The 120866-nt window shown below is 40.6% G+C and overlaps 2 protein-coding genes across 4 annotated transcripts; both read left to right on the plus strand.

The window, feature by feature from the left end:
* The first annotated feature begins 4611 nt into the window (after positions 1 to 4611).
* Positions 4612 to 64555, plus strand: LOC149322250 (fatty acid synthase-like). Its single transcript, XM_089537917.1, has 42 exons — positions 4612 to 4752; positions 8123 to 8275; positions 10359 to 10532; positions 11002 to 11202; positions 16513 to 16635; positions 18178 to 18293; positions 18787 to 18921; positions 21590 to 22049; positions 22689 to 22876; positions 23790 to 23979; positions 27022 to 27116; positions 28606 to 28740; positions 28854 to 29057; positions 35000 to 35115; positions 35456 to 35631; positions 36235 to 36426; positions 37047 to 37127; positions 37229 to 37408; positions 38141 to 38320; positions 38565 to 38768; positions 39885 to 40195; positions 40771 to 41160; positions 42664 to 42828; positions 43030 to 43148; positions 43255 to 43409; positions 43799 to 44002; positions 45028 to 45178; positions 47546 to 47724; positions 48330 to 48449; positions 48630 to 48752; positions 49347 to 49570; positions 50558 to 50759; positions 52035 to 52186; positions 52947 to 53038; positions 53137 to 53288; positions 53503 to 53745; positions 57701 to 57889; positions 59319 to 59540; positions 60006 to 60226; positions 60768 to 60866; positions 61004 to 61255; positions 62889 to 64555. The coding sequence occupies exons 1-42, from the start codon at positions 4626 to 4628 to the stop codon at positions 63024 to 63026; spliced, it is 7533 nt and encodes a 2510-aa protein (XP_089394043.1). The 5' UTR covers positions 4612 to 4625; the 3' UTR covers positions 63027 to 64555.
* A 16719-nt stretch (positions 64556 to 81274) lies between these two features.
* On the plus strand, positions 81275 to 108937 carry LOC149322251 (tRNA-dihydrouridine(16/17) synthase [NAD(P)(+)]-like). Of its 3 annotated transcripts, none has more exons than XM_089537994.1 (14): positions 81275 to 81404; positions 90496 to 90742; positions 91979 to 92087; positions 92792 to 92842; positions 94867 to 94979; positions 95614 to 95696; positions 95900 to 96003; positions 97836 to 97980; positions 98152 to 98248; positions 99252 to 99340; positions 100247 to 100413; positions 101509 to 101546; positions 103377 to 103452; positions 108120 to 108936. In XM_089537994.1, exons 2-14 carry the CDS (start codon positions 90506 to 90508, stop codon positions 108266 to 108268), a joined length of 1458 nt encoding a protein of 485 aa, XP_089394120.1. In that variant the 5' UTR covers positions 81275 to 81404; positions 90496 to 90505; the 3' UTR covers positions 108269 to 108936. The 3 variants fall into 3 exon arrangements, with proteins under 3 accessions (XP_089394120.1, XP_089394137.1, XP_089394130.1); XM_089538011.1 differs by having other exon boundaries at positions 94927 to 94979; XM_089538004.1 differs by lacking the exon at positions 92792 to 92842 and having other exon boundaries at positions 108120 to 108937.
* Positions 108938 to 120866: the final 11929 nt, after the last annotated feature.

The following is a 120866-nucleotide window of genomic DNA, read 5'->3' on the forward strand; positions in this document are numbered from 1 at the left end:
TATCTTTTCTAACTCACTTAGCCTTGACCTGAAGGCACCAGATTTCATCAGATCTTGGAAGCAAAGCAAGGTCAGGCCTGGTTAGTACTTGGATGGAAGACTGCCAAGAAATAGCAGTTGCTGTAGGCTATATTTCAGAAGAAGGAGCTGCCAAAACCATGGAGTTTATCGCACTGGCCCTGAAACGGGCCCAGTGCATTCTAAAATGTGCACGTGTGCAGGTGCACACGGAACGAGATGAGGCCAAGATCCCCATTTTATCGCACGCTGGAACGTCGCTTTTGCCGCCAGGCATTCCAATTGTGTCCCCGTTCCGTTCCCGGGGGCGCCATTTCTGAGAACTGTTCTAAAGCGTTTCCAAAAATGGCGCCCTCTGGAACGGAATGGGGACGCAATTGGAACACCCGGCAGCAAAGGCGGCGTTCCAGCGTGCGATAAAACAGGGTTCTTGGTCCCATCCCGTTTCATGCGCACACATGCTCATGCATGTTTTAAAACACTCTGGGCCCGTTTTAGGGCCAGTGCGATAAACTTCCATCTCAGATGCCTCCATGCCCTATGAAATACATGAGTTTGCCATAAATTGACAAGTGACTTGGAGGCAAATACAGTGTTAACTCAAAGTGGTGGTCTGTGGATTGGAACTGGTCTGACAGGGACTAGCAATCTGTAGCAGGTTTCCCAAAAAGCAGGAAACCATTGTCATCAATAGGCACAAATAGGGAATTGGTCCCTGACACATTGGGAGGGAAACACCAATTCCCGTATCAGATCACGAAGAAGCATTGGCCTTGACTACTGTGTATGTGTGTTGTTTGCTTCGTTTCTGACATGGTGACCTTAATGTGAACATATCAAGAGGTTTTCTTGGCATGTTTCTTCAGAGGGGAGTTTGCCATTGCCATCCTCAGAGGCTGAGAGAGTGTGGCGTGTCCAAAGTCACCCAGTGGGTTTCCATGGCTTAGCCAGGATTCAAACCCTGATTTCCAGGGTCATAACCCAATGCACAAATCAGTATGTCAAACTGACTCTGGCGGACTTGACTACTACACCAATCTTTTTGCCTATTCATTTTAGGAGAGGGAGAGGGATGCTTAGCCCTCCATGGCAGTACTTATATGGAGGATATAGCCCATTCTGCCCCCTCTTCCCAACTCAATAAGAGGCACAAACAATATTTTTTAATTAATTCTATTTACTTAGATTAGTAGAGGAACACTCTACTAAATGTTCTGTATTTGATGGAATTAGCCCAAATTTAGCCAAGACATATTTCAGACTAATTTCTTAATCTGTGATCTGAATATTAAAATGTCTAAAAGCAATTTAAGCTATTTTGATACTATGGAGCTTATTGCTAGTGAAAGTGCCAGCCAAAACTTGCCCTAGTATACTTTCAGAAATATCATACGTGGAAAAGCAATTATGTTGTAAATTATTACAGAGATCCCTTGGATGTTTTATTATTTGTGTAATTTCAAGTCTGCACATCTATGCATTTCTATGCTTCACAGAACAAAATAGGACATATTTCTGAGCACAGGACTCAACTGCATATGAACATAACTAGCTTCTAACTCTTGCTATACTTTTTAAATCACCAGTTTTGGGGCCAAAACCTTCCTATTCAGTCCAAATTTAATTAATTTAATAAGTAATTTTTTTAATCAAGACCATCATCTTATGAACACAGTGTTGTAATTACCCAGATTCAACTAATCATTTTTTTCTTGTTCTTTTAATTGTAAACAGAGAGATGGAATTAATACTATTATCTAAATAATTCAAAATGCTGTGTTTGTGAGGACTAGGGGGTCTTTTTCAGTATCATGTTCTACTATTTTTCTGTTTTGATGTTGATAAACTGAACAATCATGTTTTCTGGAAGTATTATACCTTGAAATACATTTTTATTTAATTTTTTGAGATGTTAATATGCTTTGAATTATTATCCACTTATGCTATGACATAATTTAATTGTCAAATAACTGAGGATTATTTTGAATTTCTTGTATTTCTTGCATCATTTTATTAGTTTATTGGGTTTTTTAAAATCACAGAATATAAATACAAAATTAGAAGCAACTTCTTCTTTTACTATTGAACTACTGACTCAAACTAATGGGGAAATGGGCTGTTCCTTTTCCTTCAGCCCTCCTTTTTCGTGCACAGCAAGCCTAAAGCTGGCCAGAGCTGCAGAAGAGATGTATATAGTCCTCCCTTCCCTTACGCAGGGGATCCATTCCAGACCACTACCACCACCACCCTGTGTAAGGGGAAACCACGTATGCTCGCACCCCATTGTTTTCATGTGCCATTCATTAGATTGTATTGTGGCTTCAGTGTATGCTGTAAGCCGCAGAAGGGAAACCACATATGGTGCGGGGCTGACTGTACTGGAAGCACTACTCTGCCATCAGAATAGTGCTGCTACTATGGAGGAGTCTGGCACAATTTTTGAAAATGTTACTTGTTTGGATTGTCTGGGCCAAGATGATTAAACTGAGGCTATCATATGTTGACCATATCATGACAAGGCACGACTCATTAGAAAAGATAATTATGGGGGGATACAGACCGCCCAAACAGGGCGGTCTGCTGCCGCCTCCATTTCCGCCGGCGGGAAGCCTCAACTGCCAAACGGCGAGGCTTCCCAGTGACGGAAAAAGAACCTGCAAAAAGTGGGTTCTTTTTGCGTCATGCTTGCAATGCCTGAGTGCGCAAATGGCGCACTTGTGACATCGCCAGAGTGATGGGACATGCGGATGCTATGCGTCCGTCGCGTCAAAATGGTGGCGTCCGTGTGTACAGGGCGCGGCCATTTTGACGCCCCCGTCACGTGCTAGGGTTGAGGCCGGTATGGACGCTACGTCCTCGGCCAACCCCTAGCACGTGACGGGGGCGGCACAAAGGCCCATTTAAATCGGGCCAATGCTAGGAAAAGCAGTAGAAAGAGAGGAAGACCACACACCAGATGGTTAGAGTCTAGAGTCAGTTAGGCCTGAATCTACATCTGAGCAGAGCAGTGCAGGATAGTGGAGCTTGGAGGTGTCTCATCCACAAGGTCGCCATGAGCTGAGGTTGACTTGAATAAATTTGCTTTCCCAATATTGTGCCATTAGAATCCTTGCTATAGATGTCATATAAAACAATACTTTTTCATATTTCTTTTCCACATTGTCCCCAAACATTCCTAGTAAGAAGTATTTGGGTTTCATTTATAAGTTAATATGCAAGATTTCACCAATCATTGTTTTTATTCTACTCCAATATTTTTGATGTATCTGCAAGACCACCAGCAATGAATAAACGTACCTGGTACCTCTCCATATTTCCAACACTTATTGTTTGTAGTTTTATAAATCTTTGCTAATTTATCTGAGGTAAGGAACCACCTATAGAACATGTACCAGTTTTCTTTTATGTTTTGTGATGCTGTATATTTAATTCCTCTGTTCCAGATTTTCTCCCATTGCTCCATTTGAAGATTGTGTCCTACATAATTCGTCCATTTGACTATAGTATCTTTAACTATTTCATGAAATGAAATGAAATAGTAACACCTTTGCTTGCTGATGATTCAATATTACCCAAACTTTGTTTCGTGCACAAAATTATTAAAAATATTACATAAAATTACCTTCAGGCTATTTGTATAAGATCAAACATAACTTGGGTCCCATCCCCAAGATATCTCATTATGTAGGTATATGCAAGTAAAGGTATTCCAAAATAAAAAAAATCCAGAACATCTCCTGTCCCAAGCATTTTGGATAAGGTGGACTCAATCTGTATTGCTTATTAAGCCTTTTCAATAGTCCTGTTCAAGGAACGTGACATGTGCAGTGAAACCATGAAGGGACTGGGGTTTAGGTTTGCTCTACTGGCCCCATACTCAACCTTGATTCACTTTGGGAACAGTTCCTCTGCGTGTCTCTGAACTGTACGTGCTTATCTTCCTAAACTTGTACATGTACTTCTCACAGAATCCTAGGTGGCACATACATGCCTAATCTGTTTTCAACCCTGTTGAATGTGTACATGTAAGGGTTAGGGCTTGTAAGCATTACTGTAACACTCTTCTTTTCAGTTTGAAGAATTTAGCTCCATCCATCATGTTGTATTACCCATATTAAGTAATATTGAATCAACTATCATGAATTAATTCCTTAGGCAAAGTCCTGTTTCTTCTTCTATTTGGATAGCTTAATTCACTGTGCCGTTGCACCTCTACCTTTTCAGTGTCTTTGTTTTTTTGCTTGTTTGTGGTAGTTGTTTTTGTTTTTGTTTTGTTTTTTGTTTTTGGTTGTTTTTTTGTTTTTTGTTTTTTTTAGTTCTTTCATTTTTATGAGCCAATACACCAGTATTAGAATCTGGAATCTCTAAACATATTAGTATGTAAATGGTCAAGTCCACAAAAACAGTACAGATTTGGTTGTGTTCTATAGATGTACTGTATCTTTAAATGATTACACACAAATATATGAGAAATTAACTGTCCATCCATATCTGGTAATGCCATATTTACTTTTAATATGTGAGGCATTGTAACTGCTTGTATCATTTGTTGTTGTTGCCTGGATCTGATTTTTTAAATCACTTCCTATTCAGGGACAAGTTGAGAGATGGAGGACGTGGTGATTGCAGGCATAGCAGGGAAGCTGCCGGAATCAGAAAACTTGCAGGAGTTTTGGGAAAACTTAATAAATGGAGTGGACATGGTTACAGAGGATGACCGGAGATGGAAGCCAGGTAGGCTCAATTGCCTACAAAACCATTCTTTTCATTGACTGTGCTCTTTCACCTGTATTGATAGATAGTTTTGAACATATAGGTGGAAGTGATTCCATTAGGATCCCCAGTCAGTCCTTCTGATTTAATTTTTTTAAATTGCCTCTGAAAAGTGAAACCTTTTACAGAAATCCAACCCAATACTTGATACTTGCTCCCTTGATACTTTTAAGAAGGATCTAAAGACCTTCTTGTTCCGCCAGGCTTTTCCCCCGTGAGCCTTGTCTGTCATTCTTTCCCCTTGGCAGTGTTATGTTGTATTCCATTCTACACAACCATTTGTATGGGAAGCTGTTTGGTTGTCTATTGTTGTTATCGTTAATTGTTGTTATTTGCTGGGGGTACTGGGGTTTGTGATGTTTTTAACTGTTTTTTATCTCTTGCTGTGCACCGCTGTGATCCTTGGAATAGCGGTATATAAATAAAATTTTTATTTTTATTATTATTATTATTACTTGTCTGACCTACTTATGACTATCTCCAACAATAAAGATTCCATAACACACTTGAGATCTGTCTACCCTGGCCAGAATATTCCAGGCTGCTTCCAGAGTATTCTGGCTCTGGAGCAGCCCTTTATTCTGTTACCTCTGTATGTCATAGTGATGTTGGGCGCCTGTCTACGCATGTACCCCCCAGGTTGTCTGGTGCTGCTGCTGTTGCTAGTGAGAGTTCCTTCCTCTGAGTTCAAAAACAAGCTGTCCAGCATCAGTCACATGGCTGAGTGTTTTGTAACCTCAGAGGGAGTGATTCACACCAGCAACGGTGGCTGTGCCAGACAACACAGTGGGATTTATGGCAATATGGGAGTGTCAGAGAGCACAGTGGGATGCATGTGTAGACAGCCACTCAGCATTACTATAAAGTGATTCAGGTTTTTCTGCAATATCCAGACCAAAAGATAAGGCCCCATACAGACAGGCCAAAATAAAGCTGCTTTGGGTCACTTTGGAGGTATGCTGTTTAAATGGTGCATGCGTCCGTCCTAAGAGGCTGAAAGCCACACCAAAGCCACACTTCAGTCCTAAGGACCAGAGCACAGCTTTGGCACAGCTTCCGGACTCTTAGGACGCATGTGTCATTTAAACAGCATACCTCCAAAGTGACCCGAAGCAGCTTTATTTTGGCCTGTCTGTATGGGGCCTAAGTTTTATTTACACCCTTTTAAGTGAGGGGTATGGAAGATTTTGTGTGGAACTGGCCTTACATCATGAAAGCAGTCAGGACTCAAATCAGGGATCTGGCTCTGTGTAGTGTTGATAGGTCGCTGTGAAGACAGAGGAAAACTGTTTCATTTGGCCCATGTAGAGAAGGCCTAGGACAGCCTTTCTCAGCAGGAATACTTTTAATCAAAGTTTGAGAAGTTTTTTGTTTTATTCATGATAAATAGGAAAGTATTCATTTGTTACTGTTTTAAGGCAGATGTATCCAAACTTTTTAAGCAGTGTGTGCATTCACATTTTTAAAAATGTGCCATTGTGCTGGGACAAAATGGGGGATGACCTTTTTAAAATGGCTGTCATGATAGTCATGACCAATCAGCAAAAACAAAACAAAATACCAACCAGAAAAATGCAAAATAGAAAGCAAATTGTCAAGACTAAGGCAAGTAACTCATAAGGATTACTAGGAAAGACAGAAATGGGATCTCAGCCCAAAAGCATAAACCCGTGTCTTTGTGCATACAGTTTGCTTAATCAGCAGAACACCCCAAAATAAAACAAAAACATTTCACAGAAAGGCAATCCTTTAGACCTAAAAAAGAAGAAGAGTAATTTGCTTAAGACCCGCAAGAGTAACTTGCTCAAACAATGGTAGGGTCCAAATTCAAAAACTCAAATGCATTCCTTTGAACTCAGATCACTCTCTAAAAACTCTCTTTCTCTGTCACCTCACAGCCTCAGCACATAAGAACCACTCATATTTTCTTTCACTTTTTCAGAATTACACCTCCAAACACACACGTTTTCCCTCACACACATTCAAAACATATGCATACATCCCTTCCCTGTTTTCTCTCTCACAGTTGGGGTACTCTGCCTAACCCCTCCTACTGATCTTCCCAGCCCCAGCTTCAATCTTTCCTCTGCCGCCTTATAAACCCACACTAATGTTGTGCCATTCCAACCCTATCTGTTTTAGCCCCATCCTTATGCTTCTTTTTTCTACTCCCCTGTGTCTTGCGCAAGCTTCCACCCTTACCAGGCAGTAGCAAACTTTACTTCCTTCCTTCTTTCCAGGCAGCTGGGAATGTGTCAAAGGCCAAGTGCTAGTTTCAAGCCACCTGGCATCTTTACTACCGGACAATGTTTATGGCTCCACATAGGACCCAGAGTTTTGTCAGACAGTCAGTCAGGCAGTAGCACAGTGTTGGAATTTTGCTTCATAATACCTGTTCAGATGTGATTGGTCCATTAACAATTATTTTTCTTCTACAAGACAAAATCTTGTGTGTACTCTGTAGTAAGATATACTGGTCCATGCTCCTCCCCTGAGTTTATAAGATGTAGAAAGAACAGTGACATATGGAATAAACATAATTGCCATGTAATTACATTGGGCCCTCAGTATCCACTGAGATTTGGTGAGCACCATGGCCTGGGTTCAGTCTACTTGAAGGAACACCTCCTCCCATATCTTCTTGTACACTCTGTTCCTCTGGGAAAAATCTTTTACATCCAAAAAAGACCAGATTGGTGGTGACCTCCCGGAGGTCTTTTTCTGCTACGGCGCCTAAAGCTTGGAATGACCTGCCAGAAGAGATTTGCCAATTATCCTCATTGGAGGCTTTTTAAAAAGCGACAAAAACCTTTCTCTTCCGGCAGGCCTTCCCTGAGTGATAACCGCCCAGAACCAATTCTATCCGTCCTTCCTACTATATCTCCTCATCATTCATGAATTGTAAAATAATCTTGTGATATTGTATTGCATTGTTACATATTTTAATCATGTTTTATGTTAATTTTATAGTTTGGGAGGGAGGGTTAGGCCAGGGTTTTGTGGGTTTTATTGTTTTTATATTGTCTATCATAAACTCTGTTGTTACCCGCCTCAATCCCCAAATGGAAGAGACAGGATATAAATTATTATTATTATTATTATTATTATTATTATTATTGATGATGCTAAGGTCCCATTATAAACAATAGTGTAGTAAAATGGCTTCCCTTATATAAAGTGGCGAAATCAAGATTTGCTTTTTAGATTATATATAGCCATGGATGGTTGAATCCATGGATGCAGGATCTGTGGATATGTCCATTCTTTCAGTAATTATATGCAATGTGGACAATGTGGTGATGTTAATTTATTTATTTTTTTTAAATTTGAGGAATTTATGGACTCCCCAAGAGAAATGGAAAACTCAAGGACATCAGCAAATTTGATGCCTCCTTTTTTGGTGTACATCCCAAACAAGCCAACACAATGGATCCTCAACTTCGTCTGCTGTTGGAAGTCTCTTATGAAGCCATTTTGGATGGTGGTGAGTCTAAAATTCTCTCAGAGCTCCAGTAGTTTGTAAAATGAGTACATAAATAGTCCTATGAGTCAGGTCCAGGTCACACATTTTCTTGTATAAATGTAACTTATTATCTGCTTCTTTGAAATAAAAGGAGATCCTCAGTCGTCATCATTTTGAATAGCCAGCAGGCAGTTCCATAGATTGGTTGACAGTCTTGTGATTCCCCCCCTTTCATTCTCCATTTAACGTATTTGTTCAGTAGTTGTTCAGTAGTTGTTCAGTAATACACTGCATATCTAAGGCGCGGTACAGACCTCCCAAAAAGGGAGGCCTTCAGCCATCTGTTTTTCCTCCGCAAGGAAGCCGCAGCCGTCAAACTGCATGGCTTCCCTGCGATGGAAAAAGAACCTGTGAAAAGAGGGTTCTTTTTGCCCCGCAGGGCGGACATCGCAAGTGCACCAATGGTGCACTCATGGCATCACAGACGCGGTGTGACATGCAGATGCTATGCATCTGTCATGTCGCAATGGTGGCGCCCGTATACACGGGGCGCTGCCATTGTTATGGCACTGCACTGTACTAGAGTGAGGGACTGTCCAGTTGCCGCCTGGTCCCTTAACCCTAGTACAGTGCCAGCACGGCGCTTTAGCGCTGTGTGTACCACACCTAAGAAAGCAATGGAGAATGAAGTGCAGGCTCAGCCCCATCTCTGAAATCTTTTGTATAACTCTTAAGAGAATGTTCTAGGATTGGGTTTGCTTCATGTGCTCAGTTTATTGTGCATCCTTTCTTGGAGTTGATGACAAGAAAATTCTGTACTTAACAGGTCATGAAGGAATGTCCATATTTTAGCCACTTTTAATAAATGGACTTTAGTACTTCAGTGTAAGCCTTCCTTAGGCACAAATTCACATGTATAATAGCTAGAACTTGGGAGGGCTTTTCCATGGGGCTACAGGATTGGAAAAACGTTTTCCAATCCTGTAGCTCCATGCATAAGTCAGTGAAGTGAATCAGAATGTTCCATAATTTTTGGTCCAGGAAGAGGAAGAGATGGACAACGCATGCTTTCTTACATGAACCTCAGCTGTTTGTCATCCTAAGCCCTTTGAAACTACATAATCAAAACTCTATGATACCACTTTAACTGCCATTTTCCCATCCTGGGGGTTTCTGGGATTTGAATTTAGGATAGAGCATTTTGAATTCATATCCAGAGAGCTCCTTTAGTAACTCTGAAAAAAAACTACTAATTCAAAGATGCCATAGGATGTAGCCAGGCCAGTTAAAGGTGAAACATTCGTGTAGTTCAAAAGGCTGCCCATCTGCAATGGGTATCATGTGATATAGAGCATGTCTACACAGGTCAAATGAACCAGTTTTCCCTTGCCCTTGCATCACCTTGTCTTCATGATGCAGAGGCAAAGGCCCGAATAGACTACAGACTACCTTCACTATGGGAAGGACAGTTCCACAGTGAATCCCAGCCATCCCATCAAATAAATAAATAAATACTGTCACAATTTGCTCCAGATCTTAAAAGAAAATCTGGAGCACTCTAGAGTGAGTGGCAGTTGTTTACACAGCATTCCACTGTGCCACCTCGTGCTGCTGTCACTGCTGCAGGTCACTCATGCTGAGGTCACAAGGTGCCTAGTCATGTGATCAATGCTGGGCACCTTGTTTCTGCAACTCCTGCTGACAGCAGAGGTGGTAGACAGCACAGCGGGACACTGTGCAAATAGCCGCCCAGCATCACTCTGGAGTGTACAGGTAAAAGGGGAAATTTGGGGTAGCTTTGGGGTCAGAATATTCCAGGAGCAGCCTGGAGTATTCTGGCCAGTTAGATCCATCCTAAAATTCATGGAGTACTAAGATCTTTCATCATACACAGAGTTTCTTACAAGAAATACACTTCCAGAGCTTCCATAAATTTCTGTTCTTCTCCTGTTTGTGTCTCATCTCCTAATTCTCATTTCCTTTCATTTACTTACATGCACCAGTTCAGGGTCTAGCAACAACCACTGTGGATGCCAAATGTTCTTTCTGTTGTAATGAGTCACAGTTATAGCTTATGGCATGAAATTCACCTCCTCCTCTCTAGGTATTAATCCAACTGCAATTCGGGGCACAGAAACAGGAGTGTGGATTGGTGTGAGTGGGTCAGAAGCTGGTGAAGCACTCAGTGTGGACCCCGAACAATTGCTGGGCTACAGTATGACTGGCTGTCAGCGTGCTATGTTTGCCAACAGAATTTCCTACTTCTTTGACTTCAAAGGTGTGTATACAGAAACTCAAGTCTAGTATTTGAAAATACTTGTGTAGTACTTTCAAAGTTGTGGTTTCTGCTAGGGTAGATGGGAAGATACAGTCTTTCCACAGATGATATTTTAATGTAGGTAGGTAAGAACAATAGCCGTGTTGTGGGACAGTTGCACTATATATTCTTTATGTATCTGGAAAATTTAACTTAGGGAATTCATTCTGAGAATCATGAACAATCCTTGTCAAATAAATGGCTCACTAATTCTCACTAGTTGGCATATTTTAACTAAACGGGGGTTGGAATCAAGGGAACAGTTAGAACAATAATATTTCCTCTCCATGGGTGGGAACCTCTTGTAGCATTTTCTGCTCTTATACATTAAAGATGCCAGCTTGCTACACAAGAGAGTTTGAATGGGCAGGTTCTGATGGTGTCATCAGGAGGACTAACTCATGTTTTTTCATGGCTTTTGTTCCCAAAGGCCCAAGTATGTCTATTGACACAGCATGTTCCTCAGCCCTTGTTGCTCTGGACAGTGCTTGCAAAGCAATTCGAAGTGGGCAGTGTGAATCAGCCCTTGTAGGAGGAGTCAATCTCATATTGAAACCCACCACTTCTGTGCAGTTCATGAAGCTTGGCATGCTTAGTCCTGAAGGTGCCTGCAAGTCCTTTGACGCTTCAGGTAAAGAATTCTTTGTTATATTTAACTATTCTATAAGAATAGCTTGGTCTCCACATTAGAATGGGTTTATAAATTGGTGTTCTCATGATAAATTAAGAAGGGCAGCATTACTCTCATCAGCAGCAACTAATACCAGAACTGACAAAGGCAACTGATATGGGTTCTCTTGCAGTAACTCTTTAGTTACTGCAAAACTAAAGATGGGCAAAAATATAAGCTGTAGGCTGCATTCAGTCTCCATCACCCATTCTTGAGGCCCACAACCATTAAAAAAAGAAGAGCAGTTTTTAAAAAAAGAACCATATTCCTGGAAGCCTTCAAGAAGTGTAATTTACCTATAAAATAACCTTTGACACATGTCTGTGTGCCTTTTTTAACTGTAGAAAGGGATGTTGGAACCAGAAGTACATCTCTGGACACTTCCAGTCTTAGCAGGAGTTGTTGTTGTTGTTGTTAGTAGTAGTAGTAGTAGTAGTATCCTGCTCTTTTCCCAGAACTGGGATTCAGAAAGGCTTCACAATATTAAAAGAACAATATAATTAAAAACATAGAAAAAGGTGCATTAAAAAGGAATTAAATTATTACAATGTTAAATAGATAGCTATTAAAAGACTAAAATACATTTTAAAAAGATAAAACTGTATAAAACATTTTAAAATGAAACAACATCCCAAGCCAGTCCTTTACAAACATTCCGTTTTAAAAGCTTGTCTGAACGGAAAGATCTTAGCCTGCCAGTGGAAGGCCAACAAGGAGGGAATCATTCTGGCTTCCTTGGGAAGGGAGTTCCAGAGTCTAGGGGCAGCCACGGAAAAGGCCCTCTCTTGTGTCCCCACCAGCCGTACTTGTGATGGTGGTGGGACGGAGAGAAGGACCTGTCCAGAGGATCTCAGAGCCCAGGCCAGTTCATACAGGGAGATATGGTCTGTCAAATAGTGTGGACCTGAATCATATAGGGCTTTATAGGTCATAATGAGCACTTTGAATTGTGCCTGGAAACAAACTGACAGCCAATGGAGCTGTTTCAACAGGGGCGTTGTGTGGTCTCTGTAACCTGCCCCAGTTAACAGCTTGGCTGCAGCTCTTTGAACCAAATGAAGTTCCCAAACACTTTTCAAAAGCAGCCTCATGTAGAACCCATTACAGTAGTCCAAATGGTATGTAAACAGGGCATGTACCACCAAGGCCAGATCCAGCACCCACCTAATACAGGCAGGATCCCTCTTCCCTTATCTGCCTTCTGACTGACCAGGAGCACATCTGTCTTGCCTGGATTAAGTTTCAACTTGTTTACCCTCATCCAGTCTATTACTGATGACAGACACTGGTTTAGGACCAGGACAGCTTACTTGGATTAAGGTAGAAAGGAGTAGTAGAGTTGAATGTCATCTGCATATTGATGACACTGCACCCCAAACTCCGGACAACCTCTCCCTGCGATTTCATGTATATATTAAATAGCACAGGGAAAAACACAGAACCCTGAGGAAGCCACAGCCCAATGGCCAGAGGGTCGAACAGGAGTCCCCCAGCACCACCTCCTGGGTTCGCCCCTCCAGGAAGGGATAGAGCCACTGTAAAACAGTACCTCCAAGTCCCATCCCAGAGAGGTGGCCCAGAAGGATACTATGGTCAATAGTATCAAAAGCTGCCAAGTCCCGCAGAAACAACAGGGACACACTCCCCCTGTTCAGTTCCCTGTATAGGTCATCCACCAAGGTGACTAAGGCTGTCTCTGTTTCATAGCCAGGTCTGAAACCAGATTGAAATGGATCTAGTTCTAAATAATCTGTTTCCTCCAGAAACCTCTGGAGTTGGGAAGCCACCACATGTTCCAGTACCTTGCCCAAAAATGGTAGGTTGGACACTGGTCAATAATTATCTATTATATGGGATTCAGGGACGGCTATTTTAACAAAGGTTAACTGCCTCTTTTAGACACGTTGGGACTTTGGCTTATTGTAAGGAGGAGTTGGCTACCTCCTTCACCCACTCAACCAGTCCCTGTCTGGTCTGTTTAATCAGCCAAGAAGGACAAGGATCTAAGACACATGTGGTGGCTTTCTCTCTCCAAGTATCCTGCCCACATCATCAGCCTGCACAAGTTGAAAAGCATCCATTAATGTTGGACAGACAGGTGCAAAGGTTGCATCCACTGGCACTATATCAGCTACAGCATCCTGGTTGGAGCGGATCCGAGCAACTTTATCTGCAAAGTGCCATGCAAATTCTTCACAGCATGCTGCTGAGTGGTCTGCATTTTCTACTTGGTGTGTGTAAAATACCCCTGACCACCCCTGACCACTCAGAACAGCTCTGCTGGATGGCTCCATGCAGATGCAATGCTAGCAGCAAAAAATAATTGCTTTGCTGCTTGCATTGCCACAAAGTAGGCCTTCAAATGGGTCAGATTCACTTTGAGTCTTCCAACATCACTCAATAATAATAATAATAATAATAATAATAATAATAATAATTTATATCCCGCCTCTTCCGATTGAGGATCAAGGAGGGTAACAACGAAGTAAATACAATATACAACAATAAAAACAACAAGCCCCACAAAACCCCGACCCAACCCTCCCTCCCAACTATAAAATTAAACAGTAAAAAAAAGTTTAAAAAGTACAAACAATACATCAAAGTTAAAAACAAATCACACATAAGAAAAACAATAAAAGGGGGATTCAATTGGTTTTGGACATTATCAATCGGGGAAAGATTTTTGTTGCCTTTTTAAAAGCCTCGAGTGAGGATCATTGGTGAATCTCTTCCGGCAAGTCATTCCAAGCTTTTGGAGCGGGGATAGAGAAGGACCTCCGGGAGGTCACCGCCAGTCTGGTCTTTCTACATTGTAAGAGGTTTTTCCCGGAGGATCGGAGTGTATGGGAAGGATTGTATGGGAGGAGGCGTTCCTTCAAGTAGACTGGACCCAGGCCATGTAGGGCTTTATAGGTGATAACCAACAACTTGTACTGTGCTCGGAAGCTAATAGGCAGCCAATGTAGTAATAGAATAATAATAGAATTTATTTATATCCTGCCCAATCACTAGGAATCTGGGCGGCTTACAACATTAGGGAAATACAAAGCAATAGCAGTAAACAATAACAGTAAACATAAGATAATAAAGAAATATAACATAGCAATACATGGCTAAAACATAATAATAACAACAATAACAGTAATATCGTAGCAATTCAATAATGACAAAAGCCTAACACTGATGATTACATTCAAATCAATAATTATCAAAAAGAATTCCCCATTTCCAACCCCTCATTGCAAAAAAAAACAAGCGGATGCCAATAAACAATGAAATAATAAAGGAAATACAGCACAAGTGACAACATTACCGTTAAGGAATTACAATAAAAGATTACAATCTAACACCCTGAAAAAGGGGGAGATTAAAAATTAACAACAAGATAATGTTCTTCTTAGTATTGCCCGAGGCTTTATAGGCCGACACCCAAGCAGAGTTGGTCCAGGACTGGAGGAGGGGGCAAGATGTTAAAGAGCCCTTCCTCCCTCAGTCCTCCATTCTCCTCCTGGCAGTCCATGGCTGGGAATGGGAGCCCAAAGCTTTATGGGCTGCCGCCCAAGCTGAGTTGGTCCGGGGCTGGAGGAGGGGGCAAGATGTTAAAGAGCCCTCCCTCACTCAGTCCTCCATTCTCCTCCTGGCAGTCCATTGCTGGGAATGGGAGCCCAAGGCTTTATGGGCTGATGCCCAAGCTGAGTTGGTCCGGGGCTGGAGGAGGGGGCAAGATGTTAAAGAGCCCTCCCTCACTCAGTCCTCCATTCTCCTCCTGGCAGTAGTGATTTTAAAATAGGCGTAATATGGTCGAACTTGGATTTTCTAGCAACCAGTTTGGCTGCCATGTTTTGTCTCAGTTGGAGCTTCCGGACATGGCACAAAGGTTGCCCCATGTAGAGCCCATTGCAGAAATCAAGACGAGAGGTTACTAGATCATGTACAACTGTTTCTAGGTCCCACTGCTCCAGGTAGGGGCGCAACTGGTGTATCAGCCGAAGCTGACAGCAGGCACTCCTGGCTGTCACATCAATCTGAGAAGACAGTTGAAGCGACGAATCCAGGAGCACCCCAAAGCTGCGGACGCAGTTTTTCAGGGGAAGTGTAACCCCATCTAGAACTGGCGAACTTATCTCCATACTCTAGTCTCTGTCTCACTTGCTTCATCACCATCAACTCCCTGGAGAACCAGGGGACTGGTCTGGTTCCATTCCATAAGAAGGGACGGCATGAGCAATTGTGTCCACCGTGATTGTGTCCACCACCCTAGCCATTTCCTCATTCCAAAGGTCAGCCAGAGCTTTGACAGAATCAGCTGCTGAGGTGACAGGAAACTCTGTAAGAGCCCTCGGGAATCCATCCGGATCCATCAGCCTCCTGGGGTAGTATCATCCTAATTGGTCCCCACCCCTGCAGAGGTTCCAAGTCCCAGAGAGTCTAAACTTGACCAGGGCAATGGAACTGCAGAGAGTTCCTCCACACCAAGGTCATCATCACCCCAGCCAGCACAGAAAACAAGGTCCAGTGTGTTCCCAGCAGCATGAGTAGGGCCAGATACCACTTGGGACAAACCCATGGTTGTCATGGAGGCCATGGCGTCCTGAGCCATTCCTGAAATGGCAGTTTCAACATGGATATTGAAGTCCCCCAGACTAATAGACGAGGAGAGTCCAACACCAACCCCGAGACCACCCCAGCTAGCTAAGGAAGGGAGACTGTTGTGCAGCGGGGTGGGCAGTACACCAACAGAATTCCTATTCTGTCCTGGCTACCCACCTGTAAAGAAATACACTCAAAACCTGTAGACTGTGAGGGGGCATCTGATCAGGAGGATGGAATCATGACAGACCATTGCAACTCCAACTCCCTGCTCCCCAGGTCTCGTCTGCTGCTGCGCAGAGAAGCATAGCAGGCAAAGCTGAGAGAGATCAAACCCCACCCCCAGCATCATCTGACCAGGTCTCTGTTATACATGCCAGGTCAGCTTGTTCTTTGAGGATCAAGCCCTGAATGGCAGCTGTTTTACCATTCACTTAGCAGAATCGGCTTCAACCTGGGGGGGGGGGTGGTGTCACCAAGACTATCCATACTGTTTGGACTGGGAGACAGATTTGGGACCACAAGCACTCTCTTCCTTGGTATTTTAATTGTCTTCTCCCTCCGTGTCTCCCTCTGCCCTTAATGACTCCAATGGCTGCTCCCTGAATCAGCCGCAGTAGGTTCTTGTGTGTGGTAGAGAAAAAATGGGGTTGTTCTAATGGCTCTGGATTTTTTCAGGGAATGGATATTGCCGCTCAGAAGCTGCTGTAGTTGTATTCTTGACCAAGAAATCAATAGCCAAAAGGATATATGCTACCATTGTCAATTCTGGTTGTAACACAGATGGATATAAGGAGCAAGGTAAGGTGTTTTTCCCCCTTTCAGTCTTTGAGTTTGTAAAATTTCTAAGGTTCCTAATGGGAAAGAATAGATGCAATGTATCTAGAGCAGATAGGGGCAGGCACAAAGTGAACATCTATGCCAGGGGCAGGGGCAAGTTTTTCTCCTTGCATTTCTGATACTCGGCACATAATGGGCAATCTGTGGATTAATAGCACTAACTGTAGTAATACTACTAATAGTACATAGGTGATGTTTTTGAATGTTCATAGTGCTTCATTGTGAGTTTTATAAGAGAGGAGGATTATTTCCCTGACTGAACTGAGGGATCTATGAATTGTAGCACCCACTCTTAGCTATTACATTTTGTCACATAACTTCATACAGTATCTGCACCTGGAAGCAAAGTCTGCTGAAGGAATATTTAGTTCATAATCTTTAATGCAATTATGGGTCTGTCATTGTGGTTTTGTGTTCAAGCTGACTATGGCTTATGGTGACCCTATCATAGGTTTTTTCCTAAGATTTATTAACATTAGGTTTGCCATTGCAAACTTAGCATGAGAGAATATGAATTAGCGATGGTCACCCAGTGGGTTTCCATGGCTGAGAGGGGATTCAAACTTTGGTCTTCTGGAATCGTAGTCCAACACTCAAACTACTGCATCACACTGACTGCCCAATGATTAGTAAAATCCTGTTGGGTGGTGTCACTCAGGAGGTGCAAGGGGTGTGGACCATACTGGGTGACACATCAGAGGAGGGGTGACATTCAGTCAGGCCCTCCTCCCATTGCAGGATGTGTGTGCAGTAATGCTGCTGGCTTCTGCCCCTCATGGCTTCTCCACCGCCCCAGCTCTCTCTGCCAAGGAGGAAGCTAAGGCAATGGAGAAGGAGGGACGAGTGAGCACCTTCTTGGTTTTTCCACTATCCCAATTCTACTGAGGAGGAAACCAGGGCAATGGGGAAGGAGGGGTGAGCACATGCCCTTCATAGCTTCTTCACTGCCTTGGTGTTTTCTGTTGAGGAGTGCCAAGGCAGCAGAGAAGCACAGGTGAAGATGCCCATTCTGCCCCTTCCCACTGTGTCACTTGCCTAGCCAGATGGCACCTGCTCCCCAGAGCCCTGAGCCAGCTTCTGGGTGGCTGATGGTTGAGCAAAGGAATGAATGAGGCAGCAGGAGGGTTGGGGAGGGGAGAGAGGACAGGATAGGCAGCTGCCACTGCCACCCAACATTCTTTTCCAGTCTGGCTGGGCAGCAGGGTGGCCGGGGAGGGAGGGGCAAAGTACCCAGCAGCCACCCACCCAGTTCCTTTCTAGTCTGGCAGATGCCCAGAGAGGGGAGGCAGGTAAGCAAGGCTGTGAGGCAGCAGGAGGGAGGGATGAAGGAGCAGGTGTCCACCACCCCACACCTGCAGCAAAACTAGTGACACCAACCTTAACGACGTCACTGATCCTGTTGAGTTCAGTGGGACATATTCTCAGTTAAATCAATATAGGATTATAGCTTTGGAAAACAGGGGAAACCAGAAAAGCAGGATGTGACTTATTTTCTTGTCTCAGGTGTAACATTCCCCTCTGGCTGGATGCAACAACAGCTGGTGAGTTCTCTGTACAGAGAGTCTGGAATTGAGCCTGAAGAGGTTGAATATATAGAAGCTCATGGCACAGGCACCAAGGTTTGTTCTGCTTGTCTGTTTTCCTTTAGTCTTGGCTTATCTTTTTGTATTCCTAACATTTCCACTATCCTATCTTATCTAAATCTTCCAGCTGCATTAACAGCAATTAAACTTCCAATCTGACATCTTCACAGGAAAATATGCTGCCTCCATCCAGCTCTACCCACCCCACTATTTTATCCTGGACTTTTCCAGGAACTTTCGGGCATAGATGGAACTACAATGTCAGATTCCTCATTATGAACACTTTTATATGTAATAATGGGAGAGGGAAAGGTGAAGTGGGCTGCACACATGTGGAACTATTTCTCTGATGCTTACGTTGTTGTTGTCTCCTCACCTGTGACAACCTGTTACACACAATTCAGACCAAATTCAATTGTATACCTGCATACAAAATGATATAGAGGAGCTTGGGAGAGTGAGCCAGCCTGGGTGACTCTCAAATTTAGCCAATATCTTCTCCTGACTTCCTGTCTTTCTTGGTTGTTAGGTTGGGGATCCTCAGGAAGTGAATGGCATTGTCAGTGTCTTTTGCCAAGCAGATCGGCCTCCACTGTTGATTGGATCAACTAAGTCTAACATGGGACATCCAGAACCTGCTGCTGGCCTTGCAGCTTTAGCAAAGGTAAGAAACTGCACTCGCTCCCACTGCACATCACCTTACTTCTTTCAGTTGTGGATGTGAGTCTGGGGTGAGAAACTTCACTGCATCTGGGGGTCAGTTTTCTGCTCTGGTCCTGGGATCCACTAGGAGCTGCACAGCCGGCCCAAAACAGGATGGGGTGTCCACGACTGGTTTTGAAAACCTGGCATTGAAATGTTAAGCGGATAGTAAAGGGCTTCAACCTTTTAAAAAGGTGATTCACCCCTTCTGGAAACTTCTGTAAAAAACTATTCATCCTTTCTTTTTCTCCAGAAAAGAGGATGTCCTGAGGTAATCTCAAGTGGGGAGTAAGGCCTGCAGAAACAGCCTGCAGGACCATATGCAGGCCTACAGTTTTACTTTGCTCCTTTCCTCCCCCAGTGCAAGAGAAACTGCTAGGATAGTCAGCAGAGCATATCAGGGTTAGCAGTAAGAAACCAAGCGCAGAGGCAAGAACTGGTCCCTATATTCACTCAGGTTTCAGAGAGAGAGAGAGAGAGAGAGAGAGAGAGAGAGAGAGAGAGAGAGAGAGAGAGAGAGAGAGAGAGAGAAGGTGGTGAATGGAGTAGAGAAGAAAGAGGAGAAAACAAAGAATGGAAATATGTCTTCAAGAGCAGAAAGAACTTAATATTTCCTTGTCACATCATGTAGGGAAAAGACCAGCAGCTTCACTTGACTGGGGGCTTGTAGAATTTTTGTGGCTGTGGGGTTAAGTGGTGCTGTGAGTTAGATATAGAAGGCAGCAACCAAGAGCTCTTTGTCAGTATAAGTATGCTGAAGAAAAAAGATGGTGGCATGGCAGCTGAGGAAAATAGCAATAGCAATAGCAGCTTCATTTATATACCGCTTCATACCACCTAAGCAGTCTCAAGTGGTTTATAACTGTAAGCTAATTCCCCCATCAAACTGGGTACTCAATTTAGCAACCTTGGAAGGATTCGAGCCTGAGCCCTTGGCTAGTATTGAACTTGGAACCTTATGGTTTATGAGTGAATGGCTGCTGTACAGGCATTTAACCACTGCATCACCAGGGCTCCTAAAGGAACCAGGAGTGCTGATACAATATGGATGAGGGGTGCGGGGGGAGAGATGGCAGCAACTCCCTGTCAGAAGATAAAGCTGTCTGGGATTGGGCAGGGCAGCTTTATGTCCTGAGAAGATTGCGGTTTGCTGCCACCACCATCCTTCTCCATTTCTATGCCTTGGTTGGAAAAGGGCTTATGCGGATGTAAGTGAGATTTTTTCCTGTGTTAGCCAGAAGCAAGGTTCCAGCCAATTGCTGTAGTGAAGATTTGTGGTTTTAGGAGCCCTGGTGGCGCAGTGGTTGAATGCCTGTACTGCAGCCATTCACTCAAAACCACAAGGTTGCGAGTTCAAGACCAGCAAAAGGGCCCAAGCTCGACTCAGGCTTGCATTCTTCCGAGGTCGCTAAAATGAGTACCCAGACTGTTGGGGGGCAAATTAGCTTACTTGCTAATTAGCTTACTTGCTGTTCACAGCTATGATCTTTGGAATAGCGGTATATAAATAAAACAAATTATTATTATTATTATTAATATTATTATTAGGAGTCTCTGTAAGTAAATTGTTCCATTTCTGTCATGTTTCTTCATATGATGAAAGAGTACTAGTTAAATTTGCACAATAAAAAGTATGTAGTTACAAAACTTGAAAAAGCAGCAGTGCCAATGACAAAACACATTCTATTTGGGATTCAGTCCTACTGTGTTCCAAATACGAGTTTACCCAAAGCTGACTCCTTGCAAAGCATAACAGCTGGGCCTCAGCTTTGTCTCCAGGCAAGCATGACATTTTCTTCTTCTTTACTTGTAAGCCACCCTGGGATCTTTTTGATCTAGGGTAGGGTAGGTAGATAGGGTAGAAATAAATAAATAAATCTCTATATTTATTATCTTTCACAAAGTAGCTGCTCCATAACACCCATCGTGTCAGCATTTCTGAAGAGCTTGTTTGGCTTATATCAGTATGTAAATGTGTGAGCAGAGTAGAAACACAGATTGGAATGAAACACAAATAGAAGCTATGCAAGTGGGAAATGTAATTTTTAACTGTATGATGTTTTATTCTTAAACTATTGTAATCTGCTTTGATTCCTCTGTGAAAAAACGGAATATAAATAAATAAATAAATAAATACTAGTAAGAAAGAAGAAATGTATGGTGGTATTCCTAGCAGATTGGATTATGAGTTCTGTTTATCTAAATGTTAGGCTATGTCACAACAGATGACATGGCAGAGCTTGCTGATTAGAGAAGTGGAACCCATGACTTCAGAAACAAGATCAACTTTGGATCATCCCTTCTAGGCTTTAGGTTCTTTGTTGAAGTTAACACTAATCCACTTGTTTTCAGTTATTTTGGTATTCAATGACAAGAGATGTTACGTAGATGATATACAATTAAGACATTTCTCTGTGTTATAAACAAGGAAGAGAGTGAATTGAAATATAACACAGTATATTGTAATGCTGAATATGGTGAACTTTTCACAATCCCAGCAATCTCAGGGTCTGTATAAAAGGGAACAGTTTACTTCTGCCACTCCTGGCTAGCATCAAAATTATATGAATGGCTTGCTAGAGAAATATTTTTGCAGTGTACTATTATGTTTCTCTCTCTCTTGCTTTCAGGTGATTCTGTCTTTAGAACATGGCCTGTGGGCACCCAACCTTCACTACAATACCCCAAATCCAGATATTCCTGCCTTACAAGATGGTCGCCTCCAAGTAGTTACCAAGCCAACTCCCACAAAAGGTCACATAGTTGGTGTCAATTCCTTTGGCTTTGGAGGTTCAAATGCCCATATCATCCTGAGACCCAACAAGAAGAAATCACCCACACTGGAGACTCCTCCATTACCACGATTGGTACAGTTTTGTGGAAGGACTCAAGAAGCAGTAGAGACATTAATAGCACAGAGCAGAAATCTTCAGGAGCATACCACATTTCTAAGCATGCTCAATGATGTCTCTGGGATCCCTGTGTCATCCATGCCTTATAGGGGCTACACCTTGATTGGCAGTGAAAATGATATAAAGGAAGTTCAGAGTGCTCAGTCCTCAGGGAGACCTTTGTGGTACATTTGCTCAGGTAAGCACATCAAGTTATCGTGTCTTCTTACTAGAGTGATAGCTTTCAAGGCATGCTAAATGCCTCAATAAATTTGTTGTGTTCTTTTTAAGCAGTGTGTTGAATATGCTTAGTTCACACTGTTGGAGTGCTGACCAATCCTACATGTACTTTGGAGAGTAGTGCTGTCAAATGTTCACTCTTTATGTACATTAAAACATGTGAGGAGGATGTGCATGCTATCCCTGTCCTCTCCATCATCATTTCTGGTTGCTGTCAACATGAGAAGAGTAACACTGAAGCAGAGAACCTCTCTTACCTGTAAGAGTTCTTCACATGAGTTAGAACCTGCTGGGATGGGGGAAGGTTCCAATTGAGACAGACAGATTCTGCAGATAGCAGAGGCTCCTGGCTTCAAGTCATTATCCTCCTTGCATAGAAGAGCAGGAAAACTGGAGATGAAGGAGGCAGGGATAGCATATTCCACCTCTTCTTGTGTTTAATCTGTATGCAAAGTGCATGCCTGAATAGGGCTAGTGTGAAATGACAGTTCCTGCCAGTTGCACTGGTTTCTTCTAGATATGAATGGTAAAAGCTCATGTCTCCATCCTCTACCCATGTTGGAACTGCTAAAGGTTCCCTTGCTTTCTTATCCCACAGGCATGGGAACCCAGTGGAAAGGCATGGGTCTTAGCTTAATGAAGCTTGATCTTTTCCACCAGTCCATCTTGCGTTCAGATGAGGCTCTGAAAGACACAGGTCTAAAGGTGTCTGATCTACTCCTTCATGCAGATGAGAACACATTTAATGAAACTGTTAATGCATTTGTTGGACTTGCTGCTATTCAGGTAAGAATGAAAGATGTGTACTTTTCTCATAGGGTTCATATAAATAGTTGGCCCTCCTTATCCATGGATTCCTCATCCATGGATTCAACCATCCATGGCTTGAAAATATTTTTATAAAAATATAAATTCCAAATAGTAAACCTTAATTTTTCTATTTTATATAAGGGGCACTATTTTACTACTCCACTGTATATAATGGGACTTGAGCATCCACAAATGTTGATATCCATGGGCGTCCTAGAACCAAACCCTAGATCAGTACACCACTGCTAGTACTGTACATAAGCAACATGCTATGCCTACAACATATTATCATGATAGAGTTAATTGTATTGGGGCTCAGTTTCATTCAGCCCTTAATGGGAAGTGGCTTCAGCTTTCATGTGAAACTGTTCACTTCTCTCCCCACTCCGCTAAGCCAGTGTGCAGGACGCAGGAACATTTCTGAGCCCTAGCATAGCACATTTTTCTTCAGCTTCACCTTTGTCATATTAAGATTGGTAATTGAGCTCACCATTGTTGGTTGTGTTCAGTGATGTGTTTCTCAAGTTTTATTAGTACAGCAGCTGGATATTAGAATCATAGAATCATAGAGTTGGAAGAGACCACAAGGGCCATCAAGTCCAGAGACTGGTTCTGTGAGTAAAGCTAGGACAAAGAGACCATTGGTGTAAAGGCAGATAAACGGATTCTCCCCTATGCAAAGAAAAGGATGAGCAACATGGCCCAACAAAAAGAATAAAGAATTTGAAAAAGAAATGAGATTTAATGCTATCATTAGGCATTCTCGCAGAGAGTTTAACACACTCTTTCAGGAAGCCAATAGTTGTTCTGTAAAGAAATGTACCAAGAAAAGATGGCTTATGCTGCTCTGTATAACATAAAAAGCAGCTACATGTTTTGTGATCTCCAGATTGCTCAGATTGATCTTTTGAAGGCTGTTGGTTTGCAACCTGATGGAATCATTGGTCACTCAGTTGGAGAGCTGGCCTGCGGGTATGCGGACAACTCCTTAAGTCATGAAGAGGTCATTCTTGCTGCCTACTGGAGAGGGCGCTGCGTTAAAGAGGCCAAACTGCCTCCAGGAGGCATGGCTGCTGTTGGTAGGTGACCAGAAGCCTTTCACTCCTTTCTCTGTCAAGTTGTTTCTTGCTGTGCTTTTTTCTACATTTAATCAGAAGTGTTCACATTTGGTTATCTATGCCTTTTAGGGCAGGTTGAAGGAAATTGACACTTTGCCTTATTGCTGATTATGTTTTCTTGCAGTTATATACCATTAATTTTAGTTTGTTATGTATCATTAATTAGCCCACAAAGGCAGAGTGATCTGTTGTCCAATTGTGTGAAACTTAGAAATAGATACACATGGACCAACAGCACAGTGACATGTGGCTAACTATCCCTGTCCTTTTTAGAGGTTACACCCACATAGTGTAACCCACATAGAGTTTGTTTTTGGACTATAAATCCCCAAATCCCCAACTAGTATGGCTAATCCAAAAAAAGTTTTTCCCTCTCTCAAGCTGCACCTGCCTGTACTAGTAGTATCCATTTGTCTTCTTTCTGATATTTCTACTATCAAGATGACAGAAAATGCTAAAATAGATTAATCCAGAAGGCAACCTAACTATCTCTTTCTCTGAGTTCCAGTAAATTGTTCATTGGAGACCTTCAAAACCAGAACAGTTGAGAATATTGCTAGAGCAAGTTATCTGGTGAAGCATTTCTGTTATAGTGTATGTGTGTGTGCATGTGCACCTTCAAGTCACTTATTGACATACGGGAACCCCAGTAATTTTATATAGGGTTTTTTTAGGCAAAGAGTACTCAGAGGTAGTTTTTCCAGTTCATTCCTATTGTACCTGATATGTGTTGGTGCTCTCCCATCCAAGTACTATAACTGATCGGCCCAGATCTAGAACAAATGTGGGCAACTTCCATGGATTTAGGGGGCTTTTCTGACTCCTGGAACATGCAAAGGACCATACTATGCTGATTCTACTGCCAATGAATTTTGCAAGTACAGAAGCAGCAAAAAACTGCTTTTTAGAGCATTCACCTTTAGATCAAGGTGTGTCAGGATCATGCACCCTCATTTGTGGGAACATCATTCTGCTTTAAAACAGTGCATGTGCTCCCTGTATGCCTTGGTTTAAATGAGAAATACACTAAAATGTATCCTCTTTTCATTGTCAGAGATCACTACTAACTAACTCAGTGGCATTGGGCACACTGTATTGTATTATCTTTGCCATTAGTGTGATAAAGTTAAACATTAAATGTGACCTATCTCACCATGCAAGTGGTTGAAATATAAAGACCGTAAAACACTCCACATGTAGCTAGTAGTAGTAGTAATAAAATATTACTGCCTTTGTAGATTCTTATCTTAATTTCATAGTAGTGTTGATTGAAAATAATGTATTAAAATAATCCTAGTATGTATCAGTTCTGGTCCTGCTGCCCAGTAGAAAAGGCAACTGGATGTCCATTGTCCATCCTTGTAAATGAGTGAAGCTCTGTCATAGAGATATTAGCAGCTAAGTCTCAGAACTCAACATGGAGAGGTGATGAAATCAAATATCAAGTTTTATCCTGAACTAGATGGCATATTAGATTGGGTTTGCTTTGTCTTGTTTATGGGCTAGAAACTCTTGGCCTCTTTGTAGAATGCCCTGCCATGCAACATGCATGAAGTTCCCTCCCTGACTGTGTTCTAGTAGGCCTTAAAGACTGGCATACATTTAAATGTATGTATTTTTATTTTATATACAGAACTGTGTATTTGTGCTGTTGTTATTTTAAATAGTGTATGCTGCCACATCTGTTATATTCAATAGTACTTTAAAATTGTACCTTATACATCTATTTGAAGAGAATTTGTCCTGAAAGATAATATTAAAATAGTATTATTGTCTTTGCTACTGAAACAACAATGGCTTTTTTAAAAAGGCTGGAGATAGGCCATAGTAGTTATGTGACTTGAAAGAGACATGGCTTCTCATAGTGCCCACACAACATTTCCTTTGTTGAACTGTTGTCTCTAGTCAAACAGGATTTGCACATTTTAAAAGCAATACAAACATCTGCAAAACCTGTTTATCCAAGGCCACTGTGGGATGAATGCATACATCATGAGCTGCTATCCTTTTTCAACCCTCCCTTCAATTATCCTTTCTTTAAAAAAAAAAAAGCCCATGATCTTGTGTCTTCATTCTCAGTTACTACAAGAACCTTAACCAGCAATCTTATCTTAACAGTAATAGCATATATATTGATTAGGTATTTCATCATCCTATGACCATTATGAATTTTGTTGCTGTTGGGTTTTTGTTTTTTTTAAATTTGCCTACTGAGTAGTTTTAGGGTTGTCACATTTTCTAGCTGATCTGAAACTACCGCTGTCAACTTCTGTTAATGAAGGTGGTTAGATGGAATAAGATTGCAATTTAATTTATCTTCCTGAGGGCAGTCTGCTCTTCTACATATATAACTTCCTGAAAGTGTTTGTTTCCCAAAGCTATTTAAAAAGTACACTTTCTGTAGAACTGAAAGAATAGAAAGACTTGTTGAAAAACACAGTGTTTTTGTTGAAGCAACTCTAAAACGGTGGGCTACTGTGATGCCAGACAACTTTGTGGATAGACTGATGGGCTTTCAGCCTTGCACACTGAGTTGGTGAGAACTGAGCATTGGAATTTATCAAATTCAGTGGATGATTTATCCTTCTCCAACCTAGTATTTGACTATGCTGTCTGGGAATGATGGAGTCTGTAGTCTACTACACCTGGATACCACCAGGTTGGGGAAGGAAGATTTCTGAGTTTTGGAAAATTTGCTTATGATTGAATTTTTCACCTAACAGAATTATATACTTCTTGCTCATGGTGAAGAATGTGAGATTTGGATAGCACCAAGAAAGATATCCACATACTTCTGTCCCAAGCTACTCCCCAAATATTGTTCCCATCTTTGTTATGATGCAACTTGAAATAGTACCTAAGGAATCAAATATGTCCCAGATCTAACATGGAAATAGGAAACTAGAAAATCAGGGTTGTTGAGCTTCACTTGTTCCTTAGGAAGACTTCTTTATGGCTACTACAAATGGCTGGAACTCATCCAAAGCAATGTATGTTTTTCAGGTATGACATGGGAAGAGTGTAAGCGTAAGTGCCCTCCAGGAGTGGTGCCTGCCTGCCACAACTCTGAAGACACAGTCACTGTTTCAGGCCCTCAGGTGAGAACGCAATGTGAATCTTTACCCCAGCTGCTGTGTACTTAAGGCATCGGCTAGCATGTTCTTTATCAGTGAAATTTCACCCAAGCTAACTCTCAATGGATCAGGAAGAAGTCACACATTAAGCAATGTCAAATTAACTGATTTATAATACAACTTTCCTGAGAAGGCTTACCATTTGTATATGAATCTAAATACCACTTCATTTTTTCCACTGAAGATGCGAAGGCTGTAGACTAACAATAGCAGTGAAAGATTGGGCTGGTAAAGGCCAATCACTTGTGAAATCCAGGTCACCTCAGAGTTCCCTCCTTCCTCCTAGTTGTTGCTTGTGTGTTCAATCTGACCAAATTATTCAGTAGAACCAACGCATACTTTTCCATCTCTAGGCTATGTGTAAGAGAGATTATTTTTGGTCCTTGCTTTCTCATTAACTGGCTGATTAAGATTACCAACAATCAGAAATGTCTGAAATAATTGTCTTCAGTGGTGCAAACATACCATAATGTAGACAAGTGTTTGTGGAAAGTAGGAATGCTGTTACTGAAAATACCCATGTGCAGCCTACCTCACCTCACCTTATTTGGCGGGGACTTAGGTTTCAGATAGGTAGACATGAGACAAGAGGAAACAGTTCTTCAGGTAACCTAGCCACAAACACTCAGGCCTTTAAGACTTAAAAGTAGTACTTTGAACTGGGCCTGGATCAACAGCCAGTACAGATGATACAGTACTGGCATATTATGATCGTGTTAGCCAGTTCTTGCTAATAGTTTAGCTTACTGAAGTTTCCTGAAATTTTCAAAAGACAGACCTGTGTATAAAACATTGCAGTAGCCTATGCAGGACAACTATGCTGCATAGAAGAACTGCTGGCCCTCATCCCCTTCCCCACCACCACTCCCTTCTCCTTTTGTGTCCTGTCTTTTTAGATTGTAAGCCTGAGGGCAGGGAACCATCCAATTAAAAAGATTGTATGTACAGCGCTGTGTAAATTTACAGCGCTTTATAAATAAAGGTTAATAATAATAATTCAAACTTTTCTTTTTTCTACATGCATTCTTCTTAGATCACTGCTTCTCAGAAAGCAAGTGGTTTAACTATGTCACAGAAGTTTTTTTCTATCAAAATTATGAGTCTTTGAGAAATATGCTTGTGTATGGGAAGTGGTGCTTCTCTCACTCTCTCTCAGAAATACACACATAATTCTTTACTGCAGTTTGTTTCAGAGTTCTAAGTGGATTTCAGAGTAAATGAAATGACAAAGATCTGTATTTAGTACCAGGAATGCTTAATATCTTAGGTTTAAATAATGGCTGTTACTACATATACATACAGATCATTTGGATGTGAGCAAATTTCGGGAAGGATGGTTAGATTGTAAGTAGCAGAGTCCAAATCCACAGCACAAGTAGAAGCAAATTGTTAGCATCTACTAGATTATCTTGAAGCAGCACCAATTAATGTCTATTTTCATTACTTTCTTTAGGATCTAGTGTCCCAGTTTGTGTCTAAACTGAAAGGAGAAGGTATATTTGCCAAAGAGGTGCTCAGTGCTGGAGTTGCTTTCCACTCTTGCTATATGGCATCAATTGCACCAGTCCTGCTTAGTGCTCTGCAAAAGGTAGTGTTCCATAATGGCTTTTCATTGGGGTAGGGGAGCTTTTGGTTTCTGTTGCCCAGTTTGTATGTAACATTTTATTTGATTCTGCCTGTCTCCCTATTTTCCCCTTGTAGGTTATTCCCAGTCCAAAGCCACGTTCATCTCGCTGGATCAGCACCTCCATCCCTGAATCTCAGTGGCAAACTGAACTGGCTCAGAATTCCTCTGCTGAGTACCATGTGAATAACCTTGTGAGCCCAGTTTTGTTCCAGGAAGGCCTGAGGCATATTCCAGAAAATGCTGTTGTAGTAGAAATTGCCCCACACTCCCTTTTACAGGTATTACCGTTGGTGACAATTAATGAGCTGAAACTGCTTTCTAGCAAAAGGAATACTCTTTGCTCCCCTGCTTTTATTCTTGGTGCTCCTAAATACCATGTTCCACACTGCTTTCCCTCTCATCCGTAGTAATCTAAATATGTTGATCCACTCAGGGGCATCTCTAGAGGGGTATGGGTTGTGTGGACCAAAGTGAGTGAAAGCCCAGAGATGGGGTAAACCCTCAATGATACTCTCCCAGGAATGGAGACTAATGCACTCTGCTGGAGCACCTGCCTACCTGTCCAGCTGGCCGGATCCTTCTGCAGCTGGCCAGGAAGGTGGGCGAGGCAGAAGGAGGGAAAGGGGCAGGGCTGCCAGTTTTTTACTACTGCATCCCTGCACCTATTAACACTAACCCTAATGATGCCACTGGATCCACCATTGAGCAGAGCCCACACTCAGAGCTTTCTGAAGCTAAAGACAGAGTCTAATATCCTATTTACTGCCAGCAATGATAGTAGCAATAAAAAAAAAGGGGGGGGGGTAGCTTGCTGGCCATACTAGAGGACATTCCAGGGTTGTTCTAGTGGCCATTCCAGTTGTGGAGCATAGTGGGCAGAACTGTGTGGACATACCATTGTGCTGCCAGGAAGTTCAAAAACAGCTCACATAAGGGAGGATTGGATGCCTGTTTACACAAGTGCCTAAATAGTAAAACTGCTGGCGTAACCTCCTAAAATGATTACAATGGGTGCTTCCGAATGAACCTTTTATTGTGCAAAATCCTTGTTTCATTCACAGAATTTTGCAGTGGAACCAAATATATTTGTCTTCCATTTGTAACACTCCCATACCTTTAAGGAAATAAAATATAGAGTAGCTGCAGAGTACCCTTCAACTGGTACTGCTTGGAACCCATTGTTTGAAAACACTCTAGAACTTTGGTGCCCCACCAAACTACAAATCCCTGAATTCCATAACACTGAGCCATTGTAGTTAAAATGACTCCAAACTGCTTTATTTGTGCAGTGTCACAGCAGCCTCAGTTTCAACATAACAGTATTATTTTCCTTCCTTTTCTCTTCAGCAGATTAGGGCATAAATGTATGTATTATTTTATATTTTACTACCACACAGTGGTACATAAAAACAATTACATCAGTTTTAAAACCTTAAACAAATTCTGTTTGTTTAGAATACCATGGTCTTCCAAAAAGAAAAATAAATGGGAGCAAATCAGGCCCAAACTCTCCCTAGAAGCAAAGATGACTAAACTAAGGTTGATGTATTTTGCCCCTATTATGAGAAGAAAGGACTCACTAGAAAAGACTACTGTCTAATGTTTGATAAAGTTGAGGGCAATAGGAAAAGAGAAAGACCACATTCCACATGGATAGTTTCAATCAGAGAAGCCACAGCCATGAATTTGCAAGACCTGAGCAGGATGGTTGAGGATAGGGTGACTTGGAGGTCTCTCATTCATAGGGTCACCAATGGGTCGGAGTCAACATGAGGGTAGTTAACAATAAGCAAAAACAAATATTGTACATTTGTTTCTATAAATCTGCAGAAGAAAAGAATTTGTAACAATGTTGCACTCTGTGTGTGTGTGTGTGTGTGTGTGTGTGTGGTTTTTTTGGGCTATGTGGCCATGTTCTGGAAGAGTTTATTCCTGACTTTTCACCAGAGAAATGTTTGCTATTATTTATGGGTTTTATGAAAAGGCAAATAAGGATACATTACAGTTTGAAGATGGGCCCATTACAGACGGGCATAATAGTACGGACTCAGTCCGTACTAGAGTTAGAAAGGGGCGTCACTTCCAGATGCCCCTAACCCTAGTACGGACCGAGTCCATACAAAATGGTGGCGCCTGTTCCACACGGGGGCTGCCATCTTTACATAGCGGACACGCTGCATCCGCACGTCGCGTGGCGGATATGACACTGCAAGTATACCATTGGCGCCTCATGGCGTCATAGCCGCAACGCATAGAGAAGCGCCATTTTGGCGCTTCTTTTTAGCTGCTCCAGGAAGCCTCGCGGTTTGGCTGCTGGGGCTTCTCGGCGCCATAGTCTACTGCAGTAGTCACCATACTTTTCCAGGTTACTGCTCCATTTCCTCTTGGGTAACAACCCACCCCCCCCACCCCCCGCCATACCTATGTCTTGCTATTAGCTCAACTGTTCTACTGCAAATTCAAAAGAGCCAATCTCGGAGCAGAGACCAAGCAGCTGGCTGAGCAATGACTGAGAAGCCTCTCACCCATTCTGGCTGTGCAGGAAAGGACAGCGCTGGTGAGAGGATTCTCAGTGGCTGCTCAGCGGCTGCTCAGTTGCTGCTCTCAAGGTGCCTGGGTGCAAAGTGAGAAACTTATCCCCAGAGTGGAAAGACTCTAAATCCTTCTTTGACTGGGTAGAGAAGGATGCAGTTGGCTTCCCACTTTTCTCCCTGGCAAGGAAGGACTTTCAGTCTGAGAGAGGCAAAAGAGGTGAAGCCTTCATGCAGCTTTAAGTCTGTCCTCCCACCTGCACAAACAATGTTTTTTCTGCTACTTCTTCTCTCAGCCTGTCCAACAAAAGAAAGCAGGAGCATAGCTCCAACCTGCTAGCCAAGTCCCAAAAAAAGTCACAAAGCTTAAGCAGGATCCCAAATATGAAAGCTCCTTTTTGCCATGGCTTGGCCCTTGCTGCCACATGCTCTAACTCCTCATCTGCACTATGGACCTAAAACCCAGTGGTTCCTTGTCTTTCTTGCATGCCAGTACTTTCTTGTACTATCAAACTGTTTTTTCCTCGTCAGTTCCTCGCCCACCCAAAAATAGGGGTTTGCACATTAATCTTAAATATATTAATCGGGACAGAGGGATAAGTTCTTATTTTTATGGAGTTTGTTTCGAAGAAAGAAGGAACATGATTGTAATCCATGTCTACAAGCCTATGCTCACTTGTGAGGCAGCAACATTGTTGAATGCAATGAAACTTACTTCTAAACAAACAACACAGGATCACATGGCACACTAGCCACTCTACACCAACATATTTGGAATCAACAGGATTAACTCTGAGTGAATGTAGTTACAATCAAGCTAAAAATGTTACTGCTTTTCTACACTACTATTTACGTCCTTATTTAAACAATTTAAATCTCACTTTTGCCTGTGATATGAGCATCTCAAACAGTTTGATAGTACAATTGTGCGGGGGGATGCCTCTTAAGATTCTTTAAAGCTACAAGTAATTTAGAGAGAGGATTCAATGCAACAAGGTAAATGCAACCCTGATTTGGGCGCTGCAACCTACAAGTATAGTTATGCAACAGTTCTTAAGGTCTGTCACCACCTTGGTTGATTTACATATACTCTTTTCCAGTTTTTCTAGTCCTGTGTCTAATGTACCTTGTGGATTTGCTATGTAAAACTATGTGATTGACCCATCAACTGAAGCTTTGATTCTTGAGTTTCTGGATCAGTGTTTTGCTTTTTCTGATTCTACATGTCTGTAGGCTTTTCAGAAAATGGGGTTCATCCCTGGTGCAGGAAGGTGGTTTTTGTTCTTTTTCACTTGTTCTTTGCAGCCCCCTGAACCCTCTAAAAATCAGCTCAAGAGGGTTGGCTTCCAGAATGGTGCTGGAAGTGGTGTTTGGTCAACAGGAAGGGGGATTTGTTGAAAGTCTCTCCCATTCCCATTAGTCAGTGGGAGCCTTCACTGAATTAAACGCCCCTCTATCAATGGACAATCTAGACCTTTTGTCTTTATATAATAAAGATATAATTGTTATTCACATATTATGGTGCTCACAGCCATTCTTCTTCTTCAAGGTAGAGGAAATTATACTGCAACATTCCAAACTCAATCAGAAATGCTTTGTTGCTGCAATCTCCACATTACCAGTTTGCATGTCCAATGCAGTTTGGAGTATTGGGTGTGATTTGATTGTACAAGTATCTTAGAGACTAGTGGGTAGTTCCTGTGACATCATTCCTGAAGAAAGTCATTCCCTCTTCCACTGTAATCATATATTTTTGAGAATTTTTAGTAACATTTTTGTTCAGCTTTATAATTTAGATTTTTAGAAGACTACATGGTCTTCCTCTGAGGCAATGAAAAATGTACAGCACTATATAAATAAAGCATAACAACAACAACAACAACAACAACAATAATAATACAGTGCACCCACATCATACCGCTGAAAGCCGCACGGGGAGAAGGGGCGGCGCGTCCCATAGGGATGAATCGGTCGTATGTCCATGGCGCATGTGCACTGCCACATGCACAAGCTCCATTCATTTAAATGGGACTTGAGCATAGGCAGAATTTGTTTTACGCGGGGGAGTCCATAACAGATCCCCCGCATAAACAAATGGCAGACAGTAATAATAAAATGTACCCCTCTGGTTTATTTTACACACACACACACACACACACACCCCTACTTGCTTTCTCTCTCAGTCATTTGAAGGTAGGATATTTGTGCTATTGATGCTAGAACTGCTGTCCTTTAGCACCAAAAGGAGAATTTTGTTTTTAAAAATCAGCATTGCATTGAAAGCATAGAAGGGAAGAAAGTAGATCAGAATCTAGTGGTAGATCTTAGAGTATCTGAAGTAGATTGGTAGGGATTTCCTTTAAAACACAATTACAACTAAAGGATAACTTTTTGCTGCTCTCATCAATACAATTCTGTGCATGTTAATTGAGATTTAAGTCCCAACATAGTCAGCTGGGCTTACTCTCAGATAATTACATATAGGACTTTTACATCAATGAAGCTGCAGAAATTGAGAGTAGATTTTTCAGTGACCATGACTTCTCTTCTGGTACTGAAAAGAAATGGCCAGTGTGTACATTTGTTCATAGTCAACCTATTCCTTAAGTTTCAGAGTATCTTCACATCCCTGAGTTAATTTTGTGCCTCTAGTTCCCACTGGTAGAACTTGGAGTTTTGATAAAAAGACAGTTGAAAACATGAGTCTAGTCTGCACACACTTGTTGTAATCTAAAGCAAAATGAAATACTTTTTGTTAGTTCTGCTTAAAAGATGTGGGGGTGGGGTTGGGGGTGGGAGAGAGAATGAGAAGGAGGCTCCAGAAAAAGGGTGTGTTGTGTGACTTCAAGTCATTTCTGATTTATGGCGACCCTAAGATGAACCTTTCATGGGGTTTTCTTGGCAAAATTTGTCCAGAGAAAGTTTCTCATTGACTTCCTCAGAGGCTGAGCGAGTGTGACTTGCCCAAGATCATCCACTGGGTTTCATGGTCAAGTTGGGAATCAAACCCTGGTCTCCAGAGTCATAGGCCAACAACTACACAATGCTGGGTTAGAGTTGCTCACTATTATGATAGGCAGGTTGTAGCATTTCTATGACTTTGCTACAATGCTTTATAAAGATAAAGGTATTCCCTGTTGACAAGGTTGTCAAGTCATGTCCAACCATAGGGGGCGGTGCTCATCTCTGTTACTAAGATGAAGAGCCAGCATTGTCAGAGACTACTCTGTGATCATGTGGCCAGCATGATTGCACAGAATGCTGTTTACCGTCCCACCCGAGTGATACTATTTATCTACTTGCATTTGCATGCTTTTAAACTGTTAGGTTGACAGAAGCTGAGACTAGTGATGCGACCTTGTGCCAACATGTGGCACCCAGACCTCAAACTGCCAACCTGCTGGTCTTGTAATCAACAGAGCCAGCATCTTAACCATTTGAGCCACTGCATCCATGATGCTTTATCGTTGGAATTTATTTCCTTCTTTTAGACTAAGGGTAAGGGTTGCCAAGATTATTTTTTTATGGCTCAGATAGCTTTTCCTAATATTGCAATGGAGAAAAGATTCACTTAGCAAATTTCTGCATTCCATTTATCGTCCTGCCAGAAAAATAGTTGACAACCGTATAGTGCAGTTTTAGAAGAAGGATGCTCATGATGTTTTTTGATAATGTTTTGAACTTTCTAGGCAATCTTAAGGAGAGCTTTGAAACCAACCTGTACCATCTTACCTTTGATGAAGAGAGAACATAAAAACAACCTGGAGTTCTTCCTGACACATGTTGGAAAAATCCACATGACAGGGTAAGGGAATGTTTACTTAATTTCCAGTTCATTCATATGTATATTAATATTAAAAAGCAGGACTTCATTTCAGAGTCTGTGATGCTCTCTGGAAATTCAAAAAGCCATACTGAAATTTAAGTAGAAATGAGAAAAGAGTCTACAATATTTGTGTGTACTAGAAATTATTTATCCTGGAAGAACAGAAAGTATTCTGCATTTTCAGAAGAACCTGGGGGCTGAAATTGTTGCTAGGGACATTCCTTGATCCCTGCTGACTCTTGGCTATAGGTCTGTGTCTGTATTCTTCTTTTGGACTATTGGGTAAAGTCTTCTCACATCCTTCCTTTTCTGTTCTCAGAATAAATGTCCTTGCAAACAATCTCTATCCACCTGTGGAATATCCTGCCCCTGTGGGAACTCCACTCATCTCTCCATACATTCTTTGGGACCACAGCCAGACATGGGATGTGCCCAAAGTTGAAGATTTCCCAACAGGTTCTGGGAATTCTGGAGCAGCAACAGTCTACAATATTGGTATGTATTGGAAATTGTATGCATTCCTCTCCATCTTCCACCCAGTGCAAGAAAAGAAATGTGAAAAGTTCAAAGTCGAATGTTTATAGGGTTTTTTGGTAGGTTTTTGGGGCTATGTGGCCGTGTTCTGGAAGAGTTTATTTGTGATGTGTTGCCAGCATCAGTGGCTGGCATCTTCAGAGAAGATGCCAGCCACAGATGCTGGTGAAACATCAGGAATAAACTTTTCCAGAACACAGCGACATAGCCCAAAACCCCACAAAAAACTATGGATGCCTGCTGTGAAAGCCTTCGACTTCCGAATGTTTATAGTTTTTCACTGGAGAGAATGTATGAGACTCCCCATATTCTTTGTGTCACCACTTTAGCAAGAGAAGACACTGATGGCCAGGAGACCATTTAGCAGCAGGGGAGAGGCAGAAGTGCTTTCTTTGAGATGTTCGCATCACTGAAACCTGTATGGTAGGAGGGGGAGGAAGAGTGAGAACATTTGTGTTTGGATTTTAAATGAGTTTGGGGAAATAGCTTTTGGACCTCTTTGAGTCACGTGTTTATTTGGAGTTCTGAAAGCTATGTTTTGTTCTTTTCTACAATTGCTGACAGATGTGAATCCTGAATCAACTGACCATTATTTGATGGGTCACTGTATTGATGGCAGAGTTCTCTATCCAGCAACTGGCTACCTAGTACTAGCTTGGCGCACACTGGCACGCTCTCTGGGAACTTCCCTAGAAGAAATGCCCATCATGTTTGAAGATGTTACAATCCATCAGGCAACAATACTTCCAAAGAAAGGTGAGACCAGCAAAGAATCTCCTTCTCAAGTACAATATGATTCTTTGAAGTCCAGTGACTCAAAGCCCAATTAACATAGTCTGGTAAAATCTTTTGTTTTAGGATAGATTTAAATGAAATGGCACACAATATAACTATAGGGCAGGGAACTTAAATCTTAAAAGAGATTTTGTTCTAGTCACCATATCATGTCGAAGAAATATTGGTGTATGTAGGATTGGACTTCCTGGCCATTTTTTGTTGGGATGCTTGCACAGGTATGAAAACAATTGGAAACGAGGTTCATCTAATATAGAGATGTGCAACTGCCAGGGGTTGGGGGATTTTCCACAGTGGCATTTCACAGGTCCCAAGGTGCCCCCAACAATTATTCATTATTCTTTTAAATGTCTGTTCTATTTATTGTTAAAGTGCCTTATCATGTTCCCTATGATTGACTTACTAGTTTGCAACACCTCTCTTGAACCTAAAATCCCCCCAGGGAGAGATATGGAGCACATTTATAGCCAAGAAATTAGGGGTGCTGGTGCTCCCAAACAACCTGAGGCCACACATGGCCCACAGGCTACACTTTCACCACCTTTGCTTTAATATCTCATTAATTTATGGCTATCTTGCAGGCTCAACACAACTAGAGGTTAGACTCATGCCTGCTTCCCAGCGATTTGAAGTGTCTGGGAATGGAAATCTGGCTGTAAGTGGTGAGTAAATGTGTTTACTCCATGTGCGCTGAAGAAATAAAAGCAACTGTGTGCTCCTGATAACTGATTATTTATTTTCCTCTATGGCTTCTATCTACCAGGAAAAATTTCCCTTTTGGAAGAAACTGCTCTGAATAACCTTCGTAATCAGCGAATTGATTTGGGTATCCAACCTAGCCCAGATATCCACTTATCAAAGGGAGACATTTACAAAGAGCTTCGCCTACGTGGTTATGACTATGGGCCAACATTTCAGGGACTCCTGGAATCCAGTAGCGATGGTAACTACAAAACTCTAACTTGAAAAATAGTATTAAGTGTTGTTATTCTTCCTTTTCAAACCTGCTAGTTAAAGTAATAGGTTGTGGCATTAAAAATGTATGATTCAAGTATGAACACACATGTGCAGAGTTTTTTGTGTTTTTTGGGGGGCTATGTGGCCATATTCTAGAAAAGTATCTTTCTGACATTTCGCCAGCATCTGTAGCTGGCATGTTCAGAAAATGCTTGCCTGGATGCTTGGCCATTTTAGCCACTTTGCATACAATCTGCCAAATGTTGGAGGACTGCAACTGAGGACAGGGCTGTATGCACACTAGTGCAATCTCATTATTTCTTGATGGTGAGGTGCAAAGAGGATCTCCCTGCATATTTGTTTGAATGCAAGTAGGACTATCCAGTGCAGTCAGGGCCTCTGCTTTATCAGGAACCTAATCACAGAGAGAGTTTGTGTTACATTCAGGCAAATGTGAATTGGGGCTCTCTTTAGATCTCATATGAAAAGGTCAGGAAATGAAGGGAGAGGGATAGGGATAGCATGTGAAAAGACCAAGCCACGGGAAGATCTGGAAATAAGTGTAGACATGGTTTACTGAACTAGCCTGGAAAGCACTGGAATCTTATCATAGCCAATACAGTTATTACTTTTACAGTATAGTGAATTGTGGTTTTTGGTTTACTGCATAACAGAAGTACCATGCTCTCTTGCTAATTAGGTTGCTTCTCATCCTCAGGGAATACTGGGAAGGTGTTGTGGAATGGTAACTGGGTGACATTCCTGGATACTTTGTTGCATTTAATCATCTTGGGGGAAATGGGAAGAAGTCTGCGCTTGCCAACCAGAATCCGCTCTGTATGCATTGATCCAAAACTACACAAAGAGCGTGCACACACATATGACAGTGAGATAGAAGGTAATGGCTTTTTCTTTATCTTTCTTGTTTTAGCAGGCACAATCCCAATAACTTTATGGGAACCCATACTTCAAAGTTCCTGTGCTTTCTAAAGTAGAAAGATGGATTTGTGGAAACCATAAACCAGTAACTGAAGTATCTTTGCAGATATTAGACTGAATTCAGAGAGTTACTTCTCTGTCTGATCTCATTGATCTCAATGATCTTCTATATATTTTGTGCTTCCTCTCTCTTTGCCATGAAGCTTTTGATGCTGTTGTAGACCGTTGCCTTGATACCATCACAGCAGGTGCTGTTCAGATCTCTGGTCTTCATGCCAGTGTGGCTCCTCGACGACAGCAGGAACAGATCTCTCCCACACTGGAGAAATTTTGCTTTGTGCCCTACATGGAGGATGGCTGCTTGTCCTCCAATGCTCAGCTTCAGTCCAGCTTTGAACACTGCAAAGGTAAGGAACATTTGTATCCCTATAATTACTTTTCAAAGTAATTACACCCTAGGCAAAGTAGACATCAAGGCCATGAAATAAAATGTATCAGCTTAAGTTTGCTTCATCTAAGCAGTGATCTGAGACTTTTTAGAAGTAGGAGTCTAAGGGCATGCCAATGTGGTAAGAAAGCACAGGATATCCACTGTAGCCCAGCTGTAACAACTGATGGACATCCTGGTTTTTAAAGGTTGTGAGGATGAAGGACTGACATGTCTAACACAAGGGTGTTATTGTGTGTGTATGTGTGTCTATATATATATATATATATAGGGAGATTCAGCAAACTATTTTTGGCTTCCATCTACCTCAGTTGGTTAAAATGAAACTGAACAATTGAGGAGGGCAGAAGCTCAAATGTTTTGCTTGTTAACTGAGCTACTGTGTTAAATTCTGTTTCTTAATCACTCCTATAAATATATATTTTTGTGATTTACTGCATCTTACTGGCACCTAAGACAAACCTGTAAGAAGTGTTGTTTGTTTGCTTTTAAATTATATACGTGTGTGGGTATGTGTGTGTGTGTGTGTGTGTGTGTGTGTGTGTATGCATGCATAGTGTGATATTCAGAATGTTGCTTAAGCTGAAATGGGCAAAATTCCCCCCACATCTGTTTTTGCAGACTTCAGCGCCCCCCCCCCCCCCCCCGTAGATATAAAAAAGTCTACATCAACAATCCCTGTTTTTCAAAGCCAGAAATGTATCTTCCTACTTCCAGTTTTGTTCTGTTTTGTTTTGTTTTGTTTTTTGGAAGGGGGCATTTTTGACAGTCTGCAGCTCCCAAAGCGTCCTAAGAAACTGAAATGGGCTCTAAATCTGTTGCAATTGCACACCCATTTTCTTGAGAAAGCCCTTTCCTTATGTACTGGCAGATATTTGTATAAACTGAGATCAGTAACAGGTAATTTCAATTCATTCTGAATTATTTGTACATACATAATTGGAGTACAGCAGATATATGTACAACCATGGCTCGGCTACATGCATTCTGTAGGAAATTACTTTTTTATTTTGTCTAGGACAGCATGAGTGTTCAGGACACACCAACTTTGAGATGTTTATCTTCTTCTCTACAGTGTTGATCCAGAACCTACAAAAGAAGATAGCAAAGCATGGGGTCAAGTTAGCTATCCCAGGACTAGAGACAGTAAAGACCTCTCCACAGATGGAACCTGGGCAGAAGGGTCTTCTGCACATACTTGCTGAGATCTGTCACCTGGAGCTCAATGGAAACCTGCACTCAGAACTAGAACAAGTTGTGACTCGAGAGAAGCTGCATCTTCAGGAAGATCCCCTTCTCAATGGCCTGCTGGATTATGCTGCACTGAAGACTTGTGTAGACATAGCACTGGAGAACATCACAGGTTATAGAATGAAGATAGTAGAGGTGAGCTGTGATGCACTTCTGCACAGCTCTGAAATTTATCCTTTCTGCTTATGATTTCCTTATGCACTAATGACCAAGGATGAAAAGGATATTTATGTTAATTGATATTTTAAGGAATTGATAGAAGTTGTGCTGATTTCTCATTGTTGAGAAGAAACCACAAGTTTCAGAATTTAACCCTTTTAATTTTTCATATTATATACAAATAAATGCATACTGTTAAAATGTGCATGTTTCAAAAATGTGCACAATGATGAAAATGCATACATTAAGAAAAATGAATAATAAATGCATGGAAAAGTGCACACCAAAATATGCACACATTTCTGTGTAGGAAGGTGGGGAAAGTATGTATTGCAACTAGATACAGAACACAAAAGAAATGAAAATGAGGGAACCGTCTAACTAAAAGATTGTATGTACAGCGATGTGTAAATTTACAGAGCTTTATAAATAAAGGTTAATAATAATAATAATAATAAATTCTGAAAAATGGGGGGAAATACCTGATAAATAGTAACATCATTAAGAAATGACATGTTGGCTTCTTATTAACTCCTACTTCATATTTGCAGGCTCTGGCAGGAGATGGACACTTATATACACGGGTTACAAGCATCTTAAATACTCAGCCAATGCTGCAACTAGACTACATTGCCACTGACCGAACATTAGAAATCCTGGCATCAAAGGAGACCTATTTTCAGGAAATTGGTATTTCCACTGAGCAATGGGATCCTGCTAACCCTCCCTCTGGAAGTCTGGTGAATGCTAACCTCCTAGTTTGCAATTGCTCCCTGAATACTTTCAAGAATCCAGCAGAGGTGCTCTCCAACATGGCAGCAACTGTGAAGGATGGTGGTTTTATCTTACTGCATACTCTTCTAAAAGGGGAAATTCTGGGAGAAATAGTTGGCTTTCTCACTTCTCCAGAGCTTCAAGACAAACCAAGTGTTCTGACTCAGGTATATTATAAACATATTTCTTTTTAGATTTCTCTAGATAGTATTTTGTTCAGAATTCAGACATTTGGATGTTACTGTTTTTAAAAAGTAATTATTCATGTTCATGTTCCCAGCAATTAACTGCACAATCCTGTTCATGTCTGCTCAGGTGGAAGAACCACTGAGTTCAAAGGGCTTTCCTATCAGATTGCTGTGTATATTAGGAGTAGGCAAAGGGCAGGTCCACAGGTCTGAATCCCCACTCCACCCCACTCTGCTGAATGTTTTTCTTAAAATAAATTGATTTTCCCACAGCTGAATGTCTCCAGAAGTGGTGATATGGAGCTAGAACTTTTCCAGGGCTACACTGAAAATTGACTGCCAGACCAGAGGAGGTTGCCCCTTTTTCTACAGGAATCCAGCCTTGAAAGCTTAATTTCAGGCCATAATTAGGGCCAGTATCAAAGAGGACTTTATTGCATTGCATTTTTAGAGCAGGAAGAAAAAATAGTTGCAGATTCTAAAACCAAAAGAAATTATTTGGTTGTTCTGCACAGGGGAAGCCATGAGGTACTTAGAATAATAAAACAGTCAGATTAGTATATGATTCACAGTTTCCTGCTGCATTCGGGGAGTAGCATTTAGATCATGCATAGCTCAAGCATGGCTAGAAACCACGCAAACGCTGCTCCTTTCCAAAAGAACTGGGCCTAAAAAGAAGCAGTAAAATATTGCTCCGTTTGGCAGCCCCGTTCAAAACTCTGGCAGTGGCCTGGATTGGGACCGGACATGTGTGGTCACCATGGCCCTGCCATGTTTTTTTCAGCCCATTTTGAGCCCCACACAATTGCACTATCGGGATTACAAATGCCTTTTTTACAATTCCTATTCCCAAACACCCTTCTCAGTATTGAATATATCATTAATATTTTGTACAGTGGTCCTTCGTATCTGCGGAGGTTCTATTCTGTTCTACCCCCCCTACGGATGCCAAAAACCACAGGACCCCAAGTCCCGTAGGTTTTAACGGTGGTGCAGCCATGTGCACATGCCACCACTGGGGTGAATGGGGTGGGGACATCCACAGATGCACAAATCCATGGGTGGCAAGCCCATAGTTGGGGCAGGTGAACTGTGTATGGTTAATATTATTTGTTTATACATGCTGAATGCATCTTAACCTTCAGTTATGTTGCCTAAATGTAAAAAGAAGATGAATATCGGACCTAAGTGCAATGGCTAGTCACAACTAGAATATTTATTTATTTACTGGATTTATATCCTGCCTTTCTCCCAAAATGGGATTCAAGGTGGCAAGAGTGGACTCATAGTCAATAGGATCTACATAGATATTGACTTAACATTCAGTAATTGATTCTGTAGGTCTACTTAGTTTGGGATTAGTAGCTGGATTTGGGCCATGGTTTTCAGACACTTTGTTTTACGGAGCCAGCAATTAAGTAAATATTTAGGCAACACATGTTTGGACACATTCTTATCCTCCTAATTTTCTTGGTTTGGCAGGTAGAATGGGAGGAGTTATTTAGGAAGGCCAGTCTGAAATTGGTGGCTACAAAAAGATCCTCCTTTGGCGCAGCTATCTTCTTATGCCGTCGGCCACTTCCCGTGAAGAAACCTATTTTCCTGCCTGTAGAGGAAACTAATTACAAATGGGTGGAACCTTTGAAGGTAAGGCTTTCAATATGGGAGGTAGCTAATTTTCAGCCAGGTTTTCTATATAATTTAAGATTTCTCGAGGAGAATCTTTAGAGACTTTCAAAAGTGCACACTCTTGGTCTATTTGACATTAGAGAACTGCTCTCTGTATGTTACACAATATAGAAATGCATCTTTCTTTTTCATAATAAGTGGCTGGGATTTGTCTTGTAGGAAATGCTAGCAGATACTTCCGACCAGCCTATATGGCTAACTGCTACTAGCTGTAGTACTTCAGGAATTGTTGGTATGGTGAACTGTCTACATCAAGAACCTGGAGGCCACAGAATCAGGTACAGAATTTTATCTTGCACTGATAGAACATTAATTTGTTATGAACATCCGATACTAATGTGAATGAAAGAAGGGATAGGTTAAATGTTGTATTTTACTTCCTAGGTGCCTTTTTGTTTCCAACCTGAACATATCTTCTGCTAAGCCTCCCACCAACCCTTCTGCCAAGGAGATGCAGGAAATTCTCCAAAATGACTTGGTGATGAATGTTCATCGTGATGGAAAATGGGGCTCTTTCAGACATCTCCAGCTGAAACAAGGTGATTCTTATAATAAAGCTTATGATGTTTATCTCCATAATAAATGAAAAATACCAAAGTTGGAAGGGACGCTGACCCAGTCTCTCTTCTTCATAATGATGAAAACAAATAGTATTTTGCTTCAGGGATAGCCTTCCAATTCTGTTATATTAAGAAATGCCCTTTTCAGTATAGTCAAATGGTATATGTTGTTTTGCAGTGAGTTCAGACTGTAGTCAGAAGATCTTAGGAAAGGCTGAATGGAAATAGTTGACAGTCTACAATTCTGTTATCCCCATTTCTGATGTTTGCAATATCCAGTGTCTCTTATTGTTAGATAGGCTTATCTTTGCCATATTTTGTTTGTAAAATGGGACAGTGCTGACTACTATGTACTATATGCCTTTCAGCTCAGTCTCAAGAGATGACTGAATATGCATTTGTGAATGTATTGACACGTGGGGATCTTTCCTCTCTTCGCTGGATTGCTTCCCCACTACGCCACTTCCATACAACGAACCCCAATGTCCAACTCTGCAAGGTCTATTATGCATCTCTCAATTTCCGTGACATTATGTTGGCCACAGGAAAACTCTCCCCAGATGCCATCCCAGGTGAGTTGGAAAACATTTCTTTTAAGCAGAAAATTCACAGTATATTTTTACTATTTGCATGCTCTTGTAAGCTATCTTTTTCCCTTCATGCAACAATATTATCTAAAAATAAGAGCTGTTTTATCAAAAGCGCAGGTATTAATACCATAAGAAAGAGCAAAAGCTTACTGCTAGAAAATATGCTTTGGATGAAGAAGGTTGTAAATTCAGCCCTTGGCATCTTCACTTCAACATTTCAAGCAGCAAATTCTCAGAAGAACTACTGCCAGAAGCCTTAGCAAGCTACTGCTGACCACAGCCTCTTCTGGATTAAATGAGCCAATGGTCTAACTTGATTTTAGTCTGAATCTTATTGAGGGGAGGGGGAAAATCTCCTGAGTGATTTCCATTTGTGCATTCATATATTACTAAGAATTAATTTGCTAATACCTGTTTTGTAATTATATGCATTTGTCAGAGTTAAGAGTATTGGAAGGGGCTCAAATGAGGGAATTTCTCCGCTATTGTTGTTATTAAGCCTTGGTACTTTGAGACAAGTCCTTCACCTTAGTTATATTCAAAAGACAATTGGCTCAACATTCTTGCTTTATTAATATATTCTACTGTACATCATATATCATCATATCATATCAGGATAGCTTTTATAGAAGCTGTTTTTGGTAATTATATGTATTGGTGCAGAAACTTAATATCAAGCTAATAAGAAGTAGGTTTTTACTTTTTGCTCTGAATCTATGCACTAAGCAGTTACTGATTTGAAGTATGAAAGAAGAGCAAAGACATTAAGAGTCTGCTACTATGAAATGCTAAACTTTAGAAGTTATTTTCTACCATATATTGTCATTTGTGACTGAAGTTGCCCAGTGAGATTGTGAAGTGAACTCTGTGATCAGGGATGCAGAATGTTAAGAATTCAATGTCATAGCAATTTGAAAACTGTGACTGATTCTTTTGAATGAATTGTTGGTCAGCAGTATTTTTATCACAGCTTCTTCACATCATTATTCTGTTATTAATATGTTTAGGAAACTGGGCATTACAGCAATGCATGCTGGGAATGGAATTTTCAGGATGTGACTCTGCTGGGAAAAGAGTGATGGGACTGCTACCAGCTAAAGGACTGGCTACCGTTGTAGACTCTGACAAGAGATTCCTATGGGAAGTGCCACAAAACTGGTAGGCACTTGACACATTATCCCCTAGGGGGCTAGGTAACTCATAGTTTGTATGATGTGAAGGCCTTTTTAAAAACAAATGTAGGTTTCATCTAAAGAATATGCCAGCAGGAACAGAACAATGACTGAAATCCTATTTAAATCTGGCAGAGTATGGCATACTTGTGCAAACAGATACACTAGCAAGGTGGTAGCAGGGTAGGCTGGTAGCTCACCATACATCCCAGTGGCCTTTCCAGCTATGGGATGGAGAGAGAATCTATGTCTGAATGCCATTGTGCTGGGGACTAATGGGGAAGTAACTTGGGTTAACAGATACTGACTACCTCCTTGTGCAAGTGTCTAACTAGTTCATGTACCCATATAACTAGGAGGTGAGCCAACTTAATCTTCCAAGAGGATTCTGGTCAGTGTCAGATTCTGAAGCATAATATAATTGTTGATTTAAACTAGTTAGCCAATAACTGAAGTATTGATCCCATTCCCTCCTCCTTATCATCTAGTTGCATCTTTTTTTAAGGATATACTCTGTAGATGTAAATTGCTATATCATGTTAGTGTTTACTTTCATCTGTGGAGGTGTATTAATAAACTTTGAGAAAAGGGTAATGGTACAATTTGTTCTTTTCTTCTTGGTAACCCAGAGGTTCCAGCTGCATCTGTGAGTGGATGCAAATAGCATGTTCCTTCATTTTGATGAGTTTGGTCTTGGCACTTTACTTATAAAGTCTTCTGTTGTTACCTAGGCAAAATTCTTTCAATAAAGGGTCCCTGCCTCTGCTGCTCACAGGTGTCAGATGCACAGTCCCAGAAATAACTATTTTCATGAAGCATTTGTTTGGTAGTTGGTGTGCGTAATTTACTATGAGCCTCTTTAAAACGTAATTTTTTAGAAAGCTTATCAGATAGCTAGATGAACAGCAACACAGTGAAGTGCTTTGGTGCATCAAATAAACTTAATTGACAGTTATCCATGCAGTCTATGATGATCTGCTGTAGCATGCTGTAGGCTAGAATATTTTTTCTTGCCAAAGAGAACAGATACCATCTTTCCCACCTCACAACACTGCTTACTCAAAGTCTTTCTTAACAAGCAACACCATTTCCTATATTTATTAACCAATCAACATAAAAGACAATACATCCCTTACCCTGTTACACAAGGTGCTAAATGATTTTCTAATGTAGTTGTCCAAAACAGAATAGACTACAGTAGAAACAAGAAACAATGAAGTAGAGAACAAAAATGATCCAACAGGTTAGGTATATATGTAGGCAGTGCAACCAAAACATGTTCTACATGTTTAAAATAAACTTGGTAATTACTGCTCATCACTTTTAAGAAATGGTAACAATATTGGTCTAAATCTAGTAGCTAGACCTAACTAAAGTAGACTCACTGAATTAATTGCTGAATGCTAAATTAACATTTATCTGAATCCCACTGAATCATTGGGCCTACTCTAGTTTCAACAAACAATGGATTTAGGCCATAATTTGGAACTAAAAAGATTCAAATCTGGCTGCTACTTGTTGTTGTGTGCTTTCAAATCATTTCTTGACTTAAGGAGAATGTATCACAGGATTTTCAGAGGTGGGTTGCCTTTGCCTTCCTCTGAGGCTGAGAGAGTGAGAGAGAGATCAGCCAGTGGGTCTCCATGGCTAGCAGGGATTCAAATTCTGGTCTAGAATCATAGTCCCACTCTGAAACCTACATCATGCTGGTACCACTCTAGTTTATGCAAGGTTATTTTTCAGATATATATTTTAATGGCTTTTTCCATACAGTATCAAAACTTATTTAATAATTTATTATTGGAGACATTATTATCCCACTTTTCAGCCCAAAATGTTTCTCAGGATAGGTTACAAAGATCAGCACTAATAAATTAGCTCCCAATTTTTAAAAAAAGAAAAAGAGGCTACGTGGGAAGGGGAGGGAGCAAATTCCACATTTCTGAGCCACAATTTTTTTGTGTCCATCAGCTGCAACACAACACTTCAAGAGAAGGAGAAGCCAAAAGTTACTGATTTTACAGAAGAGTTAGTAAAGCAGCTCCATTTCCTTTTTCTCGTTTGCCTTGGCATGATGGAGTCAATAGATTTTCTATAGTATTTTAAAAGAATCCAATATTTACACTAGAAATGGACAGATTTTCCACATTGTTTGAAAATAAACACATGGCTGCATTTTACATGATGTGACTCATTTGAGAGAAAGATTATTTGCAGATTCAAAACTGTCTGTATTCTTTGCTTTCTGTAAGAAGAGCTCCTGTGGCCTGCCATGGAGGTCATGATAAATGTTTTCAGGGAGATGGGGCAAAAAGTGTTAATGTCTAAGAAAAGTGTCTTTCCCTTTCTCCAGGACTCTACAAGAAGCAGCCTCTGTACCTGTGGTATATGCCACTGCTTACTATTCCTTGGTGGTTCGAGGTGGCATGAGGAAGGGCGAGTCTGTGCTTATTCATTCAGGCTCAGGTGGTGTTGGCCAAGCAGCCATTGCTATTGCCCTGAGCATGGGCTGCCGTGTGTTTACTACTGTAGGTAAGTAGCAACACCCCCTTTCCTCCAGATACTCTGGAGACTTCCAGTCTAAGAATTCTTTCTGTCTTTACTCACTACTGTTCTTCTTTTGCCACAGTGCAAAATTAATGCAGTTTGGTACCACTTTAACTGTCATGGCTTCACCCTATCATATCCTAGGATCTGCAGTTTGCTGTGGCACCAAAGCTTTCTGACAGAGAAGGCTAAATATCTCACAGAATTACAAATCCCAGAATTCCATAGCATTGAGCCATGGCATTTAAAGTAGTGTCAAACTGAATTAATTCTGCAGTGCAGATGCAGCCTCTGAAATATAAAACAGGAACATGTTATTTGGGTTCAGAGACAGCATGCATGGAACAAAAACTATGGGCATCTCAATGAAGCACACACTGAATTCTGCAAAGATAAAAAAGAAGAGTGAATAAAAATGGATGGCACTCTTCCTAGTTCTTTTATTCTTTGGGGCAGTGAATTAATTCCTAGATCTCTTCAAGCACCATTAACTATAATGTCACTCAGACTTTACAATAATCAATTTTAACCTAAGACTGTGGAAATTAGCTGTCTTTTCCAAGAACCAAATTCTTATTTTCTGATTTCAGGTTCTAAAGAGAAACGTGACTATCTCCAAAAACGATTCCCTCAACTTGATGCAAACAGCTTTGCCAGCTCCAGAAACACCTCTTTTGAGCAACATGTTCTGAGAATCACCAATGGTAGAGGTGGGTGTAATAACAGAAGGCCAACAAGAATTAGGAGCCCTCTACCAAAGATTTACAATTAGAATGCAGAATATTTAATTAGTAGAGGACTGTGCAGACAAAGGGAGATGATTTGCTAAGAAGGCAGGGCAGTGGGAATTCTGTAATGTACTGAATTATTGTGTTTGGTCATTCCTGTAGGTGTTGACCTGGTGCTGAACTCTTTGTCAGAAGAGAAGCTCCAGGCTAGTCTGCGTTGCCTTGCTCGACATGGGCGTTTCTTGGAAATAGGCAAATTTGATCTGTCCAACAACACACCCCTTGGTAAGATTTCATTCTTTTTTCATTTTAGTACTGATATTCATGACCCCAGAGCTTTACGGGACATATATATTACAAATTAACAGTTTCAATTCATGATTATATGATTTCCTAGTACAGTCAAGCTAACACAGTTTCTATGATGAATAACAAAGCAGGATTAAGAAAACAGAGATGAGCGTGTAATTTTTGTTTTTAATAGATTATGAGGTAGCATGTATTTTATAGGCCACGTGTGTCCAAATATTCAGTTTGAAGGCCAGTTGTTGACTCACAAGTCCTATCATAGGTAATACGTTTTTCTAAATGTGATAGCAATGTGTTATAGACAAACATAGACTGGCATAACAAAGATGAGAATAATTAAATTTTCACAATCTCTTACCCTTTGCTCAGGTTATTCAGAATATTTAACAGCCATTAGATTTTACAACTTAAAATAATTGCTTCATTAACATACTTTTGCTTTGAAGGTGAAACTATTTCTTTTGCACTGATTGTCAGATATGTTAATTATTTTTAAAGTGCAAAATAGCTTTGCTGGCAACAGAAAATACAACAGAATAAAAGTATAACTGCTCTTATTGCTTCTTCTAGGAATGGCCCTTTTCTTGAAGAATGTGGCTTTTCATGGGATCCTATTAGATGCCATTTTTGAAGAGGGAAATGAAGAGTGGGAAATAGTGTCAGACTTGCTCACAAAGGGCATCAAAGATGGGGTGGTAAAACCTCTAAGAACAACAGTTTTCAAAAGAGAAGAGGTAGAACCTGCATTCAGATACATGGCACAAGGGAAACATATTGGGAAAGTTGTCATCCAGGTATGATTGGTACCTCCAGATTAAATTTTTGTTCCCAGAATGCTAAGTGTGGCAATAGTTATAGTAATACCTGCATTTTTAAGTGGCAAACAGACAGAACCAGAAATGTGTGACAAATACACAAGTATAAGTTGTTTTAATATTGCTAGTATTTATTATTTATTATAGTGATTTTAAAAAATGGTCAAGGTAGATAACAGTGAAAAAAATTCACAAGAAAACATACTATAATGAATGATAAAATAATTAAAATGTCTAATCAGAAGAGCAGTTAAAAAGTAAGAAAACCCTGCCAAGTTAAAAGCATAATTCAGTTAGCAATACACACTGTAACAGCTGAAAAGAAAAAGAAATAAGTTCAGTAGGATAACCATCTTTTTAAGCCAGTTTAAGGTAATTCAGATGAGAGTTAGATAACCCTCCTCTGGGGGTTTGGACATTTGTGGATTGAAATTAATTTGCTGTATTGCAGTGCCTTTACTTAAAGTTATCTGGAGATCAGGGTGGGAGCTACCGTAGGGCAGCTGTATTTGAAAAGTTCAAATTATAACATGTCAAGGAAGAATTAGTGTTTTTACTAAAACTTAGTACAATTCAAAAATCCATGTGGCAGAAATCGTCAGATGTTTCTGTATACGGACTGAGGTATTCTTATGTCCATCCTTTTCTTGTCTAACTTTTTATCATTGTCCATTCTGTCTGACTCAGAGCCTTTGGCTGGACTGTTGACCAAATGTTTCTATTTAGGTTTATACTTTTATTGTTTGCATTAATCTACAAAAAGTTGTGAAAGTATGCTTTATTGGTATGGCCATAATGTGCCAGTATATGCCCATTCTTTGATCTCTATCTTTTAAAAACATTGTTTTTTAAAAGCACTATTTGGAAATGTGCATAAGAAGATAGACTTTTCTCATTGCTGTAAAAACATATGGCATGCTTAAGTGTTACCCATATTTGATGAATTGTCTACACTGTTGTTTGCAGGTTCATGAAGAAGAGAATCAAAACCCCACAAAGGAAGCTAAGCTAAACCAGCTCCCTGCCATATCTCGAACATCTTGCCCACCAAACAAGTCATATATAATCACAGGAGGCCTTGGGGGATTTGGCCTGGAACTGGCTCAATGGTTGATAGAAAGAGGAGCAAAAAGACTGGTGCTAACATCTCGATCTGGCATCCGAACAGGTAAACTAAAACAAAAGAGCATGAATAGGAGGGATAGAATTTATGAAAGTTCACAATAACACCGAACTTTATGCTCAGGCTTTTAATTTTGTTCCTGATAAATAATGAATTTCTATGAAAATGAAGCAGGAGTGAGGAAATACTGTACTGCAAAGGAATTATGAAGCATCTAGATTGAGCATCTGAGAAAATAAATTAACAAAGTTTCTTGGTACATAGATATCTATAACACATTTTTATAATTTTAAAAGCATTTGCTTATTAAGAAAGAGGGAGAAGACATGATCAGGAAGCAAAACAATTCAAATGAAAACAACTATGATGATATCTACCGTAACCAGTTTTGCAAAGATTTGTTCCTCTTTAATGAGCTACACACTTTTAGGTAGGAAAAAATCTAGAAATATAAGTCTAAAGAATGACATTGGGAAGACACTGGCAATGGGTAGAAGAAAAACAAACAGCAGCTGTGTTATTCCTGTTAATATAGTCTCATGAGAGAGAAAGAAGAGAGAGAACCAATAAAGATCTAGAGCCAGAGTAACAATAGGTTCATAAAAGTAATGTATCCAGGGTGTGACTTCGTCATCTTGTTGCATTCATCTGAATATTCTTTTATATATACAGTACAAGACAGATTTCTGCTGTTTCTGATTAAATGTTACAGTGCACCCGTGTCATACGCAAGTGCGCTATATGCAGCTTTCAGCTTACGCTGAAAGCCGCATGAAAAACAGGAAATGGTGTGCACACCCCACAGCATGCCGTGGGCACAAGCCCCATTATTTTCAGTGGGGCTCGAGCATATGTGGAATTTGCCTTATGCACCGGGGGGGGGGGTCTGGAACGGATCCCCCGTGTAAGGCAAGGGCACACTGTACTTTAATCACCAGGCAATGGGCAAAAATAATAATAATAACAAATAACAAATCCCTGAGAAGCTTTCTGGATTATTTTCATTGACAAAAATATAGCAAGAAATGGAGCTAAAGTGTTTATGAACAAGAGTAATATACCATAACATATAATCTGAAACCACACTACTAACAATTATATTAAAGAAAAAGAGTAAGGACAGATATTCTTACCACCTCTCACATTTTATACGATCAAACAATGAATTTTTTTTCTAGACCCAACCTGACCAGTTAGCATTATCATTATTGCTATTTCCTAAATTCTAAAGAAGCAGTCTTCCTCTTGAAGCAGAGGAAGGACATCTTTATAAGCATAACCAGTGCCCCCTGAATCCTATTCTGGATTCTTGATTTGCAGGTTACCAGGCTAAACGGGTCCAAGAGTGGAAACAATTTGGAATCCAAATTCTTATCTCAACCAGTGATGCTGGGACTCTTGAAGGGGCACAACGCTTAATACAAGAAGCTTCTCAACTTGGGCCAGTTGGAGGCCTCTTCAACTTGGCTATGGTGAGTGACAGTTGCTTAAGTCCAATGTAGCTGCAATGGTTATTTCTTAGCTGACTAACCTGGATCAAATTGACTATTCAAACTAGTGCTCTTCTGTATTTTATGCTGGATAGGTGTGAAAACATGAAACTATTACTGTATCAACCTATTTGTTTTCCTTAGACAGAAGAATTGTTGTTGTTTTTTAACTCGTGATGTTTGATTATGATTACTTTACAATTAAAATGAAGAGAAGTATCATTCAGATAAAAAAAAATTCCTAGATCTTTTAGTCAAACAGAACATGAAGAGAAGTATCATTCAGATAAAAAAAATTCCTAGATCTTTTAGTCAAACAGAAAAGAAGAGAGGGAAGGGTAGGGGAGTGTCTGAAAAGCACTTGGGGAGAGTCATGTTTTATGAAATAATTTTTCTTCTGTTAACTTTCATACTGCAAGCAGCATATGATGGATATGACTGACCCTCATGATGCAGAAATATTAATTTATGTTTCAAGATTATCTTGGCTAGGTTTCTGAGGACCAAATCAGACTTAATGTTAAATGTATCTTTGAAGTGTTTATTAATTCAATAGCAGCTGAAAAAGTAAAGTGGAGAAGCAGATGGTGATAAGGATCACATCAAATTTTGGAATCGGAGTGTAACCCTTTCCTTCCCGCTACAGTAGTGGTACTTGGAAAATCTACTTTCACATTTATTTTCAAATGGAAGGAAAATACTTATGTTGACCTGTCTGTGGAATTGTCCCTATTTCCTACAGGTCTTGAAAGATGCAATGCTGGAAAATCAGACCTCAGAGCTTTTCTGTGAAGTCAACAAACCCAAGTATTCAGGCACACTTCATCTGGACCAGTAAGTGACATGTGCTATTGCTCTGTTTGATGAGCATGCAGAGGTTCCTCTTGAAACTAAGTAGCAAACAGTCTTTCCCCTGTGTTATTTTATTCCAGGATAACCCGTCAAAAGTGCCCAGAACTGGACCATTTTGTAGTCTTTTCTTCAGTCAGTTGTGGAAGAGGCAATGCTGGGCAGAGTAACTATGGTTTTGCCAATTCTGCCATGGAGCGTATATGTGAACAAAGAAGGCATGATGGGCTTCCAGGTAATGGTGGAGTTCTTCTAGCCCTGTGGAGATTATTTTTCAAGAAAAGCACAGTAGATGAAAATAAATTTGGATGAAAATAAGTGACAACTGCCTGATACTTCCTATGCTCCCTATGCACTACCAAAATCATGTTCATACTCTTTTCATCTTACATATTTCCTATTGCCACATGCTCTGTAATAAATACCATGCATTCTCTTTCCTTCTCCAGGCTTAGCTATACAATGGGGTGCTGTTGGTGATGTTGGTGTTGTCCTGGAGACAATGGGCAGTAATGACACTGTGGTTGGTGGAACTTTACCCCAGAGGATCAGCTCATGCTTGGATGTTTTGGATCACTTCCTCAACCAGCCTCACCCTGTCATGTCGAGTTTTGTTCTGGCAGAAAAGTTGTTGACAAAAAGTGATGGAGGCAGCCAGCGTGACCTTGTGGAAGCTGTTGCTCACATTCTTGGTAAGTGTCACTGTGAATTATTGCTCATAATGGGGATGTTCTGTTGCTTAAGAGTCTGCACACAGACTGCAAAAACTTCTGCAGTGGCCCATTGCTTTCATCATAACAGATAGGTTGCCGTCTATCCCGTGGGGAAAAAAATAGCAGTAGCAATAGGAAGTACATTTTTATACCGCTTAAGCATTCCCTAAGCAGTTTACAGTGTGTAAGGTAATTGCCCCCAACCTTGCAGTTTGTGAGTGAGTGGCTGCAGTACAGGCATTTAACCACCGCGCTACCAGTTTATAATGCACTCACTTGCTTAACTGCTGGTTTGAAAGTGGCCCCTGTGTGTTGCCTGTTCCCATCATTTTTTATACAATCCATCACTCCATAACTAAGTTGTGCTATTTCCACCACATCATGTATCTTTACTTGCCTTCCCCTCCTACACTTATTATACAAGTAGATTTGCAATTTCCTGAGGATGATTTCACAGAACTTGGAAGCATTTGTAAAACTGTGCCACATGCAGGGATTAGTATAGATCATGGTGCTGAATTATAGGTGGAGCAATCTGGGTGCAGTAAAGCATGTGAGATTAAATGTGGGAGGAAATGAGATCAGAGGGAGTGTGCAGGAGTGTTGCTGGGTTTGTGTTGGGGTTTTTTAAGTTTTAAAGGTGCGCACCTGTCACACCTGTTTGAAACATGAAGAGAAAGAACATAACAGAAACTTTAAACTGGGACAAGGCCAGAATTGGAACAAGGCTCATAATACCCCCAAGATGCAGGGTGCTCAAACTATCTGCCCCAAGTACTCATTTGGGAAACCTGAAAATTAGTGAGTTACAGTGCAGGAGCATAGCCATTTGCCAATGGAGACTGAGTATGGTATAATTAGTTGGAAATTTCTGACATGTCATGGAACTGGCTCCCCCCCCCCCCCCCCATTGTGTTAGGGACCAGTAACATATGTGTTCTTACTAGCTGTTTCTTTCTTGGGAACTCTCCATGGACTAGCATCAAATGACTCATGGACTGGAATTAGTCCACAGGCAATCAGTTTGAGTAGCACTGTTGTAGAGAATCAGAACATGAACTTATGGGGATGATTCTGGAACTTAGATGTGAAAGGATTTAGCAGGAAGATAGATATGGGGGGAAAAGGAGTAAGAGCTCGTAATGTACTAGACTGAATTTACCAAGTATTATAATGACCCTACACATCTCACATTCAGTCTTCACTGCTCAGTCTTCAAATGTTCTACATCTGAACTTCGTATGACATATGCATTCATAAGACATGAATATACCAAGCTGTATACTAAACTATGGATTTCTTTCATATCATGTATTATTTGCACAAAACAATGAGTTATTAGGGGGGGCATTGTAATCCTTCTCTATGTTCATTCATTTTTTTTCTTCATACAACTGTCCCTTCCATCAAGCTTTAATATTTTATTTCAGAATGAAGTCTTTTATTTCCCCAAGCAGCAAAGCCTTCATTCTTTGTACATTTTGTCTAGTCTGGTTCCAGCTGATGACTCAGAATTCTGTCTACATCCTGCTACCCTTCTAAAGCACTTTGTTAGTTTGCAGCACTAAGCCATGGTTTTAGCATTATGAGAATGAATGGCAGCAAGCTTCAGCCTTGCATGCTTCCCCCTTCCTTCAGTTTAGCTGCAAAGAGGATTTAGGATGCTTTGCTGGCATTTTAGAGTAACCATTGTTTATCACAATGTCCAAATAAATGTGCTTAATCTTAACTATAAAAGCTTGACAGCTAAAACAAGTACAGTTGCTCCTCTGTTTTCACAGACTTCAGATCTGTGACCCTCACTTGTGAGGAGAAAACTAAGGGGGTTAAAATGGGGTGTGTGCCTGAGGCTGCTCACAGACATGCACCCCCATTCAAGCCTATGGGGCTTGAATATCTGCAAGTTCCTGATTTAGGTGTGTGTGTGTGTGTGTGTGTCCAGAATGGATCCCCCACGAAAATGGAGGGCTGGCTGTAATCTCCAAACTGTACTTTTTGGCATGTTTCAACAAGCCATAGCTAACATTAGTACCAGCTTAAGGTTCTGGGGTGATAATAATAATTTGGTGTTACTCTAAAATGAAACCAGCAGTTTCCAGACTCCTTCCAACCTCATTGGGGGCTGAGGGTAGAAGCCCAGTTGTGGCTGGTCTTTGAAAATTGGTTTACCTGCTGCATGTAAACCCAGCCAGTTATTGAAAATCTGGCACACCAGAGTGATTATTAGATACTCAGATATGGGTTGAATGTTCCGATCAATAAAATGGGCATTCAGATTATGATCTCATCTTTAAATTGCTACTTCCCTTACTTTCTCATTATCATCAGGATCCTTATCCATCCTGTCGAACACGTGCACAGTCCAGGGGGTTTATTTGAGCTCTCTCTTTCTCTTGCATTACACATATCATGTCCAAATATTGGAATGAGTCAGTATCTTCTTTGGCAATTTAACAAAGGCTTCATTATGTCCTAATTCAGATTGCCATAAAATTATTTTCCATTTGAGCATACACCCATTTACTCCCTGTAGTGAATGCAAATATATTTCCCCTAACGTTCTTTCTCCTGGTTTTTAGTCTCATAATGCTTAAATATCTTGTCACCAAGTTATAAAAGGCAAACATTGCTGCCCCCTTGCTGAGGAACCAGAATTCTCCCTTTTCTGTTAACTGTTCCTGTTCCTTTCTGTGCAGTCACATGCTTAGCCACAAGATCATGACTCACACACAAGGCAGGTGTACTCTTGTGCCATGATGAATATAGTGCACGTATATAACAATAGTTTCTTAATTCCACTGTCCTAGCATTCATCTGCTTGCCCATTGTTACTTATGTTTCAACTTCCCTAGGCCACAGACAACCAATCAGTGGGCTAGGAGTGGGGATGGAGGCAGGGTGGCCAGATGTTCTCCTTTTTCCAGGAGGACATGTCCTACATTTCAACCTTCTGTTCAGAAGGAATTTCAAAATGTCCTCCATTTTAAGCATAACTGCAAAGTATGCATTTTCATTTATATTAGTGTTTTAGCTTTTATTTTGTAATGTCAGACATTTTTCTCAAATGTCCTACATTTTGTGATGCTGTCTTCCTTTGCAGTTATAACATCTGGTCACCCTGGATGGAGGTGATGGATTTTTCCTGTGGGCGAGTGGTCTTTTTTTTTTTGGGGGGGGGGGGGTTCCCACCTTGGCTATAAGGTTTAGAGAAACACTGATATACAAATTCAGTAAAAATCCACCAAACAGTGATACCTTTTTTGGCCAACCAAAATGCACAATATACATGTTGCAAGCTTTTGAAGCACCACTGGCTTCTTCATCAGGCAATATGTTACAAACCAAACAGGAGAAAAAAATTGAAGATGTTAGTCAGAGGCCTGCATTTTCTGTTTCTCTTCTTAAGATGATATGGAGGGGCATATCTATACCAAGTTATATATACTGATATACTAACTTGTTTTTTAAAAATCCACCCATTTAGTAAAAACTTTGCTGAAGATAATTTTGCTGAAAATAAAGTGAGAGTCAGTGTGGCATAGTGGTTTGAGTGTTGGACTATGACTCTGGAGAACAGGGTTTGATTCCCAGCTCAGCCATGAAACCCAGTGAGTGACCTTGGGCAAGTCACATGCTCTCAGCCTCAGGAGAAGACAATAGCAAAGCTTCTCTGAACAAATCTTGCCAAGAAAATCCCATTATAGGTTTGCCTTAGTGTTGCCATAAGTCAGAAATGATCTGAAGACACACAGCAACAACTAAATAAATGTTCTCTCATTTGAAGTACTGTGCTCAATATTGTTAAAGAAAAATCATATAAAGATGTTCCAAATACACTATCCCTGAGAGATGTTCTGTCAACAAATAAAATAAACTTGAGGAAGAGTCTAAATTGGTTGTCCCAATATTATTCGTTTGTATTTTTTTCCTACAGGTGTACGAGATGTGAGCAGCTTGAATGCTGACACTTCCCTGGCTGATCTAGGTTTGGATTCCCTAATGGCAGTAGAAGTACGCCAAACCCTGGAGAGGGACTATGATATTGTAATGGCAATGAGAGATGTTCGATTGCTTACCATTAACAAGCTTCGGGAATTTTCTTCCAAATCAGGGGCCACAGACAGTAAGTATATCCATCTGCTCAGAATCTGCTCTGCTTTGGATTTGTGACACAGAAGAAAGGGTGGATATCAGGAGCCAGTAAAATTGGAAGTAAATACTGCAGTGGAGAGCTGCTGTCTTGGTGTAGTGAGGAGTATATTATCCACAGAAATAATTTCTAAAGAGAGCCAGTGTGGTGCAATGGTCTGAGCACTGGACTATTGACTCTAGAGACCAGGGTTTGATTCCCTATTTGGCCATGGAAACCCACTAGGAGACCTTGGGTGAGTCACACACACTCAGCCCCAGAAAACTCCATGATAGGGTCACCTTAGGATCACCATAAGTCAGAAAAAACTTGAAGGCAAACAACAACAAAACTTCACTAAATAGATTTTTTTTCCTGATAACAGACCTATCTCTACACCAAGACTGACTGCAGCATCCCACTACAGTATTCACTTCCTATTTTATTAACTCCCAATATTCACACTTCAGCAAGTTTCTAATAAGGTAGTGACACAGGAGGTTGAATTTTTTGCAGTTAAAACTGCCAGCTTGAGAAAAAAAGCAAGGAAAACGTTTGATGAAAGTAGTAATAGATTTAATTTTCTTATTTTTTTCAAATTTGTTTCTGATTTGGTATGTGGATGTGTTAAATAATATTTTTTTTATCTACTAAAGCAAATCTATCAATGCTGCCTGATCATTTAGAATCAATGTGAATGGGAAATCCTAGATCTTGCTAAAGATGAGAACTAGCAACATTTGATAACTTGTAGCAAAATCAGATAAAGGGTTGTGAACCAGATATTTTGGGTGCCTATTCCTCCAAACTGTGAAGCTCCTTTTCTAGCCTTGAAATTTATCACTAACCAAGGCACGCCATGAGAGAGCCATTATGAGAGTCCCCTACAGATTATTTAAAAACTTGAGAGTGGTTCCATGAGTCTGTTGTTTGAGTGAGACCAGAGCACTGTAGACTTTCCTCTTGGGATGTTTTCCCATTCTGTATTCGCCTAAGGGTTGCCATATGTAAAAAATGGGCTTAGAGGCACACGACAACAACAACAATTTCCACAACTTCTTCTAGCTGCTATGGTAAGCAGAGGCAGGTGGGAGAGGTACCATATCTATATTTTTTCTCTCTCTATGGAGCTAATTCCAGGTTGAATAGAGGCAATTTAGATAAGTGTTCATCCCTGCCTTCAGTGCATGACCTGGATCTGAATTTCAATCCTCGCAGCTCTGATTACCAAACAGGAAAACCATCTGAGACTCTGTCTTCCACTCTTCAGTATCTGTATCACACTTGGTTTGGTCCTTAGTTCCTTAGAGGTTAAAGATCTAAGATACAACTGAGTGAGACTAACCCCAAACCAGTCTGTGATTTTCTTCTAGTAACTAGATTGCATGTGGCATGAATTGTCTGTATTTTCTTTTGTTTTCAGCATTATTCCAGGAGACAAAAGGTAATCAGGCTGAACAACCCAGACTGGACTTGAATAAACTATTGGTGAATCCAAATGGACCAACAATCATGCAACTCAACAAGGTGGAGAGCACGGAGCTTCCTCTCTTCCTCATTCACCCCATTGAAGGATCTCTCACAGTGTTCAACACTCTTGCCTCTAAGCTCCATATACCAAGCTATGGACTTCAGTTTACCAAAGGTAGCTTTGTTATCTTATCTGTCAAGTTTTAAAACATAGTGCCTTGTTTTCAGAATTGCTACCGGAAGCCATCAAGGCCTTTCATGAACTTCTGAAACTGCTGTATGTGAGCATGTTTTGTTCATGTGTACATGCATGAGAAAGTAGTTGGACCTGAAAAAGGGAAAAAGAAAAACAAGATCAGAATAGTGGTTTTTAAAGTGAGTGAACATGGGCGTGTGGGGAGGAGTTTGCAACTCTTTTATAAAATCAACAAAAAACATTCCTATCTCTATATATATTTCCTATTCCTATATAGCTTTTCATTTTAAATATTTCCAGACACCTCTAACCACTTTAAATGGATTTTAAAATCCCTATTTATATTTCATTGGTACAACACTATCTCTCAATTTAGAGACAGACAAGCAATATTGTCTATTGATCTTCTATAGGTTGACTGTTTCCATAACTTTGTTTTCTTAGCTGCTCCTTCGGACAGTATAAAGAGCCTGGCATCCTATTACATTGATTGCATAAAACAAGTACAGCCAGATGGCCCCTATCGAATTTCAGGATACTCCTTTGGTGCCTGTGTAGCTTTCGAAATGTGTTGTCAGCTCCAAGTTCAACAGAATCCCTCCTGTTTACCCAACAGCCTTTTCCTGCTTGATGGTTCTCATTCGTATGTAGCAGCACACACACAGGTGAGAGGTTCTAGGTCAGTCTAGCTATGCCCATTTCCAAACTTTTTTGTAAGCTGCAGACTGACGATAACATGCACATCTTTTGCTGCATATATATGGAATGAACACATGTACATTTCATTTCATTTCCTAGTTAGTCAATTCCTGTAATGCTAGATTTGATCTAGCATTGGGCTCCTTTGAAGACATTTCCATTGCATTTATCAAAGGAATCAAAAGTTTTAAATAACTTTGATATTTATACTTTTATTTAAATTTTTATATCATTTTAATCTGTGATTTTAAAAACATGTTGGCCATCTTGAGTCTTGTTATTGGGAGAAAGGCAGAATAAAAATGAATAAAAATAATACATGAACTTAATTCTGTGACACAACATACCAATCCCAAACCATCTATCTGAAGATGAGCAAAATATTTTTTCCTGCTTTTTCAGATACTTCTGATATTTTAGTCATTTGATCCCCAGCATGATGCTAAAATTCTGTTGTGCCCCCAAGATCTTTTAAACAAAAATTATCTTATGGTCCATCTATTTCAGAGCTACAGAGCCAAGCTAACTCCAGGAAATGAGGCTGAAGCAGAGACTGAAGCATTGTGTGCCTTTATTCAGCAGTTCACTGGCATGGAATATAATAAGGTAGTGTTTTTCCACATTTGTTCACATGAGCAATAAAATGTATTTTACTCACAACTGTTTCTGTAAACTGCACTGTATCTTACAAGTAACACTTTTCTTCCTCTTCTTCTCCTTTTCTCTTTTCCTACTGCTTGCAGTTGCTAGAGGTCCTTCTGCCCCTGCCAGATCTGGAAGCTCGTGCCAATGCTGCTGCAGATCTGATAACTCAGAATCACAAGGACATCAGCCATGAGGCACTCACTTTTGCAGCTACTTCGTTTTATCATAAACTGAAGGCAGGAGAAAAGTATATACCAGAATGCAAGTATCATGGCAATGTGATGCTGCTGAAAGCAAAGACACACAATGAATTTGGAGAAGGACTTGGAGGAGACTACAAACTTTCAGAGGTTAGTTGCACTGATGAAAAGAATCAAAAAATTTCTCTTGTTTAAATGAGCACTCATTACAGTTACTTTTCAGTAAGAGAAGAGGACATATAGCCTTCCAAATGTTGTTGAACTCTAGCTTCAGTCAGTGCCAATCTACATGGCTAGTGGTTTAGAGATTGTGCACACCATAATCCAATAGAATCTGGAGGACTACAGGTTCCTCACCTCTGCCTTAAAGCAACACAAGATACAGCCCTTTCTGATAATGTGTATTTAGCACTTGAAAGTAATAAAAGTCTGCAATGGTGCACTGTAGCATCACTGTCTCCCAATAAAAACTGAAGTTCTCCAAGGGTCACAAAGTTGCCATGCCTAATGTCCAAAGAAAAACCATGACAGAAAATTACTGAGGGACAATTAGTACTAAAAAAATTTCCAGGAGCAAACTCCAGTGGTTTTTTTTTTTATTTATGAATTGCCATGTTTGTGTCACCTGTCAATGTACATTGAACCTATTAATTTGATAGGGTTACTTTAAGGAAGGAATGCTTTTGTGAGTTACTTCCTCTGATATATAGCCTACAGCACTTGGCATTCTTTGGTGATTTCCCATCCGAGTACTAACCAGGGCTGACCATGCTTAGCTTCCAAGATCAGACAGATCTGGTGCCTTTATAGCTTCCCTAAAATGAATTCCTTACAGAACTTTGAAGGGACTGATCATCCCACCAGAAATATTACAAACTGTGTGAACTATGTAAATCACAATGTAAATTATGTTAAACTGCAATATACTATATGCACTACATTATATGGAAAGGTGATTAGCAGAAGTGGTAACTGAAATGGAATTACTGCTTTCTTATCATGGATAATTGTTTCCCAGTTTTAATAATGAGTCCTAAAAAGCATCAAGGAATTTTATTGTCTTCCTAATTACTATTCATGCACCAGTAGCAACTGTTTTTTCCCCATGTCAGTGAGGCCAGTGAATCTGTTCTGGCTTTTAATCCAAATGGTCAATGATCAGTCCAAGGTGCTGAACCTGTTTTGCATTGGACTCGCCCAACCAAAAGTAGTCCCACTTACATGGAAGCCACCAGCAGTCACTATCTTGCACTATCCTGTATAGTCCTCTCCCACCTTGATGTCAACCTTTTCTGTAACTACAAATATATAATTATCATGTCATTCCCCAAATCCATTTTCTTAGCCTGTGAAGCAGAAAGAACCAGTATGGTTTGGTGGTTTGGATGGGGTTCAAATCTCCACTCAGTCACAGAAAACCCACTGTGTGACCTTGGGCAAATCAGACTCTATCAGCTTTAGAGGAAGGCAAAGGCAAATTTCCCCTGAAGAAATCTTGTCAAGAAAAAATTAGAATAATATTGACATAAGTCAGAATTGACTTGGAGCCACATAACAACAATGGTCAAGCAAAAGGTAAAGGTCTGGTTTGGTAGGCTATGAGGATGATTCTCCCAAAGGAAAGGTACCTTACAACTTGCTTAATATGTTTTAGAATGTGGGGAAAGTAATTTTAAAAAGTAAAAGGACTTGAAGATCCTCTTAGATGGCTTTGACTTCTGCCTGAAGAAACAAAAGGCACTAAAATGTGTGTGCCATGTTCTTGTCTTTGCATCCCATGCAGGTCTGTGATGGGAAAGTATTTGTCCATATCGTTGAAGGGGACCACTGCACCATCCTGGAGGGAGATGGCGTTGAGTCAATTACTGGGATCATTCACAGCTCACTAGCAGAATCCCGGGACAGTGTTCGAGAGGGCTAGATGTTTCAGAAACTCTGCTGTCATTGTTAGAGAGAATTCAAACCTAACCCTTATGACAACCCCAAGGAACTCTTCCTGTAAACCATCATATCATCTGCTCTGCAGCCACACATAGGGAGCCCTGTTGATCAGCATCCCTCTTCCTCTCTCTTCCAACCAGTGACTGTTTTTGCAACTGTTACAAGGACCTATGCTGATGGCAAGAATTTACACCATTTGGCAGTATGAAAATTAGGACAAGATGTGTATGTGTGTGTGTGTGTGTGTGTGTGTGTGTTGTACTATGTATTGTATTGTTGTCTTAGAAGTGTTCCAAAGTGAAATTAACCAAGCTCAGTGAGCAAGGAGGGAAGCTGCAGCTGATTTTGGAGACACCTTTGTCTGTGAAGAGTCAGTCTGTAGCAATATCAGTAAGTTAATTCTATTGAGGGTTTTTATTGTTTTGGTTTTTTTGTAATTCTTACTTTTAATTTGAAATATATAGATATTTATTGCATTGTTAACTTCACTTAGATTGTTTTAATATGTCACTGACTAAATGATAAGGACAAAATATTCCACTGTGGAGTATTTTTTTTCTGCTGCTTTGTTGCCTCAGTTTTTTTAAATTTAAATCAAAATTCACCTCTTGAAAAATGAGGTCAGACTGGAAGGCAGATTCCCAGCCAAATAACACATTCCTGTGCAGAAGGGTTGTATTATTTCTGCTAAATTGCAAGTCCTTTTGAGACTAGAATGGTTTGGTAGTTCAGAGCACGTAACACATGTTTCTCTTACCAGAGGTTGGAGCTTAAAATCTTGGGTATCTCTTACATCCATTTGGGGACTGTACAGATTAGGCATATGCAGTTTTCTGTGCTCTGCGTCATAATTTTTCCCTGAAAGTTTTTAATCTAGATTCTTGATTTCTCCCACTTTCAACCTGAAGGAGCAGGATTTAGATTTCACATGGTTTCTTATTGATAATAACTTGATTTAACCCTCCTACAGCTGAGCCATTTCCTTCTTCAGTTCTTCAAAATGCAAAGCTCTTCAGCAGTTATCATGGTTTGCTGAAAGCAACTTAGTAAAAAAAAGGGGGGAATAGAACATTTTCTAGCTTCTTCTATGTTGGATATTCTGTGTTGGATAGAGGAATCAGTGCATCTTTGCTGCACCAATGATACAGAGGAGACGTGCTAGTATCACACAGGATTGCTGTGCCTGTCCAAACAGCTTTAGAATCCAGTGTCTCAGCTGGATTATTTTACCAGCATTGGGGCGCAGAGACCTGCACACCCATCCCCTAACCCTTGGGAGTGAGTGGTCTAGGCCATCCTCTGTGGACAAGCAGCTAAGTGACTGGTTTTAGTTCTTAATTTTAAGGGGAAATTCCTTTGAAATCTGAAATGTAAAATGAGAACATTTCCAGTTTGTTATGTTGTGATTGCTTCTTCTTTTTCTTCTTTTTTAACATTCCTTTGATGAAAAAGCTCTGGGGTGTCCTTTCTTCTATGGCTCTCCTGTAATTAAATGCAACTTAAACTCTAGTTTGGCTTTTCTTGTCTGTTATTTCTACATTCCTTGTTCCTTTACTGCTTTTTCTTTCTGAAGGAATACAGAGAGATGCTCCCTAATACTTTCAGGTTAATTTGGTTTGGAGACTGTAAAAAGCATTTTCTGATTAGCTTGAACTATGGGAGGTACAGTCAAATAACTGAGCTATTTGACTGACAATCATGTGCCTCTTAGTTTTGGTTTTCTTTCTTACATGGATGAAGAACATTTGGTCTACCAGATGTTGTTGGATTGCAGCTCCCATAATTCCTTATGATAGGATACAGTGGTTAGGGGACTGATTGGAGTTGCAATCCAAAACTTATAGAGAGCACCCCACCTTTTGGCTTTAGAAACTCATTAAGGGCTGAAACAGACAGCTCTTTTCCGCTGCCTTCCCAGTGACTTGGGAGGACAATGTTTAAACACTGCATACTCTCAAGCCACTTGGAAGCTGCTGCACGATGCTGGAGGGCCTTAAAGCTGCTGGAAAAGCCAGCTTTTTGATGCCAGAAAAAGGAGCAGCTCTTTGTCGCTCCTCTTTCAGCCAGCAAAAAGGTGGATTGGGGCTGCAGAATGCAGTTGCCGAGACCCAATCCGGTTTCGGCAGGGGCAGCCTGTTTTAACCCTAAGTTAACTGATATCATTTCCCCATTACCTGAATTCGGATAACCTATTATGCAAGGCTGCTATGAGAACAGTTGGACCAGAATATGAGAACTGTGGTTACATGATAAGTATTTCCAGGAAAAATCTTTCAAGGGGCCATATCTGAGTAGATTTAATAAGCTTTAGTAAGCCAGCAACAATGAAGTAGAAATGGAGAGTGTGCTATGTTTGAATGAGTGTCAAATTGCAGCACCTTGCCTATGTGTTGCAACAAATTGCGAGTAATAAACCTAGAAGTGAGAGTAAAATACTTCCATTGGCAAGGTTATTTCTAAGTTGAATTGCACAGAAATCCTAAAGTTTGGGGTTTCAGTGGGCTGCTATGAAAATCTTTACATGACACTAAAAAAAGCACATCTGAGCATTTCTTGCACTGCAGAAATTGTTCACGTGTTTTCTGAAGCCTACCTCAGTACCCTGGATTGATGGTAACCATAATTAAGAACAATCAAACATAAAACCTAAGTGTGGAAATGGGTAGGCTTTCAGATATGAGATGGAAAATCCTGTAGGGGCCAGAAGATTATGTGATCCTGAGCTCACTACAGATTCCTTAAACCTAGTTAATTATTGGATTAGGTTTGTCTCCACACTAGTGATCAACTATGGAGGAGATAATGTCCAGCAATCATTGGGTAATGTTTTTAATTTAATTTAATTTAATTTTTAAAGAGATTAATTCTTATGACTATTTTAGGCAAATGTTGAAACTATTGGTTGTGGGATGTGAAACAGATATTGGTATTTAGATGTCTGAGGAAAAGAAACACAATTTTTCCTTAATTATTAATTTCAGAACAGCTGCCATTACTTCAGAAGTGTCTAAATCTTCACTAGTCCCATGTAACACAATGGTTGAATAGAGTCTGCAAAAATAAATAACTTAAAAGTGCCTGTACTGTGTCTAAAAGTTAAAGGTTTTCCCTGACAAGATTGTCAAGTTGTAACCAAATGTAGGGGGCGGTGCTTATCTCCATTACTAAGCTGAAGAACCAGCGGTGTCAAAGTCAACTGTGATTGTGTGGCCAGCATGACTGCACAGAACACTGTTTAGCTTCCCACCGAAGTTGTACCTATTTATCTACTTGCACTTTTACATGCTTTTAAACTGCTAGATTGGCAAAAGCTGGGACTAGTGACGGGTGCTCATTCCATCACATGGCACCTGGGCCTCAAACTGCTGACCTGCTAGTCTTGCAATTGTGAGAGTCAGCGTCTTAACCGCTGAGCCACCACGGCTTTTTACTCCTGCTAAATTGTTGTGATTAGGGCATCCCCACAAACAGCTAACAACCCATAATGACTAATTTGTTATTTATGAATTAATGTGGGTGTGTCCTTTGCTTATGCAAAATTAAGCATTGTTCTTGCTTCTGATCACCCCAATCCTGAGCAGCAACCTGGACTTTAAACAAGAGTTGGAGGAGAAGCCAGCCAGGTCTGATTAAATATTGGCACAGTTATGAAAGGATTGGGCTTGCATCTTGGCAATAACCTTTGGGTCTGATTCCTCTGAGCAACTGGGACCTCACACTCCTTAGTGGCAGCTCAGCATTAGAAGCAATGTGCCAAAAAGGACATAATTGAGAGACAAAGTACTAAGCCAGAAGGCTATCAACTTCTAAGGAAGGAGGAAGAACCTAGGAGGGGCCAGAGTCAGGTGAACTACAGACAAAGAAAAGCTGTTTAGGCTCTTGCAATTCCTGCTTTCTAGATGATGAACAGACTCCAGTTGTGTCTAGCACCCAGCCTTCCTGCTTGAATTCTATACAGGGCATTGAAAATTTTCAGTAAATCCTTTAAATGTAGCTCTGTTCTAATAAAAAAGAAACATGGTGCCTCACACCAATCTGTTTAATTCATAGAAACATAAATTTTGTTTTAAGCACCAAATAGTGGATGCTGCATGTTGCTCCAGGAACATACATATCTCTCTGTTGGTACTGTCTGTTTATATTTACATCTAAACAAACATTTTCACAACTGTAAGTAAAATAATTTATCAAGGCATTAATCCCAAACCTAAAATAGTTTTACTTTCTATTTCTGATCAGCAACATTTGGTCCTAAAGACTTGATCCTCTTTTTGTGTACAGCTGCCAGGCTTGAAATAGCCCAGCGCTAGAAGAACATTAACAATCTTTCACTTGATATTTGGACAAAGAGAGTCTGGAACAGCTCCCTGACGGAAAAATTAACATTACAATCTGAAACATCAGAAATAAGAGACTGGCACAGACAATATGGTTTCCCTTTTACTCATATTATCAATAATATTTGGCATGATGTTTTAAGAAAGGATTTAGATTAATTACATTCCAGTCTATCAGGCCTCAATGTAAGAAGTTTTTAAAATGTACTAGTAATATAACTGTAACTTTGACCTATTTATGCTGGTTTGTAAAAAAATAAATAGTCCATTTTGCACTCTTTCCTTCCATTACTGAATGCTGCAGCAAGATTATCTTTCCACAAATTTCTGCCTGACCATTTCCAAACACTATTCTTCACTTTTTGCACCATATGTACTGTAAATGTTTTTAATGTAGGAAAGAGCACAAAATGTATGCTCTAGCCAATGTATACTGCTTATTTACATAACAAACTAATTTAAACATACCGTAAATTATCTTGCCATCATATGTGAAAATGGTCTTGAGGGACAGTTACATATTAGAAATAAGCCTGTCTCAGAAAACAGTATCTGTTTGATGTTCTCCCACAATTCTGTTACATGCTGGATGACTTATACCATGGAACAATGTTCATTTCCCCACCTCTGAGCCACATTTCTGGTTATTGTTGCTGTGGGTGAGAAATTAAAAAATAAAACAGAACCTAATATAAGCAGAGCCTAAGTATATCTACTACCAGGGAAGACCAGGGAAGATCTTGACACAGGAATATTGTTTTTTTGCTACAACTCTTTGAAGTGTAATATAAATTTCTACCCTTAATATTTGTCAAAGTATAAAGGCTGGTGCACTATTATACCAGGCAGGAAAATACGCATCCCTTTGAAGCCATACATTATGTAAATAGATGTCTTCAAGACTTGTAGAACACAGGTCATAATATAGACCAGTGGGCCTAAGCTGCTTCTTAGTACAGGCATTTTATGGCAAAAGGGTTTCCAGATAAAGTAATAATGTAAATCACCTAAAGGCTGAGCCAGAGTGGCAAGATCAGAAATTGGCAGAAGCTAAAGCTACAGTTAGACATGTAAAGCAACAAGCAGCAAAATTTAGGAAATGGAACACCACAGTAGCCATTTTGCAGTACGTAAGTCTGAAGGAATAGGTGCCATTTTATTATACATTAAAATGTGGCCAATGATGGCTTGACTGTAAGCACAAAAATGAGAGAGTAACTAAAAAAATATATTCTATTATATTCCTACTATATTTTTCAATACAGGTTCAGTCTCCCTTATCTGGAATTCTGAAATACAAAATATTTCAAAATTCAAAATTGTCCACATGAGTGGCTGAGATAGCGATGCCTCTGCTTTCTGATGGTTCAGTGTACACAAACTGTGTTTCATGCACAAAATATATAAAATATTGTGTATAAAGTTACCTTCAGGCAGGCTAAGATGTATGTGAAACATAAATTAATTTAATATTTAGGCTTGGGTCCCATCCCCAAGATATTTTATTATGCATATGTAAATATTCCAAAATCCAGAAAACTCCGACATCCAAAATATTTCTGGTCTCAGTTTCAGAAAATGAAGACTCAATCTGTATTATTTTCTGCATTATAACCATTTGTGATTTTGCTGACTGATTGTCAGGATGGAGAATCATGAACCCTACACATGTTCTAATGCTGGAAATCCCATCAGCCTTAGCCAGCTTAGTCAAGGATAAATTATACTGAAAACTGCAGTCCAATCATATCCAGATGAATCCATAATTCTCACTCCTGATTACGAAACTCTCCCCCCACCAGCCTTTAAAAGTCAACACAAAGATCTGAAATAGGCCCAGAAACAGACCACGAGCCAGTGTCATGCTGGTATCACATGAACATATTGTCTGTTCCTAGTTAATAACTTAATAACTCTATTTTGTTCTACCTGGAGTTCTGAACCTTATTCAAACATGTACTGCACTGCAGTGATCTACATGATAGGTTACCAGAGGTTGGATAGCTGTCAGACAGGTCTAGGTTAGGCCAGGCCAGTTTGTGCATCAGATCCAGGAAGATCGCCAAACTACAACTGAATTTTTCAAAAACCACAAAGACTGTGGAATGACATGCCAGATGAGATTTAATAGCTGAATAGGCTGTCTGAAATTTAAAAAGCATTAAAGCCCAATCTCTACCAGCAGGCTTATCCAGATAATTTTTAAATTGTTAATTTTAAATGAGGATTGTTTTAAAATGTATACATTTTATTTGTCCTTTTAAATTGATGTGTATTTTAACTGATGTGTTTTTAATTGATGTTGTGTGCTTGTTAATTGTTGTTGTTGTTCCCTGTCTCAATCCATGAGGAGAGGAGAGCAAGAAATAACCACCACCACCACCACTCACCTGGGCAGATAAGTCATTCCTTAACAGCACCTCTGTCTTGTCCATATATACATACAGCAAAACTAGTTCTGGCATTTCAGTGTACCATAAGCTGAATTAATATGCAAAATGCATATGATATTGTAGCCAAGGGTCCGTTTAGGGGAATTTTATTATTATTGTTATTAGCTCAAATATTGCAAGAGGGGCTGGCCACAAGAGCCCACCGAAATCACCCTCCCGATATGTATACAAAGTAGACCAGGGGATCCCAATAAATAAAGCTGAGACGGATATTAATAACTAGATGTCTAATTTATTGAAATAGGGGAAAAACACATGTGTTGCGCATACACTCACACACACACTCAGGACTCAGGAAAATTAGGGTTGGAAAATGGGAACAGATTTCAGGCGTTACTAATGGAGATGCTTACCAGAATGTAGACTCCCTCCGGGAAGCGAATGGGGTGCTGGACAGTGAGACAAGTCTGCTCCGCAACCTGGGAGTGAGCAGAAATGCCGGCTACCAAAACAGAGGTCTGACTGACATGGAGTAAGTAGACCTTGTAAAATGGCGCGCTGAGCAGCCAAAGTTGGGACTTTTTATAGGCGAAATCTCGCCTGAGGCAAAGAGGCTGGCTTGGCCAAAACAAAAGTGTTTAAAGATTTTCTTTTCACTTGGATGTCTGCTTTAGATAGTATAAAGGGCTTATGCCTCTTGGACAATAGGTTTGAGGAGGAGGTTGATAGCTTCAGGGAAGGCAATCCTTTCACTCTTCCCAGCCTTGAGATAATCCCTTCATGCGACTTCCCTGGACCCTCTGAGATGTTAATATGGGTGCTCCCTCAGGGGAGGTGTACATGTCCTCTCGCTTTGCCAGTAATGGCGGACAGGCTTGGAGTCTGGCCAGGGGTCATCCAAGGGTTATCATTGATTCCAAAATTTATATAAAACAGCCTGGGTAACAATATTTCATTAAAGCAAATTATATTCCATTTTATTATCCATGACAGTCAGCAAAATTATTTGATTGGTGTCCTCCTGCAGGACACAAGCACACACTGCAAAGTAGTGGAAAATATCAAGATGAAAGTCACCCCTCCCCAAGAAAACACAACCCACAAACCCAAACAAACCTGTTTAACTGGTAATTTATTCTCCCAAGAGGGGCATAGTGTGAAATGTTCTGCAGGCAAAGCCAAATTGCCTCTTGCCAGGTAATACCATTCTGAGGCATCTGCCCCTTATTCCACTACTGTCCCCATCAAGTGTAAAGTTCTGCCAGAATCTCACTACCGTATGTGAAGACTTCCATAAATCTCACTGCAGTCACCCAGAGTAAGAGATCTTTTCCTTATCCCCAGCTCTGTCACCAATGTAAGGACCTTCTCCAGTCCCACTGCTGTTGCCTCCAACAGTGGGGATCTCCTAGATGAGTGGTTCCCCCCAACCCAGGGGTCGGGACCTCTTTGGGTGTCAAATAAAATTTTCACAGGGGTTGCCAAGGACCACCCCCAGAGCACCACTAATCACTATGCTTTACTTATATTCAATTTGTAACAATGAAAATACAATTCATAACAATAGCAAAATTAAAGTTATGAAATAGCAACAAAAATAATTTTATGGTTGGGGGTTACCACAACATGAGCAACTGTATTTAAGGATCATAGCATCAGAAAGGTTGGGAGCCACTGTCCTAGGTGCTTTCAAGGTTCCTGTGCAGGATATTATGCAATGTCTGGAGACCAAATCTCTCCCTTCTCTGTTCTGTACTCTGCTGCCACCACAAACACTGTGTCTCAGCCCAATCTTTATATATCTAGCATTCCTGCAATCCAAAAACGTGTCACCTGAACCAGCCAGTTTGTGTGTGTGTCAGTATCCTATGAAGCGTACAATAAAAATAATACTTTATTAACACAGCCTAAACATAACAAAATAGATGAATAATTTAACAATTTTTTAAATTCACTCTCACTTCTAGCTAGCTCTGGGTGCACTGACACTGTAAAAATCATGTAGTTTGACACCACTTTAAATGCCACAGCTCCATCCTACAGAGTTGTAGGATTTGTAGTTTTCTGAAGCACAAGCACATTTTGGCAGAAAAAGCTAAAGACCTTGTAAAACTACAAATCCTGGAATTCCATAGGACAGAGCCATGGCAGTCAAAGTGGTGTCATACGACATTACTTCTACAGTGTACATGCACCCAATGTATTCCTTGCTTAGGAAAAATCTATGAAAGTAATGGGGTAGCCATAGGTTGGCAGGCAACTTGAAGGCACATGTACACATACACAGTGGAACAACTAAGATGGCCTCTGAGAGCCTTTCCCATCTGAGTTGCAAAGTACCATATAATGTCTCACTGAAGGAATTAATCACTCTTCTACATCACTCATTAATTCCAATACCTGACAGACACCCTCAGTCCTAATCCTCCTTTCACTCACTTCACCACACCACAATTCTCAAACTGACTAGATCAACTGACTAGATCACCAGCATTACTCAAATCCCCACAAATGTTCCCCCAAATCACCACCCATTTCCCATATTCCACCCTCTTGCCCTCTCCAGCTCCTAACCACCATATTACCATAATCACAGATACGTACAACATTTTTCATAAAGGATCCATGACTTCACAGCCATCTCTTCAGATGCCATCCTGTGCCTGTTCAATTGCAGATGCAGTTTGGTGGTAGCTATTACGACTGGGAGCACATGCTGCTAATAACCTGAGCCACAGCTCACAGGGATCTGCTCTGTCTCAATTTAGATTGTAATATCATGTCAATCTTGACACATGTTGTTGCTTTATGTATGTTCAGATACCTAGGCTCACAACCAACCCCTCTGAGCTAACTCAAATATTTTTGTTTGATTGTTTTACATACTTTCTGTAACTTGAACAATAAATAACTAATAATTATTAGTAAATTATTAGTAAAAATTCCCCACTCAGCCATGAAAGCCACTGGGTGACCTGGCGAATCACATGCTGTAAGCCTTAGGGTTGCCATAAATCGAAAATGATTACAACAACTAATGAATCATTACTTAACAGGAAGAAGAAATGCATGGCAGGTTGAAGGTAAAGTGGTAGAAAAGAATGGTAGGAGTGGTAGAATGGGGAGGGGAAGACCAGGCTCTGTAGAGTGAACTGCAAAAACAAAAACAAAAAACACACCTGTAAATAAATAAAAGCTGTAAATAACTAAAGCCAAAAGAAGGTGAGAGGAGATCTACTAGGGAAAACCAATAAAAAAGGCACAAAGAATTAGGCCAGATCAGTTACTGTACAAAAAGAACAAAATACAGTCATCCCTCCATATTTGCGGCTTTGATATTTGTGGATTTGATTATTCACGGATTTCATTAATATGTTCTCTCTAGGACTGTCTAGGTCCTCCAGTGCAACTCTGTGGTCAACTTTAACTAAAGGTTGCACAGAAAGACCATTTGTAACTACTCCAGTGCCATTCTATGGTCAATGTATGTTGGACATTGACCACAGAGTTGCACTGGAGGACCTAGAGATTCCTAGAGAGGTGTCCTCTCAGGTAAAAACAGTGTTTTTGTTATTTGCGGTTTTTCCATATTCACGGGGGTCTTGTTCCCCTAACCCTAGTGAATATGGAGGGACAACTGTAGTTACAACTGCAGACCTACGGCAACAGAGCATAATAATGTCTGGTGGCAGCAGAATGGAAAACAGTACCAGATTCATCAAGGCAGGGGTAGGCAACCTGCGGCCCGCGGGCCGGATGCGGCCCGGCAAGGCCTTGGGACCGGCCCCAGCCCGGTCCTGCCACCGATTGCCGCCGGAGCCTTTGGCCTCTCGCGTGAGGGGTATGGGGCCTTTGGCCTATCAGGAGGAGGTGGGCAAGGGGGGGCAAGCGGCGGGCAAGGGGGGCAATTGTCTATAGAAGCCTCTGAAACATGCATTTATATTAACATTTTTTAAAAAACCAGCAAATTTTTTTGCGTGTCCTCCATTTTTTTAAAAACATGTCCTCCATTTGAAAATTTTGTCCTACATTTGTACCGGTTTATTTATTTAATTAATTTTTTTAAAAAAACTTATTTAATTATTTATTTTTTGGCTTCGGCCCTCCAGTTGTCTGAGGGACAGCAACCCGGCCCCCGGCTCAAAAAGGTTGCCTACTCCTGCATCAAGGCATCATCAAGAACACAAGACAGTCTGTTCTTTTTGATAGTTAAAGATACTAATTCATCTGATCCTAACTAAATCGGTTACATGCCAAACATTGTCAGAAATCCTAGAAACCCTTCTTTCTAAACCAGGGACCTTAGAAGTATAAGGGTGAGGTTCCAACACACTGGCAGGCAGATCAATATTGATTTTGCTTACTTGCAGGTATGCTTTTACAAAACAGTGAGGACACAGAATACATTGCATTGAAATAAAATCAATAAATTAAATGAAGCAGGTAACAGTTTAACTACCATGAAGCAGTGACAAAATAACAACTAACATATTACAAAATTCAGTTAATAAATAAATACAATACCTGTAAATATATAAAGTTACCCTTTTAAATGAGTGCAAAGGTGCCAATAAATACCATAAAAAATAATAGAATACCTCCTTTACTACACACAGGATTACAGCATGTACTCCAAAACTTAATGGGGGCTGCTGCCACACTGCAGAATTAAGGCAGTTTTACACCACTTTGTTATGGCTGTATCCTATGGAATCCTGGGATTTGTAGTTTGTTGTGGCATCAGAGCTCTTTGACAGAAAAAGGATAAATATAATATCTACAAAACCAAAAACAGGATAGCCACAATTATGGTAAAATTATGACACTTCCAAAGTTCAATTTTCTTTTTGCAAATTTATCTATAATAGTCAATGATAAACCTTTCCAACTATGGAACAGAGAACTTAAGAAATTATTGTAGAAGGAGGAAAAGCCACGTTTCAGATGGAAGACCTTGATTGACAAAAAACAGAACGGCAGATGTGATGTACCCAACCAACAACTTTACTACCAAGTGAATTCTCTAGTCTGGCTGACAGATTGGATAAGACTCAAATATAAAACACTATTAAATCTTGAGGGATTCAACTTGCGTTTTGGGTGGCATGCCTACTTGTGGCCTGGAAAGCACAGAGCGCACAAGGAGTTCGAACATCAGTTCATAAGGAAGGCAATACTCCACACTTGGCAAAAAATCAGACCAATCTTCTACAACAAGATATGTGGCTGGGTCTCACCTCAAGAGGCCTTCTATAACAGAACCAGCACAACAAGGAATTGGCTAAGATACAGAGACATCATAACTAAAAATGATCAACCGCAACACATTATGAAATCACAAGAAGAAATTCGAGAATTAGGACCAAGCAGCCACTGGTTATTATACAGTACATACAATTAAAGGACAAAATCTTCAAAGAAGACTTAATGCAAGAAGACTTCAAAACCACAATAAATGATCTTGTCAACCTGATAGAAGGCAGCAGATTGAAACAGCCATCCAAATTATATAAACTATTAATAGAATGATTGCACGAACAAGAAATTGTAAAAGATACCATGATAAAATGGACCAAGGATATTGGCAGACCATTAGATTTTAAAAGTTGGCAATTTGCTAGGAAGAAGACACACCAATTCTCAAAGTGCATTAGAGAGAACTACATGAAAATGGCTTTTTGTTGGCATCTAACCCAAACAAAAATAGCCAAAATAAACAACAACAATGAAAATAGGTGATGAAAATGTGTCGAAGCAACTGGAAGCTGGTTTCATGTTTTCTGGCAATGCCCAAAAGTTAAAAAATTCTGGAAAATTATACACGTTTCCATAAAAAATATCTTAAATATTGAGTTTGACATGATACCAGAAATTTATTTGTTAAACATGGTAAACAAAACCACAAATCAATATGTGAAGATGAAACACAAGAATGCATTATTATATATGATCACTATTGCCAGAATATTTATAGCGCAGAAACTGAAACAAAATGACATACCTACAAAAGACGGTTAGAAAAAGCAACTGATAACATGGAAATAGACAAACTAGCAAAATGTATAGACGAGAACCCTATAGAATCAATAAAACCTGATTGGGAAACACTAGTAACTTATTGTAAGAGTATTCCATCCTCCACTACTGAAAATACCTTATCATGAAAGAATATGTATTTGTGGAGCCCCAGCTATTGAGGATACTCCATATATTCTGTTCAACTGTTGTTTATCTGATAAGGAGAGATCACACTTTTTGCAACCATTTTTGGTTAGAATGACCTACTGGGATCATACCGCAAAATTGTCTTATATTTTCTCTGGAGAGAACATACTGTACATATAGTGTGTTGTAGTAAATTCTGCTAGCTTGAGAAATCAATTTATTATACAAAACGGGGTTTCGTGCCATGGTGATGAGTTCATTTAAACATTTTTATTGTTATCTCCCACTCTGTTTTAGCCAGTTTTATCTTAGACTATTTTATTTTGTATCCCATTTTATTAAATTTGCTTTTATTTAGTCTGTGTCTGTTTTAACCCCCTATATGAGTTTTAGGTGTGATCCAGTTTTATCTTTGTATGTATGCGAATATTTTGATTTTTTTTTATCTTGCATTTTATATTTTGTATTTTGTATTTTGTAACTGTATTTAGTATTCCATTAATATGGTCAGCTGAGTAATCATTAAACTTGTTGTTATTGTAAGAGGAAATGGTCTTAATAAAACACAATAAGCAAAATTGTCAAGAATACTCGAAACAGTTCAAATAGAAAAAGATATATACAACGCACTGAAGTTACTAATTACTAATCTCCAAAATAAAAAAAAACATGAAAAAGTTATACTGGTCAAAGACCGAATAAATTTTATTACAAGCTATTACATTACATGAAAAAGTTAAGATTATAAGAAATACACATAAGCAAGGAGACTATTGGAAGTTAAAATTAATTTGATAAGAAAAATATCTTAAATTAACTTTATTTTGCAAATAGCAGAACAGTGGTTATATTGTTATGGAAACAATAATAAATAATAAATAATAAAAATTTTATTTATATACCGCCCTTCCATCAGATCAGGGCGGTTTACAGCAATTAAAAATACAATAAACAATAAACATTAAAATCATACAGCCATTACATAAAACATAAAAACAAAAGGCCCCAGGTTAGCCAGTCCCGTTGCCAGTGCGGCGGGGGAGGCCTATGGGACCTTATTCAGGGAATGCAATCCCAAACAGGTAGGTCTTCAAGTCCCGTCTGAATTGGGCCAGGGAGGTAGCTGAGCGGAGCTCTATGGGCAGCGTGTTCCAAAGGGCCGGGGCGGCGATGGAAAATGTCCTCCTGGTAGTGGAGACAAACCTCGCCCCGGGAACAAGGTAATTTAATGGCTACTATTTTTGAAGCACTGTAACAAAGCAATGTATAATAATAATAATAATAACCATAAATAAAACAGAATTCGACAGCACTGAGACACGACAGTTAAAGCAGTCAAACTGCATTAATTCTGCACTGTGGATGCAGCCTGGGGCAGGTCTGGCCAAGCAACATCAGAGAGTGGTCAAGATGGTAAAAAAAATATTGAGGTAAAACACACAAGATGAGAGAGTTAACTTTTGCCTGAGCCTACTAGGAAAAACAAGACTCCTCTCCCTCTGCTGCATTAATTGAGCACCAACTGCTCAATTTTATATCTTTAACTCAGTTTGGTGCAATTAAAGTAATCTGAGGACAAAGGATGACAGTTGGGGAAAACTGGGACATTTGAAAAGCAGCTGAAAAAGTGAGACAACAGAGGGTTAACTTGGACTGTCCCTGCCAAAGGAGAACTGTTGGAGGGTATATTGCTGATGAAATACTCTTAAAAGAAAATCCCAAAACAGAACTATATTTCTACCAAACTCAAGGTGCAGAGACCTTCCAGAGACAAAACCTGGAACTCTATAGTGAGGTGGCCATGTTTGCTGATAACAATACGTTGTTTAGGTTACTGACAGCAAAGAGGCATTGTAAAGAGTTTCAAAAGGATATCTCTAAACTGGGAGAGTAGGCTTTGGAAGGGTAAATAAAAATTGTGTGAAAACAAGTTTAAAGTGATGATACTGGTTAATAAATAAATAAATAAAAATATTTGTTTACTTCCAAGTGTCCCCAATCTCTTCTCGGGGCTTGTTGTGAGGGGTATTTTTGCTGTATTTTTAGGCCCAGGAGACATTTTTTTAAAACAGGAAGCAACCAAAGCTTAGCTAAAACATAGTAATGCACAACACTGGAGTATATCACACGGAGCTTTTTGGAGATTTTTCAGCTCAGATCTGGGGTGACTGTGGGTCCAACGATGCGGATTCATGTTATAACATGAATGTGTTATCACATGCAATTCATTTCTATGGGAGCTCCTTCCGTGGCACTTCTGCAGTGAATCCAAAGTGATTCCTCATTTTGGTGACTTCGGTACAAAAGTGAATTCACAGAATTCGCATTCAAGCTCACTTCAATTTCACTCCGAATTGGTCTGGTGTGGAATGCAACTTTGCTTCCCTCCTGGTACACCCCCCCAAACCTCCAAAGAGGCAAATTTCCCATGATGCTGTGCTACAATTTTGCCCCAATTGCTTCCGTTGCTCAGAAGGGTAGATGACAGGGATGGAGGCTGAGGGGAGAGATGGGAGGCTGAGGGGAGCAACAAACTCCAGCTCCCAGAATTCCATAGCCTCAAGCCAAGGACCTCACAACAAACTCCAACTCCCAGAATTCCATAGCACTGAGCCAGGACAGTGAATGTGGAGTTAAATCAGAGGCAACTGTTACAAAGGGAAGGAGAGTAGACTGGATTCAGGGAGGTGGTATTTTAGGGAGCATGGAGAATAAGGGAAACCGAATCATTTCTGCAATCCTCCAAAATGGGTCTCCTTCAGATCCAAAGGATTTACTTCCAAGTAAACCTGCAGCTTCTACACTGATTATTTTGCAGTGAATAATAATTATAATAATAATTCCTTAATAATAATAATAAATGGATGGGGGTTCTGACACGGAGGATAGATATGGCTGAAATGGATGAGGAGAATGATAGGAGGATAGATGTAGATGTGGCTGAAATAGATGGGGGCTGGAGGACTCGTTTGAATTTGGCTGCCAGGGATGGGAAAAGAGAAGGGAGTAATTCTCTTGAGGCTGTCATTCACGTGAAAGTGTTACCAGGCTCCCTTCTTCCTCAGAAGTGCAAAGGTTCAGAATGTGTTCAGACCCCCACTGAGCATCATGCGCAATGGTCTCAATTCGAATCAAGTTGAATCCGCATGGTATGTCCTGGGACATTATCAGACAAGAGAAATTGGAAGTATAATCCAATGGCAATCCGAACGCAATCATGGGGTTTCACATTATTGCGTGATAGACTGACTACCAGACGCAAATTCAGGCAATGGGAAGTCAGTCCGAGCGCAATCATGGGGTTTTACGTTATTGAATGAGAGGTGATCACAGGCAAATTCGGGCAATGGCATGCTATTTTCAGCCAATGGGAAGCCAGTTCGAACGCAATTCGCATTGACGTAAATTTGCTGAACTAGCGAATTCATGTGAATGCGTTCTGGCCCCACTTTCTTTTTATTCGAAATTAAGAGAAATTCCTCACGTGTGATAAACTCCCTGGTGTGGTAATACAATATGCACTCATCCTGCTTTGCTTGAATCTGCATCATGTGACTTGCTTGGAATCAAACTGACTCCGCTTCCCCCTCGATTCGGAAGGGCAAGGGAAAGGCAACCAGGTGTGGTATAACATCACATTTTAACGTGAATTCGCATTGCTAGACAGGAGTGATTCCGGACCTGGTGTGAAAAAACATCACGTTTCGCATTGGTAGAACAGGAGTGACTGCAGATCTGAGCTGCAAACCCCCCATGTATGATAAAGGCCACTGTTAAACGGGGGGACTTCCTTGGAAGGTGCTGGACTCTCTTTTGCCAACATTTTTTTCAACAGAGGTTGAATGCCTGCCTCTCAAGAGTTGCTTTAACTGAGAATTCCTGACTGGCAGAAATTGGACTAGATGGTTCTATAACCCATGTTTTAGCCATCCATGTCCCAGAACTCTGAGAAATGAGCTCCAGATCATATGGAGACTGCAAGAAAAAATACAACAAAATACTTTGTGAATGCTACTTGCACAAAGATGACTCTGCATTACAATGCTGTAGCAAGCCTTTCTTAAGTTTTTTCTCTAGGAGTGAATCTGCACTGTAGGGATAATGCAGTTTGGCACCACTTTAATTGCCATGTCTCCACCCTACAGAATCCTGGGCTATGTAGTTTCATGAGGTACAAGCACCCGTTGTCAGGAAAGGCTAAAGACCTTGTAAAACTACAAATCCGTGATCCCATTGGCTGGAGCTACAGCACTTAAAGTGGTGTCAACATTTGTAGCTTCTCCAGTGCAATTGTATGGTCTGTGTCTGGCAGATGTTGAGCAGAGTTGCACTGGAGGACCTAGAGGTTCCTAGAGAGATGTTGTCTCAGGTAAAAACATGGTTTTTTTGTTATTTGTGATTTCCCCACATTCGTGAAGGTCCTGTGCCCTAACCCCAGCGAATGTGGAGGGACAAGTGTAATATGTGAGGAATAGGCATGTTCCTGAGAGCCAAAGTGGTGTAGTGGTTTCAACGCTGGACTATGACTCTGGAGACCAGGGTTTGGATCCTGGCTTGTCCATGAAAACCCACTGGGCAAGTCACACTCTCTCAGCCTCAGAGGATGGCCATGGCAAACCCCCCTCTAAAGAAACCTGCTGAGAAATCCCTGATAGGTCTGCCTTAGGGTCTCCATAAGTCAGAAATGACTTGAAGGAAAACAAGAGAGAGAGAGAGAGAGAGCTTCCTGGGAGGGCTGGACTACAGTAGACAGAAAGCCACTGGGAGTGAGCAAAGAACCCATTTTCCTCCTCGCAGACACTGGAGGTGACCAGATGTCCCAAGGAGGACACAAGCCACCACAAAATGGAGGGCGTTCAAGCAAAAATGGAGGGTATTTAAAAGCGCAAAACACTCCTGTTAGAAATGTAACTCCATGCTTCTTAACCCTGCTCAAAATGGAGGCTCTTTTGGAATTCCTGTTGGGGAGAAGATTGAAATGGAGGGCATCATATCTTGGAAAAGGGGGGCGTCTAGTGGTTCCTCTGGGGAGGGGGCCACACAGCGTCCTCTAGATCATCACATTGCAGTCTTACAGTGCTGCTCTTCCACTTTGACTGCTCTGGCTGCCTCCTGTTGCATTCTGGGGTTTGTAGTTCAGTGAGGCCTAAGAGCTCCCTAGCTGAGGATTCTAATCGCCCCCTTAAACTCCAAATCCCAGAATGCAACGGGAGGGGAGGGGGAGGGGGAGGGGGCCGACAGAGCAGTTCCTGTAAGAGTGTAGCCCTTTTGCCTGGCTCCCCGGGCAGCGGCAGCGGCCCTTTTGCTCGTCGCTGCGGTTTCCGCGGGGGCCCTGTTTGGTGTGACACCAGAGCCTCCTTGCCGGTCGGAGTGGGATGGCGGGGGCACCGCAGTCCAGGTGTCTCAGCGCCCTGCCTGGGAATGGGCCTCCGCGGGCGGCAGCAGCATCAGCATAGCCCCCAGGTACCCAGGCAGAGAAGCAGGGAGGGAGAAAGGGAGGACTCAGCTTCAGTCTGGGCAGCCACGCTCAGAGGGAAGCATGGCATGGGTTGCCTTATAGCCATCTCCTGAGCCTCCTCCTTTGGAGCATCGTTGGTGTTGGTGTTATGGGCCTCCGAGTCGCCTCTGACTTAGGGAGACCTCAAGGAGGGCCTAGAAAGAGCACGTAAAAGTTACAAGAAGTTGATATAAAATTAAATTATCAGATTGGGTCACAACACTGGAGGTCATTTGGGTTATGTAATTAGAGATCATCTGGGGGATGTTGCCATTGCTCTGACCCCTTTTTGATCATGCAGTCTCTCTCATTTTAAAGGTGTAGGTATACAGTGACTCGCTATCATTATTATTACCGTCATTTATTTATAGAGCACCATTGATGTTCATGGCACTTTGCAACAGAATAAAACATTTATAACTACTTCAATATAAAATATTAAGTTACAATACTAGAATACAATACTAATTATTATTATTATTATTGCTATAATTTATGTAGCACCATTGATGTAGCAACAGTGCAACTAAAAAAGCTCCACATACACAAAATAAGAATAAAAGGTAATTATAGTAAGTCTCTAGTATGATCTTGGTCCCATTTGTCCAGAGGAGGCTTGCCAGGGCCTTCTTCCCCCGAGGAGGCTGAGAGCATGAGACTTGCCCAAGGTCACCCAGTGGCTTTCATGGCTGAGCTGGGAATTGAACCCTGGTCTCCAGAGTTCAAATTATAGAGTTCAAACATGTGTCAACAAATATGGAAAACAAAACAATGACCAACAGAAAACTGAGGCAAAGAAAGTGTTGAGAAGTTCTGCCTTTTCTCCATCCCCAGTTAGTACTTTGCCATCGTCTCTATGCAGCAACCATACCATTTCCTTGTGCTTACTTTTGTTGTGCACAAAATTTAAAAAGCTTTTAATTGTTTTTAATCTGTCTGGCAAGCCTAAATTTATTCTGTACTTTAGCTTTTCTTTCCTTCCCCCTATGTATACTGACTATGGGGCGAAACAGACAGGCAGGAAGGAAGGAGCGGCCAAAAGCCACTCCTGGCCCGATCACCCTGGGGCCACGGCAGCTACACACTGCAGTCCCCAGTTCACCTCCTGCTGCAGTCCCAAATGGATTGTGAAAAGGAGCAGAACATATCTGTTCCTTTTGAGCTGGTTTTGGGCTCCCTTAGACAGTGCCAAGGCAACCTCAGGGCAGCTTCCAGGGGCATCTAATGTCTAAATGCCATGCCCCCAGATTGGCCAGAAGCTGCCACCCACCTGCCCATCTGTTTCAGACCTATATGCTTGAATTCCTCTTTGGTGTTTTTTCATTTTTGTACATTTTTTAACACTTAGCTCAGTTGAAAGTTCTTTAACCATTTTAGTTTCTTTAGACACCTCCCATTTTCCCTTCTTTTTTAGTTTGTGCTTTAGTATCTCACTTTTAAGAAACTCACATCTATCCTGAACTCCGTTCTCTTTCAGTATTCTTGTCCATGGAACTACAAGCAATAATCCCCTAAATTTAAAGAAACTGGATTTCTTAAAGTCTGGAATGCATGTCTGGCTATACTTGGCTTCCCTTTCCCACTGTATAACAAATTCCAAGAGAGCATGGTCACTTCCACCTAAGGATCCCACCACGTCCACCTCATTAACAGGGATAACCCTGTTGGTTAGGATCAGATCTAAAATAGCTGATCCCTTTCATGCTTCTTCCACCTTCTGGACCAGGGGTCGGCAACCTACGGTCCACGGGCCGGATCTGGCCCGGCAAGGTCTCGGGACCGGCCCCAGCCCGGTCCTGCCACCGATTGCCACCCCCGCCGCAGCTTAGGTGCTGCTCCGGGCGCCCGCGGGGGCCTCGCTGCCATCCTCCTCCTCCATCGCGCATGGCCGCGCAGAGGAGGCGGAGGAGGGCAGTGAGGTCTGGGGTGGAGGAGGTGAAGGTGGAGGCAGTGCCTCCGGCGCGCGGCCGCGCCACCTTGCTCGCCTCCCCACGGCCTCCAGCTTCCCTCTCGGCCTCCGTGGAGGGCAGCCTCCGCAGAGGCTGAGAAGGAGCGCGCAGGGCCGCCGGCTTCCATGGAGGGCAGCCTCCGCGGAGGCCGAGAAGGAGCACGTGGGGCCGCCGGCTTCCCTCTCAGCCTCCGTGGAGGGAAGCTTCCGCGGAGTCCGAGAAGGAACACACAGGGCCGGGAAAGAGGGCTCCCCGCCGGCTCTTTCCCGACCTCTGACGGGGACGGGGCCCCTCAGGGGCCGGCAAAGAGGGGGAGGCCTCCAGCACTGGCGGCCCCCGCTGGCTTTTTTGCCAGCCTCTGACAGGGCCTGGGTCCCCATTAGGAGCCAGGAAAGAGGGGGAGGCCTCCAGCGCTGGCCCGCCCCCGGAGGGTGGAAGCTCCGCCCCTGGCATGTGGCACCGCCCCCGGAGGGTGGAAGCTCCACCCCTGGCACACAGCCCCACCCCTGGAGGGTGGAAGCTCCACCCCCCCGGCTATCTGAGGGACAGCAACCTGGCTCCCGGCTCAAAAAGGTTGCCTACCCCTGTTCTGGACAATTAAATTGTCTGCAAGATAAGGAAGAAATTTGTTGCACTTCATGTTCTTGGCAGAAGTTGACTGCCAACATATATCAGGATAGTTGAAATCTCCCATTATTACTCTCTCCTTTTTGAATGTGTTCTCATCTCCACCAGGAAGGCATCATCCATATCCTCAGTCTGGGTTGGAAGTCTGTAGTAGACCCCCACCATGACATCCCTTTTATTTCTTTCCCCCTTAATTCTTACCCAGATGCTCTCAACCTGGCTTCCTGGATTTAAGTCATGGATCTCTTTACAAATATAAATATCCTTAACATATAAAGCTACTTCCCTAGGTCTATATCTCTGAAATAGATTATACTCCCCTGTTACTACATTCCAGTCATGAGACTTATCTCACCAGGTTTCAGTGATTACTACAGTGTGCCTGCATTTTACGTGGGCATGACTTACGCAGTTTTCAGAAGGGGTAATGGTGTGCACGCACGAGCTCCATTCTTTTGAATGGGGCTCAAGCATATGTGAAATTCCTCTTATGCGGGGGATCCAGAACGGATCTCCTGCATAAGGGAAGGGCCCACTGTATATCATATTTATTATGCTGTATTAAGAGTTCCTGTTCATCTTGTTTATTTTGCATGTTCTCTGTGTTAGAGACATTTAAGCCCATGTGTATCTCCCCCCCCCCCCGCGTTGTTCTCTAGTACTGCTTGCCCTGCTCCTTCTCTACACTTGGTCTCCGCCCCCCCCCCCCCAAGCAATTCCTGAATTTTTTGCCCTTCAGAATACTGTCTCCCTCCCCACCAGAAGTCAATTTAAAGCTTTCCTGATCAGATTTGTGAGCCTCTTAGCAAAAAGATGTGGTGCTACAGAAGAGTACTGAGGATACTTTGGTCAGCCAAAAAGATAACTAAATGGGTCCTAGAACAGAGCAAGCCTGAAATCTCTCTGGAAGCCAAGATGATAAAGTTGAGGTTGTCATAGTTCAGTCATGTCTTGAGAAGGAATTACTCATTGGAAAAGACAATAATGCTAGGAAAGGTGGTGGAAAGAGAGGAAGACTGCATGCTAGTTGGGTAGACTCTATTAAGGAGGTCATGGTTATGAATTTACAGGACCTAAGCAGAGCAGAGGAGGATAGGGATAGGGAGTCTTGGAGATGTCTTATCCACAGGGTCGCCATGGGTCGGAATTGACTCAAAGATGGGTAACAACAACAAGTCCAAAATCATAGTCTAACACTCAAACCACTATACCACGCTGGCTCTCTTACTGGGTGAACAAGGCCAAAAGGCTCTATTGCTGCCACTTGCTTGTCTGCAAAGCACCATCTCACATCTCACTGAAATGCTGTCCGCTTTCTTACAGAATGTGTCATCCCAGCAGCAGAAAGGGTTTATTTGTTTGTTTTGTGAAGGAGTGGCATGTGGCAACTACAGAAGACCAGTCCTTTTTTATTTAGGTGACAAAAGTAATGAATATACATACATACACACACACACACACACACACACACACACACCCCAAGTTGGCAACCCACTCCAGTCAGCTTCCACTACACAGGCAGGTATCCTTGTCTCATAAAAATCAGAATTAAAAAGGTAAGTCCACCTTTAACCATCTATTCTGAGGAGTTCCACAGAACACCTTGTGGAAAGTTAGTGTATTCTCTGTTGTTGTTATTGTGTGCCTTCAGGTCATTTGTGACTTATGGCGCCCCAAGGTAAACCTGTGTGTCATGTATTTTATGCATTTTGGTTGACCAATTCAAAGTATTACTGATTTGTGAATTTGTGTGTCTATGATTTGTGCGTCTGTGCATTTTCAAGTCAACTATTGACTGTAGGCATTTCTTAAGTAAGGAGTGTGCCAGGCCCACAATACCTGGTATTTAGTGGTGGTCTCCAGTTCAAGTAACAACCAGAGCTGAGGCCCCGTTCTCACTGGCACTTTTGCGCTGGAAGGAACTGGAAAGCTTCGGTTTCCCCCTCCCTGAATCCCTCCGGAAGCAAGTGCTGACTACCAATTCAGGGGTATTTTAACCCGAATGCCCTCTTGGAGAAATCGGGTTTAACATGAAGGTGCCTGTCTGTCAATCAAATTTAGTTCTGCGATCGTCATAGGTGACGTTTCCAGCACTCATTGGGGCATCGGAAGTGTGCATCCCCCCTCCTTTTTTTTAAAGAACCAGGCGCCAGAATGCGCACATTTTGTGAAATTTAAAAACCTCCTCTGTGTGTGTGTGCTGTGGGGGTTTGGGTCAGTGCAGGTTATGATCTGCCCGTAGCCCCATTTTCAACCCCAAAATAAGCTAATGCCATCTCTGCATCCTGTATCCCCCTCCTTGCCACCCCAAAATGCCTCATACGCATGTAATAATAATAATAAATTCCTCACCTCAGAAATGCCAGAAAAGAAAGCGATGCCATACATTATTTGCTTTTCCTAGGCTACCCCTGAATTCCTTAGAGACAGTAGCAAAAGCATTGTGTGTATCAATTTGCCAGTTTGCCAAATTGGAAAGAGAAACGTTGTAACATTTGCATTACAGCATTCATTTGCAAAGGGAAAAAGCCTCTTGCAAAGTGCTCCTTTCAGCGAGGAAGCGAGGAAATGAAAGGGAAAGTGAACAAGCAGCTAGCCACATTCATCTAAATATATATCTACCTGAAGCAAAAAACATGCGCATAGACGGTCAAAAATAATTTTAAAAAATTAAAAATCAAAAGGAAAAGGTCCCTGTAAAGTCAAAGGCTTTCATGGCCGGCATCCATAGTTTTTTTGTGGGTTTTTCGGGCTATGTGGCCATATTCTAGCAGAGTTTCTTTCTGACGTTTTGCCAGCATCTGTGGCTGGCATCTTCAGAAGATACCAGCCACAGATGCTGGTGAAACATCAGAAAGAAACTCTGCTAGAACATGGCCACATAGCCCAAAAAAACCACAAAAATCTATAGAAAAGGTCCCTGCTGGAGAGCAGAGCCTTCGCTTGCTGTGGCCCTCTGACCTGCCTTGAATTGACCCTTCCTCCTGCTCACGTTCTATCTATATATCTATTGCAAAAAACATGCGCATAGACTGCCAAAAATAACTTTAAAAAATCAAAAGGAAAAGGCCCCTGCTGGAGAGCAGAGCCTTGGCTTGCTGTGGCGCTCTGACCGGCCCTGAATTGACCCCGTCAGTCACCCCGATTCCCCCTTTTTGCCTCCTGTCATTTGCCTTCTGTCAGATTCCCCTTTTTTGCATCCTCTCTGGCTCCTTCCTCCTCCTCCTCCTTTGCCCCGATGAGGGGAGGGCATGCCTTGCCCACTGCCCTCCCTCTGACCTAAATCCCTCCCCTGAACTTGACCTGATCATGATTGGGGGCATGTTCATATTTCACGGAACCCGGGTTTTTTCAAACGAGACGGCTTTTGCCCCGATTCTAGATGACCCGTGCTAAATCGCATTTGCTTGTGCATGCCTCGAAATGGATTGTGACAGATTCGGGGCCAATATGAACTTCACATGCAAGAATCGATTCCTGATCTGGGGTAAAGTGTAGTCTGAATGGGCCCTCTGCTTAGTTTCCAAGATCAGATGCCTTTAGGGTATTTAGGTGGTAAGGCAAACCTATCATGGGGTTTTCTTGGCAGAATTTGTTCAGAGAGTGTTTGCCTTTGCCTTCCTCTGAGGCTGAGTGAGAGCAACTTGCCCAGGGACACCCAGTAGGTTTCCATGGCTAAGCAGGAATTTGAACCCTGGTTTCCAGAGTTGTAGTTTAATGTTCAAATCACAGCACTGCACTGGCTCTGTTCTCTGTTATGCTCCAAGAAATAGTCTTCATCCACTTTCCTAACAAGGATTGGTAAATTCTGAACTTTCTACCATTGAAGAACTTGAAGAAACTGCCTAGGAAATGTGTTTTTATTTCCCCCTTTGGGGGGGGGAGGGGCTATCTACTGGTTTAGTGTCTAATTATTTGAAATGTAGAGATTTCTCCCTGCTGATACAGCTTCATGGGGCACAAAAAGGGAGGGAAGGGAGGAGCATGGAGGGAAGAATTTTTACTTACAGTAAAAAGTAAATATAAACCAGTAAATAATCAGTCTCCCTGGTGCTTCTAGATTCTCTCACACACACACCTTTTCTTATGCTGAAACAAACTAGCACAGATATTTATCTGAAAACTTCATAGGAGAGAGAGTGATAAATCTTACTCAGTTAAAGTTTTAACATGGTAATCTGGATTTCTTGCAGTGCTTTGCTGATGTAAAACATCAGTGGAGGAGGAGATGACATTGTTTTTTCAGTGCTGTTTATATAGCATCATTTTCATTATGGCCCTGATTCTGAAGGTAGCATTACTAAGGTATAGTTTTTTGTGGGTTTTTCGGGCTATGTGGCCATGTTCTAGAACAGTTTCTTCCTGCCGTTTCGCCAGCATCTGTGGCTGGGATCTTCAGAGAATGTTTGCCTGGAAAGGACTTGGCTATATATATTGTGTGACCTGGATGACACTTTCACCATTTGGAGCCATGGAGAAGAAGATCTGGCTGTGTTCCTGAACCATCTGAACAACATTCACCCCAACATCCAATTCACTATGGAAAAAGAAAAGGAAGGAACACTGCCATTTTTGGATGTCCTAGTCATCCGCAAACCGAATCTATGTTTGGGTCACACAGTATACAGAAAACCCACACATGCAGACCAATACCTGCACAAGAACACCAACCATCACCCAGGACAAAAAAAGAAGCACAATCAAAACACTGGTAGACCAAACCCTGTGAACCCCACTTCTTGGAAGATGAACTGAAGCACCTAGACCGGGCTCCACAGGCTATTGGTTATTCCAGCTCAGACATCAGAAGGGCTGCCAGGCCCAGGAAAACCCAGAGGAGTGAAGACAAGCAGCCACCCAAAGGGAAGGTATTTTTACCATACATCAAAGGAGTCACAGACAGAATAGGCAAAGTGGCGAGGAAGCACAACCTGCAAATGGTATACAAACCGACGAAGAAAATCCAGCAAATGCTTTGCTCAGCCAAGGACCAGAGAGACCCTCTCACAGCCGCAGGAGTTTACCGCATACCATGCAGCTGTGTACAAGTTTACATAGGGACCACCAAGCGCAGTGTGCAAACAAGAATCAAGGAACATGAGGGGCCAGCCAGAAAAATCAGCAGTAGCAGAACATGCCACAAACCATCCTGGGCATAAAATACTTTTTGAAAACACTGAAATTCTGGACCATGCCAACCACTACCATGTCAGGATGCACCGGGAAGCCATTGAAATCCACAAACACCTGGGCAGTTTCAACAGGAAAGAGGAATCCCGTAAAGTAAACAAGGTTTGGCTACCAGTCCTGAAAGATAGCAAGATAAAGACTCAACAAATGCAAATGAGAAATCTCCCAGGGTCAGGGCTTTCCCAGTAGACAATGAGCACTAATCAAGCAGACATTAATCCTCTTGTGCAGACACTCACACCCTGAAGACTGCCATTAGCAACAAACAGTATACATGCAAATCACTCCTGCCTTTCCAGGTCACACAATATTCTCTGAAGATGTCAGCCGCAGATGCTGGTGAAACGTCAAGAAGAAACTCTGCTAGAACATGGCCACAGAGCCCGAAAAACCCACAGAAAACTAGGGATGCCAGCCATGAAAGCCTTCGACTTCACATTACTAAGATATAATAATATAATGGTAACAAATCATGGGTTCTGTTTAGACTTGCCACTAATTAATGTAAGTCCTTAATAAATCATAATAAAATGAGGTGGAAGTTTGAAACAGGTCAGCTTGCTGAATCATAAAATGATAATTTAAAAAATAGGGGCAGACACAAATGAAGTGCTAACGGTTCCTGACTATGATGTACCTTGTGGTGCTACAGAAATTGCAATTCATTATTATGTTACAGCTCTATAAAAATATAGTAGAGGCCTGTCAGTATTATTATCTGACTTGAAGAATATGTTGCTTACACATTTATAAGCATACACATGCACACCAGGGCTCCTCAAATATTTATTTTTCCCATAAAAAAGCAGTCTGTGCACATATGTGTATATATTTAAATATTGATGTTGTGTGCTTTCAAATCATTTCTGACTTATGGCCACCTTGTCATGGGATTTTCTTAGCAAGATTTATTCAGAGGGGATTTGCCTTCGCCTTCGTTTGAAGCTGAAAGAATGTGACCAGCCCAAGGTTACTCTGTGGGTTTCCATGGTTGAGCGAGTATTTGAACCCAAGTCTCCACAGTCATAGTCCAATACTAAGCCCACCACACCACACTTCGTATTTAAATGAGTCTACTCTAAATCCCTTGTGCATTCCACTGAGTGTGCTTGCTTCAGGGAGCTGTGTGCATGATGAAACTGAAAGACATGTGAATGTCATTGCTAAGAGTTACTGCCTGAACAGTTTTAATCATTACTATTAGCAAATGTAATATTTTTTCAAATTGCAATTATTGTTCATTAGAATCAGTAGGAGAATGTTAGCATCTATTGTTTTAATGCTTTTGCAGTCACAGGAAGATGCCCAAACTGAAAGGTTTTGAGTTCTGGAGCAACACACTGAAAAGTGCTCGTTTTGTGGTTGCTCCCATGGTGGATCAGAGCGAGTTAGCGTGGAGACTGTTGAGCCGCCGCCATGGAGCCCAGCTGTGTTACACACCTATGCTGCATGCTCAGGTCTTTGTCAGAGATGCCAATTACCGCAAGGAAAACCTATACTGCGATGTGTGTCCAGAGGATAGACCTTTGATTGTGCAGGTAATAGCAATTACATGATTTCTCTATGGGTTTTATACTCTTTGGAATGTGCAGCATTTCTTTCTATAATAAATATATTTATGACTTTAAACTACCTATTTGATGCAATATTCATCATAAGGTATAATTACACCTATGTGGAGAACAATATGTACTATATACCAATATTATATGAGTCATTAATTTTGTGTCCTTGAAATCAGTACGATTTCATATGAAGATCATGTCCAGTGAGCAAACGCTTCCCTGTAATAGCATGACTGCTGCATTTGGATTTCTCCATGAGAGATAGAATGATGAGAGTTGTTCTTAGGATGTGTCTGTAGTCTTTTTTAGTCTCACTGTATAACTTTTTCTTCCAGACTGGACTGCTGTGGTACAGTCGTATGTTGTTGAATTGGCTTTTTTTTAATGTCTTGTCCCCCATCAATCTTCGTTGAGATGACACATATACTACTCAATTTTTAATTGTGTCAGGAGCGTGGCTGACAGACCAATGTTGTGCATCCCTAGCAGTATCTATGCCTTTTAGGGGCTGGTTACATTATCCCCTCTTTGAGAAAAATGTATTGCAAAATGGGAGGTAGCATTTGTGATACAACCTGGCATGGATAGTGACCCATACAAAACTGTTCACTTTTAAAATACAGTGGGCCCTCCACATTTGGTGGGGTTAGGGATGCAGGACCCCATGAAAGTGGAAAAACTGCAAAACAAGCAAACAAAAAAACCCCCAACCCACTACTATTTTTAACCTCTCTAGGAATCTCTAGGTCTTCCAGTGCAACTCTACAGTCAACATCTGCCAGAAGTTGACTATAGAATTGTGCTGGAGAACCTAAAAATGGCTGCAGAGGTCTTCTCTTTAGGAGTTGCTATGTCCTTCATTGTGACTTCTTGTAGATTTTGACTACAGAGTTGCACTGGAGGAACAAGAGAGTCCTAGAGATAACATGAATCAGATTTGTGAATAATCAAATCTGCAAAATTCAAAGCTGCAAATGTGGAGTGTTGACTGTACAGGGTGCCCAGTGTCAAACTTGTAAGGAAAACTTGTTAAGGAAAATCACTTGGGATGGAGGGTGAAGAAGATGTACTTAATAGTGCAATGAGAATGACATCCACAACATTTGAGGTGTTCAATTGTATAATAATCTGTTTTATAAACTCTCATACTTCTAGTATTTCAGTTTTAAATGTCTGATTTATTCTTTCATTTCTATATATCTTTCACAGTTTTGTGCCAATGATCCAGAAGTGTTTGTTCAGGCTGCCTTGCTGGCTCAAGATTACTGTGATGCTGTTGACCTGAACTTGGGGTGCCCTCAGATGATTGCAAAGAGAGGTATGTACAAACTAGAATCTGAAATAATGCAGACTGTTATATGGTACCGTTTATGTGGGTGTAAGCCCCATAGAATGTAGTGGGATATCTGAGGAAATCCAAAAGCGAATATGCAAACTCTGCTGAGTGTAATGGTAAATATTCTCCATTGGGAGAGGCAGGAAAAATAAATTATTATTATTGTTATTATTAAATACTTCCTGGTAAGTCTGCTTAGGATTGTAGCCTTGGCTTCTGCTGCAAACTCAGAATCAGTCTTTAAGGTTTAAAACAAGTAAACCCATTTGCACATCTTAGCTGAAACTTCCATTTAAATGCTCTGCTGAGCTGTTTTATTGTTAGGCTTTCTTTAGTCCTTTATTTAGGAAATAAAGGAAGCAGTATTTGGCAGAGGAAAGGGCAGATAAGATGCTGAATTGGGCTCCTGGGAATTTCAGTTGATGTGAAGACAAAAAAATTGCAGTGGATACACTCTGAATTGAAGCTTTCAGTCTCTGCCAAGCGCTAGGCCATTGCATTTCTCATATGAACCCTGAGAGAATAGCTTATTTGCTAAATAGGAGCTAGAAAATGTGGTTCAGATTGTCTAAGCAGAAACAGTCCTGTGGATATGTATTCATCTCTGAGCATTTTGTCCATACCGCAGTGAGTTATCCCAAGCCATATGTTTAAATTTATTTATTTACTTACTTACTTACTGGTAGGTCACTATGGAGCATTCCTACAGGAGGAATGGGACCTTCTTCAGAGAATGAGTAAGTCCATGAGGCTCTTGAGCAGGATGTAAATATAATAATTGTCTATGCTGAAAGATTCAGTGTATAGATTCAGGTTTTGATCTTAAAAAGAAAGCATTGCTTTTTAGAGGTCAGTTGAGGCACATGCTTAATTAATGTATAAAGTTAGTAGGGAACAACAAATATGGAGCTGGCAGAATAAATAAGAATAAAGAACAAAATAAATGAATATAACAAACTTGGAGAAATAGTGTTATTTCTATTACATAAAGTCAAGCTGAGAAACCTGAAAGGGAGGGGGCATGCTTCAGCATGATGTAGTGGTTGAGTATTGGACTGTGACCATGGAGACAAGGGTTTGAATCCCCATTTAATAATAAATAATAAACATTTTATTTGTATACCACCCTTCCGTAAGATCAGGGCGGTTTACAGCATTTAAAATACACAAAATTCCAATAAAAACCATATCAAAATTTACAGATATGACATAAAAACAGAAACAAAACAACAACAACAAATGCCTCCGGGTTAGCCAAACCGTTGCCTGTGCGGCTTGTGCGGTGGGGGGGCCTATACGGACTTAATCGGGGAATGCAGCTTGAAACAGGTGGGTCTTCAGCTCCCGTTTAAATTGGGCCAGGGAGGTAACTGAGCGGAGCTCAATGGGCAGCGTGTTCCAAAGGGCCGGGGCGGCGATGGAGAAAGACCTCCTAGAAGTGGAGGATAACCTCGCCCCGGGAACCCTAAGGAGTTGCTGCCCAGATGTTCTGAGGGTGCGAGGCGGAAAGTATGGGGAGAGGCAGTCCTTCAGGTATCCTGGGCCCAAGCCATTTAGGACTTTGGTCATGGAAACTAACTGAGTGGCCTTGGGCAAGTCACACTCTCTCAGACTCTGAGGAAAGCCATGGCAAACCCTTCTAAAAAGATCTTGTCAAGAAAACCCTGTGATAGGGTCACCATAAGTCAGAAATAACTTGAAGGCACACAATAACAACAACCTATAGTAGAAGTCTCCAGCCTGCTCATATTAAAACCACAACTGATTTTAAAAACAGCACAATAAAAATAGAGTTGGGGGGAAACAACTTAGGAGACATCAGACTGTACTCAAAACAGATCAGAGAATAAAATGCATATCAGTAAAATGAAATTAACAAGCTTTAAAAGTCTGAGGTCTAAAACACACTGCAGAAACAATCAAGTTTGAGACTGCTTTAACTGCCCTGGCTCAATTTTAGGGAATTTTGAGAACAGTAGTTTTGTGAGCCATTTAGACTTCTCTGTCAGAGAGCTCTGGTGCCACAGTAAACTACAGTTCCTAGGATTCCCTAGCACTGACCCAGTGCAGTTAAAGCATTCTCAAACTGGATTATTTCACCAGCTGCCAAAAAGATATTTGAGTAAATACAAGGTAGGACTCTCTGAGGAGTGCATTCTTCAATGAATACCATTACTAAGGAGGACTTATGCCTCTGTAGCTACCTGCTCCACCTCAAGTGGTGGCAGGCACCCAGAGATGTATTATAGAAAGATCTCAGGGACAGGATAGATGCATGTGAGAAGAACTGATTTTCAGCCTATACAAACTTTTCCTATGCAAATGAACGCATGATGATATTCAGCCCTTTGTGAGAAAATATAATTTTGATTCTTTTGGGTAGATTCTCAACATTTTCCCTTCACCAACAGAAGACTGCAGCCAGTGAAACAGAGAGAGCTATGATTTCCAGTTAAAAATTAATTTCCCTTTCTTTTTAGCCATACTCTACTCTAAATCTGATCCAGAAAGTCTCCAAGATACTGCATATGGGAGAAAGAATGATAGAAAATTGCTTCCCTCTTTCTGCTGACAGAAGCCTTCTGTTGGTGAAGGAAATTAATTGGATTCAGCCCTCTTTTTTGCTTGCTGCTCCATTAAGTAGTAGACAATGTAATATAATCAATACAGGGGGAGAAAGAGTGCTGCTGTTTAAAGCTCTGTTACACATTATCAACAAGAGTTAAGCCCATTTCAAAATTATCTTTGTCTTGTTTTCCAGTTATGTTGGCTAACGAGAAGCTCTCTGTTCCTATCACATGCAAAATCCGTGTTTTCCCAGAAATTGCCAAGACTGTGAAATATGCCCAGTTGCTGGAAGAGGCTGGTTGTCAAGTAGGGAATCTACTGTTCCCTGTTATGTTGCAGTAATTGCAAGGTTCTAATATTCTTAAAGAGATGGGCACTCAAGAAAATTTTAGTAGCTTGTATCTTATAAAAAGAAATGATGATGTAAAGCTACATCCTGGCAATGTTATAACCAGAAATTAAGTTTCCTGACTCATTGGTAAAACAGTAAGATCTCAAAAAATAAAATATTGCTGGAGTATGTCACTGAACTGAAGTTCAGTGAAGAAGTTGGAAACAATCAAATAGGTCACCACCAGTGCTATTAGTGCTATTGTTCTTTCTGCATTTTTATTGAAAGCAATAGGTCCACACCCAAGTTTCATTCTTCATTGAAATTAAAACAGAGTTCTTACAAAATAGGCTCCGTTTATGATTTCTGAAGACACTTCCCTGCTTCTGGTAGAAAGTTTGGTGTTCAGACTGTTTGAGGCCAGGGGCTTAACAGGTAAAATGGGAGGATTGCTACTGAATTATAATCCCTACACAGCATGTGAAATGTTAGAGGCAGGAAGTCATTATGCAAAGCATGTGTGTATTTGTGTGTGTGTGGGACGGGGTAGGACTTTCTTTCATGTGGTCAGTTCACACACATTGGAAAACAAATTTAACTCTGTTCTAGCTCCTGACTGTCCATGGCCGCACCAAAGAACAGAAGGGCCCTCTTGCTGGTGTAGCCTCCTGGGAGCACATACAGGCAGTGAGGTAAGCTACCAGTAGACAGCATGGTGATGCCAAACAGTTTTTTTCACCCTATTGCCCTGAGGCTAAATGCATGCAACTAATTATGTAGTCCTAAAAATTAACACTGGCCCTTTGATAACAGGAATAGAAGAAACTGTTTTTAGTTTTGACTTGCTATGGATTTGCTTTTTGCTTTTACTTATCACCTTTTTTTCCTGCCATAGAAAAGCTGTAAAGATCCCTGTCTTTGCAAATGGAAATATTCAGTGCCTAAGTGATGTGGAGAAGTGTATTCAGAAGACAGGTGTTCAGGGTGTCATGAGTGCAGGTAAATGATTCTCTCCTTAGATACTTTTTAATTACTCTGTTCAATGAATCCATGATAATTCCATGCCAGGTGATATTAATTAACCTTGCTGTAAATACATTTGTGTGCTGCTACTTCTTAAAAAAGTTATTTTAACCTTTAGACAATTTAATCAATGTATCTCCTGCCTTTCTCCCAATGTGAGACCCAAGGTAGCTTCCAGTATAAGTTAAAGCAAAATACAGTTAAAACCATGTATAGTTCTAAGTGATAAAAACCAATTAATAAGTAATCAAATTAAAAACACTAATTTTTTTTTAAATGAGTGATGGTAAAAGTATGACACACCCTGTTAAAAGGCCCTTCTTTTGCAGCCAGTTAACAGCTGAAGACCTGTCTGAATAGAAAGGGCTCTGCTTGCTGGCAGAAAGAGAACAGAGAGGAGGCCAAAGTAGCCTCCCATGAGGGGAAATTCCATAGCCTGGGAACAGCTGCTGAAAAAGCATTCTCCGTGTTCTCACCAAATGTGTCAGTGACAGTGGCGGGACTGAGAGAAAGTCCTTATTTAAGAATCTTAAAACTCAGGCAGGCTCATATAGGGAGAAACAATCTTTCAGTCTGGACACAGGTCATATATGTCATAACCACATTATGCATTGTTCACAGAAAAAGACCAGTTAGAATAGACAGTGTATGCTCTATTTAGGTTATTGGTCTAGCAGCTGACATAAGTAGAGAGGTAGGATAGTTGTCTAGATAAATAAGAATTTGATTTTATGAAGAGAAGATCAACTTTGGATGATCAATTCATAATAAACTTTGGACAATCAATTCACAAAAATTAACAGATAAAGAATTTTCTTTTACCTTGGCCTGTACAAATGATGCTATTAAGAATGTTGGCCATACATGTAGTATCTGCTGTGATTTTATCTGAAGGTGGAACAACAGTATATGGAACAGAACTTTGTTTAACTCTGGACACTTAAATGGAAAGTTTGGGGCAATTTTTTTTTTGTTTTTGTTCTAATTATTCATTCAAAGTTTAGTGGTTGTTCAGGAAGTAAAGCAGGAAAGGAGTTAATCAAAATGTGCTTACAGCATAGTGCAATAGTTTCAGACTTGGTCAAATCCCTTCTCAGTTACAGTGCTCAGTGAGTGAATAGCTGAGCATTGTGGTATTCGACCTTAGAGTGTGTTACAAAGGTAAAATTATGTTCAGCAAGCGACCTAAATTACCTGATCAGTTTGAATAATTGAGGACAGTTGTAGGTCTTGGTACAGGCATCAGAATTTTCACAGGGAATGCAAATGGAACATTTAGGGGTAGAAACTGGGAGGTGGTGGAGGATATGGTGCTTAGTTTTTTGTGGGTTTTTTGGGCTATGTGGCCATGTTCTAGAACAGTTTCTTCCTGACGTTTCACCAGCCACAGATGCTGGTGAAACGTCAGGAAGAAACTCTTCTACAACATGGCCACATAGCCCCAAAAAAACACAAAAAACTATTGATGCCGGCCATGAAAGCCTTCGACTCCGATATGGTGCTTCTTTCCCTATAGAAATCCTCCCACCCATTGGCCTTTACTCCATGGGACTTATTGCTACACTCAGTTGAGGAAATGAGCATAAAAAAGTGAAAGGGCATCAACAGGAAAGACTAGTTTTTCAGAAAAGGTGAAATACTGTTTGCCTCCCTGCCATTTCCCCCTGCAAATGCTCCATCACCATCAGACCCTGTTACCCTCTACAAAAAAGTGGGTTTATATCCATGAAAGCATATGCAAAATTAAAAACCAGTTAGTGTTAAATGTGCTGTCACATCTCTTTTTTCTTCTGGCTCTTTCTTCTCAGAGGGCAATCTTCACAATCCAGCTTTGTTTGAAGGAAGAAACCCTGTAGTTTGGGAGATGGCTGATGAATACCTGGACATAGTACAGCAGTACCCTTGCCCTCTGTCCTATGTCAGGGCTCATCTCTTTAAGCTTTGGCATCATACGTGAGTAATTTGGCTACTTATAGCCCCTCATTCTACAAGCTGAGGAGAGTTTAAAGGGCATGGCAAAACTAGAAATCTGTAGCTCATTTAAAAATATCAGATTTAGGATCTGGTTGTAATTCTTTTCTGCACCTTAATCCTTATAGAGTGGTTCACATTCTGCTTCCTCAGGCTGCAAGTTCACCAGCAACTGCGTGATGAATTGGCAAAAGTGAAGACACTGGATGGACTTGTAGCTGTCAACCAGGAACTGAAGCTACATTGCCAGGTACCAATCAAAGAGCCCAATAACAACTCTCATTAAGTTCGTTATTTTTCTCAGATCATGGTCTATCATTGCACTCCTGACTTCAAGTCACCTTCCACCTTTATTTCTCTAATATGCCTTTGAGCCCCATTACATCTACAGCTTTCATAGCAAATGAAGATGGCAGCTGGCTGGAGCCCTATGGATTCTGAAAATTGCCTCTGACCAAAAAAAGAAATGGGCTGTTGATGGTGGCACTGTCTAATAAGCTTGGGAGAAGGAAGTAGAGGAGAACTCTGGAAGTGCAGAAGATGGCAGGGAGGGGTAGAAACATGCAGGGAGGTGTTGTGACAGATGTGGGAAGATGGGGAGCAGAGAAGACAATGAGGAGTGATATGGGAGGGGAGGGACATGTTTCTCTGTGTGAAAGATGTATATACCTGCATGTGTAAATTAATTTAAGGAGTCATCTTGATAAATGTATTTATGCTTGTGGGTGAGGGTCCCTATGGGAAGAGAGATGGGATGAATTGGCTGATAGAGTTTGCTTTGTCTGAAATTAATGGTTAACTTCCCACAGAACTGGTGGACTGTTGAAGCAGAACATCCTGAGTTCAAAGGAAGAGTTTAGCATTTGAGGGTCTATACCTGACTAATGCTGTATACTCCACTTATTGGGCAAATGATTTGTCTGTCAACCTTATATGAATCAGGTGTTTCATAACATCAGAATAATTTTTCAGAATTACTAGTGAGTTCCCACCCCCACCCCAAATCTTAGCACCCTGATCTAATCATACTCCTCTACCACTTTTTCTCTCTTAGAGAGGGGTAATATTATTGTTAAAAGTCCGTTTTTAAAGTGAATTTAAGGAGCTCACATGTTTGCCCAACAATTCTGGTGTATTTGCATTTGAAAAACATGTTGCTTTAATTCAATTTTTGTTCCTTCTATCATTTGGGAGTAACAATGAATGGCTTTAGAGAAAGCTGAATTTGTCATTATTTCTGACTGTGCTCATAGAAAGAAATGGCTCAGTTGAAGGAAGAAGAGAAACCAAAGGGAGGATTGCCTTTCTTCCATTGGATTTGTCAGCCATACCTCCGGCCAGGGTAAGTCTCTGTATTACATGCAATATATTGCACAAGGTTATACAGTTTAAGGAGGATTAAACCAATTATCTGTGGTCCTTGGATGATATCTTAGCAAACATATGGGTATCTGGCGGCCAAAAATGAGTTTCCTCTCACCTTGCCTGGCAACAAGAGAAAAAAAATGAGCTGGAATATTTGGAGGTAATGATGATACTTTATCCCTTTTCCTTTGAATAACCATCTCCCTCACCCCCATGTCATTGTATGCTGAGTTATACATATATTTTACCCTGGAATTTCACTCTGGATTTGAGAATTCCTTCCTAAACTTCAAGATAGGTAACAAAAAGTAACATGTTTTTGGTCACACATGTTGATACTGTTTTCTGAGGCTGGCTGGGAAGCAATAATGTACTTGAACCATAACAACAACATAACATAAATGGACACCATCAATATTTTTGAAGAAGTGGGTGGTGAAGATAATTTTTGAGGGGGAGGTGTTCTTTTTCCCAAGAGTAGTATGTATGTGATCTTTACTGACTGATATCTAGTCAGTCATCTTCTAAGGAGCCTGAAATTCTGGACATTCTACCAATGTGTGTACAATGACATAGAGAACTTTCATTCATGGTAGAGCTAGGTGAACACATAATTATTGCATCATTTTTCTTTTAAGTACCTATATACCATGGGTAGGCAAAATGCTCCCCTCCAGAGGTTTTTGGGCTAGAACTAACCATCAGTCCTGGCCAGTGTAACTGATGGTAAGGAATGCTGGGAATTACAGTCCAGCAACATTTAGAGGACAGGACTTTGCCCACCCTTGCTATTTGCCATGTGCCCACTTCTGTAAAAGTGGGATCCACACAAAAAGCAATTGTTACCTTGTTTTTTAAATACTGCGGTGATTAACTTTCACAGGCCCAAAGAGACATGCAAGGAAAATGGCAGTAGTGGTATAGAAGGAAGTACACGGGTGAAGAGAGCTCTGGAAGATGAGGAAGATGGCAACTCTGATTCTCTTTCAAAGAACAAACAAAAGAAGAAACTAAGAAATCCTAATAAAAGCTTTGATCCATCCTTAAAACGTAAGATGTAGAGCTACAGTATTTAGTCATTGTGATAGATAAGAGATGGGCAACATGCAGACCACATGTGCCCCCTCTAAATTTGGCAATTGGTAATGTGGCAGAAGTGGAGGTAACCTTTCTGCCATGTGCACCCTAAAACAAGGGGCTTAAAGAATACACACTTTGTCTTAAAAGAGACTCTTAACTCTGAAAGCCACATAGAACTGTAATTTCCCATTAAAATAAGGTTTGGACTCCCTACTCACTTTGTTTTATGTGAGGCAGGGGGCTTGAAATTGGCTGCCAGACTTGCTTAGAATTGTACACCCTTGTGATATTATATTAAATTATTTCTGATCAAGTTATGATAAGCTCCTGGTTAATTGAACAGAAGGTCTTCAAAAGATCTTCAGGGTTTTTTTAAAAAAATAATTTTTAATGTGAGCATTTTAATATCTGTACATGGTAAATGCTAGTTTACAAGGAAATTTGCCTTTTTTTTTAAAAAAAAGTATGTTTTTTTCTTGTATGGATTTGTTTAGATTTAATCAAGACTGCTTTCTTATATATACTAATGTTCTTATGCATGCTGGATTGGGTGGCAGTCCTAATTAAAAGCAAAGACTTTTTATTCCTAATGGCATAAGACAACACCATGAGAGGTTGCTCATAACACCTTTTCTCTAATGTGATTGGTAACATTTTTTGTAGATGAAATAGACATCAAAATAGCATAGAACTATTAACCACAAAATGCACATTTTCATGTGAAATATGTTGCTTTGACTCCCATACCGAATAAGTGTTGTTCACAGTTTGTCTCATGGTAGCAGTCACAATAGTAAAGGTTTACTTTTTAATAGTTCTTTGAATTCTCATCCAAACTTTCTTCATCTTCATTCATTTCTTTCTGAATGATTCTGTCCATTTACTGGGTGAATCCTTTGGTCTCCAGTAGCATTACTTTAACTTCAAGTTATATATATTGGTTTCAATTTTTTTCATTGTTGCATTTTCTCTTGTAAATTTTGTTTTTTAAAAAATTAGGATGTGGAAATTAGATGTAAGTAACTAAAAAATAAACATCTGTTTAAACTACTATTTCTTTTCCAGCTAAATATGCAAAGTGTGATCAGTGTGGAAACCCAAAGGTAGGTCTGCCTTAATCTCTTTCTCTTTTTATTAATACTCATTAATGCCTTCATCATCCAGTCTTAAGAGAAATTACAATTGCTATGCTGTATCCTTGTTGCATTGGGACTTTTTCCAGTGAAACTGCTGCTCAAGGCAAAGCTTAAAGTGTTAAATAGTCTGACTTTGTCCTCTTTGTTCTCTTTCTCAAAAGAGCAGTTTGTTGGCCAGTAGTTCATTGCTGAGAAATGTTTGTCACAGTTTGAAATGTCAACTTTGAAAACTTGCCTCGAAAAGAACTGCCTGCCAACTGAATGTCACTTATTGTAGAATACAGACAAATTTCTTTATTGGGCTGTATATATGTGCTAATCTTAGCAGGAAACTCAAACTATCAGGATTGAGGAAGAGGTACTGGATATAATGCTACAGAGCCAGCATATAAGGCACACAACAACAACCTAATGTTGCTGAGACTTATAACATTATGTGCTTTAACATTCTGTTTTTTATGCCAGATGTATTTTCCACCATCCTTCTTTTGATTATAGTTTGATTTAAGCAATTAATTTTTAGCTGCTTTTATTATTTGTTCAGCAGTTAGCTATTCAGGTTTATGGTACTGTGCTGCCATCTGCTGGGCACCTGTGAAGCAGTCTTCTTGCCTTACATTCTGGAATGTGTGCATTTCAACATCCACTCTGAAAAGAGATGAAGCTGTGACTGCCTACCCCCAAATTGCCTTTATAATTAACTGGGTATTTTTGTCTGTTCTACCTCTGGGGTTAGATAGTAGAGAGTTCAGATGTTAAAAAGGAGGTGATTCAAATTGTTGGGTCTAACGGGAGTGCTAAAAGATAGACAATAATGTTTGTAGCATGCACTGTCCACAGGTTCGAGAAACTAGGGTGAGTGGCAGAGTAAATTTATTTATGGTGAAAGTATTTTATGAACCACTAAAATAGCATTGCAGACACTCTATGCCCCTGTGAGCAGCCCTCATTAAATGATAAAGACATAACTTTATGGGACTGTCAATTGTTGGGGATATTTTAATGCTGCAGCAGGTGCACAGACAGAACTTACAAATATTATAGAGTCAAAAGTAAGAAACACTCTCCTTTCCCAATTACTTCCTTCTAGTGGTTAAAATATACTTTTCAGCAGCACTGTTTTCTTGTCATAGGAATATATGCTATATTCTGCATCCTATTATCAAATGGATTCAGTGCTTTCTTTTGCCCAGTATACACAGTGATCTAGATTGGGACAATTATCTGATCAAATTGCTTTGGGGTCAGAGCTTCTTTTATCTTAGGGTGGAGGGATAATTCACCTGGGACAGTATGCTTTATTGAGCCAGTGTTATACAACAGTCAAGTATATAGATGAAATTAATTGAATTAAATGTGGCCTCTACTACTTGGTTGGCCAATAATTCATTATTTTAATTCTACTGTTTCAGATATTTGTTTAAGCTAAATATCATCTGATCATACTTAGTTTTAAGAACAGACTCTTGATGTAGTGTATATGGTACCATGGTGTTTCTAAACAGTGGAACCCAGTCATTCTTCTAAAGGTGTCAGCAGATTGTATAGGAGGACACACACACACCATATTTACGTCAAGTGAAGCCTACTTTTAATATGTGCTCCTAAAGGGATTGTTTTCCTGTGAGAAAAGGTTCCTTTCTCTTTTACTATGAAAAATGATATGAAAATTTTTGAGGGCTTGAGGTTTGTTTCATATCCTGATTTAAATCCAATGAAATACTTTATCTTCCAATCCATTGGCATTTTAGGATTCCTATGTGAATATTGAGACTATTAGTTTCTTTCTGTTCTCAGGGTAACAAGTGTGTGTTTAACCTGTGTCGAGGATGCTGTAAGAAAAGGGCTTTTAGAGAAACAGCAGATTGTCCAGGTAAATATAACATGGCATAATTTTCCTTATGTGTGAAATAATTTTATTTATTTATTGAAATTATTTTTAATAAGTAAAAAAGTCACAGAGAATAAAAGCTGAATAATACAAATAGCACGAACAGTTAACTAATATACAAAACAATATAATTTACAACTAACAAGATAGGATAGGAAAATGTTTCCAACTTTCTTCTACAGGTATACTTCATTGTAAATTCCACTCCTATTTATCTTCCCCATATTCTTCATCATGGTGATATATACATTCATGTATATATTTAACTTAATCTAATTAATAAAACCAACAGTAATCAAATCACCCTTATTTTTTTTCAGCGTCAACAAAACATTTCCAGTCTCCAAAATCTTGTCACCAGATTTTCTTTAATCAAAATAGTTTATTGAACACCTGCCAACTCCTTCAGCTTAGATAGCCACTTTTCTTTCATGGTGATTAAACCCTCTTCCATTTCTGAGCATATGTTATTCTCACAGCTATGACCATGTACTGAATTATTCTTCTGTGACTCTTCTCCAATTGTTCGTCCATCATTCCTAGCAGAAAAAATTCAGGTTTCATTTGAAAATGGATCAATACAATTTCTTTCGTCATACTGTGTATTTGAATCCAGTATCTCTTAGCTCTCACACATCCACCACATATGATAAAAAGACTCTTCCTGTTTATTACTTTTTCACCCTATATTTGGTTATCCTTTCTACATCTTAGACAATTTCTCTGGCATCATGTACCATCACATTATAAAAATTCTCTTTAAGATTATAACACAAAGTGAAATTTAAACTTTTTGACCACATCCTTTCACACTGCTCCATTTGTATGTGATAGGTCCAATTTACAGTCATCCCTCCAAATTTGCGGCTTTGATATTTGCGGATTTGATTATTCACGGATTTCATTAATATGTTCTCTCTAGGAATCTCTAGGTCCTCCAGTGCAACTCTGTGGTCAACTTTAACTAAAAGTTGCACTGAAAGACCATTTGTAGCTACTCCAGTGCCATTCTATGGTCAGTGTATGTTGGATGTTGACCACAGAGTTGCACTGGAGGACCTAGAGATTCCTAGAGAAGTGTCCTCTCAGGTAAAAACAGTGTTTTTGTTATTTGCAGTTTTTCCATATTCACGGGGGTCTTGTTCCCCTAACCCTAGTGAATATGGAGGGACAACTGTAGTCCTTAATTTCCTGATGCATTTCTTGTTTCAATTCTTCATTACTTTTGTCTTGTTTCCGAAACTATTTCATCATATATTTCTGGATTTGCTTAACTTTATCCGCCATGTTAGCCATTTCTGCAGAGGTTACTGTATCAGCTGATATATCGACCAAAATTCTCCTTATTTCAGTAGCTTTCTTTGCTTCTGTAGCTCTAGTAACTCTAGCTGTTATTTTCTGTATCCACGGATTCTGCATCTACGGATTCAGCCATCTATGGCTTGAAAATATTAACCTCCCCAACAAAACAAATCCAAAAAGTAAACCATGGCAGGGGGTGGTCCTAGAACCAAACCCCTAAAGATACCAATGGCCCACTGTATATTGACTTTCAATTGTCCACTAGGTGGCAGTATTTTCCAAAGTGATCGTCTTAGCTGTTACAATACTTCTGGCTACTAAATGGCAGCACTCAACCTGTACAGTATATTCAGTTCATCAACGTTTCTTCATCAGTTAGTTATGTCTAATAATGGCTTAGGTGGGGATGCAGTGGCTTAGTGGTTAAGATGCCAGTTCTGACAACTGGAAGATCACAAGGTTGGCAGTCTGAGGCCTGAGTGCTGCATGAGCTCGTGTCACTTAGTCCCAGCTTCTGGCAAACTAGCAGTTTGAAAATATGCAAATGGAAGTAGGTAAATAGATTTCACTTCTCAGTGGGAAAGTAACAGCGTTTGGTGCAGTCATGCTGGCCACATTACCACTAGAGCAGTCCTCGGACAACGCTGGCTCCTCGGCTTAGCAACAGAGGTGAACGCTGTCCTCTACAGTTGGTACAACTAAACATTCATGTCAAGGGACTAAATTTACCTTTACCTTTAAGAATGGCTTATCTTATCTGTAAATTTTCTTTCATTTATTCCTTTAACATTAGCCTCATGTTCTACATTAAAATATAGTACAAGCAATGTATCTGTGGGATTGATACCCTTGATTTCATTTAGCAGTGTTCAAAAAATATGGTCTCTCTAGGCATCTGGGGGGCCTACAGGATGACCCTATGGTCAATTTCTGCCAGAAATGTCGGGTTCACTGTTATCTTCGATTTTCACTATTCATGGTGAACATATATATCCCTTGCATATACAGAGGTTGTACTGTATAATCAAAATACTGGTCTTTTTTAAAAAAAAAATTAACTTTTTTACTTTAAACATTTCACTCCTCCCTCCCAATCATGCACAAACATTTTTATTAGAACCAGGAGACTTCTCAGATTCCTTATTTTCACCTCTGCACTTGAGATAGCTTTGTTAATTTCCTTCAACTCCCACTAGAAGAAAAAGTTTGAGACAGGTTCTGGGTAATCTTAAAGTCCATTTAAATAATGGCTAACTTGGGTAGCCAAACACATTTGTTCTGTCCACCTCCACACAGAGAGCAGGGTTGAAACGGGCTGTTGTGGTTGACCCCAGGTTTCCTCCCAAGTCTGGTCTGCAATTGCTGCTGAAGTCATCCTTGAGAGTAGGCTAGCTCTCAGAAACATCCAGTCATCATCTATTCCCCCACTGGAAACCATTGTGGAATACTTTTAAAAGAAAGATTTTTCAAGTCAAACTGTATAATAGTTTAAGCCTGTTGAGTATTCTGCTACTTAAAAACATCAGTAGTTCAGAAACTAGAAAGTTTAAACTGTACTTATGCTTGACTGATCAGGCTGTTACAGGGAAAGCATGACATTTCCAAATGGTGCACTGTCATTTTTAAATTTACAAATAATATTAGAGGTGGGAGGGTTTTTCAATTGATTTTTTTCATGTTCATAGCAGACAACACCTGCGTTCAGGTTCTGGCAAGATATTGAAAAATTATACTCATTTGATAGAACAGTAATTTTTTTTTACTCAATGATCACTTTTATTTAACGATGCAAACATCGCTGATCATGCATACAAGTTGACATCTGACATCTGTTAGCTGTCTTTTCTGTTTGTTGCATAGGAAAATAGAACAGTAATTATTAAATAAATTGGTTTTATGCACACTTCAATTGTAGAATAATTTCCCCTCTTTTCCGAATACTCATTAATCATCCTTCCCTGTATCTAATCCTCATGAATGTTTATATTTGTGTTAATTTTCAGTACTCTTTTGAGGCACCACTCAAAAGACTGTAATACAGCTTTCTCCAATAATATACTATTAATATTTGCTACAAACAGTTCAGGATTGCTAATGCTTAAAAAGCATGTATTTTTTTGCCTCAGAATATCCCAAAATATCCACTAGCCACCATCATTCTAGCCATTGTCCAGCCATTTTCATTGTCTATAGATCTTCTGCGAACCAAGGGAAATTATGTTCAGATAGGTATGTGAAGCAATACATGGAAAACCTACAGTGTGTAAATAATATATCTAAATATTTTGTGGATTGAGCCCATTTCCCCAAAATAGCCACATTTTATATCTCTTTCACATTCACCCCTATAAATTCTTTGAAGCTATTACAGTCCATCCATGCCTTACGTGGGGCATCCGTTCCGGATCCCGCCACATAAGGCGAATTCTGCCTATGCTCGAGCCCCATTGGAAACAATGGGGCTCGTGCGCGGTGGCGCGGCGGTGTGGGAGCACGCGGGGCGCAACAGGCACACGCGCCCATTCAATTGAATGGGACGCGCCGCCCCTTCCGCCCCGTGGCTTGAGCACGTATGCTCAAGGCCGCGTATGGTGCACCCGCGTATGGCGCGGGCGCGCTGTACTTTATATTTTGAAACCTCATGTAATTACAGTAATAACAGTTCTGTACTGGGGTAATTTTGGCGCGTTACAGACCGCTGAAAAGCGATGGCCTGCACCCGCCCCTTTCCCCGCCAGAAAGGGGCTTCAGTGGCTAGAGCGGCAGCCGCTGAGGCCCCGATCCGCCGCTTTTCGGGCCGCGAGGAAGGGACAAAAGGCCGCTTCCCCATGGCCTGGAAAGGGGTGTCCTTGGGGCTTCAAGCCCCAAGGACACCCCGCGGTGGTGGGGAGGAGGAGAAAGGGGCTGTTTGGCCCCTTTTTCCTGTGTGTCTCTGGGCGCAGCCATCTAAAGGCTGCGCCCAGCGACGCAAACCTGGAAGGAGCTCCGAAACGGAGCTCCTTCCAGGGCCATGGAAAGGGCGCACTAAGCGCCCTCGCGCGGCCCCACTATGTAACAACCGCACCGCCTCGTTTGGAGGCGGTGCGGTCGTGACATAGTTATAGCAGCACCCGTGTGGAACAGCCACCGCCATTTTGTACGTGCTGAGCACGTACTAGGGTTGGGGGGTGCGGAAGCGCCGCCGCTGACTAACCCTAGTATGTGCTCAGCACGTACTTTAAGGCCCGTCTGTAACGGGCCTTAGATTCTCTAATTGATGCTTGAGTTCACAAAATAGTATGTCTTTCCCTAATGGCTACATTTGAGCTGCTAGCTAACCAAGTCATATTTTCCTTTTTGTTCTCTAGGTCATGGTCTGCTTTTTAAAACCAAATATGAAAAAAGTCTTTTGTGGAAAAGTGGGCAGTCCAGTTTGGAAAAGGTTGAAGTGACAGCACAACAAGGTGAGGTGGAGGAGACATTATTACTGAAAGAAGCTATTGATGGTGTCGCATGAGGCCTTGGTAATTCCTCCTGGATTTGCGAAGTAGCCTCTGTCTCCCTCCCTGGGCCAAAGAAATGTCTGCTTCCAGAACACAAGCACGTGATGCCACAGACCAGATTGATAGGTCTTATTAAGGAAGTTTCTTTCTCAGGGAAATGTCTTGTAGTGGAAATAAAAAGGATGCAAAGAAGGCTTTTTTTCACACTGTGTTTGAAGGATTTCAAAGGACTGAGCCAGAAGCACCGACCTCAATATGCTGCATTGGAGACACCTTTAAAGAAATGACCTGCCTGTTAAAAAAATTGTGTATGGTTTTAAAATGGACAAATAAATCTTTTATATAAGAACAGGGTTTTCTGGAATATTATAAACACAATGCTTAAGTACATAGGACAGCTTGTGGCACACAAATGAGGAGGTCAGCAGAGATGAGCATTCCAGGACAGGCAGGACAATCAGCATTCAAAGTAAACAGCCATGCTCTAAACATGAACTAAAATAAGAAGTTTGAGTTTTGTGACTAAAACTTTGTAATTCTCCAACCCTTAAGAACTAACAAAAAGCAAGAAATGATTTTGCAAAAATCCAACAGAACTGGGAGGTGTAAATTTGTTAGCTATTTAGTAGTGTCTTGTTAATAACATGGTTATTAAGTTGCTAGTAAAACTCCAATTTGGTTGAAAGCATTGTTTGAATGCATTAGTTGAAAGCATTGTTTGAAAATTTCCCACTTAATTTTAATTGTTTTTTCCCTATGATAAATAGCTCACTTGTAAACTGTATTCAAAAAAGTTCTATTTACTTCTTAATATGTTTGTTGAGAGAAATGCAGATATGCAACCCCATTCTATAGAGCAAGGGGGAGAGCTTTTAGACTATGGATCAAATGCAGCCTTCTCTATCTTATTCTCTTAGGCTGTGCCCTTCACTAAGCCTGCTTGGAATTAATCTGTATCAGTATAAAAAAGATACAGTACAAAGCAATACTGTAGTATCTTGTTGAGACCAACTAAAAGAAAATTCTAGAATAGGCTTTCAAGGACTGCAGTCCATTTCATCAGATGCAGCCTGAAGCCTATTCTAGAAATTTATTTCACTTAGTTTCACAGATGCTACAGGATTACTGCTTGAAGTAACTGGCCCTATTTACTCTATCCTGCCTTGTTTCCCAAGAACAAAGCTGAGAGAGGAAATATTGTATAAATTGGGGAAGAATACTTGGATGCAAATTTTTAATCACATGGTGATCATTTACAGCTGTAATTCAGCCTACTTTTAGTATTGACCACACCCACCACAGGAAGAGAGACATTGATAGGTTTCAACTGAAATTAGGTGTTTCTCTAAGAGAAAAAAGGTTTCCCATACATGTGATATGTGTCTACTCAGAAGAAACCCAATAGCATTTTAAATGAGCTAGCAAGAATGAAGAAAACCCAGAGTTTTGAAAAGTTCTTCTGATGGTGAATCATGCTGTAGATGTTCAAAATACATTTTAGGAAAGAATATTGCGTAAATCCATTAAAGCGCTTCTGGGTCCCATTGACTTCAGTGAAGGAATTCATCTTATGTTTAACTCTGCCATTCAAAGTAATGTGATTCAGATATGTTTGGGAGTTGATGCATTGTTATGTCTCATACTTCAAAGTGGCATGTTAATCAGAAAACCTGAATTGTGGCCCACATGTCAAATAGGGCAGGGCCCTATTTGACATGTGGGCCACAATTCAGTTTGAAGTACTTCAAAGTTTAGAGTATGTTAAGCCCCATCTTAAAAGCAGAAACTTTCTAGTGCAGCAAAAATGAATGAACATCCTGCTATTTTAAGGACTTATTTTTAAGATGGGGCTTAACATACTCTAAACTCATTTCAGCGATGTAGCTCAGGTTGACACTGGAAGTAAATAACAGAAGATGTAGGTAAATAAGGGGTCATGACAGTATGATTGTGTAATTACACTTTTCAAGCATAAATCTTGAAAAGTAGAGCATCTCCTATATGCCATGTTTTAAAATCTTGGCTTAGGCTTTAATTTGAGGTGGAGAACATGTTGCCTTCCAGGTGTGTTGGACTACAACTCACACAATCCCTTAGCTATTACAGGTGTGGTTATGAATTGTAGAGTAGAATATCTCAAGACCCAAAGATTCCCTGAACAAGATGTAAATATTTCAAGGTTGATAATAACCACCTCATTTTTACTATACAAGCTGTTCTGTGGATAAGCCTCCCTCCCCACATACACACTACCCTCAGCCAACTTCAGTATGCAAGGATGATGCAAGATCCAGGAAAAGAGATTCTACCTCAACATTAGGAGGAACTTCTTGACAGTAAGAGCTGTTTGGCAGTGGAACACACTCCCCCTGAGTGTGGTGGAGTCTCCTGCTTTGGAGGTCTTTATACAGGCCAGATGACCATCTGTCAGGGATGGTTTGATTATGATTTTCTGCATGGCAGGGGGTTGGATAGGATGGCCCTTGTGGTGTCTTCCAACTCTATGTTATATGATCCCTGGTCACATCTCACTGCGCCTCTCCCTGTAGTTGATCCATCTTATGGTATGGAGCTGAAATGAGGGAGGAGTTGGCTTGCTGTGCCTAAAGTCCTTGAGAAGATATGCTCAAAGGTTTGCGATTGGTAATGGGGAACAAAGACTGCTTCTAACTTCCTATTAACATTTTGAAACAGGCAGTGGGAGGAAGAGACAATACACCCACAGCCAACTAAAAAGATGACTTGCAACACTCCACCCAAGAGAGATTTCAGTAATGTTTATATAACCCCCGTGGAACAAATCTGAGATTAACACACTTTATTTCAGATTGTGCAGGAGCACATGTGAAAAGATTGACAACAGCTTGTGTTTGTTCACTGGAAGATTCTGTATTTATAACTTTAGTCTGATACATTATTTTTGCAGTTCTTAAGCTTTATTAAATGTAGTGGAACATAGGATAATTGTAACTTTTTAATCAAATATTAACATTCTTTGTTGTGTGCCTTCAAGTCACTTATGATTTATGGTAGTCCTAAAGTGAGCCTATCGTGGGGTTTTCTTGGCAAGAGGGGATGTTCTTGTTCAGAAGGGATTTGCCTTTGCCTTCCTCTGGGGCTAAGAGAGAGTGATTTGCCCAAGGTCACTCAGCAGGTTTCCATGGTCGAATGGGAATTTCAAACCTGCTTTCCATAGTCATAGACCAATGCTGAAACTACTACACCACACTGGCTCTCCTTTTTACATTCTAAATCTCATTAATTGTAATCAGTTGATGTCACAGATTCCCAAGAAGTTTTGCTTTTGTATCAGGAATTGATAAGATGGAGGGTTACTTCATCTAGGGTAATATTTCCAGAATAATGAATGTTACCTTTAATGTCTGTTTCTCCACCATACCTGGATTACAAAATGTGGCAAAAGAGTGGATGTTTCCATTTACTACGTGTGGTGACTATCTTATAAAAGCAACTTAATGTCCAGACAGCAGGAATTTTGCAAATGGGGGGGGGGGATCTAAAACATGCTAGCTTCTGTACATGTAGTGCCCTAAAATACAATTAAGTCACTTAGGGCCAAAACATATGGCCCTTATGTGCTGCCATCTGGGCGGCTTTGGAGCGTGGCATTTTGATGACACATGTTCTGAAGCCACCTGGCTGCCCAGACATGGGCTGGCTTCAAGACATTCTGGGGGTCTTTCAAGGGCAGCCAAGGCAACAGTCAGGACCTTGAGGGGGGCTTCTTACTTCATGCAGTGAAGATATCTTGAAAGATGGTAAACATATTTTTTTAAAATCAATAAAATTAATCATTTTAAGAAATTCAACTTGTATGTGATTCCTCTAACATAGATAATCTGTTAAATTAGCTGTCACAGCGTAAATGGACTATGTTTTCAAAATACTGACGTAGGTTCCCATGTATAAAATAGAGGTAAATTAGTCTGGAATATCAGTATGCAAAGGGATCTTGTAGCATCTCTGAGATTGTTTAGCATAGCATAGCATAGACTTGGTCTACTTCCTCAAATGCATCTGAACAGGTAGACCAAGTCCTTGAAAGCTTATGCTATACTGTCTACAGTTAGCCTTTGCATACTTTTATACAGTGTTAGCTCTATACTCCAAGGAGCATTAAGACAGTTGGGTGGAAGCATTTATAATATAAAGATCACACACTAGCAGTCCTAACTGATTGTTTACCTGGGAATACTTACATATGATTCAGTTCCTATGCTTATGTATTTTTTTAAAAAAAATTTAAAAACATTTTCCCCCCACAGGGTTACATTTTACTGTACATAACTGGGGATTTTGTAATTGCTTGTCTGTAAGAAGAGGGAAAATATAATCAGCTAGCCTCAAGAAGTGAGCCAAAGTGTCACTAGAATATTTGATGCAAACTAGAAACCCCTATATTCAAATCCCCATATAATTCCTGAAGAGCAGGAGCAAAGGAGTTTGCAAATGATAGAAGAATGTTTACTGAAAGGGATGGTAAAGGTGATTAGCTAGAACAAGAACACCTCCAGTCAAACAGCTATCCATCTCCAGAACTTAGTGGCTAGAATGAGACCTAGGTGCAAGGCCAATATGAAAGGCCTTCAGGAGAACAGTCTTCATATGGAATCAGGGATTCCACAAAGAGTACTAGTAACAGTACATCCCAATGTCTAAGTATGCAAAGGGAAAAGAACCTTTCTTTCTATCTTTTTTTTCTTTCTTTTTCTTTTTGCAAAGAGTTAATATGGAAAAACAGATATAGTATCAGGTCACTAGAGGTAACCCTGGGTGTGTACTGGAAACTACTTTTAACAGAAACAGAAGCAGCAGGGGATGTCATTTTTGGAGCAGATTGAACCGAGCTCCACAGTGCAAAACTTGCCTTTTGCAACTCAGTCGTAACAATTCTAGACTGGAAAAAAAAGGAAGAATTAGTAGGAGTGGAGCCCTACCTCTTCCGCTTTGCAGTTTTCCCATGGGGTCCTAAGTCATGATAGTGTCTACCTCTATTGAATGACACTAGCCATATAGCTCTAAGGAGTTGCTCTTGATCTATATTTCAGTGGAGCAGCTCAGACACTGCAAAAAAGAGACACCAGGTTCTACTTCAGGCCATGGAGACATGGTATATAGGATCTGGGACGAGATACCTGCTGACACCAGTGAGAACCACCTGGATGGCACAAAGATCAGTGGACTCCCAGGAAAAAAATGTAGGATCATTTACTGCCCTGTCAAAAGTACTGGAGAAATGTTAAGCGTTTCTTTTTATTTTTGTTCACTGTTTTCCAAGGAGCTTTTGTTTCTCCTTTGTGAAATTAAGGAAGCTAAACAAGGAGCCACTAAAAGGCTCTTTCTGACTAGGTTCCAGAGGAACAGAGCTGAATGTTGTCAGTTTACCAAATTAACACTTTGCTGTCAAATCTTCATAAGTATTCTACATAAATGATAATGTGTGCATTCACCACAGTAATGAATTATATTTTACCAAAGAGGTGAATGGGGCATTTATTCATTAGTAAGAACTTGCTATGTCACTCAGGCAACAGGCTAAGCCACTTGTCACAAACATCAGACAAAACTGCACCTACATTCATTCAGAGATTTGCTTTTGGCTTTAGGGGATTATAGTTGTATTTGTCATCTTATCTATTGCAGCATTTGCTCATCATCTTTAGGAGCCCTGGTGGCTTGGACAAAGTGTCACTGTAGACTATTTCTGCAAATGCAACAGTGCACATAGTGCATGTGAACAATGCAATATGTTGATCACCAAGTAGGTGGTTTCACTTTAAATTGATAGTAGTTGTTGGTTCAGAACCTTGTTACGTCACAGAACATATTAGTCAAAAGGTTTTAGAAATCTGCGTGGTCTGGATTACTTATTGCAGAATAATATTTCCTAATGGAGAATCTGGAACCTCTTAAAGCCAGGGGTGGGAAAATGTTTGGCCCTCCAGAAGTCTTTGAACTGACAACTACAAGCTCTCATTGCTGGGTAGGTTAGATGGGTATTGCAGTCCAACATGTTGCCCATGTATTCTCAAAGCACAACTTTGAATCCATATTTCTTGTCCTCATACATTTACAGAAATGTCTAAAATCAATGTTTAGTCTCTGTCCCTCAGTGGAAGAAGAGAGAAATGAGGACCAAACACAGAGTTGGGAACAAGGAGGCCACCGTGTTACTATTTTTCAAGGTGGAGTGGCATACAAGGACAATTATGATAATTTAGATTATCAATCTAAATTGACCTGGGACTTGTCTACCTGCTTAGGGGGGAGATGCAGAGGCCAGGGCAAAGGCATTTATTGATGAACACTGAAACAAGTGTCTTGACCAAATGCTGGAAGCCAGCATGTGTACTGACATAGCCTGACTGTTGTGACCCAGTGCCCTTATTTACCCCATAGAGCGAGGCAGTATGCAACACCAGTTGTAACCACCCCAGAGTGTTATTGCAAGGTGGTTGAACCTGCTCACCCTCAATTGGGTGCATGCCTGAAGCAAAGAACAATGGGAGGCAAGTAGCTCAGAACTTAAACAAAAATAAATAAATAAACCACCTTCTGCCTATTGTGAAATTCAAGGCAGGGTACATGGGGCTTGAAAGAGTCCTGCCCTCCTAGTTCAACCTGTCAGCCCACCTAGCCCCAGCATTATTGTATTATGTCCCAGCACAACAGATAGTTTAATATCGATCAGCCAGACTATAGCTGGGTTATTGCATCCTACTTTTGGCTCTGCCTCCATGAAGTGATTAGACCATGGTGAGCAAGTCCTCCAATGCCTATTAATCATGCCAATGATACAGAACAAAACCTCCAGGTCCAGAAGCAGTATGCCATAGAATTACAGCTGATTGAATAATGATAGAGGTATTGCATGGGAATCTTTGGCTTTCACAGCAACTGATTCTGATGACTAGGAATAACAGGAGCTGCAAATCAGACATCTGGTCAGCCAGTGGTTTGCCACCTCTAAGCTATTTCTTTCAAGCCCTGCCTCTGGGCATATCACAGAGGGAACAATGCTGGTCTGATTCCTAAGAAGTTAGCAGCAAATGACACCTATGGAAGACCTTAAAATCTAGGCTGCCCAAGATAGCTGAATGTACTTTCAAAGTAACCTTTACAAGGATAGTGACCCTGGGAGATTTCCATCTCTCTCTTTTCCTATATGTTGAGTGATATATATATATATATATACATACACACACACACACACACACACACATACATACACACACACACACACACACACACACACCTGGCCTTATGCTAGTTACCACACCAAATCCTTGCATCCTGGAATAAGAACCCAGCATTAAAAAATAAAGTGACCTAGTAAGATTTGTAGCCCTCTGAAGAATCATTTATTTTTGGTTTACTCAGCCAACCCTGAACTTGGTGTCAGGTGTCTGTTCTGTCATGAGACTTAGTCTTCTGCCCCTCCAACCTCACATACAATATACACTTCTGTGGTGATCTATTATAGAGGCCTTCTGCCACCTATGCCTCAAGGAATACGTCAAGAACAGTGACACTAATCAAGACAACAACTCATAGGGATCACCCCGGCTCTCCAACACAACAGAAGACATTATACTATACAACATAATACCTTTTAGACTCATAAAAAGGAGAACTCCACATGGACTCCTTCTGATGGTCAATGCACTGAACTTCTACATAGAAAGCTACTGCTGCCATTCCCAGACAGAAAAAAAGACATAGCATACAATCTTAGCCACAAGGAACAAGATGCTATATACAGTCTCAGGAACAATCCTAATACTGTCATCAAAAAGTCAGACAAAGGAGGAGGTCTAGTCATTATGGGCAAATCTGACTACATAAAGAAGGCTGAGAGACAACTGTCCAACACTACATTTTACAAAATCCTGTTCAATTATTCCAAGGATGAATACTAGAAGGAATTACACAGCCTACTCAGGGAATTTACCATGGAGGCACAGAACCAAATCTGAATTGACATATCCCAAGAGCTTTGACTGGGCATATTCTATCTATTACCCAAAATACATAAAGTGACTCTGGATGGCCCACCATCTCAAGAATTGGAACACTCACAATTGTTGCCTCTGGATATATGGATGATATCCTTAGACCATATGGCACCAACACTTCCAGCTATATAAGGACACCACTGGCTTTCCGCAGAAATTACACTTCATCCACAACCTCCCAGGGAACACCATTTTAGATGTGGAATCTCTGTATACCGACATCACACACAAGGATGTACTACAACTGTCAGGCACAACATTCCAAGACCTCCAATAGCATCTGCTCAGACCCACAAAACAGAGATATCAAATTCATGGAATTACAGAAAACATTCCTTAAACTACATTACCCACCACATGAAGTAAGAAACTAAATCAACAAAGCAAGACTTGTACCAAGACTAATCTATTACATAACAAACTGGAGAATGAAAATGACAGAGCCCCACTAGTGGTCACATACAGCTCCCAATGGAGAACACTCAGGCTTATCATCAATTAACTATAAACTATTCGGGACAATAATGCTGCCCTTTCAAGGGCTCTTGGTGGCCTATAGACAGCTTCCAAATCTGAAACAGTTATTCATCTACAGAAGAACACACAACATAGATAGGGAAAGGGATACAAGATTTTGCCACAAACCCAGATGCCAACTCTGCCCACACATCTACTCAGGAAATGTCATCACAGGACCCAATCACATTGCCTACATTATTAGAGGGACTTTCACTTGCTCATCCAACATGATATATGCCCTCCAGCACTCTACACTGAACAAGCAGGCCAATCTCTGCACCAGAGGATAATCATAATGCTAGCTAATTCCCCAAGTCTCATGAGGGATCTCTTGGCCAGTTCATCACATCTCCTTTCTGGTTCCAAGACAACATTACACTATATTCCAACACCTGCCAACATTCATATGGTTATCGGTTCACCCTGGCTTTAAGCAACAACTTTCCTCCTGCCTTTGTCCCTGATATGTACCAGAGTATGACTGTATGTTTTACTTAGTTGCAAGTATGCTGATGTCAGAGATGCTTCCCCGTTAACACTCCAAATAGCTCAAAAGTATGGCACTTGGAACACAACACAGGGCCTATGACATTAATAACTGAAGACCCTTTTCAGAAAAAAGGTTATCAGTTTAAATTGACTTAGAGATTTCCTGTGTACATCTAGTAGAGAGATGCAGAGGCCAGGGAAAGGTAGGTGTATTGAAGTTTCTAGCACAGTAGCAGTTGGCCCATATTCTGCCATACATTCATATTGTTCCAACCAGGGAATTCTCTCATCAGCGATATGTTCCTAATACTCCAGTCTTTAGAAGAAGAAAGTCAGCCAAAAAAAGCTTGTGGATTATCATCACCCAGCATTAAGACTATGATGAGAACAGAGGACAAGATTATATAGTCACACTTATGTTTTAGTGGCAAAGAACTTTAAAGGGTTTGCACACAAATGCAACCTTCCCATATCCAAGTAAATAATGATGAATATGGACTCTGTATCCAATTTTCGATGACAGCATCCTTCCTTTGATTCATACAGGATATATTTGACCACAGCTGAACAAGAAGTTTCAACTCTAGAAGCTTACTGGTACTCTGCTCACCACAAGGCCTGCAGTGTCAACTTCAAAAAGAAGGCCAAAATCACTTAATTGGGCCTGTGCATGTTTACTATCAAAGTAGGTTACCATTCTAACTACTGTATGGGAGGTGCACTGGCACAAATTGAAAGACATCACCTAAGCCAGAGGTAACCAGTGCTTAAACCTGAGGTCATGAATGGTCAAAACCAAACTTTGTTAATCCACTAAGGCTCAAAACCTGTGAGCCAGTGTCTGTTTGCTGGCCAGGTCTGACCTGGTACACCCTTCCACCCATGGCTTAGATGTATAGCCAATATAATGTTACTTCCATGCCCAGAATAATAAGTATGTGAAGTGGCACAGTAAGTCCTCTTTAAAAATATTCTAGTGCCCTTAATAACCAATGGCCTGTAGCCAAGAATTTGTCATAAGAATGGAGGGTAAGAAGCAAAGAAGGATGAGTGGAACAATTTAGGATTTCATCAGTGCTTATTTTACCCTTAACTCTTGCTAGTGTTGCTGTTCCATACCATTCTCCCTTTCAACATTTACAGTAGGGGCAAGGGAAACTTTGCCCCTTTAAATATTTAGCCACACCAGCTATGGCTTCTTGAAGTTGACATTCAAAACATGAAAGACCAAACTTTTCCTATTGCTATGATATAATTTCTTATGAATATAAACTATTGCTTTCTTAAAAATTTAGATTTTGTTGAATTTAATTGAGATTGTGAATAGAACCAATGATATATTCAATAAAAAAACTGTGTTGAGTCTGAAAAATAACCTTACATGTACAAATGTCTATTTTGTATTTCTTCCGAGGGCATTTCTCAAGCTGTGTATCTAGCTTATTATTTTTTTGCTATTTGTCCAAACCACTGGAAAAGTGAACAGGCAAGCGAAGGATATGCTTCTCTGCACACAGTAAGTTCAATATGGTATTCAAGGACCATGTGGTTTAAGGACATATTTTTATCACTTGCCACTAATGTTTCTGGATCCTTTTCAAATGACAGCAGAGTATTTTATTCTTTTTCAGATTTTTAGTACCCTTGTATTCTGGTAGCAATTTTGCATTCATCTCATGCCTGTTACAGTCTCCTAATGACCTGTTGGGAGGTGATATAACTTGAAATCCAAAGTGAAGTAACGTCAGTAAGACTCACTTCTGAAGTACACACAAATACGATCCAGTTGTTACCAGGACAAATAGTCCCTTTTTGATCATTTAGAACCAGCATGGGGAATTTATGCCCCTCCCTCCTTGGCCAATGTGTGTGAGTTCCAACTATGTTCCCATTCCTCATTTAGAAAATGGCTGTGTAGAAAAACACAAACCCACAAATCTGTGCATTCATATTGTCAAGATTGTTGGCAATATTGCCAGAGGTTGACCACAGAAATGAGCCGGAGAATCTAGAAATGCCTAGGCAAGTATTGTCTCTAAGAATCTCTAGGTCCTTCAGTGCAACTTCTAGCAGATGTTGACCACAGAGGTGCACTGGAGGACCTAGATTCCTAAAGAGAACATATTAATCAAATCCATGAATAATCAAATTGGCAAAAGTCAAAGCTGCAGTTGTAGAGGGCTGTTTGCCCCTCAAGAGCAGTCATGGAAAACATCTATGATAATATGATAATGACATCTATAATTTCTATCTGTTTTTACTTCACACCTAAAGTATAGCATGCTATCTGGAGGGCAGAAGAGAAAGACAGACGACAAAACTAATTTCTTGCCTTCCAGTAAGGCTACATACCACCACATTTGGTTATAGAAGTAGGCCACACACAACTGTGGCACACTTATTAGTTGTGGCCTAAGAGCTCTTGCTTTAACTTACAACAAAATGCTGAATTTTAATAATCACTACTGCAGGTACTTGATCATGGGAAAGCAATTAAATGCTTAAATGTTCAAGACAAAAACATGCCCAAATCCATTTTTTGCTAATGGCTCAGGTTTTTTTTTAAAGAACAATCTATCCCCTGAGGTCAACAACATCTCTAGTATGAACTGTTGTTGTTTAGTGATCCTAAGGTGGCCCTATCACATGGTTTTCTGTGGCTGAAAGTGTGTGATTCACCCAAGGTTATTCAGTGGGTATCCATGGCTGAGTGGGGAATTGAACCCTGATGAATACTAGGAGAAAAAATAAAGATGGCTAGTAAGGCTTATTGATATTTGGTATGTTCGTAAACAGTAGGCTAGCCAAACTAAAAAATGCAGTGTGAAGTTAAAGGCTTTCACGACTTGAATCCTTAGTTTTTCTGGGGTTTTCAGGCTATACATCCGTGTTATGGAAGAGTTTTTTCCTGACATTTTGCCAGCATCTGTGATGGTATCTTCAGAGAATGTTGGCATGAAAGTGAGTGGGGTACATATACTGTGTGACCCTTGGTTGAGAGGAAGTGATTTACATGTTAATCTCTGTGTTGGTATGTTTAGAAGACTTGTCTTCTAAAAGACAAGGGAAGCAACAAGTATAAAATCCAACATTCAACAGTGACAACAAGGCATTTTAAAGAAATAACAGACAGCACCTGAACTCTCTCATCTTCTCTGTTCCTGGAAGTTAACATAACTAATCCAAAGTCTAATACTTCATCCTTAGTTTTTTGTGGTTTTTTGGGCTACGTGGCCATGTTGTACAAGAGTTTCTTCCTGACGTTTTGCCAGCATCTGTGGCTGGCATCTTCATTCTCTAAAGATGCCAGCCACAGATGCTGGCGAAATGTCAGGAAGAAACTCTTCTAAAACATGGCCACACAGCCCAAAAAACCCACAAAAAAATATGGATGCCGGCCATGAGAGCCTTTGACTTCACATCTTCATCGATACTTCCCCAAATAACAACACAATAAGCATGTATCACATTTATGGCAAATGTCCCCTTTAGTCTACCATTCCTTCCTTCCATAGAATTTCCTTGTAGGACTAGACCATCTAAAGAATCACATACAAAAACTGGACAT

The sequence above is a fragment of the Sceloporus occidentalis genome, unplaced genomic scaffold (genome assembly GCF_023333645.1).
Source record: "Sceloporus occidentalis isolate IW3139 unplaced genomic scaffold, rSceOcc1.0.p SCAF_1, whole genome shotgun sequence".
NCBI lineage: Eukaryota > Metazoa > Chordata > Lepidosauria > Squamata > Phrynosomatidae > Sceloporus > Sceloporus occidentalis.

What these genes read in the sequence shown, in the direction of transcription:
- LOC149322251 (XM_089537994.1), top strand. Translation starts at nt 90,506, where the DNA reads ATGCCCAAACTGAAAGGTTTTGAGTTCTGGAGCAACACACTGAAAAGT. An exon ending in TCAGATGATTGCAAAGAGAG is followed by an intron (nt 92,088 to 92,791) that starts GTATGTACAAAC and finishes ACTTACTGGTAG; the next exon opens with GTCACTATGGAGCATTCCTA. An exon ending in AGAAACAGCAGATTGTCCAG is followed by an intron (nt 103,453 to 108,119) that starts GTAAATATAACA and finishes TTTGTTCTCTAG; the next exon opens with GTCATGGTCTGCTTTTTAAA.
- LOC149322250 (XM_089537917.1), top strand. Translation starts at nt 4,626, where the DNA reads ATGGAGGACGTGGTGATTGCAGGCATAGCAGGGAAGCTGCCGGAATCA. An exon ending in TTTGTGGTACATTTGCTCAG is followed by an intron (nt 22,050 to 22,688) that starts GTAAGCACATCA and finishes CTTATCCCACAG; the next exon opens with GCATGGGAACCCAGTGGAAA. An exon ending in TCACTGTTTCAGGCCCTCAG is followed by an intron (nt 27,117 to 28,605) that starts GTGAGAACGCAA and finishes TACTTTCTTTAG; the next exon opens with GATCTAGTGTCCCAGTTTGT.